This window comes from Sciurus carolinensis, chromosome 10 (assembly GCF_902686445.1).
Source record: "Sciurus carolinensis chromosome 10, mSciCar1.2, whole genome shotgun sequence".
Classification (NCBI taxonomy): Eukaryota; Metazoa; Chordata; class Mammalia; order Rodentia; family Sciuridae; genus Sciurus; species Sciurus carolinensis.
The window spans coordinates 121647963-121791483 of record NC_062222.1 but is presented as its reverse complement, the minus strand read 5'-3'; the positions used below and the strand labels follow the sequence as shown (position 1 = coordinate 121791483).

Here is a 143521-nt window from a genome sequence, read left to right as displayed (position 1 = left end):
GGACCATGTGATGCCAGAGGAACGGACAGGGGCTCTGCAGCTGGAAGCCAGGAACGCCAAGGCTCATGCAACACCAGAAGCTCAGAGAACGCCACGGAACAGCTTCCCCCCAGAGCCCTTTTAGGAGGAGACCACTCCACAAACACCTTGAGTTTGGACTCCTGGCTCCTGAACTGTGAGACAGTGAGTTTCTACCTCTTAAGCCATCCAGGGTCTGGCACTTCGTTAGGGTGGCTCTAGAAAATCAAGATGGAGTGTGCAAGTACAAGGCTACTGTGCTGTTTGCCGCCCAGAACGTGCGCACCAGGCACGATAGTACGTTCTTGAAAAGCTGTATCTCTGATGAACTTGCTGAGCTCCTGACTGAAGGCCTGGAGACCTGCCTAGCTCTGAGTTCCTTGTAATGTAAGAGTGTGTGTGCTTATCCCTAGCCTTGGGTTGAGTTTTCTCACAGTTGCCAACACATACACCTGATTGATGGGTGATCGTACCTCTTCCGCTCTCCTTGCTCCCTGCTCCTCTGTTCCTCATCTCCGTGGGTGGCATTGCCATCTGTCCTGCTGCTCGAGGGAGACCTGGTGGTCATCCCTGGTGCCTTCTTTTCTCTCATCCTTTCAACTTGATGATTCGGAAGGTGCTGTCAATATTGCCTCCTGGTTGGTTTCCATCCTGCCCCGATGGTCGTGCCCTTGGATCTGGCCATGCATGCTATCGCAACAGCTCACCTGGGCCTTCTGTGTCAAGTCTTGAGCAACTTAACCACCTGCTCACCAGGGCCAGAGTCATGCTCTGTAACAGCAACTTTCCCAGGTCGCTCTGACCGCCTTCGGGACGAAGTCCAGTCTAAACCGAGCATCAGGTCGGTGTCATTTAGCTGTGGCCCCGGCTGTTATTTCAGCCTCCTCTCTCATCACTTGCTCTCTGACGCTTGCAAGCTGTTGAGGGTATCGCGGCCTCTGTCTCAGGACCTTTCCATTTGCAGCTGTCTTGGCTAAAATGCTTGATCTGCCTAGTGCCACTCACTCAGCCACTCCTTCTCCAGGAGGCCTTTTCTGACTGATTCTGCTGTTCGTCACTTGGATATTTTCAGATTCTTGAACGTGGTGCTAAGAAGAACATGGTCTGGAAGACTCTATGCTATCGTGATGTAAGCATAAGACAGGACGTGAGGGACCTCAATTCCCACCTCAGTGTCTGCAACTAAGGAAGCTGAGGGACCTTGAAGAAGGGTCCTCAGTAACTCTGCCTAGAGGATGAGGGAGGAGGCAAGTGGTTTTCAAACTATGTCTTTCAGAGTCCTGAGAAATTCCGGAGAGAATTGTCCCCGTACGAGGCAAAAAGAGGGCAAAACCCATTCCTTGATGCCACCTCCAATTGTACTTGGGTCTCTACTAATGTCTGCATCATATGCCACTCTTTCTTAAGAATTTATGTGCAACAGACAAGAGCACTTAAGAGATTAAAGAGAACCACTGGCCACCACTGATCTAAGACAAATCTCATTCAGCTCAGACATTTTGTCATTACAGACAAAGAGAGTGAGATCGCTGGGAACAAAAATGATTATGGTGAGGTCTTCCGAGAGGAAAGGAGGTGACCTGGTGACCTGAGCTGATGGCGTAGGCTCAGCCACACCTGGCCCAACATGAACAGAAGCAAGAGGCTGTGTGATGAGTGGATATTAGGGGTTTGGGGCCAAAAAACTTGGTTCTGCTGGACTCCAAACCCATATTTCACATTCAGGTGCTCAAGAGCATCACCTGGGAAATTTTCAAGAGCCCTGAGACCAGGGGCCCCTCCCCAAACAACTGAATCAGTCTCTAGGGGATCAGACTGAGACATGCAGCTGGTTCTGAAGCATCTAAACTTTGAAGAGGAGGGACTGTAATTGTCTTGCTCATTAGCATAGGCCTGGTGCTCAGCATGTAAGATCCGCAGGCAAGAGGTAGCAGCTAATACTTGTCAAACAAATTTGTGAGTGAGATTTATATAAGCCCAAAATAGACTTATATCCGCTTATGTTCACGTTGTTGAAACTTCTCGAGGTTCAGTTTTCTCATACAGATGAGAAAAGTTAGTTCTAATTGGAAGTGATGCTAAGAGAACTAGGAATATGTCAGGCACCTCACAAAGCACCTGGCACATAATAGTTGATTAGTAAATTGTGCTATAATTTTTAGTGGCGATTGAGATCACTCAGATTTGGACCAAAAAGTGCTGGCTTCCAATCAGGATAGTTAAATTATGCTGTGGTGACAACCCCCAAATTTTAGGGGTATAAAATAGCAAAGGTTATTTTTATCTACCTAACAAACTTCCAGGTGGGCTGGGGCCTGTCAGAGTTTCAGTCACATGGATCGTTGCCCATCACTATGAGGGTAAAGGGCAATACTCTGGAAAGCCTTCCTAAGTCACTTCTGGTCACAACTGATTGGCTGGAACTAGTTATGTTTCTAACAACCATGGAGACACAGAAAGTACCGTGACACAGTGCCCAGAAAACAGGGAACGGAATCTTACACTGATGGGCAACAACCATGATTGGCACATGATTGCTTTCCCTATCCACACGTGACTGTGCGCTCAACTCCTGGTGATGACAATGGGAGTCGATGACAGTTCCAGGAGCCCTCTGTTCTGGGCATTCATGCTCTTTCCATACCCAACATTAGCTCTTCTTCGTTTTGGAATCAGCACTCAAATAGAAACTTTACATCATTCAATGGGATATTGTTTGCCAACCATGAATTTCATCACTTAGATGTATAATTCAATGACTTTTCCATTTAGAGTTGTGCAGTCATCACCCCAGCCCAGCATATGCTTCACCCCAAGACACCTTTTCTTCCTGTTTGAAGTCGACCCTCACTCACACACCCAACCTGGAGGAAATATCCATCTGTCTTCCAAACTCTGTATGTGTTCTTCTCTGGACGTGGCATATAAATGAAGTCATGTGATGTGCAGCTTTTCACGTCTTTAAGGTTCATCTGTGTTGTGACATCATAGGAATTTAGATGGAGTTGGGGGCTGGACAAGGAAAAAGACACAAGGGTGAGAGGCAGCAAGACACCACAAGCTTTTGGGAGGTGTTGCTCACACAGAGAACGTGGGGGAAGTCACTGGCAGGTGAGACCATCCAGAGGCAGGTGGCTCTGGGGCCACCTCCCAGAAGGCAGGGAAAGCAAGGGAATTCCTGAGGAAGGGTGGAAGTGGAGAGACAGCTTATATTTAAGATTTGAGGTGAGCGTTCTCCAGTGTTGTTCTTTTTCAAAATTGTTTCTGCTATTTGAGGATCTTTGCCTTTTCATATTTGCTTTAGGATCGGCTCATCAATTTCTGAAAAAAAATCTGGAATTTTAATAGACTTTTTCTTGAATCTGTAGATTAATGTGGAGATATTCGACTTTATCAACCATATTGAGTCATCCAATTCATGAACATGGGATACCTTGCCATGTGTTAAGTAAGTCTTCTTAATTTCTCTCAGCAGGGTTTTATAATTGTCAGTACATGAGTCTTGCACTTTATTGGTAAATTTATTTATAAATGCTTTATCACTTTTATGTTATTCTAAAATTGCTTTCTTAATTTCATTTTGTGGATTGTCCATTATTACTATTATAGAAATAGAGTTGATGTTTTAATATTGATCTTGTATCAATATTGATTCACCCATATATTAATTCTAGTAGTTAAAAAAACAGTGGCTTCTTTAAGATTTTCTCCACATATGATCTGGTAGTCTTCACATACCATTTTACTTCTCTCTATATAATATGAATCTATTTCAATTAAATTTTTTGCCTTACTTCACTAGCTAGGCCTTCTAGCCACAGTGTTAAATAGAAAATGGTGAGAGAGGATATTCTTGCTGTGTTCCTGATGGTGATGGACGGCATGAAATACAGAATGAGCTGCAATTTTTCAGAGGTGTACTTTATCAACTTGAAGAACTTCCCTTTTGTTCTTAGTTTCTTGCAAATTTTTCACTTGAATGGTGTTGGATTTTGTTCAATGCTTTTCCTGCATCTATTGAGATAATCATGTGGCATTTGTGCTTTATTCTATTAATATGTTGCCTTGCATTAATCAATGTTCAGATGTTAAACCAATCTTGCAATACTGAGATAAATTCAACTTGGTCATGGTGTATAATTCTTTTTGTATGTTTCTGGATTCATTTTGCTAATATTTCATGGAGGATTTTTGTATCTCTGTTCATGAGACTATTAGTCTGTAGTTTTATTTTCTTGTGATTTCTTGTCTGACTTTGGCTTCAGAGTAATGCTGGTGTCAGAATTATTTGGAAAGTGTTTCCATGCCCTATATTCTGAAAAGGTTCTGAAGTGTTAGGGTTATTTGTCATTTAAAAATTTAATAGAATTCACCAATGAAGCCATCTGGCTCTGGAGTTTTCTTTGTGAAAGTATTTTTAATTACTAACTCAACACATTCGAGTAGTAGTAGGATTTTTTCCTCCTTGGAGTTCATAGGGCTTCTTAAAGGTGTAGATTAATGTTTCTCGACACATCTGGAGATGTTTTTGGTGATTATTTCTTTGAGGCACTGATGCCTTCCCCCGACTTCTCTCCTCCTAGAAGTCCCCGTCCATGCACGGTGGCATGTTCAGTGGAGTCCCACAGGTCTTCGAGGCTCTGTTTAATGTTTTTCATTTTCCCCCTGTTCTTCAGATTGCATAATTTTTATTGATCTATCTTCAAGTTCACTGATGATCTGTCCAGCTGTCTCAAATCTGATGTTCAGCCCTCTCGTCAAACTTCCATTTTGCTTATTTTACTTTCAACTCGATTTTCTATTTGTTTTTTTTTAAAAAATATAATTTCTACCCATGTGGTGATGTTCTCTATTTAATGACTCATTGTTACCTGGCTTTCCCTTACTTTTATTTTTTTAAGATAAGGATGTTTATTACAGTAACATATAGCCATTAAAAATTTCTATTTCAGAATGTCTGATGCCAAGAGAACTTATTTACAATTTTTAAAACTTAAAAAAAATGAAATATTTCATATAGGCAATTACAACAAATATAAAAAATGACTATATTCCCTCCAGCTGAATCTAATAAATGATGACATTTTGCCATAGTTACCCAGGAATGTTCATTTACATACACAGTGGAGGCCTCTTTTGCACACCTCCCTTCTCTACTTCCCCAGAGATAACTATTTTTATGAACTTGGTATCTACCCTTCCTGTTCAGAAGTTATGTGTTTACTGCATGTATATGAATGTCCATTTAAATGTAAAGTGTTTTTACAAATACAAAAAGTTTTAAGCTTCTTCAGTGTTCTGTTTTCATCGAACACACTTCAGTTTTCATCTTATATATGTAGATGAAATTATTTTGTTATATGTGACATTCTAGTTATACAAATGTACTTAATAAACTTTAAAAGGGAATTATAGAAGTTTGATAAGTCACCTCTAAGAGAATAAGCCCACCTAATCACCACCCAGGTCAAGAAATAGAACACTGTAGAACATTCGTCACTTCACCCAGATACTCTCCCTCAGGCCACTTCTGACAATGGCTTTTATGTCCCTTCTGTCACAATGTATGATGACATCACATTTTCTGTACTTGAACAATGTATTAAAGGAATCATGTGGTGCCATAAACTATACTTGCCAATTCATTTGTTGTGGTTTTTAGGTTATTTTATTTTTTTTTTAGACATATGTGACAGTGGAGTGCGTTTTGACATATCATACACACATGGAGCATGACTTCTCATTTTAGCAGTTGAACATGATGTGGAGTTTCACTGGTTGTGTATTTGTATGTAACTATAGGAAAGTCATGTCTGATCCACTCTACTGTCTTTCCTATTCCCATCCTCCTCCCCTCCCTTTATTCCCCTTTGTCTAATCCACTGAACTTTTGTTCTTCCCTCCCTCCTCTTATTGTGTGTTAGCATCCGCATTACAGAGAGAACATTTGGTCTTTGGTTTTTGGGGACTGGCTTATTTCACTTAGCACAGTCCCTTACTTTTTAAAGTGTAACTTTCTTTAGCTTTTAAACATATTTTTATTAACTGCTTGAATTTCTCCAACATCTCAGAAGACTTCTCAAAGACGGTTTCTATTGACTGCTTTTTCCCTGAGCCTCCTCCCATTTCTTTGGATGTCTAGTAAATGTTCACCAGGAACTAGACATTTTAGATAACAGGTTGCAGCAACAATCTCTCTGGGATCCTCCCGCCCTCTCTGGTAGTTTTTACACTGTTGTTGTTGTTTGTTTCGTATATTAACTTCCCTGGACTTCTTCTACTACCGTGTATGGCTGCTGAGGTCTCTGCTGTGTTTTCTTTTGTGTTATTGTTTTTATTTCTAAATTTCACTTCCTGCTGATCTCCTTGGTCAGAGGTTGTGCTCAGCAGGTGGAGCCATGGAGGCTTGCTGAGGAGCACTGTGTGGGGGCGGGGAACACATTGAAAGTTCAGCCGGTTTACGATTCTGCCCCGCTCTTCCTTGCTGGTGAGCATTGTGTCTTCTGTGCATGTGCACGTTCAGCCAGGAAGTGTAGACAGCTGGAGTCCTCTTCAGTGTCTTCCGAGCAGTGCACTCAACCTTGAACAGATCACAGCCTTTCAGATCTCTAGGGATCCTCCGGAGCTTCATGAGGCCGGCTCTTGCTGTCTGGTTCCTTAGAGCTCCCTGTCAACATTCTGGCTATGCTTCCAATCTATTGCCTGTCCCGACCAATATCACAAGCCTAGAATATCTGTCACTTAGGTCTTGCCCGTTTGTTTACTAATGCCATTTCTCGCTCTAATGTCTGGGGCATGGGATTTCTTCCATGCTGTACTCCACTGAAGCCCCCACCCCTCTGATGGAAGTGCTATTGCTTTTCACCACGTGCCCTGATGAGTAGACCCACCACACAGATGGAACTGAGGGGTGATGGAGGCTGTCCCCCTGTTCAGTCACTTGTTAAGAGTCTCCTCAGAATGCACACTTAGTCTTTCACATGATTTTCGTCAATTCCAGTGCTCCGAAGTTGTTGTTTTTGAAAATCCTGTCCAGGTGTATAGTTGTTTCTGGAGAACTTGCTGAGTACCTCTCCCTACGTACCCTACGTTCAACACTTTTCTGGCCGCTCCTGCCCTCTTAGGTGCTGCTTTGCTGGGACTTGCTAACCAGAGACCCCACCTCTTCTAGCCAGGAAATATACCTAAGTCAAAACTGGACATCAAACTCTTGGGTCCCAACTTCTAAATCTTGATGGGAATGATACAAAAACAGAAAATAAAAAGTTGTACTTTTTATTCATTTTTAGCAGCACCTGAAAAGACTGTAAATTATCTCATGCTACCTGTGTTTCTAGGGCTCCCCTGGTTCTCGTCATGTAGAAAGTTTGGCTCTCTGGACGTTCATCGGTTCTGGAAGGACCCCCAGGTCCACCTAATAAAACCCTTTCCTGCTCAAGTTAGCCAGAGTCTGATTCTGTGGCTTGCAAACAAAGAACTGGATGGATGCAGCTTTTCAAAGGATGTGCAGAAGGGAATCTTCTAAAGACTCCAGATAAGAGGCCAATTATTCACTTGACAGTTTTCGGGAGTGCTGCAGCACGCACAGGCCTGTGGGAAGCTCCTGTGTCGGCGGTGAGCTCTGCGCCTGGCAAAGTCCCACTGGAGGGGCCAAGTCTGCACCTGTCACCAGCCACAAAGAGGATCCAATTTTTATCCATTTCATCTGGAGAGCCATCTGGGCTGGGAATAGCAGTAATAATAACAAATCATTGTCACCAGATCTCCTCATAGATAGCACTTCTTTTTTTGTTGTTCTTGTTAAAAATCAAGGTTTCCAAGTCTGTGGTAAACAAGCAGTCGGCAGTAGTTACAAAGGCTGTACTGGGACAGGATTGGGACTGGGCCTGGGAACACAGACGTGGTGAGACTTGGCTGCTGGTTGTCTTTTCTGGAAGGTCAGGAGGTGAGGGGGAAAGTCCCTGAAGGCTGTGGTAGAAAGAACCATTCAAAGGAGGGTTGAGTAACAATGGCTCGTTTATCAACAACATGCAAGCCAACCATTTTTGGGTTTTGACTGCTAAGTAAGCAAGCTATGTTACTAAGCATTAATGGAGGTATATTTTCTCAGAAGATGATGGTGTATTAGTCCACTTTTTGTTACTGCAATGAAATACCTGAGGCTGAGTAGTTTACAAGGAAAAGAGGAATATTTTGCTCAAAGTTCTAGAGGTTCAAGGGCATGGCACTGGCGTCTGCTCAGCTCTAGTGAAAGCTTCATGGCAGATGGCACCATAATGGTGGAGCATGTGTGAGAGGAGAGATCATAAGGGGAGACAGAAAGCCAGAGAGCGATTCAGGAGTCAGGCTCCTTCTTTTATAACTCGCCTTCCTGAGAACTAAGTCAGGGGTTCGACAAGAACTGCCTTAAACTCTTCCAAGGCTGGGTCTCCCGTGACCTCATTCTAGTCCTACCTCTTAAAGGTCCCTCTACCTTTTAACTCCTCCATGTCGGGGACCAAGCTTTCAGCACATAAGCCCTTGAGTTGAACCGCATCCAAACCAAAGGAGAAGGAGATGACATTTCTGTTTCATCCTTCTCAGAGAGTTCCAAGTTGTCTTCATTTTTAGACCTCACACATTTTACATGCTATAGACCAGCAAGAACTCAATCAGAGGAGAGCAATCAGAATGGCAAACTGACTAATACCACCAGGCAAAGCATGGGGAAGGGACTTTAGCTTATAGAACAGAAAATGAAGGTGGTGGGAAGAGTAGAGGTGGGGAGAGAATACAGTTGTTTTCAAACTTCTGCAGAACTGATAGTTGGAAGAAGGATAAAGTTTGTTCTCTTTACCTCTGGTGACAGATCTAGGATCAATGGGCAGAAGCTACTAGTACATACACTTTAATTTCATATCCTTTTACATGAAATAGTTCAATATGTTTCCTAAAAGGTCACCCGGAAGTGGGTCTTTATCTTATAATGCCAGTCAAGGGGTGCATAATGGTAAACAACAAAACAGTTAATTTGTAAAAATTGACTCTGACAAGTGACAGGCAGATGATGACTGTAAGGATTGCATGAATATATATATGTAAGCATTTGTTAATTACTATTTAAAAAACTAAACTCAGTACTTCTCGTTACAGGTTGTAACTTGTAATGGCAAATATGTATTTTATATTTTGAAATTAATACACTACAAACCCTATTTATTTGCTTATGGGTATTTGTTTTTAAAGAATTTGCAGAATCTTGTATAAGAGTTCTCAAAAAAATGGAAAATGTACTAATAAACCTCAAAGGAAAGATCAAATTGCTGACAACTGAGAGGTTATCAGTGAACCCGGAGGAAAGAGTAGGAGTTGCAGGAAAAACAAACAGCCCTGTGCCTGTCGGTTCCAAGGAGTGGAGAGAATAACCCACCAGCTGTAGCCCACGAGGCTGGCACAGCATAGAAAACCCTGTCAGAACTGGGTGTTCTGCCTGATCCTGGTTAAGTAGGACCATGCTGAACATAGACACTGAAATGATCCTTTGCAAGGCATGGGGGTAAGAGTCAGGGCCACAGCTAGCGTGTCCAATACCCTGGGTCAATTAGAGAAGGGCATCCTCCTGGATGAATAGAGCCCTGTAGCCAGATGTGTCGCTTGAGGAGTGGACGACAGGCTGGACTTCAGCTCCCGGCAACCCTTCTGCTGGGGGTCTTAGTGCAGGGAATAACTGTGCTGTGGCCCCCGATAAGCCTGATATGACCTACTGGTATGTTCTGAAATTCAAATTTCAAATTCTACATCTGGACTCTTTGAAAGTTGGGTCAAAAGAATGAGACTACTCCTTGTGTGTGGAGTGGAGTGGAATACGTCACACCACATACGAGTGGTAAGAAAGCATTTTCCGAACTACCTAAATTTGGAGCATAAAACTTTAGGAGGCAGTGAATTCACTGCCATCAAAGGAATTCAAGAAAAGGTTTGATTTTAAGACATAAGGAAACAGGGGACTGGGGCTGTGGCTCAACCGTAGAGCACTTACTTGCCTAGCATGTGTGAGGCACTGGGTTCGATCCTCAGCACCACATGAAAAAAATAGAATAAAGGTATTTTGTCCATCTACAACTAAAAATATCTTAAAAAGAAGAAATAAGAAAATAGTCCAGTTACTACAACTGAGAGCCAAGGTCTAAGTGGGGTTGGGAACACATTAGGTGAGGCTGACTTAGGACAGCAGGAGCTCAAACATCAGCGAGCATCAGAGTACCTGGAGGCATGGGGCACATTACTGGGCTGACCCCCCAAGTCTCTGCTTCAGTAGATCTTGTAGCAATTTCCCAAGACACAGTGGCAATGTTGGCCCGGGACCAAACGTGTAGACTAGCCTGGGCAGTTATGTGAAAACTTAAATGTGGGTGCAGGTCACTCGGGGACCTGATAACATGCTGATTCTTTCCGTGGGTCTGGAGGGAGCCCCGAGGTTCTGCATTCCCTGACAGCCTTCCAGATGCTGACCCAGGAACAGGCTTGAGTGTCAAGGGCCTGGGATTGGTCCCACGACAGAGTCTGAGCTTGAATCACACAACAAATGATCTCAGCTGAGGAGACTAGGGAACTCTTGGGCAGGGAGCCAGGCAGCCCAATCACTATTTCCACAAATATGAGCGCCTACTGTGCACCAGGTGCTATTAAAGTGCTGGGGACACAGTGGGGAGCAAAGCAAAGTTCTTGATTTCCTGGAGTTCGCATTCCAGAGGAGCAAAGTCATGTTTACAGCCCGCTCTGCAGTCTCTCCAAGGAGTCTTCTTTTGGCTTCAATTTTTCATCTCACAGTTTATCCTGAAGAAGAAGATATATAAAGAATCAGAGAAAATAGATTGACTTCAAATACTTTTTTCTTTCCATGTTATTTAAGAAGCATAAACATTCTTAGATGCATGAATACATTTTTAATAAAGATGTTCATATATTAATATAGGCAAGCTCACTTATAGTTTTGCTAATTAATTTCTAACAAAATGTACATTAAGACACATTCTAATGCTATTGTTACACTCAGATACAAAAGTATTCCTAATGTGACCATTGGCTTTTAAATTGAGGTGGTTCAAAAACATGGGTCAGGACAATGTTTGGAGGATGTAGACGACATTTGAAAGGAGCCTATGGGAATTTCCCACTGCTTTCTGGTTTCCTTCCAGGAAGTCTGGGTGAATGGGAAGGCAACACCAAGCGGATTGGTGATCTGGGTCAGGCAGTGAAGCTCAGTGAGCAAAAGCATAAATTCAAATCCTGCACCTGCCAATCACAAATTATGAGACTGTAGCAAGTTCCTTAGTGTCTGATGCCTAGTAACCTCATCAGAATATAAGGAACAAACTCCATCTTGTAGGGTGGTTTAGAGAAGGAATGAAATAATCAAGGCATAACTCATGGTGAACTTCCAATTCATAGTAGCTTGCTGTCATATCAGGCCAAGGTAGATCAGAAAGCCAGCCTGGTTCAAAGGTATTCTGAGGAGACATGCAAACAATGCAGCAGATTAAATATAGTCCAAGCTGTTAATGTTCTCCTTGGTCACCTTTCCAGAACGAGACTGGGAAGACAAAAGAAGAATCTGTTGGAAGAAAAAAGCAAAGCTCTAACCAGATTTTTTAAAAAGGACTGAGTTAGACTGAGGAGGAAAGAACTCCAGCCATAGCTAGCGTGGATTCCCTCCTAGGATGGGTGTAATGGAATTTTGGAGGAAATGCACCAGAGCATCTTTTGAATCTGCAACAGCTTTTAAATATGGTTTAAAATAACAATACCCAAAGCTGGTGGAGTTGTATGTTCCCATAAGTTGCTGGTGGCAAATGGGTGCCATCTTTTAGGAAAGTACTTTGGCGGTATAGACTGGAAGTTGTAAAAATGCACAAGCTATTTTACTTGGTTATTCTTCTTTTGGAAATTTATTCCAAAGAAATAACCTAAAAGGAGGAAAATGAGGAAGGCGATTGTTTTTATTACCTACATCGGAGAAGAAAAAGAACAAAAATCCCAGAAAGCAGCTCTAGTCATTTAAAGAGTAATTATGAAGACGATGTAGCAACAAGTTCCAATCACTCTCGGAGCCTAACAAAATCACCTTAAAACCGTGAGTTAAAGCAGTCGTTTTCTCTCTCTCACGGCTTTGTAGCTCAGGAGCTCAGAGAGACCCCCAGTTCTTCTTGGAATCTGTCATGAGTTCGTTCTGATCTCTGCGAGGGCCCCAGCTACCCTGCGGCTTCACTGGGCCTGCGCAGCAAGGAGCGGCAGTTGGTGTGGTTGGCAGGCGGCAGCTTAGCTGGGATCTTCATGACAGCACTTACCCTCTGCCTCTCCAGCACGTCAGCCGCGGGATAATCGGACTCATGTGGCTCAGGTTTCTTCCAGAGCTGATGTTCCAAGAGCACGGGTGGAAGCTTCAGAGTCTTTTCTGAATTGGTCTTGAAAGTTGTGCCATGTCGTGTTTGGCTGCATTCTTACAAGATTGGTCCAAATTCAAGGGGAGGACAGACTCCGTCCTTCAATGGGAAGAATTAAAGATATGTCTAAAAACTACAGTCATATTTGCATTTCTTCCACATGCAAAGTACCCTCACCCATCAAGATGTCCCACAGGCTCAGGAGTTATCACCTCACCCAGATCCAGGTGTGAATGCAAGTCTGATCAGAAGACACAAGGACTAAAGAGATCCAGGGAGGAACAACTACAGTGCGTGTTCCTCTTCAGAAGAGGCAGGGATGTCGGTAGTGCTCAGGAGTTTGAAATCCCGCTGAGCACGTGCACCCAGTCCTTGACTAGAGTCCCGTGTTGTTCTTTGGGGATGACTCTCCGTGGCTCTCGGCTCCCCTATCTGGGCTCCTGGTTGTCCTTCTGAATCATCTTTTCTTTCCGCAAATAACTGACCCATGAGTGCAGCTGAGTAACTTCTCATTTTGCTTCTTTCCCACAGAAGGTTGTGGATCCAGAATCTTCTTTTCATTTTGTACTCTATCTCTTTCAAAGGTGATGTTGCTTCTGCCAATGTAATTCTCTTGAAATTTTTGTCCGTTTTTATGAATCAGAGTTGTTTCATTGACCCAAACCACGTAGGGTCTCTCCTGTATCTTCATCTCTCTTAAGGCTAGTGAGGGGCAAAATCCTTCAAAGCCTAGCAGGTTCATTATTTAAAAGAAATGACCTACAAAACATGATCTTAAGATCTTTAGATGTGGACAATGATTCACACAATACCGTTTTACATCTTTCTGCATTCTTAGCAAAGGGCTTAAGCTCACCCCTCAGACTGCACTGTGCCCCGTGGTTGCACTGTCCTGAAGGGTCTCTGCAGTCCACCTGACTTTTCCCTGAGGTCTTTTCTTACGTCAAGAACGCTTTGCTGGCCGAAAATATTCTCTCAGTCCATTTATACTTCTTCTGAATTTCAATTGAAAATGGAACAGTTTTTCTTTTTTAAAGTTTATCTGTTTATACCTCTTTGCCCTCCTTTTATTACAGGCAGCTAGAAGAAGTTGGGTGGCATCTTTAAAACTTCACTTGGAAGAACTGAGAATATAGCTTAGCTGGTAGAGTGCTTGCCTAGTGGGCACAAAACCCTGGGTTCAATCCCCAATACCGAAAAAAAAAAAAAATCACCTGGAAATTTTCTTAGATCATGGAGATCAGCTGGTATATTTTCTGTCACCACATTACTGCAGGTGACAACTTTGCTGAACTTCCACTACTACTTCTTATAATATTTCCCTCACCTACTCGAAGCCCTCGCTGGTATCCTTCTCAAGGTCTGTCAGTTTTCAGTTAACAGACCCAAGGCCCCTCCAGCCCTCCCCTGCTGCCCAATCTCAAAGCCAATGCCATGTCTTTTAGGTTTTTATTTTAGTGACCCCTCATTTCCAGGTACCAAAATTCATTTGGGTTAGTATTGCTGTGTGAAAAATTGCCTGGAAACACGCAACTTAAAACAACCATTTTATTTTGCTGGTAATTTTGAGCATCAGAAGTTTGAAAAGGGCTCGGCTGAGCTGTTCTCATTTGAGGTTACTCATGCAGTTACAGCGGGGTGTCAGCTGGCCCTGCACAATCTGACGAGCTGAGTGGGTGAGATGCGCGGGGCGGCTCACCCTAAGCCGGGCGCCGATGCTGCCTGTCAGCTGTGAGCTGCGCTGGGCTGTCCGTCAGTGTCTGCCTGGCGGCTCCCCAGCAGGGCAGTCTCGGGACACTCGGCCTCCTGACACAGCGCTGGTTCCCCCTGAAATTAACATCCCCAAAGAGCCAGCAGAAGCGGCAGGTCTTTCCTGAGCCCATTTTGAAAGTTGCACTGCATCACTTCCGCTGCATTGTGTTGGTTGCCAAGTAGTCACCAAGTCACCCCAGATTCATGAATATGGAACGTAGACACCACGTCTCCATGAGAGAAGCAACGGAGAAGGTGCAGGTATGTTTTTAAACCACCATCCCCCAAATTACGTTCTCTAAGGTTAGGTGCAACAGGCAGAGCAGAGGACTGCCTGGTCACTGTGATGGAGGCCGAAGGCAGGAAGGGACACGTGGGAAACACTGGGCGGAAGTGCAGCAAAGCTGTAATTAGCTTGTGATTCTGGACGATTTTCTCCACTTTTTGTAACAGGAAAGAAAGAAGAAAGGAAAAAAAGCAAACGACTTATTTCTTAGTGAGTCTATGATTTTGCTCCATTTTTCTTAGGGTTTAGAGTAACTGAGAATCTCTTTAGACTGGGCTTGGGGGCAACGGGGCATTGAGAAGATGAGCAGCTCTACATGGAGGCACTCCTACCTGTGGTGGCCATGTGCTGACCTGTGCTTTAAGGTGTTGACATGACTTGGAAGACCAGTTCACCAGGGCCAGGGAGAAGCCTACACTGTCCACTTGCTTGCAGGATCAGGATCTCCCAAGCAGGTTCGCTCACTCTACCTAAATCCAATTCTCTTTGGCTCATGAAATGAGCAGGAGAAATGGGTAAATACGAAACCAGTGGTAACACCTATCCCAATAGAGTTGCTTGCGTCAGTCCCCCAGGCGACGTGGAGTCAAGACCATCTGTATGTTGTGGTTACACACCCACTTCACCCTCCACATCTGACATCCGGAGAGCTGTACCGACCTTCCTGTGCTCACGCAGTGGGACTTAGACCACAAAACAGACGGGAGGCCTGTCATGTATGGAACTGCGTCCCCCCAAAATGCATGTGTTGAAACTCTAACCACCAATGTAACCGTATTTGAAGCTAAAGCCTTCGTGGAGGTCATTAAAGTTGAATGAAGTCATAAGGCTGGGACCCTAATCCAACAGCACTGTATCATCCATGTAAGAGGAAACTGCAACCAGTAAAGCCAGCCAGGCTCCCCAACTTATAGGGGCTCAGTGTGTGATGACTGCAAATAGCAGCCCCCTTGGCAGGGTGCCAGCCTGTTGGTACAGGTTGCCCTAAGGGCTTTGGAGACAGCCCTTCCCAATGGACGTCCACATCTCTGATCTCATGATATTCCCATTCTAGACTCCAGATAGGTGTGAGGTGCCTTTGGGAAGCCCCAGGGCACAGTGGCCAGGCCATCATGTTCATCTGCACCAAGCTGCAGAACAAGAACCACAGGATTAAGGCCTTATGCAGAGCCAAATTCAAATTCCTTGGCCACCAGAAGATCCATATCTCAGAGAAGTGGGAGCTTTACCAAGTTTAATGCAAGTAAGTTTGAAGACATGGAGGCTGAGGAATGGCTCATCTCAGATAGCTGTGGGGTCAAACACATCCCCAGTCACGGCAGCCTGGACAGTGGTGTCCCCTGCACTCATAAGGGCTTCCACTGGATTGCCAACTCTAACTAAGCCCAGCGAGAAATACTACCTCCTGTCAAAAAGAAAAAAATGAAGAAGAGACACCAGAAATTCTTTCTCTCCGTGTGTGTGTGTGTGTGTGTGTGTGTGTGTGTGTGTGTCACTGCATACACAGAGGAAAGAGAGAAGGTGGTCACCAGCAAGCTGAAAAGAGAGGCCTCGGAAGTGACCACACCTTGATCTTGGACCTGCATCCTCCACAGCTACGAAAATATGAATTTCAGCTGAGTAAGCCATCCAGTCTGTGATAATCTGTTATGGCAGCCCGAGCAGACTAATACAAGTCCCTTTGCACGGGCTCCTGAGGCTCTGCTGACACGCTCAAATCATTTATTGAGCGTTTCTTGACTTTCTGGCGCAAGATGCTCTACATTATTTAAAGCTTTTCCTCACCCACGAAACACAGAACGATGACTCCCCGAAGATACCCAGTCTTAATCCTCCCAACCCACAAATTTGTTGACTTAATGGTATTGAGCCTGGCACGTATGCCACCATATGAAATTGCCTTCCATGTGTACCAGGAAAAACATTTTCAAAGAGCATATATTTGTAATTTTACCGAATGAGAAAAATATTGAAAAGAAACTTTAACTGAAATGTAAGAAAATGAAGAACTGTTTCTAAGATGCTTCTTAGTCTCTCTGCACAGCAGAATTAGTGGAAATGATATAAAGTTGCTGTGGGATGGATTTGAAGTGGGAGGTGAGGGAATCCCAGTGTGTCCACAGGAGGATGAAGTGCTAGGCACTGAGGGAAGAGAGGTGCTTGAGACACAGTTTTGAGAAGTTACCCCTGGGGATAACTCACTCACAGAGAACCACAGAGGTTGCCTGGAATATAAAGGGGCAGTTTTGTGGTGCTGGCAAGCAAATCAGAGACCCGATTTGTTCACCCAACTGACTGCTAGATTTTTTTTTTTTTTGATTAGTTAAAATGTGTCAACAGATACATAAAAATGCAGAACAGTTTGTGAATTTGCATCACCCTTGGGTGAGTTGAGCATGGCTGCTCATCTTCTCTGTGACGTTCTGATTTGGGTATATGTTCAGCTGAAGTGAGCCCAATGGTTAGATTTAAAAGGAAGAAGTCAGAAAGACCCAGCAATGTTGACTCCGATGTGAAAAGATCAGCCGAGAAAATGATAGCTGTTCCCAGTAGAGTTTTGTCATAGGCCCCAGAAGCAGGAGAGGAAAGAAACAGCAGGATGTGGAAGACCAAGTTCTCGTGAACACACTGAGCAGTGTATGGTCATCGCGCCTGTGTTTGCCAGTCTTAACCAGCCATGTGAGAATATGAGCAGCAACGTGTTGAGTCAGGAACTGGAGAACCTCTAACCTCTAGTGTCCTCCCTAGGCTTTCTGCTACTGGCTGCTGTTTTGTATGGGATCCACCAAGACTCCTCAAGCTCAGCTTCATGCTAAACTCATAAGCTTCATGTGCCTTTGCACCTTCCAATGTGCTGGTGGATAAAGATTTGTAAGGACTTCCAGAGACCCTGAGAAAAGTGTTTTGCTGAGTGGTTAGTTGCCCAGGTTTTGTTGATTGTTCTGGCACCAGACCTCGCTTTATAGGTTATGTGAGCTTAGCTAGCTCGTAAACTTCTCTGGGTCTGGTCTCTTCTATAAAATGGGATAAATGCTATAACACATTCATTGTAAATGGAGTTTGAGGATAATCCAGTCTGTAGTGGGTTGACTCTAGGTTTGACTCCTTGGTAGAAAGTTTGAACCCTTGAAAAGAGAGTGATAGAATTTGGTGTTGTTTCACCTTGACCAAGCTCTTGGTCTTGAGTCCTTCTTCATCTCAGAGCTTGTCAGAATGGGGTTGGCCTAAAATCTAACACACAGGGACATCTGGGACTGATAGAAACTCAGACTTGCTCCAGAGTGTCCATTGGGGTGCAAGTTGAGAAAATGACCTACAAAGGATGAGAATAAGTCTAGGTCCATCAGAGCAATAAGCTTCTATCTGTATGTTACTTTCCTGTCATGATTCCCAGGCCTAAGATGGAAGTGACATCTCCACCAGCAGAGGGTCATGGGTCACAGAGACACTGCATGATAGCACCCAAGAGTCTATGCCTGAGTACTTGAGAGAAGGCACCACAGGACTGGAATACTGAATATAGGGGGAAATATTTTCTGCTAACTATGTGTGCAGGGTCATGGATACAGTCCCTTCTATGACCAGCCCAACACCTTCATTTGCTGGAACACACATGTGTCTAAACCTACTGGTGATGGTCACTATTAGACACTATAGGATTGTCAAGGACCAATCCAAGAGGATGTAGCTGACCCTGGTGCTGAAGCTTACAACCACTTATGGAAGAAAGTAAATCCTACTGCTGGTGATGTGGAAAATCTCCAAAGTCCTTTTATAAAGGAGAGAAGGGGTCACTGCTGTCCATCATTTTCCCAACCAACCATGGATTCCCTTCTATTGAGGCTGATAGAACTCTGACAATTAATCTTTCTGAATTCTGGGTTTTGCTACTGGGGTTTAAGAGACCAGAATGAATCAGATTTTCTGGATGGCTTACTGTGCCAGGAATTAACTTCTTAGTTTCTGGATACTGGGGAAATTTGGAGGTCCAGAGGAGGTAATGGGAAGGCAAACTGTGAGCATGGTCAGTGTTGACTGATGAAGCAGTAAGGAAATACTCCAATGTTTTAACAACCAGAGCAGCTGGGTACTGACACACAGGACTGCTGCCCGCACACCTCACACCTGCACACAGCACAGGTGTGCTCACCACCTTCCTGGTGGGTTTTGGACAGAAAGTTGAGGCTCTGGGTTTCCCAAACTTGAGCAGGGACTAGGGCAGGAGGGTAACACTGCTTCAGGTCAGGCTCTGTCCCTTGCTTGGGCAGTTCTTCCCACACACCCTCCTGTCCATGGGCGGGACCCTGGGCCTCGGGTCCTTCCCTTTCAGAATGTAAACTGAGGCAGGTCCACATGCCCCAGATTCCTACTTGAGAGCTGTGATCTGCCTTGCCTAAAAATAAAAGGTTGACTTATTTTTAGCCTTAGTTCTTCTGCTTCTGGGTCTGCATGAATGCTAGTTGATTCAGAGCTGGCAAATTAAACTATTTCCATGACCACAAACACCCATTCAGGGTGCCCACAAACTCAACTGCAGCCTCCTACTCCAAATCGATGAGGCTGACTCAGTTTCCTGCTGACTCACAGCCACCCTGCTTCATCCGTCAGCTGCTTCCACAGGTTACAGAACCCAAGGGCCCTGGCAATCAGAGCAGCACGTAGAGCCACAGGAGAGGTTCAGCATGGATCCTAGATCCCCTGCTTTGTTCTCATGGCCTGGGTCTTCTTGCTGGCCCAAAGAGTTCTAGTGTGTACTCTGAAACAGGACTTCATTCCTCATCTGCTACCTGAGATTAAACTCCTCAGGACTCCAGCCAACACAAGGGCCACCTACTTAGAAAAACGGTCTTCCAAACTCAGCTTCCAATCACGGATGGAAGGAGGCAAATCCTATTGCTAGTGATGTGGAGGGTCACTTTAAAAGAGCTCTTTTATAATGGAGAGAAGGGGTGATTCAATTGTCCTTGATTTCCCCCAATAAACCACAGATTCCTTCCTGTTGAGGTTAATAAAACTCTCACTACTGATCTTTTTGAGTTTTGGTTGGTTTTGATACTGGGGTTCTTTCAAGAGAATGGAGGGAATCAGATTTTCCTGAAGGAATATCTTCATGTCTTAAAACCAGCCTTCTCATATTCACCCTAGTGATTCTCCTTGCAAAATGACAATATTCACTGCTGCTGACAAAAAAATGTTGATGATCTTCTAATAAAAACTTCCAATTCAGAGGTGAGGGAAATACAAAACACTTTATCTGCTGATAATCCTTAATTTTAATAAAAATCTGTGGGCTCTGGGAATAGGGTGTACCAATGACAAGCAAATGGTCTCTCTTGAGGAAACAACTGAGAAATTTCAAAGAGAATCTATTTGTAATCAAACAAGAGAAATAAAACTTGGAATAGCCACAAAACTCCTGTCTTTACTCCCTAAAGATGAAGTTCTGGAGTAGCCCAATGGTTGGGCCATGGTGCCTAGGTTACAAGACCAAAACATTGCTCTGGATGTTGAGAGTGCTTTGGTTTGAGATCAAGTTTAACCTGTGGGCTTTGTGTACCAGCAGGTGGTCCTCCAGGCTTGGGTGGGCTCATCCAATCAGTGAAGGCCTGAAGTCAACAGGAGGCTGACCCCGCCCCCGCGGGAGGGTATTGCAGCAGGACCTTTGGGGTCGAACCCTAGCGTAGGTTCACACTGGGTCTTCAGCTTGCAGCACCCTCTGCAGATTTGGGACTTGCCAGCTTCCAAAATCACGTAAGCCAATTCATCACAACAAATCTTTCTATGTACATATACACTTCTCGTTGGTTCTGTTTCTCCAGGTAACCATGACAAATGTGTTTCCCTATTTCCCCAATTTGATTCCTTCCTCCTAGTCCCTTCTTAACCTTGGCTGAGCAGTGGGATCACCTTGGGAGCATTAAAAAATACAGATGCCTGGGTGCCCTCTTCAGGGGGTCTGGCTTGATGGGTTTGAGCTGTGGCTTAAGCATCAAGATTTTAGAACTTGCCAGATGGCTCTAAGGTACCAGCACCGTTGAGACACGTGTCTTACCATTCTTGGTGAAAAGAATCTGCACAAGAACTGGGCTAAAACTCTTTTTCCCATTTCCTAATCAACCAATTGGCTCTCTCTGCTGCAAATCTCACCATCCTGAGACTCTTGAGCAGGGTCACAGTTTCCCAGGGATGATTTTTTTTTTCCTTCACCAATATAGAATGAAAGCTCTTGAGGTTACATTGTGTGATTTCACTACTTTATAGTTACCCAAATTCTAGTCTTCAAGAAGAAAAATGTTGTTTTCAATTTCATTTAGAAGTCCTACAGCATTTCTCTGAGTTGGCTAATTAATCTGCATTCATTTTACTCCCAGGGAAATTGGGGCAGAAACAGATCACACTTTGCACAGACTACTTTCTAACAGCCATAACTGTCCAAGGAGGTAAAAAATTGCCTTTAAAGAATTTCTTCCCATGGTGATCCTTATGAAGTCATGGAACCTTGTCTGCTGCTACATTAGCACACATGCAAAATGACATTCACATGCGGTTATCCATTAAAGCCTAGTGCGTGGAAGAAAAATACTGGAAACAACCTAAGTGTCCATCATCAGGGACAAGTTAAAGAATTATAGTACATCCTAAAATGGTATGCTATGCAGTCATAAAAATGAATGAGGCAATTCTTCCTGCTGTGATATGGAAGGATCCAGTAATATGCCAGAGCCAGCTTGGACCAGGTCATAAGAATCTTTTCCTAACTTTGCAATCAGTGATCTTAGATGGCCATGGTCAGAGTTATTTCATGGAAGTTTGTAAATGTTACAATCAGGGCCCTCTGCAACCTATAGGAGCTGGTTGTTAAACATTTATTAGCACACATCTGGAAAGATGTCTGAAACTGTCCAGTGAATAAAACTAAGTACAGCACAATTTGCATAGTATGAAAACAAATTGTAATGTAAAAACAGCGTAAATTATATGCATTAAAACCTCAGGGGGGCTGCTGGGGCTGTAGCTCAGTGGTAGAGCACTTGCCTAGCATGTGTGAGGCACTGGCTGTGATCCGTAGCACCACACAAAAATAAACAAATAAAATAAAGGCATTCTGCTATCTACCACTACAAAAATTTTTTTTAAAAAACCTCTGGAGGCTGGGGGTGTGTCGTGGTGCCAGGGTATTTGCTTGGTATGCCCAGGGCCCTGAGTTCGGTCCCCAGCACTGCATCCATTTTAATGCAAACAAAACAAAACAACACCCCAAAACAAAACTTCCTCAAGTCTAGGATTCCTCAAAATTTAAACACAGAATTACCATGTGATCTAGAGATTCCACCCATAGATATACACCCAAGAGAAATGGGAACATATGACCTTTCAGAAGCTGTACACAGATGTTTCATAGAAGCATTAGCATAATACACAAGGTGAGAAAGTCTCAGTGTCCATCAATGGATGAATGAATGAACAAACTGTAGTATTCACACACAACAGACTAGGTATCCAGCCATAAAAAGGCATGAAGGGATACATGAAATAAGCCAGGCACAGAAAGACAAAGGCCACATGTTTTCACTTATATGTGGAACTTGACTTATCGCAACAAAGTGGAGAATAATTGTGGTCACCAGAACCTGGAGAGAATGTTGAGGAGGCAGGGTGGAGGGAGGATGCTCCACAGGTACTGGGGTGCAGTTGGTCAGGAGGAGTGACTTCTAATGTCCTGAAGCACAGTGGAATAATTATGGATGACAACCCTTAACAGAACATTGCAAAACACCTAATAGAATTCTGAATGTTCCTATCACAAAGAAGGGACATGTGTCTGTCTGAAGTGATAGACACCAGTTACCCAGGTCTGATCATTACTCCTTTGTATACATGTGTCGAAATGTGACACTGTAGTCCATAAAAATACTTAATGACTGTGTACCGATTAAAAATATATTAGCAAAAAGGAATGAAATTGGATGGAAGTTGCAAAGTAGGAGAACTTCAAAACCACTGTGTGAAATGGAAGGAGTCATACACCAAGGGTCGCGTGTTACATGAGTCCTTCTGTCTGATATCCTCATAATGGGCAAATCCATCGAGACAGAGAGCGGATTCCCAGCTACCAGGGAAAGGGAGGAGGAGTGAGGAGTGTTACTTAATGGGCAGTTTTGTTTTTTGTGTTTTTGTTTTCTGGGGTGATGGGGAAGTTTGGAAACTAGAGGGCGGTTGTGGTTATGCAATATTATGAACAGACCAAATTGCACACTTAAAAATGGTGAATTGTGTGTTGTGTGAATTTTGCCTCAATTTACAAAAACAACAACCTCCAAAGGTCTGGCAGGCTATACATGGAAACTGGCCAGCTGTCTCTGGGTGGGGCAGGAGAACTGGATACCTGGGAGGCAGGGGGCTAGGATGGCTTGTGGTTCTTTTTTGTACTTAAAAATATTTTGAGCCATGAGAGCAAGAGGGAGTATGAAGTCTTGACAGACACATGCCTTCCCTTCTAAAGCCCAAGGCAAACGGGTAAAGAGCAGGATTATAGCAAATCACAACTGATCCTGGCACCTAGAAACAAAGACTCCAGCTCCTTCTCCAACATCAGCTCCCAGGATGTTGGTTGGTCCAACCTGTGGCAGCATCTTTTCAAGGGCAGCTGGTCACCTGGCTCCCCTCTGCCATGTGAAGGGAGCATGCCGAATGGAACTAGAACTTGGTGGCAGAGTGGTGAGGTAGATCCAGGGCGAGGTCGCAGGTCCTTGGGTTAGACACGCAGCCTTTGTGCACCTAGTTTTAACCTCCGTAAAATGGGGATGATCAGGACTTTCTCTTGCAGTTGACTTGGGAATGGTGTAGAAAATTCAGATAATGTATACCTGAGCCCAGTACCTGCTAGGCACTCAGCAATGCACATATACTTTTCTGGGAAGGGGACAGTGCTGTAGGATGCTGCCTGCTCAGGCAGACACCTTAGCTGGTTACTTGGGAAAATTGGCTCAATCTGATTTTCTCAGTTGGTCCAGCACTAGCATGTGGTTCCTTTATCTTATAAACTCTCCATTTTTTTCTGGTTTTACAAACCAAGACCGTATCACTAAAGTGTAGAGTGAATACCAAAGAAAAATAGATTCGTAAAGGTCAGCAGAGATGTTATTTATTGAGTGCTGACCTTGGACTCGTAATTTAAATGCATCATTTATAACTCTTACAACAGCTCTAAAGGCAATATATTTTAATCCTCCTTTATGGGGGTGTAGAGTTGAAGTAAACTGCTCCTGGTTACATAGTGCTGATAAGTGTCAGAGCAGGGATTTGAACCCGGGCTGCTTGACTTCCTGCTCTATCACACTCCAGGTTGAAACTCAACTTTCAAATTGCCAAAGTCAAGACTATAGCTCTCTGTGGTCTTAGGACAGTGACTGGATCAAGATGAAAGTGGGAAGAGGCCCCCAAACGGATTGAGTGTAAGCTCCACCTGACAAGCAACCCCCACTGCAATACCCCTGCCTTCTTGACAGGGAACTCACCACCTCGTGCGATAGTCCATTCCATTTTTAGACCACTCTAATTACTGGGAAGACTCATAATGTGCTATTTGCCAGTCAGATTCACCTGCTATTTTCATTCCAACTTCATGCACCCTGATGAGGCCATCATTAAGGCATCCCCGGCTGAAATTCTGAACTCCGTTAACCTCCTGGACTTGCAACAAGGACCCCTCACCATTGCAGAATGTTCTCTCCAGAACATCGGCAATGCAGACAGTCATGAAAGGGACGTTGATTGCGACTTCAAATGAGTCTGGGCTAGGTGATTATCGCTTCCTGAGGAAAGGTTATTCTGGTTGGGATGTATTGTCACTCGGGACAGAGGTATAGCATATATTGCAGAAGTTTAAAATAATCCGAGGCATGTGTATGCAACACAATTCCTTGGTTAATTAAAATGCCTACAAAAAGCAACGAAAGCTGATTTTGAGCTTCTTCTTCCTGGCTTTCAGCTTCCCTGGCAGTTTTCTGTGGAGTGAAGGACAGTCAGCTCTGAAAGATCCAAAATGAGCTCATGTCGCTAACTTCTCGCACCAAGAACTTACTGGAAGATCCAACGACTAATAATGGAGATTAAAAATGGAAAAGAAAGAAAAAGGGGGGAATCCAGGGTCTCCTGGATGCGGGGGCCTTGCTCATCTGGCTCTCAGCAGGGGAAACAATATCTGTTCAGGTGATTGTGTGAACTGCAGGAAACCAAGGATGCGGGGTCAGGAGAGTCATGTGGCTCCGCTGGGACTTCAGGTGGCAAATAGGATTGAGAAGCTTAACGTTAATGAAGACAACAAAAATCACATAATTAACACACACTGTTAACACCTCATTAGTCTCCCAGGGCTTAAGTTATGCTAAAAATAATCAACACATTTTGTTTAAATAAAGGTGCTGCTACAGGTGGCCAGAAAGCCTTCCTTGGCCCTGGCAGGATGAGGTGGTTTTAAACAGGATTTGTCTTCAGCCAAGGAAAGGATTATTAAAAACACGTGGGCCCACAGAGAGGAAGTGAGTGTATCATTGAAAGTCTCTCTGGCTCTGAGTTTAATTCCCAAATCTTACACAACCCCATTCACAGCCCACATTCCCACAGTTAGAATTGCCTCCTAAGTATCTCTGCTCTGGGGACAATGGGTAGTGACTCTGGGGACATGGGTAGTGATTCTGGGGACATGGGTGGTGGCACAAACCAAACTGCAAAATAGACAAGATTCAGCCTCTGCTTTTTCTTCCTTGTGACATTCTAATCATTCAAATCCTTCTCGTGTTCATTTTCTTCCTTCTAATCTTGGGTTTGACCTATGATTGCCGTGACCAATAGAATTTGATAATGATGTTATGATAGTCCTGGATTCATTCATTTATATTCTCTCTCTCTCTCTCTCTCTCAATACTGGAAATTGAATCCAGGGGCACTTTACCACTGACTTATGCCCCCAGTCCTTTTTATTTTTTATTTTGAAACAGGGTCTTGCTAAGTTGTTGCTGAGGCTGACCTCAAACTCACAATCCTCCTGCCTCGGCCTCCTCAGCTGCTGGGATTTCAGGTGTGCACCACCATGCCCAGCATGTTTCTGGATTTCTGAACTCAGGCTTGGAACCTTGGCTGGGCCTGGAGCCTCCATAGAGGAAGAACAATTTCCTGTTCTGCAGCTATGAGGCAACCAGCACGAGGCCCTGAGGAGAGTCCTTGGAGGGTGAGTCCTCACGTGAGAGAGGCCATCTCAGCACCCAGGACCTAGACCTCCAGCCTACAACTGCCAGGAGGAAGCCAAGCAAGACCCAGAGAAGTCTGCCAGTCCATTCCCAGCTAACCAATAGCACGCGATAAAATGGTTGTCGGTTAATGCCACTGAGTTTGGGGTGGATGTTGCATAGTAATAAGCAATCAGAACCCCTTTGCCACCCTGCCAGACACCCAGTTCACACACCTTGGACATCTCTTTGGGGCTAGGGTTTGTGTCCCCTCACAGTCACACCTTGAAGCCCTAACCCCTAAGGGATAGAATTTGGGGTGAGGGTTTAGGAAGGTAATAGGCTTAGGTGAGGTCATGAGGATGGTCCCCATGATGGGATAAGTGTCCTTCTAAGAAGAGAGAGGCCAGAGACCAGACCACAGGGGGACAGGAAGGGGCCCTTGCCAATGCCTTGACCTGGGCAGCCTGCAGAACTCCAAGAAAGCGACACGTGTCGTTGGACCACGCGGTCTGTGGCAGGGTGTTCCAGCAGCCGCTCTGAGACCTCTCCCCGCTGCACTTCCCAGCTGCCTCTCTCACCTTTAGAAAATTATCCCTGCGTGCCTGCATGGGTCCATGGAAGGCGCCCTCCCGTTTGCTGGAAAAACAAGTACTTCACTGGGATTTTTGGAGATGAGAGTTGAGATTTCCTTGTCTAAGCCAAAAGAGAAATGCCAAATTGTTTCTTAACTTTTCCTTCCATTTGTTTTCTCCCTGCGTGAAGACAGAAACACCGCCCAGCCCCATGAGGTTCGGCAGCAAAACCACGGGCTTCCGGGCCAGTGCTGGTTGAGAAGGGACACGAGAGTCATTGCCTAGCTATGCTGTGCTGGACACGTCCCTGAGTCGTAGAGAGCCAGTGATAGCTCTGTGAGGGGAATTTTCAAGCAGGACTCCAACCTGACTATTTTACTGTTCCCAGAAAAAAAATCAGAGCCACACAAAATGCTTCCACTCTTGGGCTGAGGATTGAAGCTTGCCCCAGACAGACAGCTACTGAAAGTCGCCCTCCAGCTCTGATGGCCAGACGGCAAAACAAAGCAGTGTGAGCGTATGTCAAAGGGATATTTAGACGGACTTATGCAGTAACCTCAGTGCTAAAGTTCTAGAAGTATCTTCGACAAGACGCTACTTTGATTGAATGTACAAAACTTAGACCAAAGGAATAAATGGATGACGAATGAATGGATGACTGTGTAGGCAGGAGGCCAGTGTGTGTACCAGCTCTGCTAGTGGAACAAGGTGGGACCCACAGTGACACGGGAGAAACCAAAAAGCGATGCAGAGCCAGGATAACCAGGGACGAGGAAGAGCCTGGTATTCACAAACACGATGCCTGCAGGACCCATGTGATCCTACAACACGTAGAGTCAGAAAAAAGAGAACTTGTACTCCAGTTATGTATGATTCATCAAAATGCATAAAGTCACTCTACTGTCACGTACAACTAATTAGAACAAATTTTTAAAAATGTTTTAAAAAGTTTCCCTTAGCTGCACCTTGCTAAGATTTGTATCCCCCTCTAGGTCAGAAATGTATGACTGTATGATTGCGGGCGCTTGTAGTTTAGGTCCTCTTTGTTCCCACCAACCTGTGAGCAGTTAAACCCGGTGGAATGAGCTTGGTGGCTCCTCCCAGCTATGCTTAATGCTGTCTCTGTGAAATCCGAAATTAGAGAACTGCCTTAATTCTTTAAAGTACTGGAAATAAATATCAGACCCAGCGTGGTAGACAGTGCCGGCCGCCTGCCTCATCAAATCCCCGCTTCCTTCTAAGGACGGGAGATTTGTTTTGTCAGAGGAGCAATAGGTTCAGCTAGAACACCCGCTCTGCCAGGCTCTGTTTCCAGGGACACCCCATGACGCGCTTCTGGCCACCAGACGTCAGTTGAAGCTGTCTGGGAAACAGGATGCTGCCATCTCTCCTTTCTTCATCCTGCCCGAAATGAGGTGCCACATCTGGAGGTGGAAATGCCACCCTGCAGCTCTGAGGCCACCAGCCTGAGGTCGGAAGTCTGCGCAGTGACGCTGATGGAAAGGGACCACGGGAGTGCTCTGAGCCCTGCTGGTGTGACGGCGCCCCCCTACCGGCTCTGGACTTGTTGTTTCTTGTGACAAATGCCCAAGTGTTTCAGAAACTTTTTGTCATATTTTCCATTATTTGCAGCCAAAAGTATTCCTGGCAGAGACTCTTGGGTTGATCCGATTGTAAACAGCAGTCTGGATTCTGGAGCCGGCATGGGTAGAGGATAAAGCATTCTTTATTGGACACTGCCTTTATGGAAGCCAGTTCCTCCCAGGGTAAGACAAATTGTATTAGTTTTGGCTCCCAGTAAAAGAAAACCCTGCCTTGCACTAACTTATATAATCAAATCACAGAGTGGGAAGCCCAGAGGTTGAAAAAAGATGCCCAAACATCAGGACCCAGATTCTTCCATCTCTCTGCTCGGCATCCTTTGGGACCACCTTGTGCTGATCCATCTAGATTAATCAGGAACTTTCCTTGGGACCCGCTGAGTCCTATGGGGGAGACATGGATACTGGAACAAAATGGATACCTGTTAGAAAAGAAAAGCAAGGATTAACAACCATAAGAAAGGAACAGTGTCCACTGCATACATTATGCAAATAATCTGCCGAGGTGGAATGTCCCAAAACACAGAGCAATCGTGACAACATGCCAGCTTACCACTGGTGTTGGTTGGGACACCTCCTGGCTTCCGTGTGAAAAAAGGTAATTTGGTTTCTTGTGCCTTCAGCTAGTACTTGTGGTTTCCACCTACATGGTCAGACTCACTCATCCTATTGGACTGGTCTCATAACAGGAAGCAATTAAAATGTTCCAAGGCCCAAACAGTTCACTTGTGAAAATGGAATACATGAAAAAGCAAACATTGCCTCCCTGTCCTTCCACCTCCAGTGTACCACAGGGTGGGGCTGGAGTTATCCCTGACTCTGTACAAATGGAAAGAAGATTCCAGAGTCTGTTTGGAATCACAAGACAAAACTGTGGATTCTCTTTAGAAATGGCCCTTTTCTCAGCATGGAGCCAACGTTCACAGGAGTGTAAAGAACCAGGGCAGTACTGGGGATAGATGTGGAACTGAGGCTCCCGTGAGGTGCAGAGGGCTTCTCAGGAGTGAATTTCTTCCAGGACTCTAGTCCGCTCCCGTCTTCTCCTCTGTGGTCTTCAGGGTACCTGCACAGAGGGCGGCAATGGGCAGGACGGGTTCCACCTGTCAGATTACAGAACGAGGACCGATCAGAGCCACTGGTGTCTTCCTTTGGGGAACTATGTCTTCCCCTCTCCCCACATGGTCCTGGCAGTGCCGACCCTGCCCTGCATTCCCTCCTCCTCCGCACTCTTCCAGCTCAGAGGAGGGACCATGACCTGTCGGTGCTGCCAGACTTAGACCTGAGAAGCCACAGGGCTGTTAGAATACAGGATGCCGAGTTTTCGCTTAAGTGAACCAGTGCAAGTCCTTTGTGCCGAAGTTGGCATGAGTCGCATTTCTGTCGCTTGCAACTGAAGCCGCTGCAGCTGAAGCACAGACAGAAGGCGCGGGTGCCAGAGTCCTGAGGAGCAGGAACGGGCACGTGAGACGAGGTAAAGCCACGCATTTCACATTCACACCGTCTCCCATCCCCATCCTATAGCGTTTTGGTCTCGGGCCCAATTTATAAAATGAATGATCCTTAAAAAATGGGTAATTAAATTACAAAATGTGGTGGTTACTCTCTGCCTTGCACTTCACTGATCTCCTTACATGTTACTAATTATCAGTTAATCTCATTATTCGATTTAATTTCATTACTCTCTTGTTTTTGCATGTGGGGACAGCAGGCTTTGAGGGGGTAAGTGGTGCGCCTGACGTCAGAAGCAGTGCTCCCACGAGATCCGGGGTCCCCAGGCGAAGACTCAGTGGAGTGCACCCACCAGGTTGTCTCAGGGATTGTTTAGGGCCTCAACAGGACAACCATCACACCGGCAAAGGAGAAGGTTTCTCTTTTAATCCAGAATCCTTGCTCATTGGAAGTCTTAGCCCAACTCTGTAGGATGGAATTTTAAGGACCAATAACATAAGACAAAATTCTATTTGGATAACTTTGCCTGGAAAGGATTTGAACTTGAGGTCAGCCTCACACCAATGAGGTTAACATAACATCTGCTAATCTTCTTATTCTGTAATGTTTACAAGATGTCTCTGCTTTTCAAATTTATTGAGGTCTAATTTACAAGCAATGACATGCATGATCTTTGTCATGTAAACACTCAGATAAGCTTCCAACATTCAAAATATGGAACTCTCCCAGTTCCCTGAAGAGACTTCTCCTGCTCCTTTGGAACAACCTACAACCTCCACCCACAACAGCCCCCACCCCACTGCTGCTCCACCCCTATCCCAGGAAGTCATTGTTCTGATTTAGATGGCAATAGATTAGTCTCCCATTCTAGGATTTCATATAAATGGAACGATACAGTGTGTACTATTTTGTGTCACTTGGAGTAACAGTGCTGAGATACAGGTATGTTGAAATATGTGCCAGTTGTTTATTCCATCTTAATTCTGCATAGAATTAAGAATGCAACATAATTAAGAATGTGAGACTGTAACATAAATATTTGTTTGTTTAGCTGCCAATGGACCTCAGTGAAGTTTCCAGTGGACCCTGATGAACAGCACTCTTAAGCGTATTTATGTCTAGCTCTGTGGCCATACATTTTCATTTCCTAAGAATGAAAAGGTCAGATCATATGTTAGGTATACTGTATTTAGCCCCATAAGAAACTTTTGAACCATTTTCCCAAGTGGTCGGAGCATCTCTCACACCCACCTGTCACGTCTGAGACTTCTAATGACTGTCCATCCTGGCCAGCCAACGTTGACATTGCCAGACTATGTCTAGCCAAGGAAAGTGATGTGGAATGATATTAACTGTGGCTTTGTTCTGCATTTCCTACTGACCAATGGATACTTCTTGGCCATTTGCTTACCTTCTTTTGTGAAGTGTTGGTTAGATTCTTTGACCCATCTTCAAAACGTGACCATCTTTCTTTTTTTTTGACTTATGAGTTCTTTCTGTATTCTGAACACAAGTCCTTTGAAAGATGTAGGTATTAGGGATATTTGTTCCAGTTAGTGAGTTGTCTTCTCAGTTTCTTAAAGGTGTCTATTAAAGAGCAAACATGTTTACTTGTGATGAAGCCCGGTTTTCCTGATTTGGTTTATCTTTCTGTGTTCCAGTAAATCACGAGTGCCTGCTAGAAGTCTTATGGTTTTACTTTTACACTTAGGCCTATACTCCATTTTGAAAAGGCTTTGCCAGCATTGTAAGATAAAAGCTGAAGTTAATTTTGCTTCCATATGGAAGCCAGGTGTTCCAGTAGCAAGTGTTGAAAAAACTATCCTGTGTCCATTAAATAACCTTGATGCCTTTGTCAAAAGTCAATTGACCATATATAGTAAGTTGGTTTGGGATTCTCTCCTGCTCCATTGATCTGTGTCTGTCATTATGTCAATACCACATGAACTTGATTACCAGAGTTTTTCCGCCCTGGTTTTTGGTGGGAATAGACCAATGAGAGATAAATTCCTGCTTTATCTAAGAGTGTGGGGAGATGTTGCAGAGACAGGCTAAAGTACCATTCCTCGGTCCCCGGCCAGGGCTGCCAGCTGCTCAGAGCAGATCCCCTCCAGGAAGGAGATGTCTTAAGACCCAGCTGAGGTCCTTCAGGAAGGACTAGAGTCCTGGACTCTACAAGGAGGCTGGCTGCTTCAGAAGATTGCTCTTGAATTCTGTGAATTGAAATTCAAAACGCACTGCCGGGATGTACTGCAGAATCTTCTCATCGTCCAGATGTTCCTGCTCCATGGCTGTGCTGGTGGGTAGCGGTGGTTTGGACCGTGATGGTAACCGTGAGCCATCATAAGAATGGCCCGAAGCAGACTGGATTCATTTTCCTAGTGAGAGTCACGGCTGACTCCCCATTTTCTTCCCTGGACCTCGACTCTGAGGCTTTTTGAATCCTGGCTGCATTTCGACTTCCTAATGGCTTTTCTAACACAGAGGCTGAGTCAGAGGACCTCGCCTTCCTCCGCATCTCCCTCCAGTGGAGTCTTCTGTAACCCCAGGGGTGGGAACTGCTGCCCGCCCCCCAGGCCCTGCTCCTCCGCCTGGCAGTGTGTGGGCACTGAGCTCTGCTCCCTGGAGGTTTTATGCCCATCCTGTCTGTAGTTTGCCCAGTCTGGGGGTGTGGAGGACAGGGACTGGGCCCTGCTGGCTTTCAGACTGGAGAGAATTCTTCTTCCTCAGGGTGCATGTTTGGGGGTCAGCAGGGGAAGGTGAAGAGATGGAACTGGTGATTTTGAAGGTCACCAGCCTGAAGACTCAAGGTGCTCAAGTCCTTCCTTGGCATCTAACAGGAGTGACCCTGGACAAATTAATTAAATTAACTGCTTCAGATCTTGTTTTCTACCTATATAAGAGGAGGAAACACTGGAAGATTCTATGATCCCTCAGACCTAGGTGTCTCCAAGTAGATTATGAGTCCCTTGAAGGAAAGCTGGGATTTCTATCTCTTCATTGTCATGGAGTCTGTTCAGGGTCACACACAGTTGCCCGAGTCAGGCGTGCATTTGGATGCAAGTAACAGAAGACCCGTAGCCCTGGGGTGCGTGGAGGGTTAGTCTCTCCTGTTATAAGAAGTCCAGAGCTGGTGTTGGCTGAAGTGCCCAGCGAGGATGGCCCCTGTTCTCTTCCTTGTCCACTCGTGGTCCTCAGGTAGCTACCACACTGCCAGATATCAACCTGCGGTTCAGGCAAGAGGAACGGGGAAGTCACCATCTATTTCTGTTCCTTTTCTCAAGAGAGTAAAAGCTTTCTCCAGAGCCACATCAGGTCACATCTCATTGGTCACAACTGGGCCACGTGACAACAGTCAGTTGAAAGGGATTCTGGGAAGGGCAGTGTCTCGCTTTCCAGCTTCTAGAGTAGGAGGGAGTAAGAAAAGGGGGGATCAGGGTGTGGGTCCTGTGTATGTTTGTTAAATCAACATGATAGAAAGTAAGCTGGAAATGTGCCTCTCTTCCCAAGTAGAGTGTGCCCTGCGATCAGCCGCAGGAAACAAGCACAAGGACTTGCCTCTAAGTCGCTGCCCTGCGTGTTGCTTTGTGTGGCGGGGCAGGAAGCCCGAGTTTCCCCGCAGGTCTGGGCAGGATGCGGAGCTAGCCGCCGGCAGAGCGCGGGACTCAGCTGGCAGGGAGTTGCTCTGACTTTCTTCGCCGCATTTGGAGGGCAGGGTGACATGTTCCTAGTGAAAAGGAAATGTGCAGAATGCAGGGTGACCCGGCAGGCCACCCGATCCCCACTAGAACAGTGAATAAAAGGTGCGTGTGGATCGCCAGCGAGCGCCTGGCACACGGGCCCCTGATGAACCCTGGCTGTTACTATTTTACTCCTTTTTGTAGAAGGGGTGCTGCTGCTCTTCCTGCGCACCTCGCCAGGGAGGACCTACTTCTCCTGTGTCCCACATGTGCTTGGCAGCCGAGTCTGGACGGGGCGCTCTCTGGGTCCACTTCCACTCCCCGGGGGGGCTCTGGGAAACAGCGAGGAGGCGAGAGGCACGGGAAGCTTTCCCAGGCGAGTCTGAAGTGCTCTGGGTGGGCAAAGCGTCCTCGCACAAAACCTGGCTTTGCAGGGAGGTCATTCAAAGCCCTCATCGTGGCTTTCAAAAATCTTCTCCTGCTGGTAACCCTTCTATCTATTGGTGGAACTTAATTCTGTCAGCTTTATGAGCACAATGGCAAGGTAGCTATTTACAACTGGAATTCCTGCAGAAAAGGGACAAAGTTCTGGAGCAGAGGGCGCCTCTGCCTGGGAAGGAGGAGCACTTGGGGATGCATCTGTAGCTACTGCCGCTCAGCAACGCCCACTTGATTTTCTGTTGCATTACACATTAACAGATGTGGAAGGCGCAGAGGCCAACGGTTCCGTGTCTCGTTTGCGGGGTGGTTGCTGATATTACAAAAATAACTGCAAAATTTGTACTCACTCACCCATTACTCCTTTCTAACTTTTCTTTCATCTCTTCATTAGTTGGTAGTAAGAAAATGTAAAGATTTAGAGACCAGGCTTGGGAATCAGAGTCCTGTGTGTAGATCTTGACTTTCCCATTTTCCAGCCCTGAAACTTTGGCCCCCTCATTTATTTTTTTCTGAATCTTGTTTCTTTATTTATACAGTGGACAAATTCATATCCACCCCACAAACTTTAATAAGCATTAAATAAGATACTGTATGAGAAAATGCTTTGTAAAGTTTTCGGTTGCAAACAGGAACCCAACCCAAATAACTTGAGAAAAATTAGGATGTATTGACTCACATAATGAAAACAAAGGTTCAGGTATGGCTAGATCCAGGGGCTCAACAATGCCACCAAATCCAGATTTCACTTTACTTTATTCCACTTTGTTCTGTGTTGCCCATAGCCTCAGGTAGGTTCTCCCGTAGTGGAGAATCGTGGCTACAGAAATTCTAGTCTTTTCCTTCCAGTTTCAAGTCCAATGTAAAAGAGGATACATCTCTTTTAATGCTCCAAGCAAAAGTGGCATTGCAACTCATTGTCTCTGAATGGATCATCTGACTGATCACACCTAAGCCATGAACCCACCTCGGTAGCAAGGGGTGAAGTCAGTATCACCTCCTAGACCAAAAGTGCAATGCTTTTTCAAAAGGAAATTGGGGTGCTGCTTCCAAAGCGGGTAGTGGATGTTGGGAGTGTAAAATGGGCGCGTCTCCCGTACAAGGTCACAGAAGGGAAAGTGGATCTGGGTTTCTACACCCAGCACAGAACACCAGGATGGAGGAGTGCCTTCGTGGAACTCAGAAGAAATGACATGATGCCAAGTGAAGATAGTGCCACTTGGAACAGTAGCTATGAGCTACTGTAACAATTATTTCAAGAATTGAATGAAAGTAAAGATTCAAAAAAAAAAAAAAATGGATGAAAGTTTCACAGTGGGAAGCCAGAATGTTGCGGGGGTGGGAGGGTTGATGACAGGTGGCATTTGGAGCAGAGGGCAACCACGTTTGTCCTTCACAGCTGCAGGAAGGAGCTGATGGTCCCGAGCTCTTAGTGAGCCTGGAGCACGGTCGGCAGGGCAGAGGGGCTGGAGCCCCCGAGTTCTGGGAAGTCACCATCTTATCTCCTGGAAAGAATGGCTCCCTGGACAAAAATCTTTATTTTTTCCTTCTTCCTGCTGAGCAGGGTTCCTGGCTGCTCATCTAAAAAGCAGGGATTTTAAGAGGTTGCTGCTGGCAGTGGGGTGGGACCCAGAGGTCTAGATTATTGAACAAGCTTTCCTGCTGCCCAGGCTGACGTTGGGGACTCCCAGGGACCCTGTACCTTCCTCCCCAGCTGCACTCCTCTCTTGGTCCTGGGTATATCTGTTGACACTACCATCTCCCTCCTCAGAATGTGAACCCCAAAGGGCAGGAACTCATGCAGCCCTGGGTCCCTGACACCGCATGGAGCCTGGCGGGATGGAGCGCCCAGTCAACATTTGTTGAAGGAATGCAGGCCAGACAGGCAGGGGCACGCTGCTTCTCCCATGTGTGCCTTTCTGGGAAAGAAAGGCTTCTATTTCTGGAAAGAGCTGCTGTGATTGAGAAGAGTTCATGGCAGCAAAAGAAAAAAGGTTGCCATGGGGGAAAGGCTTGTGGTCTCCCCAGACCACACACTCTTTTAAAAGGTTCCTCTGTCATTTTATTAACAACAATGACAACAATAGTGTTACTATTACTGTCATTGTGTATAACATATTAGTGACATTATTTACGAGAGTCAGGCATTAGGTTCACACACACGTTTAGCTCATTTGATCATCACTGTGATTGTTCAGGCTGGCCAACATCACATACCCATTTTACAGCTAGGGAAAGGGAGGCACAGGCAGGGATGTCACTGATCCAGGGAAGGGACAATGCTGGGGCTCTGCAGCCTGAGTGTGTAATCCCTGCCACACCTGATGCTAACCTCTGCAAGGTGGGGCAGCACACCTGGAGAATACACCACACACAGATGCCAAGTGCCTGTGCCCATCTTAAACACGTCAGCATCCAGAAAAATCAGTCAATAGCTGAGGAAATCGGGAGAAAATGAAAGGCCTTCAATAAAGAGGCCATTGTACACCTCTTCAAACTAGCTATTTTCTCTCTCGTTGTTAGTCCCCTGCTGTGTCTGAAGGTTACTGGCTCCTTCCGCATGAGCCAGGGAGGTCAGCAATACTTGGCAAGAGAGCCCGGGCTGGGAGATGTGGACAGAGGAGCAGGAGGCCAGGCAATTCTGCAACCAAGGACATCTGGACGCCTTTTTTCGACAGACCCAATGACCTTCTTCCCTCCCGCTGACCACTCCCCGGGCTGGGCTGGCTTTCCGGCTGGCTCACAAACCCCAGCTCTGGGACAGCCCGCATTCCTCCAGTGGCCGGGTGCTGCTTCCACTCCGCAGGAGGGAAAGTGCTCTTGGAAGAACGGGAAAGGTGGGTGCCAAGTTGGGGTTCATTCTGTTCTCCTCTGAGCGCGCCTCCTGGGAGCCGGCAGGGGGTGGGGCACAGACCCCTTCTCGGGAAAGGACTGGATCATGTTTGTGGGAGAGTAAAGACGCCTGCCCCTCAGATGGGGATGGGTCCCTAGGGACGGGGTGGGGGTAGGGGTGGGGGCAGGAGGGAGGCAACCTGGAGAGACCAGAGGCCAGAGGCCAGAGGCCAGCCCGCGAGGGCCCCAGGGTTACAAAAAAGAAATCTGATGAAAAGCCTGTCCTCTGGATGCTGCGTGGCTGGGTGGCTCCCTGAGGGAGGCCCGTACCCTACGAAGCCACCTGCTTAGGAAAGGCACACTGTCGGGGGCCTGGCCAGCTCTGGCTCAGGGCACGGACTCTTTCTAGGAGGCAGTGGAGGGATTGGAGGGATTCGAGCACACCCAAACCCCAGGAGGAGGTGGCTAGGAGAGTAGCAGGAGAAGCAGAGAAAGTGACACCGGGTCCCACCTCTGACGTGGCCTGGTGTGTCCTGTCTGCTGCAGCTTCAGGGAATGGCAGGGAAGTGGCAGCCGGCAAGACACGGGCCGAGAGGAAAATACAGACTTGGTGGCTTCCTCCGGTTCAGGACAAGCCTCCCTGTCCCTCCCTCCCCGCCCGGTAGCTTTGTCCCTGCAGACCTTGGCACAAAGCAGGCCCTCAAAAAGTCACTTGGTTGTTTGCTCTCTCACTAGGCAGGAGGCTGTTCCAGAAGGCTGAGCTTAGGTAGGGCCTCCAGGGACAGGGGATGCACAGGGTTAGAAGTAAGGAGTCTAGTGTGCCTGGGTGGGAGGAAGCATTGTCTTTTTCCTTCTATATTCAAGGGGAAACACCTCTTTAAACTGTTCACTATTACTCAGGCTTTCCTGAAAGCAAAGCCCATTGACGCACCAAACAACCTGTTTTTGCTCTATGATCTGAAGGCCCTCCAGGTGTAGGTGCTCCTGAATGGCAGGGTTGCCTCAGAACGAGGGTCCCTGCTGATGGGAGCTCCAGGCACGGTGCACAGGGATGACCCCCACTTGCCCATTTCCGAAGCTCCTCCGTCTTGGAACCTTTCCTCGACTCCTCCTCCTTCCATGGCTTCCGCAGCCTCTCTCAGCTGACAGTCCAGTTTCTCTCTGCTGGCTACCAGCTGCTGTTTGCTGAGAACTTTCCAGCACAGGCTCTGTGCTGCCTGCCCTAGGTGAAAGCTGTGCATGTGATACCTGAACCTCGGGCTCAGCGTTTAGCACAGGTGTAGCCCCGGGCAGGACACTGGCCCCTGTGTACCTCAGTTTCCTGCATGTTGGGTTTTGGATAAAGCTAGCACCTACCTCACGAGGTCTCGGGAAGGTTTAAAACAAATAGCACATGCCAAGAGGTTTCAGCCTGGCCTGTGTGTTCAGGAAGTGTCAGAAATGCCAGTGGTATATTCAAGCCTAGCAGCAAGATTCTGAGGCAGGTGCCCGAGCCCTGTTTGCAGATCAGAAAGCTGAGGCTCGGGGGGAAGCAGGCCCGGCTACACTTTGCAGTCAGGTATTTTATTCTGCTGCTCTCTATAAAAATGACAATGGCCCTTAGAGCAGAAGTGGCGGGCAGGCTGTGGATTTGTGAAGCGCGTTCCAGAGTCCATGCCTTCATCCACCGTTCTCAGTTGACCTTCTGTAACACTTATGTAAGGAAGACACACTTCATCCTGCAACTTTTTTAAAAATGGCCGGTGGAGTTGAAGAAGGCCTTGAAAGTTCAGTTGACCTTCAAGCTGGTTCTTTGGAGGCATCATTAATCCCTGTGGGCAGATTTTAAAATGTGAAAGTAGCCTGGTTTATAAATATCTCATTTAATCCTCACCATGACCGTCGGTGTTACGACTGTCCTTATTTTACAGGTAAGGAACAGGAGGCTAAGAAAGTCAGTGCCCCTATGAAGTCATAGTACAGTCACCCTCCATGTCCTTGGGTTCTGCATCTGTGGATACAACCAACTTCAGGTGGAAAGTATTCGGCAAAAAATATCGTGTCTGTTCTGAACATGTACAGACTGTTTTTCATTGTCTTTATTCTCTAAACAATATGATATAACAACCATTCACATAGCATTTACATTGGTAAATGCAGTAAGTAATCCGGAGATGACTCGAGTGTGGCTGAGCATGTGTGCAGGTTATGTGCAAACCCCACCTCTTTCTATGGAGGACTTGAGCACCCACAGATTTTAAAGTCCATCCATGGGGTGGGGCTGTTGTGGGAATAATTCCCCACAGATACTGAAGGTCAACTGTAGATGTTGTGATTGAAATTCAAATCTTTATCTGGCTCCATGATCCCTGACTGGCCCCAGAATCTTTGAGCTTTGCTTTAAAAAACAACAGCAGCAACGATCAAGTTGGCTGAATGGGAATCTCCTGGGCAGAGCCGGGAGTCTGATTCTTGAACTTCAGAATCTGGTGTGCAGCCAACACTGAGTAGCTCCGTCTCCCCTTCCCAGACAGTGCCAGGTCGGGGTTTCCAAAGGTCCATGCACCTGCTTCCCCTGGTCAGCCACAGCACCCCAGCCTCAGCAGACCGGCCTCACTTGTCCTCCATGCCTCCCCTCCCTTTGGGGCCTAGAACCCTGAGTGCCACTCAGTTTCTCCTGCTGGAACCTCAGGCATCTGCACTTGCTGCCACTCCTGTCCTCCTGCCAGGGCTGATAGGCCACGCCCTCCTCTCTATTAGATGCCTCCACTTTGGCAAAAGTTTCTGTGGTTTCTGCCCTAGTTTATTTCGACGGCCTCCTAACTGGTCTCCATCAGGCTCTCTCCATCTCTGCTTCTCTGTGTGTGTCTCTCTCTCCCTGGACTATTCCCATCCCTTTCTCTATCCTCTCCATCCCTGAAACCCAGCCTTTCTCCTTTGTCTTGTCAGATTCAGTGAGCTTTATTGTAAAATGATTTTTCAATGGACACATACCATCTGTACATATGTAATGGGATACCATACAATATTTCCATACATGTACACATTGGGTAATGTTCATATCAGGGCTAGCATGTCTATCTCCTCAATTAGCACTTCTTTATGGTGAGAATTTTCAAAATTCTGTCTTCTAGCTTGTTTGAATACACAACACTGGACTTTAAAAAACAAAGCAAACCCTCTCATTGCGCACTCCTCTGATTGAACTCTTCCACCAGCACCAGCTCCCTGGCCAATACCACCCTCCTTAGCATGGCAAAGTCATTCCCTCTGTGCCTGGCTCCAGATTCTTCTTGAGCCCCGACTGCGCCTGGTCAGAGAGACCACATTCCAGCCCCAGAATTTCCTCCAATCCCAAAGGGTACCCTTTCCCATCCTGTGGACAACCTGTTGTCCAATAGGCCATCCTACCTGGCTCTCCTGGGAAACTATCCATCTTGTGGCACCCAGCTAGAAAGTCAACTATGGTGGGAAGTCTTCTTGGAGTTCCCTAGGGAGATGGGCACGACCTCCTCTGTCCTACTCCAGGATAATATGGTGTTGGAATGACTTGGTACCCACCTGTCCCTCGCTTTTGTGTCTTCTCTTAAAAATCAGTTACATGTCTCCTATTGCTTGGTGTAGGCCTAGGTGCCGGGGACACCCAAGAAAAACCGAGTTTGTATCACCACAAACTCCAAGTCTACTGCGTGGGAGGGCACGCAGAGAGAGCGCACAGTACACGCAAAGATTAGCCCTAAGTCTAGTGGCTGTTTGCTGGAAGGATACAGAAAGAGCCAGGCAGGAGATCAGGAAGGGATGAGGACGGGGAGTTCTGGGAGGATCCTGAGTCACCCGCGCCCGTCCATGCGCCCTGAGACCCACTCCCTCCATGCCAGGGAAACAGGACCTGAAAGAACCATGATGGTTGGAGATTTCAGATGGCTGAGATTTCTCAGGTGGGGTCTCATCCTTTATAACAAAGAGCTCCTACCCCAGTGCCCACGACTCAGCAGGTCCCCGAATGCACGCTGGGTCAGGACGCCCCCTGGGAACTTGGGAGGCTGAATCTGACAACGGTGGGGGCCCTTGCGATGCGGTATTTCGAGAGACTAAGGCTTGCTCCGCCCCATCCTCGCGGGGGCGCCCCGCAGGTGTCTGACTCCGGCCATGCTGGCCTGGCTGTGCTGCTCCCTGCTCCTGGCGGCCCGTCTCGCGGACACCTGGAATGTCCCCGAGCCCGCGGGGCCCGGCTCCGACTTGGCAGAGCAGATCCGCGACACGCACGCCAAAGTGGTGGCGATCTGGCAGGAGCTCGCGCTGCGGCGGGAGGCGGGCGGCGAGCCAGCCGCGGAGCTCCACGCCGTTTGCCAAGTAGAGCCCTCCGCCTCGCTGGACGCCGCGCAGCCGCGGGTGAGCGGCCTGGTCCTCTTCCGGCAGCAGACGCCCGGCGCCAAGCTCGAGGCCTTCTTCGACCTGGAGGGCTTCCCGGCCCAGCCCAATAGCTCCAGCCGCGCCATCCACGTGCACCAGTTCGGGGACCTGAGCCAGGGCTGCGAGTCCACCGGGCCGCACTACAACCCGCTGGGGGTGCAGCACCCGCAGCACCCGGGCGACTTCGGCAATTTCGCGGTGCGCGACGGCCGCCTCTGGAAGTACCGCGCCGGCCTCGCCGCCTCGCTCGCCGGCCCGTACTCGATCCTGGGCCGCGCCGTGGTGGTCCACGCCGGCGAGGACGATCTGGGCCGCGGCGGCAACCAGGCCAGCGTGGAGAACGGCAACGCCGGCCGCCGGCTCGCCTGCTGCGTGGTAGGCGCCAGCGGCCCTGCGCCCTGGGCGCGCCAGGCGCAGGAGCACGCGGAGCGCAAGAAGCGGAGGCGAGAGAGCGAGTGCAAGGCCGCCTGAGCGCCGCGCAGCCCCGCGTGCCCATCGCCAAGGCCCGACACCTTGCGTGCCCCGAGTCCCTGCACCTGGACCCGCATGTGTCCCAGAGCCCTCCATGCCCCACGCCCCTGTGCACTGGAGAGCCCCCTCGGATACCCTAGTGTACCCCAGGACACTTCTCCCTGAGACACCTTCACGAACCCCAGACCCCTGCCACACCTGAGGCACTGCCACGTTCACTGAGAACCCCTCTGCGTCCAGAGAAAAATCCATAGTCCTAGACCCCCCCTTCTATCTCTGAGTCTCTTTGTGCCCAGAGACACCCTCTACCCTGAGGTCCCTTCCGTGAGTGCAACACGCTCACCTTTTCAATCCTGAGGGCCACCCAGGACCTCTGAGCGGCCACCCTCCAATATCTCTGAGCTCCCCCCACCCAGGCACATGGAAACAGGCCATCACTCCGAGTTCCTCCAGGTGTGATCACTTTTGACCCTGACCCTAAGCCCCCACCTACTGGCAAAGACCCCTCTCTGCCCTGAGGACCTCCTCCGCCCCCTTTTCTTTCTTCCTAGGCCTTCTGAGACCGCCCTGAGGTTTCCTAGGGGCCTCTCTCCTGCCCACCGCACTCCTGCAGTGCCTCCCTGTTGGGTCTCCCCACCTTGGCCTGCTGCTGTCTCCCAGTCAGCCTCAGAGAGCTGCTCCTTTGGGGGATGTTCGGCAATTTTGTGTTGCACATTAAAAACGCAGCAATTCAATCATGAGTTGGGATTTTGGCTACTTTTTGTTTGTTTGAGGTTTCTCTTCCACATTCAGCTTTTAAAAAAATTTTTAAATTTTGATTCTTTTGAGATAGCAAAAAATATATACATGCATAATACATACATGTATATTATATATAATATAGTATATATATGTGTGTGCATGTGTGTGTGTGTGTGTGTGTGAGAGAGAGAGACACACACACACACACATACAGGCACATCCCAGATTCCTTTGGAATCCAAAGGGAAGTAAGAAAACATTTGCACCAAGTGCCCAGGTGAGTGATTTCAACACTGGAGCCACTACTGGCCTGGGTGGGATGAGGCAAGCCCCAGCTTACCTGGGCAGTGGCCTCTGAGTCTGCCTATGAGTGCAGCCTTTGGTCTACTTCCCAGATGTCCCAGTCATTGCCAGGGAAGCCATGTGACTGGGCAAGTTACAGGGCTTGGTGCTGGCATCCAAAAGTGCTGAAAGTATTGGTGCCAGGACAAGTTGAGAAGGCAAAGGGAAGCAGTGGGTTCCAAAGGCAGGCTGATTTTGATTAGGGCTAGGTGGGGGTTCCACTCCCTTTCTGAAAATTATAATCTATACACACACTAGAAGAGTCTGTGCATACACCTTCACCTACCAAGCAAAAGCACTTGTGGTAACTACCTCCTGGGGAGACCCACTCCCAACTAGATTTTCCTTTCCGGGTGCTCAAAGGCCGCTTCCATTTCTCCCAGACTCATCAGGCAGTGAGTCAAACTGAACCACAGCCAGAAACCCAGCCCCACTGGTTATTTTTGCCTCTTACTAGGACTAACTTGTTATTTTAACATCTTGCCTTGAACCCCAGTGACAACTGGAGAAAAAGGCTGGTGGCTTTGCTCCACCACCTGGCTCTTCCTGGTTTGAAATGTTCACTGGAAACTTACAGGTCAGCATTGAAAGGGTACTAGCAAACGGAGTCTTTAAATAGCCAGATCTTAAATGGACGTATTTGCCTAGATCCACAATCGAAAGTTGCAAAAATGCTGTAGCAATTGCATACGAGCACTTGAGAGGGGAATAACGCCCCCCACCCCCATCGCCCTAACTTCCTCTCTGCTGCCCAGAGAACGGTTGATTCAGGATCATCAAGGGGCTTTGGTCTGTATTTTCCCAAAGAATGCAGGTGCTTTTTAATGTCTTCTGTTCTTAATTTCCCTCTTTACCACCCTCGGTCCCTAGACAGGGCTGGAGAGACCCTCTAGCAGACTCATTCCATTTTCCTCCTGTTAATGGGAATAGAATTGGCACCTTATCCTGTGGGTCTCCAGAGTCAAGTAACAAAGAGGAATTGATAGGGAGCCAACTGATTTGGTGTAAGGGCAAAGGAATGCGGGTTTTCTTATCTGTAAAGTCAGATCCTCACACTGGATTGTTGGGAAGATTTCATCAAGTGTTATTCACTTGAAATAACAGGTGGAGAGCAGAGCCTGCTTACCTAATAAGGATCTAATTAATATCTAGAGCATTGGTTAGAGCAGTGGCTAAGGTCAGAAAAATAGCTACCTATTAATGGACTGGGCTGACTTATAAGATCATGTTATGCAACTGGAAGGATCCAGGTGAAGGTGGCTACCTCTGAGGTTTCCAAAAAGGATTTCTGCGTCCATTAAGAGGCTGACTGAGATGAACCCAGCTAACCCAGCTCGTGGCAGTGGGGGACAGAGATGAAGATGTGCCACGAAGCACAGGGCAGACATCTGGTTCTTGGCATAGAACTTTCGTGTGCCACCAAGACCGCCCATCGGACCCTGCGTGGCCTCGGGAGTCTATTTTTATTCCTTGAATCTGACAGATCTATTTTGTTAATCTCCTTATATTTGCTGTTTTGACTTCCCGGTGGCTTGCTAATCAGTTTGCCTACTTGACTCACAGGGTTCGCGTTTGTCACTGGGACTTAAACACACACTTGTTTTGATTTCTTTTTGTAAAATTAGAAGCGTTTGATGTAATGACTCTACCTAGACACAGCTGGTAAAGAGAGAATAATGTTCAAGTTTGCATAGTTTAAACACAATGTAGACAATAATTAGAAATGCTATCTTTAGATGTTTAGGATAAGCTTTTTCTCAGAATTGCAGTGAATTTTCCCCCCCAAACGGGGCTTTTTAGTGCATATACACAGAAATACTAAAAACGTAAGAAAATAGAGCAAATCAGCGAGCGCTTTGGTCAACTTGAAAGACTGCAGGAAATAAACTAACTGATTTTAGATCTGCCTTTTTCGACTGAAAGCATAAAATCTTTACATTCCCCATCTTTTTCATGACTACCAGATGATCAAATAATTTTAGGTGACAGATTGGCTAAGTTGCTACAATACGCTGGAAGTGATGCTCAGTCCCTGTGGGGAGCATAGCAAGGGAGAACAAGGCAAATAATATAATTAATCCTCAATATCAGGAAAATTATCACATTTTTATTTCAGGTAACAAAAAAGACAGAGTTGCGATACATAATGATCAGAGAATCCAATATAGCAAGGTCTGCACATGAATAGAGGCTCCTTCTTTCTTTAAATAAAAATACAAAAAAAAAAAAAAGCCAATTGTTTTAAATTTAATAGGCTATCACTGGCCTTGGCTCCGATCCCCAGATATATTCCTGAGCTCACAGATTCTCCAAATCAAACCGTTCAGCGTTCTGCAGACTTTCCCTCTGAATACAGAAGAAAAATTCTTTTAGCAAAGAGGTAATATGAAAGGTAAGACAGCATATCTGTATCTATCACTTTAAATTGCTTTCATGCTGTATCAACCTGTTTTGTTTTGTGAGCCACCATAATATCGAGAGGCAAGGCCTTCTTACTTTTTTCTGCTTCTTTCTAATTAGATTTGCTTTGAGCTCCCGTTCACATCTCTCTGATCTTCAGTTTTTTCTCTGTTCAGAAAGACATTTGGGGAAAAAGGAATATATTAAAGCAGCGAGTCGGGCTTTGACTTTTTGACATCCTAACTGGAGCTGTCTGAAGCTACCCTGGTATTACCAAGGAGGAGGACTGCTCCAAATGAAGGCTTCCAGAATGATAGCAGAGAGAGAAGGTGCTCAAAGAGAACTTTTCCGAAGAGAAGTAGGTGCCTGTCACCCACAGTGCAGCCAGAGGGACAAGGCAAACTGTCATTTTAAAGAGACAGAAAGACACCCTCAATAAGCAAGTGTCTGGTCTTTGAAATTCCTAAAAGAGGAAACAGAACTTTCCACGCCATATGATCAGCAGGGTGTAAATGCTCCCAGTGGGAGGGATTCATGGGAAAAATCACTCTGAAGTGTGAGTAACTGAGGGCAGAGCCTGGTTCTAGAACTTTGCACAGCGATGGGGATATGTGTTTGGGAGCCAGGACACAGGAAGAGGAATGAGGACGGGAAATGAAACTCGTTCCGCTGTCTTAAGGTTGCCAGTGGGAAGGAGGCTCCAGTGGGCTGAACTGCAGGGGCCATCCAGGCCCCTGGCCAGCGGACATGGGGCAAGCTGTGGGAGAAGGCAAGAGGGTGGCAGGTGGGCAGGAGGCATGTGGAACAGGAAGGAATCGGGGATGAGAAATGCCTGGTTTACAAACACCAATCCATTTCCATATGCCTTAATTAAAAGAAAGAGAAAATACCCGTATGTAAAAATCCACACCTAAAAGCTCCCGGTACTGAGCAGTCACAGGAATGCAGAGTGTGGGAAGAACCTGCGTTAGGAGACCTGCCAGATTGACTGCATCTATCCAGACTCTTCTGCATTCTGCAGGCAAGCAAGCTGGGAACGTAGCAGGACTCACCTGTGGAGGCAAACAGGTGGGAGCCTCCACCTACAGAGCAGGACAGCCTGAAGAACCCAGGGAGGAGGGGGCCAAAAAATTCCCCTCCCCCAACTCCAAACTCAAAGGTAACCAAAGACGGGCTAGACATGTGGGGCTCAAAGTCACCACTGGTGACTTCTTCTCCTGCACTTCGAAGACATGGTCTTCTTTATCTGTTATCCCTTTGGTGCTTGTGCACCTGGGGACAAGGCTCCTCCCTGATCCAGAGAGTAAATCTCCATGAATGCAAACCCATCACAGGCAAACCATCTCCTTACTAGAGACTGCTTTAGACACAGGCATGTGGCTTGGTTAGGTGGCATGTGATGATTCTGACCAATAAAATGTGGCAGGAACTGGATTCCTTGCTCTTAAAGCCCCCACCTACATATGTGGGGAGAAACTGCCTTCTGCCCTGGGACATATGTGGGAACAGGTGACACCCAGAGCTGGTGCAGCTGTCTTCTCATCATGAGGAAAGTGAAGCAGGGAGATGGAAGCCCAGCTCCCTGCTGACTTTCTGCAATGCACCCCCTGGAGGGCTGCACTTCAGAAGATCTTGTTATGCACGAGAACACCTTTCCCTTTTGTTGACATTTCCCTAAGGGTGACTTGCTGCTGAGAGAACCATGACTGAAGTGGGGTCATCTTGTGGACTGGGGGCAAGAACATAGCAGATCTTCCCAACAACTCTTAAGAAGACAGCAGACAACCACAAGGAATTGGTGACGCTCCCATTAATGTCTGAGGAACAGAAGAACCATGTTAGATGGGACATGGTGAATGGCTTGTTGGACCTGGATCCTATGTGACAGGATTCTCACTCACCTCTCCTGGCCCACTTAATAACACAAGACCCTCCCAGGCTAATTGTACCCAGAGAGTTTAAGTCATGGCTCTCTCTGTCCCCATCTCCCCAAAGCCCAGGCTCTCTGGGGTTCACAGAGCTTTCCAGTCCTGATGACATGTGTTAGAGTTTATCATCTGCCCTGCTTTCTAGAAGGTGACAAATGAGGTCAACTGTGTGTCAATACCAGAATGTATGTGTGGCAGAATTTTTGTTATTATTGTATGAAATCTGGTTGTGTTTTCCTTTGGCTCTGGGGTCCTGTGCAGTAGTTGAGGCCCAATCCTGGAAAGTTCATGACCACTGGCCTGTGTGAGCTCGGCAGATTCAGAAGCCACCTCCCCTGAGCAGGAGTTATGGGGTAGGCCTGGCGGGTAAATGATAGACTGGGACACAGAGCAGGAATGGAACACTGGGGGCTCTCAGTCAGAGACTGAGGATGTGTCCTTGTCCCCAGGAGTAACAGGGCACCGACTCGGCACCCTCTCGTTTCACAAGGCAGGCAGGTGGCCTCTGGGGAGTGGGAGAGCAGCAGCTGGAGGCCCCACCAGGAGATGAGAACCACAGAGAAGTACCGGCGGAGGCTGGCCACTGTGGATAGGTGTCCCAGCCAGGACCATGACCCTGGAACGAGCTTTGGTTTCCTTAGGCTGCATTTTCAACCTCCACTCCCCAGAGGCTCTTCCCTGCAGGAGGTGCTCAGAGGAGTGACCGTGGTGCAGAGGTGTTCTGAGCTTTGGGATCTGGCGTTGGGCCATCCTGGAGAGAGGAACCCAGCCCAGTTCGGAGAAAGGTCTATGGTCTGGTGCCTCTGCAATTCTTTGCAGCTCTGATGTCACCTGGAAAGCTCATTTTCACCCCCAAGGACAGAAGCAGGTAGGGTGGACCATTCCCTCCTTCCCCACCCTTGACCCTTATACTTGGTTTTCAGTCCTCTCCTTGGGCTGGGCTGTAGTGAAGTTATCATGTTTTCCTTACTCTGTAGGGCCACGAGCTGAGTCTTGTCTCTAAAACCCCAGTGCCTGGTGGCCCAGAGGTGGTGGCTTGAATGTTCTGAAAGAGTAAAGGGCTGCTCCAGAAAACTAGACTGGTCCATAAGCAGTAGCCCTTCCCAAGCCCCAATGGCAATAAAAGCATGTATATAGCCCACGCGGAACAGAGACACCCATCATTTCTAGCTCTAGCACTCAGCTCATCTCAGAAACAAAAAATCAGAACAACCTGGGGGCCCCCTCCCCTCCCCCTCCGGCTCCATCACTTCACCTCAGTGAATCCTTCAGACCCTGGGGCGGGAGAACCCAGTTCTGGCCGTCAGCACACCGGCCTCAACAGGGGCTGTGGATTTCAAACCAGAAGCCCAGCCTACTCAGCAGCCTAAGTCCCCTTCCACCTGCCAGTCGGTGCGTGACAGACAGTGCTGCCGGTGGGATGCCAGGAACACCCAGGCTGCGAGGTCCTCGGGGCCCTGACATGACGGAGTGCAGCCGTGGGCCCTGCGGACACATTATGCTCAATGACACCTTTCTCTCCAGCCGCCTCACTATTACCAAGACGGAGACCTGATTAAAAACCCCATCCGTTTCCAGCTCTTCCCATAATTTTGATCGACAACATTAAATGCTAATAGAAAAACATCTTATCTCTAATAAAACAAATGCTGACAGAAAGACGGATGCCGAGAACCAGCCATATGGCAGCCACGATTCCCGGGCCTGGCCGTGTTCACAGCAGCGCATCTTCGGCAGAAAGAGATGACGCTGAGGAGCTTGAGGCCCCGCATTTAATAAATCAAACGGCCTCGGCATCTCGGTACGTTCACAGTTTGCAGCGGGAGCAGAGTGTTTTCTCATTTGCACACGCGGAGGTGTTTTAGGAGAAGGCAACCTGGGCGCGCGCTCTGCCGTTTCCTGCGTTCTTTACCGTCCCTGCTGCCTCCAATGCGTCCTCACGTCGGACCCGATCCCCTTCATGTTTGCACGGCGCTCTCTGTGTCTCCACCCTCCGGGACCCCTTTGCCATCTTCCCACGTGCAATCCTCGGCGGTTGGCTGTGTGGACTCCAAGCTGTCCAGGAGAGATGTGGGTAGCTCCCCGCTGGAGGCCAGGCCCGGCAGTGACAGCCCCAGCTCGCCCCTCCGCCCCTCCGTGGGGCTCTCTCTCCTGACCCCTTCTAGTCCAGCAGCTGCCTGTTCCTTTGTCAGTTTAATTATTTCCCTTCCAAGCCTGTTTACTTCTCCTTCCGCAGAAGGTAACTGGGGTAATGAAGGATGAAAGTGCTCGCGCGGGTTCCCGGGGCTCGGATTTGCTGGGGAGTTGACAGCGGGCCTCACAGCATCGTCAGGCGCTGTCAACACCCCGGCGGCGGCACAGCTTTCATCTCCTTCTTGCTTCTGAACCTCCCCTGAAACAGAACAAGACAGCCTCAAAACTCTGGCAGCAAGCCAGCCCTCGCCCCGCCTCTCCTGCCCACCTGTCGCCCCGCAGTGACTGGCCCGTAGCCCTCCCATCTATTTGGGGCGCCACAGCCCATGGGAAACACTGGACCTACATTTAAAGAGTGACCAAGTGCTCTCGTGCTGGCTGTCACTGATGTAGGACAGGGCGCACTTGGTCACGTTCACGATCCCTCCGCATTAGGTGCGTGGCTACCTCTAGCGGGCCTCCTTGGGAGGAAACTGCATTTGGCAGCTTACGGAAGACCTGGGGCGCTTTGGTAAAGGAAGGAGGCTCTGACCGCCTTCAGGGTGAGAAGCAGGACTGTGCGGGAGCGATTTAGTGTCACCGCGCCCCTTCCTGCTGTCCATGCGCACTCTGCACTTCGATGCTTCTTCAACCTCAAATAAAAGATTACGTGCAAAAGCGGCTTCAAGGTCCCTCGCTGCGCACTGTTACCGTCCCTGAAACCTTCCCCATGTGATGGGAATTCTACAGCTGCAGCAAGAAGGGGCGGGACACAAGGGGGAGCCCTGAAAGAGCACCTGGTCCCTGCTTCCCTGCTCCTTTACTTTGTAATCAGAAGGACCTGTCTGGCCTCTGAGTGTCAGATGCAAAGGGAGGGGAAGGGCTCCCTCAGGTGCCTCGTAGACCTGATGATGCTGGGCAGCAGCTTGGTGGAGTGAGCTCCCAGTGCGAGGACATGCACTGTCCAGCTCCACACTGCTTCCCACAGCAAGCTGTTCCTAGCCCTCAGGCAAAATGGCGAGGAAACTGTACAGAAGAGCCATGGTTGGGCCTGTTTAGTGCAGGCACAGGTCCTGGTGGGGATGAAGGGCCCTGACACACTTCCTGGCCCTCTGGAACCCAGTCACAGTAGAACCCATTCTCATTGGGCTTGCCATCAGATACATGCAGGTGTGTTTTTAGGCTGCACGCTGGATGGTGGGGAGCTGCAGAACCCAGCAGGGCTGGGGAGAAATTGGAATATGTTCTAAACACGTCATTATCTTGCTTAAAACCTTTTGAAAGAGCCTTGGAGGTTCAGGACCAACTTCCACTTCTTTCACTTAGGTCCTTTGCATGGTCCCGCTTCACTCTGAAGCTTCATTTTCCAGGTTCACTCACAGGTGACCTTCCAGGTGGGTGACATACCCTTTAGGTCTCTGATGACATCGTTCAGTTTGTCCCCTCTCTAAAGTGAACCCTGCCAGCTCACATGTGGTTTGGGTGCTCTTCTGTGCTAGGCACTGAGCTAAGTATTTGACAAGTTTCACATTATTTGAGAACTATAAGTCCATGGGAATGGGAGCCTCAGCTGACTTGCCGGCCTCATTGGACACATTGTAAGCATTCAAGAATAGTTTCAAAAATAGGCCTTTAATGAAAGTATAACATGCGGGAAGATTGGACAAATCTTACGTAAGCATACAGCTCTGCATTAGCAAACTTCCTGTTACTACACCCGATAGTGGAGACATCTAACTTAGAAAGGCTTGTCTGGCTCACAGCTTTGGGGTTCCAGTCCATGACTGGAGACACCATCACTTTGGGCAATGTAGCACATCATGGCAGGAGCATGAGATGGACCAGAACAGCTTGCCTCCTGACCAGGAAGCACCAGAGAAGAGAGGAAGGGCCCAGGTTCCACTGTTCCCTTCAAGGGTACACCCCAGCGGCCCGAAGACTTCCCTCTAGGCCCTGCCTTTTAAAGGTCTCACCACCTCCCAACAGCACCTCCCTGGGGACCAGTCGTCTAACACACAGACCTTTGGGGGCCACACAAGATGTGAACTATACCAAGATCAATGCATTTTCACAAAGTGAGAATACTCATAAAACCAGAAACTGGGATGAGAAACAGAATATGATTCATCTCCAAATACTTCCTAGTGGAGTCTCCCCAGACTCCCTTCCTGGTCACTTCTCTTCTGCCAAGGGCAACCACTACCCCTGTTTAGAAGGTCCAAATCAGTTTTTCCTGGTCACTGAACTTCATATACTGGAACCTGTGCACACCAGTTTGTGTTGGCTCCTTTTGCGCTACATGATGTTTGTAGGATTTTATTCACCTCATTGTGTTTAGAAGTTGTTCATCTAAGTATACAATTTCCAACAAATATTGAATGAAAAACATTGAATGAAAACAGGCAATTCACAGAAAAAGAAATACAGTGGGCATATGAAATGATTTGTAACATCACACACAATTAATGTAATCTAAGTTACAACAGGATGTAGTTTTTCATCGTATTAAGCTGGCAAAAATTAAAGAGGTTTTACAAAACTCAATGTTGCTAAGGATACAGGGAAACAGGGCAATTTGATAAAGTAAGAGAATGAAAAGTACAAAGACTTTCTTACAGGTCATTTGGATATCATCTATCTCATCCTTAAAATCATTTGACAAAGTAATTCTATCATTAGGAATCCACCCATAGATATCAGCCTAAATATTTCAAGACATTTGTTCCTGGATGCTCAATTCAGCATTGATTTTAATAGCAGAAACATGGAAACTATCTGAGGGCTCATCAACAGGGGATTACGAACGAAAGTACTCTGTCCAGTTGTGAAATTCTTTCTAGTGGTACAGGTTGAATATCCCTATTCTAAATGCTTCAGACCAGAAGAAGTTCAGATTTTTTTTTTTTTTTTGTATTTTGAAACATCTTCCATATATAATGAGATATCTTAGAAATGGGACCCAAGTCTAAACATGAAATTCCCTTATTCCATACATACCTTCTACACAAAGGTTAAGGTTAGGGTTAGGGTTAGCGTTAGGGTTAGAGTTTGCATTTTGACTGTGACCCATCACACAAGGTCAGGTGCAGAACTCTCTACTTGTGGCATCATGTTAGCACTCACAAAGTTTCAGATTTTAGCAGGGCTTGGTGGTGAATGCCTGTAAGCCCAGTGGTTTTGCAGGCTGAGGTAAGAGGATCACAAGTTCAAAGCCAGCCTTAGCAAAATTGAGGTGCTAAGCAACTCAGTGAGACTGTCTCTAAATAAAATTCAAAACAGGGCTGGGGATGTGGCTCAGTGGTTGAGTACCCCTGAGTTCAATCCCTGGTACTGAAAAAAATTTTTTTCAGATTTTGGAGCCTTTCAGATTTCAGATTAGGGATGTTTAACCTGTATACACTAAAATGTTAAGTTGCCTTTGGGGAACAGACTAGCAACACTGAGTTTTGTAAAACCTTTTTAATTTTTGCCAGCTTGATATGATGAAAAACTAGGAAGCAAGGGTGGAGAAAGACTCTAAATTTAATTGCACTTTTGGTGCTATTTACATTTGTAACATGTGCTAGTGTTACTAGTTTTATAAAATAAGATATGCAAACTCCAAGATTCTGGCCTGATTTGAAGGATTTAGTGCCTTTATAAGGCTTGGGAGTCTACACCCAAAGAAAATGATAAATATTTGAGGTTACGAATATACCATGACCTTGATTTGATTTTTATACAGCATATAAATCTATTGAAATATAACAGTATATCCCATAAACATGTAATATCATTATGTATCAATTGTGTCAATTGAAAATTAAGAACAATATTTTTAAGTGACTAAATTCTGGTTTAAAAAGACTGAGAAACCCTAGAAGACATGAGACAGCTAAATGAGATGGATTATGAGATGGAAATGAAACTACCAAAATGAAGAAGGATGGAGAACAAGAAGAGGAGGTGATTATGTGTGATTAAATAAATGAAAGCATTAGGGAGGGTTTCACCTGAGCAAGGCAGGTCTTCCCTCTAATTCTCCTGGTACAAATTTCTTTCCACATTTAAAAAAGTCATTTTGTTCTCTTTAGTTGTGTGTGTGTGTGGGGGGGGGGGGGTTTACTTGGGGCTGAAGTCAGGGGTGATCTATCACTGAGTTACATCCCCAGTCTTTTTTATTTTGAGATAGAGTCTTATTAAGTTGCCCAGGCTGACTTTGAACTTGCACTCTTCCTGCCTCAGCTTCCAGAGTAGCTGAGATTACAGATACATGCCACCTCACCCAGCTCTCTAGACTTTTTGATGACCACAGAAAAATCTCAGGGACAAACTTTGAATTGAATCTACTTTATACCTTCCCAAGTCTAAATTTACTTGTGGACAACTGTGTATTACTCTTCTACCATAAATACTGTACCTGAAAATGAGACCATTCCTTGTGCTGAAATGAAATACATGAATGTATTAATTAGTGGATTAAGCAAACCTTGATTAAAAAAAAAAATACCTATTCAGATCTGTTCAGCTAGGATCACAAGGCATGTTAGTTCCTAACAGGTTCCTTCGCTGCCCGCTTCCTCCTGCCCAAATTCACCCTTCTGGGGGAGGAGCCCTTCCTAAAAGCTTTGCTACTCAAGGTGGGGTCCACGGACCAGCCCTGGGAGCTTGTTAGACATGCAAGATCTCAGATCCCCGCCACCATTTACCTGTTCAGAAGCTGCATTTTAGCAAGATCCCAGGTGATGTGGGTACACACTGCAGTGTGAGAAGCACTCTGAGCTTGAAGTACAAATCTCACCCTGGCTTTCCCCAACGGTAAAACCTTCCAAGGCTCCAGTGCCTTGGAACAAAGCCCAGACACTCACGCTTCCATGACTCCACGTGCATCTCCCTTAACACCTGCCACCCAACTCACCCTCCAGCAACACTTCCTGGTGCACCACCCTGTCCCCAGCCTTGGCTTAGGTGATTGGTTCCTCCAGGACTGTCATTTCCTTCTATATTCCAAAGACAGACCTCCAGGGTTGGGCCCAACTCCACCTCTGACATGAAGCCTATCTGGTTAAATCTGGCCATAGGTCACATTCCCAGTGTCTGATTTCCCACAAGGCTACACAGCACCCTCCCACCAAATTGCTACCTAAAACTACAGTAAGTATAAAATCTAGCCTGATTAATGTTTTAACTCCACCCGTGTTCTACAGTGGGGACTCCATAAATAATTTATTAAATAGTTTGAATATATGGGCTTATACATGAATGCAGGAATACATGAATATATTAGCACACATTTTTAAATACCATGCATTAATATAAGAAAATTAATTCTTGAATTTATATTCTTCATTGCAAGTCATATTCAATTCAGGTTGCTACCCTAAAAGTTCTTAAAACGGTACTTTCTGGAAAAATAAAAAAAGAGAGATTTCTAACTCACACAAACATTTAGCTACACCTAAGATAGCTCAAGGAACAATCATAAATTTCATACTAACAAACGGACATTTTTATAGTGGTTGCAGAAGGGACATGAGAAACAGTGAGTTAAGTGAGCAAGTTTCCAGCTTTATTCAGAAGGAGTAAATGGTGGTGCCTTTTGCAGCTAAATTTTTCACCAACGTGAGATGAATAAACTCCTTCTAGAAATTACTTTCATGAAATTACTTCTTCCAGGACACTTAATAGTATATTCTGCTGCCCCTGAAAAATTAATTAACCTCACTCGTAACACCCTGACCCCTGAACCATCGGCAGCGTGTTTTTCGGTGATTCAGCCTGATCTTCTCTGCTTTCATCCACCTCACAGGGAGGGTGGTCTAAATGACATGGGACCTTTTGATCACTCGTATTTGTCTCCTGCCATTTCTTCAGATGACATTCTGCTCATGTCCAAACATATGAATCTTTTTTTAAAAATGGCAAACCTTTGAGACGATCAGGGAGAAGTTTCCGACCTTTCTGCAGGGGGATGGGGGTGGGGGAGGGGACATGGCTGTCACCGTTCTGGTTCTAGGTTTCAACAGCCGCAGTAAGGGGATGGACAGATGCAAGCTGCAGTTCTCTGTCTGGTCCGTTTACTTTTTCTGAGAAGGGCTGGGTTTTCAGAGTCAGGACTATAAAGATACAGGGGCCAGGCTCTGGGATTGGATTATGGGTCAATGGTAGGAGTTACCAACACATTCCCTCTTTCATTTACCTAAAAGATACTCAGGAAGTGTTCTATACTCAAGTCATCAGAACACAGGGTTCCCTGAAAATGTCACAGCCATTGCTCTGCCCTTGAGACCTTTGGTTACTTGCTGTGGAGGCAAAATCCTCCTTTACCTCTGAGATTCTGGAATGTTAACTCTTAAGCTGTGGGGGTTTTATTGTTCCTTCAAGAACAGCATTGCCATTTGCATAAAAGATTTCTGAACCAGCCAAGAGTAGGAAAATATTATTGCAGATAATAGTAATTATTCTGTGTTGTTTTAAAAAATAGAATTAATATCATTAATGCCTATTAATAACATTACATGTATCAATAATGATAAGGCAGTTGACTAATACAGATGCCTCATTACACAAATAGTGTAGAAAGAAAAGTGGTTTTTCATCTTTAAAGATGAAAAATAACAGTGTTGCTTTGTAGAAATGATTGCTAGACCCCTAAATGGGTTCCCCCTCTTTGGCCCAAAGGGGACATTTGTCCGCCTTTGTTAACTGCTCTCTGCTGGGCTTTGTGCTCCTGAGTCTACGCTGCTTTCGGTTGGAATTAATCAGGGCGCAGGGTGGCGAGGCTATCCCAGATGCCGACAGCCACGCCAGAATGCTTCCTTGTTCCCCTCAGTGCTGGTAAAGATGGGGCTGGAACAATGAGAGCTAATGATGGAGCTCTGGAAACTATCATTTTGAATCAATCTGTTACTTACTGCTGCCTTGTGAAAATCAAGCCAGCCTCATGGTCCAGTTGGGTGTAGCAGGCCCACGCCAGCCCCCGGGCTCTGCACCCGCAGAGCAGACAGGACCCTCTACACTGCTGCCAGCATGGGATGACCACCAGCCAAGACATGAGTCATGGTGTGTTACGGGCCACCCTTGCAAACAGCCATGTGCTACAGGTTGGAAAGTATCAGCCTTGCTCTATGGTCAGTGTGGAACCTACCAGAATTAGGGGTTTTCTCCAGAAATTCCCCCACAAGTACTTGGGGAACCTTTCAGTTGAAATCCCAGACATGCCCTGGCTTCTACTCTTACCCTGCTGTGCATTATGATGAGTGTTTTGAACAGGTTATGGACCCACCTCGGATCAGCAGAGCCACCTATTAGACCCAAATAGGTCAGATAAATAATACATTTACAAATAGGTCCTGGTAAATAATACATTGCTGATACTTCAAGTTGTACACAATAAAAAGTAACTGATAGTGCTGGTTAGTTCATTGGATAAAAGTTCAGATGACCATAAGTTAGAAAGGAGGGTAAGGCCAGGCTGCAGAGCTGAGATTTTAGGCAAAGGACCGTTGAGCACTACTCAGGATTTTTGAGAAGTGTACAGACATGATGGAAAGCCACCCGGCAGCTTTACCCTGCTGTGGAGGCAGGAAATCCAGGGGCTGCCAATGAGGCAATGAGGACCTGAACTGAGCCAGAGGTGGGAGGGACCTGCCTCTGGGGGCCAGGAAACTGCAGAAGGAGTTTTGCAACAGAAGGAATGGAGAGGAAGGGAAGCTGATTCCACTAGGTCCAGTCTAAGTAGATAAAAGGGTGAGGAAAAAAGGAGGAAGCAGGAAGAGTTGGTGACATCATGCTTGAGAAGTCCACATGTATTCAGTGGGAAAGCCAGGCTCTGGGAAGTACGGGGTCATAACCGCAGGTGGAGTGCAGTGGGAGAAAATACTTTGAGAATATTCTTATGGAGTTGATGACTGAAGGTATGAGTTTGAGCAAGAGAAGATGGAGAACAAATGCAGATGTTTAAGGAAAGAAACTTGACAGTCTCATTCTGGGAATATTAGTTATCTATGCTATGTAAAAAACCATTTCAGAACCTAGCAGTTTAAGACCTGGAGTCTGGGAACAGTTTAGTTGGATGGTTCTGACTAATGGTCACTTGCGAGGTTCTCAGTGAAGTGTTGACCAGGACTGTAATCATCTGAAGGCTTGACCGGGGCTGGAGGAAATGCTTCCAAGATGGCGCACTCACATGGTGGATGGCTGCAAGCCTCAATTCCACACCATGAGAAGTGCATGTGAGGTGCTTGAGGAGCCTCATGACATGGCAGCCTGCTTCCTCCAGAGTAAAAGATTCAAGACAGAGAGATAGCAAGGCACAAGCCACATGTCTTCTATGACCCAACCTCAGAATTCACATTGCATCACTTCAGCATCACTCCGTTAATCACAGAGACCAACCCTAATACAGTGTGAGAGAGGACTACACAAGGGTATAAATGCCAAAGGGTGGGGATCACTTGGTGCCATCTTGGAAGCAGGCTACCTTACTGAGGGGTGAAGGAAGGAGACAAGCAAAACCTCTAAAAATGTGAAGGAAAGTTTTGTTGGGGAGATGGACTCCCCATAGGAAGAGATCTGGCACTCATATCTGTTGCCTCACCTGGTCCTCTTGTGGGTCTTTGATCTACTTCAAACACAGTCTCCAGAACTGTGTGCCTGATGAAGGAGATGTCCTCTCCATTCCATGTTCCCAGATCACTTACTATGTGCAGGCAATGTGCCAACATTTCCCCAAGGTCGGCACCATCATGTCACTATTTATAGCAGAAGAAATTGAATCACAATCCCAAGTTCTCACAGCCATTTTGCTGTGGGGCTGGAATATGAACTCAAGTTGGTCAACTCCTGAAGCCACTCTTAATCAGTATGCCACCTTGCCCAGAGTGCAGGGATCTCCCAACAAGATGAACCCAGGTAAATGTGAGGAATGTCATGATAGTCCACAGGAGCTATCAGAGGGAAAGGGACTGGTGTCCACTGAGAGCTTCCTCCATGGTAGGCACGGGTCAGATAAAGACAGAGATGCCATAGTGTGCTTACCGTCCTTGGGATTCACTCTGGTCTCTGTGGGCTGTTCAACAAACTTCAGCAGTGGGGATCTCGACCTCTGTATGGTGGGAAGAGCAGAGTCGCTTAACAGTAGGGTGTCCTTGCCCCCTGCCGTGGAAAGGGGGAAAGGGGACATGCTACGTCATCAGTGGAACTGGGTTACATTTACTCCCCTGTGATTACCCGGCTGTTTGGGTTAGGAACCCTCTTCATTTACAGGTAATCCAGAGGAGAGATGGCCAGCTGCCCCTTCTCTACATGAGGATGGAGCAGGGCGATCTAGGGCCAGATGTGTATGATGAAAGACCTGGTCAGGAATGGCTGCCGACAAAAGCCACCACTAAAGGGCAGGCTGGGGGCACCGATACCAAGTGGCAGGGTGAGATGATAGCAGAGGGCTTAGATGCACAGGGGTTGGAACTACACCATACAGTTCATGCCAAATCAAAAGAGTCACCTTACCTCTCCAGGCCTCAAAAGAGGAAGCAACTTGCCCCCTCCCCACCTCCACCCCCTGCATCTCTGGATGGTTGTGAAGAGGAAATGAACTGATCAATGAAAAGCATCTGGGTGTTGGGTCAGTGGTTAGCAAATGGCACCTGCTGGATTGCTTAAGTTCCACCACACGTACTCTTATCTGATTTAACTCCACTTGGTTATTTGGGTGGAACGAGCACCCTATCCTAGCAGGTTGTATCGAGTCCTCCACATGATCCCACCTGAGCTTCCAGCAGATCATGCAGTCCCATTCAGCCAAACCCCTTACCTGTGAGTGTGACATCCCTAATGATAGGAAAAGTTCTCAGCAAAGAGAAGGAAAAGAAACCACTCCAACCCTAGCGATCGCAGCAAGCTACACAGGTGAGAGGCAGGGAAGAGTGGCTTTGAACGTGAGCATGATGAGCAGGCACACAGACCCAATACACGCGGACAGGGGTCAAGAGTCCTTCAGGCAGGACGCAAGGTCATACTTTGGCCCATGAGGCCTTGGGATTCCTACCACCAATGGAACCCCGGGGTCAGGAGTTCAGCCTGTTCTCCAGTCTCATCTGTCTCATTGCTAAAGCTCTGTGAAGTCAACCCACTAAATGTCTCTGGGCTCAGGAGGAGGCTCTAAAATTCTGACTTTACCCATGTTCAGGTTTGCAGAGTATAGAAATCGCACTTGGCTAAAGCCTGCTCCATCTTTGGAGAACCAGGCGAGCCTGGGACATAATTCCATCCTGGCTCCCCTGAACTTGTCCATGATTCCTTCTTCCCATTAGCCCATGTCTTATTAACTTGCTTCCCAAGACCAGGTAAGAGGCTGGCGCATGGTGGGTGCTTGATAGACGTCTGACAGAGTCTGAATCAATGACTGAGGTGTTCTCGGGAATCCTGAGGCTGGTGGTCTGTGTGCGGCAGCTGCCCCCAGGCAGATGGAATAGGTGATTGGAAGCCACCACCTCTGGTCTCTCTGCTACCTGAGAGTCATCCCACAAGTATAGAACCTGGTGGGAACTGATCCTGATGTTCTGCATCCCTCATGTGGGAAAAATCTAGAAATCTTCAGGACCACAGTCTGGAGAGGTTTCCCAAAGACAGCGGTTGATGTGCACTTGGGATGTCAGGAGGTCCTCAGGGTGAGTCACCACCCCATCAGGACTCCATCATGCTGCAAAGGTGCGATCTGGAAACCGCTTGGTGGACTAATGGAGACCAGCTTTGGTCACCATGAGGGGATAGCAGGTGCCTCACAGTGGATTTCTTGTTTCCCTCCATCAAGGTCACACAGCCTGTGCACAGGTCAAGGATGGGACTGCGTTTCCAGACCCATCTTTCTCTGGCAGGTGAACTGAATGAAAACTGTCTAGTCTTCCAGGGACTCGGTAAGGAACATACCCTGCCACTCTGTGTCAGACACCCTTCCAATCTCCACTGCCTTGGTAGCCAAATAATCAGAAGCATGAGCAGAGAAGGGAGCTGGCTGTGACCAAGCCAGCCTTGACCTTCTGCTCCAGAGGAATTCTTCAGGACAAATGTCCCATTGACCCCACCCAGCCACAGGGTCACCATCCATTCTTCACAGTTCCTCAAAAATACCAGCAACACCAAAGCTCTCCCAAAAATAAACAAATAAATAAATAAGCACGTAGAGAGAGAAACAAGCCACTCCTCATCCATGCCCCATCCCGGAGGTGGCGGGGAAGAGATAAATACCTCCCTGGACTCTTCTTACCCAGGGAGATTGTTTCCTGAAACTAAGGTAGAACACCAAGTTTCTGTCATTCTTGCTAAGTGTCTGAAGGATTAAAAAATCTTCCCTAGAAGGTTCCTAGTTCTATTGTTTCTAACGATCAAGTCCAGATCCCAGTCATGTTGGTGAAGTGGCCGCAAGTCTGATGGTCTGACACCTTGAACTTCATCTGGGTCCTTCGGTCCTTAGGTGGAGAGGGTGGAGGTCCAACCAGTGCCTGGCCCCTCCATTCGGCTTTGAGTGAGCAGGAAGCCCTGCTGATGCCTTTGGCACAAAGCCCTCCTCCCCTCTCTCCAAGGTCCACCAAGTTCTTTCAAGCCACACAGCTCATACCCAGCCCGACGCCTGGCGTGCAGAGGAGGAAAACGAAAAGCTCGAAGGGCCAGACGCTGCTCTAGCCTGCGCTCTTCTGGTTTTCGGTGTTTTGCCTAGAGCATGAACACACCCGGGAGCCTCCCCTCAGAGCGCCTGTGCCCATTCTCCTGGGGGTGGGACAAGGGCTGAGGGAAGGAGCTGGGGCAGGAGCCTGGGGAGGTGGAGGGCCATTCCTTGCTGGGGGACACTGTCAGTGGGGCCCCCCTCTGGCTCCCACAATAGCCCCACACCCTCTCTATCCATTACAGACCGTTCTAGAGTGTGGAAGGGGCTTTGCTACCCGTGACTCCTCTCGGCAGGCTGTGACATGTGTTGAATGTGTCCACTTCCTGGCAAGATCACACATTGGCCCCAATTCTAGCAAACCACATCAAGAGCTCTGTGGCATCCCTGAGAGAGCAAGGCGGGCAGGAGAGGGCAGTCAAAGAAAAGTCACGGTGCAAAGACCAGCGGTCATCAGGCTGCGAGGTGGCGAGGGCCAGGCCCTCTGCGCTGGCAGGCTCTCAGAAGGGCTCCTGGGCCTGCTCCTGTCTTCTCGGGATGCAGCCCCCCAGCATCAGTAGATGGCCGACTGGAGAAGCTGATGCCTGCATCCTAATGCCACCTCTGTGGCCTCAGGTGCCCACTAATTTCCTGCCTGTTTCCTTATCTAGCACGAGGGGCTCTGACTAGATCAGGGAGGGGGAGAACGTCCACTCACACCGCCGCTCTGGTCAGAGGGTGACTTCCTGGAAGGCCACAGGAGCCGGGGAAGCCACTGCAGGCAACATCGGGAACCAGCCAGGCAGAGCCAAGGGCTCCATTAGCAATGTCTGCCTCTGGCGTGGGAGCGGGTGCTGTACAGCCACCCAGGACTTGCCTTCCCTGACCTTGCTCTCACCTGGCCTTCCGGTGACTCCTCCCCTTGGTCCCTCCCACACCAACATCTTTGGAACCTTCCACTTTGCTCTCCTCTCGCTGCCTGAGTCCATCCCTCAGGCCTCCCTAACTGCAGACTCCTGGAGGGGGCGAGCGTGTGACCAGCAGCCTGTTCAGCACCATCCACCAGGTCCCTGCTCAACCAGGCGTCACCACGTGGCTGAGCTGGCTTACTGGAGAAGACACTGACCCCTTCAAGGTGCTGTCAAGAAGACAGTTGGCAATTCTCAGAAATGCTGGGACTCAGGGTCTGCTAGCTGGCTAAACACTGAGATTCGGGGAGCGAGTGAAGGAGAAGAGGAGAACAGGAGGGGAAGGAAGCAGGGGAAGACATGGGGAAGGAGGAGAACACCCTGAGTCCTTCTCCACCACGTAGAAGTTTCTTTCAGTGGAGACACAGCAAACAACCAGCCTGGAGGGACTGCTGGGACTCACAGGGGAGGAGGCCCCCCACCTGTCACCAGGGATGGAAAACATCCTACAGGAAAAGACCATAACGTGATGCTTCTGCAGAGCACCCCACTCCCTGCACAAGGGATGTGCAACTGCCGTAACACAAGCTGCACCAGGTCTGGGGATCTTTCTCCTGTCCTCCCAGTTTGCATCTCTGAGGAGGCTGGGGACAAGAACAACCAGGAAGTGGCATTAAATTCATTCAGGTGGGTCCCTTAAAGCTAGCACCCCCTCCAGTTTTTGCTTTGTACCAACTGAATTGTCCATTTCAACTGACTATTCTAATCAGAGAAGTTCAAGGAAACACAGACCATGCATTGCTACTGATTGACATGCAGGCATGAGAGAAGCAAGGCTGGTGTTAGCCACAAATGCACATTTCAAGAAGGAACATACTCCCCAATCCTACTGAAACATTGTAGCTCAGGCCTTCAGCAGCACAAAAAGAAAAAAAGGAAAGAAACAACTGTTATTTCAAAATGGCCATAAAGTCCCACCAGGAACAAACAGCACCAGGGACAAAATTCTCAGTATTTGTTCACTCATTCAACTTCTATCTTTTTTACATCAATTAAAGAAATGAAACAGTGGGAAACTAAGTCATTTTGAGGAAAAAAAAAAAAAAAAAAAACACCCAAAAATTCCATACTCCAGTGCATGCCCAGAAATGGGACTCTGACTACACAAATAAATGACAGATTTGCCTGACTGTGTTGAATTCAGTGCAATAGAAGAGAGGCCTTGCGTGGAAGATGAGGTCTTAACAGCATCAAAAGGGCCGTGTGCAAAATGGATCATTCAAATCCCCAGGACGGCACTTGCCACTAATTAGTTCTGTTGGGTCTTTTGACATCAAGTTCAAGGAACCTCTGCTAAAATTTTCCAATTTATGAAACGCAGTTCCAGGCAACCAAAGGCAGCTGTGCAGATTTACATTTAAGAAACTCGACGTTGTCCACCTCCCTGTGGCAATTTCCATTTATCACACATTACAGGGAAGCAGCCCAAGTGAGTCAGGGGAGAAGAGACTGGTCAGAACAGAAAGGGTAAGTAACTAAAAATATAGACACAATGCTCCTTCCAGGGAAAGAGGAGGTGGTGGGAAAGGATAAACATAAGTTTCTACAGACTGGAAAGACAAGGGGGATTGCTTGGGGGGAGGGTGGCTCCTGAAAGGGGTATTTTATCAAGATAACTGGGATATCTATAGCTAATTAAAGGGAGATGTCAGAATTTCCTCACACATTGTACAACTGTGGAAAAAAAACTCAGGAAATGTTTGTTTTCCAGCTACGTGATAGGGAAGCAGGAGATGGTGGTGGGGAAGTACATCTGGATTAGAAATTTTGTTGGTTCTTCATTTTTAGTACTGGTGATTAAACTGCACAAATCTTTATACAATCTTACATTTGAGTTTAGGCCTCATGATTAAATTGCACAAATCTTTGTATATTCTCACATTCATTTTAGGAGTGATGATTACATTGAACAAATCTTTATATGATGCTCACAGAAAAAAACTAAAACAATTTGCTACATCACAAAGTTTAAAAATGTGTGTATGTGTGTGTGTGTGTGTGTGTGTGTGTGTGTGTCTACAGACATATACAGCAATTTCAGAATTTAGGTTAGCAAAACTTCAGTGGCCCACAGAGGAGACTTGAATATTTCTTCAGATTTTTCTGATTTTGTCCCCTCTCTTGGTGGTTTCTGAATTTAAAACACAAGTAGATTTTTCAGCAATGTTCTCCAAATAAAAGGACATTGAAAAGACAGAATCTTCTTGGCAAATTATATGAGAGTTTCCTTTAAAACAAAACAAAATCAATAACTGAAAAACAAACCAACAGTTTTCATGAAGTTCCGCTTACCTGGAAGACTCCACAAACCAGAAACTTCCAGAGTTCTTAATTTTTTCTCCAGCTCAGCCACCCGATTCCCTAGGATTCTGGAAAAGGGAAGAAAGTGGCAACAAATTAGTGACTAACCTGTCAGCTGTCAGCGCTGAGAGGTGGCCTCCTGGGAAACCCAATAATGCTCAAACAGAAAAAGGTTTGAGATTTAAGACCTGCCAACAAGGGGCATAGGCACCTGTGTAAACACCAGACTGTGGAAATGGAAAGTAAGTGAACGGTCATGTGTATCCACAAACACCAATCCAGAGAGTCTGCAGCTGCAAGGTGGCTCCCTGGGAAGCTAAACCATTGCCCCACCATTGCCCAAAACATCTCATGGAATTTCTCTTTGAGAACTGTTCACTGATAAAGACGGCCATTAATTGTGACCACCCTAAGTAATAGTATCACATGTTGGTTTTTTTGAGGGAGGATTTGATTTTTGGAAACAACCAAGTGCAAAGAATTAGTTGGCTGAACATACTTGGCCATGTTCCTCTGGGGTCAATAAAATAATAAGATATGCCTTTTTAGACTCTTCTTAGATGTCTTGCTGAGGTCCATTTTCCTGGCATCTAGCATAGTGCCCAGGAAAGGGAAGATTCCCATATATCTGATTTAAAATGTTTTTCTTTTTGTTCACCATTTGAAATCATCTATGGTGAGTATAAAAACAAGCATTGTAATAGAGTCTTCGGTAATTCTGTTGCCTTCCAAGATGTCCATTCTGACTCACTGGGCTATGTATGTTCTGGAATGAGCATCAGAGAAGACCCCACTCTGCAGGAGGAAGCCACACTCCATCCTGAGCATGGTTACACGTGGGCATTCACTCTCTCCTCCACTTTATGCAAAATTAAATACAGCTGGGTAATCATCTAAAATTTCAACCACTTGCCTTTGGCCTGGAAATTGAAAACCAGTCTTTATTTATTGGGGGGATTTTCTTGGCACTGCTGTGCTAAAATGACATGGAGATCACTTTAACAGTAACGTTTCAATTCCTTTCAGCAGGAGAAATCAGAACACCAGAATTATTCTCCCACCTCTCTTTAGATCCAGAGATAGCTGCACACGCCCACGTACACACACCAATGTAGCACGGATACGTCTCTATCTGCACATAGAGCTGGCTTTGGATCATCCTTGCTTCACCTGAGTTGACCTGCAGCATCTTAATTAATATTCCCTCTGAGTTCCCAGAAAACTCTGACATTACTCTGTGGCTTGCTTTCTTCCTCTGGGTACTTACAGCTTTTCTTTTCTTCTTTTCCTTACGTCTTAAAATTCTGCAGTCTTTATCAATTACTTTCTATTTTCACTCCATTTATCAGGTCTGTTTTGCGTTCATGCCCCTGACCCTTCCATAGACATTGTTCTTCCAAATCTCACTTTCAATATTTTGCTCAGACCTTCTGATCCAAGCTCTCTTTTCACAGCTGATGGGTTTGAGATGCAATCATAACAGCACTCAAGTGGATGCCTGTTTCCTAAGGAGATCAGATCATGTGTTCCTGGCTCCCTCTTGGAAACAAAAAATAAGGTTTCCCTCTGCGGATGCTGAGGGATGCCGTCCGGGCCAAGGTGAAGGCCTGATGCACAGACATTAGCTCATACTTTTACAGGTGCTTCTGGAAAACACAGTCTTTTCTCCCTGAAAGGGAGCAAAGTGAATTTGCTGGTGTCCCCAATAATCCATGTTCAGGGTCCCTGCCCCAGTGTCCCGGTGGAAGCTCCTTTCTCCTCTAACACTTAACCATCATCTGAGGCAGGACTGGAGGTAATAAAATGAGCCCAGTAGAAGTTGTGGTAGGAGTAACAGTAACAAGAACACCATCAACACCAATAGCAACTTCACTACCATTAACAATCAGCACGACGTTAACAAACTCATTTTTCCTGAGTCTTTAGGTACTGATGAACCCCATTCTGAAAGTTCTCTTGCCACTCAGACGCCATCCACAGGCAGGGGGACATGCGGACGGGTTCCAGGTAGAAAGCAGATTTAGTGAAGATTGGGAAGGTGTCCCTGGCGCAGAGGTGAGCAAGGTCTGGCAGGAGCCCGAGTGGACCTGAGGACATTAGGAGGGTGTCGTCCACGGGGGCCCAACCTGGGCCGTGGGGATGCAGGGAAGCCAAAGGAATGGGGTGGAGAGGAGGCAGGTGAGGAGGGCGAGGCCCTCCAGGATCCCGCACAGCATGCTGGCCTCCGTGCCCCGGCTGAGTGTGCACAGCCAGGATCGGCCAGCCAGAGAGGGCCAGGAGACCCAGCTGCCACGGGAGAGGAGTACAGCACGGGGAGCGGGGATGCCGGAGGTCAGTGCCAACGTGCTCTTGGGAGAAGTTGTGCAGGTGGAGGTGGAGAGGGGTTGTTTGGAGGATGTGCCTGACCTTGGAGAGGTTTCAGGACCACAGACGGGATGAGCCCAGAACCCAAGTGACACGGTTGTAGCAAAGCGGACTGAGCAAGGGGAAGAGATGACTCTGGAGTTCAGCAGAGACACGTGACTTGAGGCAGAAACAGGCTTAAGAGAGTGTTGTCTCTGCTGGGGGAGGACGGGGAGATTTTTATATGAAGTTTTTATTTAGTTGTGGGTTGTCTGAGGATAGCAGGGACTGTAGCTCATCACACAGCAGGCCAGGAAAATCCCGGAGACTCCCGGCCCAGCAGGCCTCTCCAGCATGGCTCCCCAGGACAGTGGACTCACTGAGGGTGGGTTTCGGAATCTGCAAAGACAAAACTAACCGAGGAACTGCCCGCTCTGGTGCCTGCTCTCTGGACAACACAGAGGGTGGGAACACCCAGGTAAGTCCTCAAGGAAATCATCCGCAGCCCTCGAGGGGAGACACAACCTGAAGATACCCCAAATCACACAGGTGGCCGTTCCAGTTTCTACTCTGATCCATGACATCCTCCTGCTGCTACGAAGATCTTAAAATGACCATGCCCCAGGGAAGGGGAGGAGGACACCATTTGAGGACAGCAGGAGAGGCATATTAATACAGTCCCCACCCTGCCCCCTCCCAGGCAAGGATGTGGCTTGTGGGGAACGACAGGGCACTACCATGCTGTTCAGTGGACTGAGCGTTCCCAACAGCCACTCTGTACCCGCTCCTTAGATAAACCACCCCATCTCTTCTTTAGTAATAACCAGACAACCGCCAACGCTTTGGCAAGAGAACCTCCAACTGTCCATTAATGGAATGCCCATCACCACATAAAGTTTACCAAGGCTCTTCAAGATGGCTCCGGCCGCCCCTTCTCCCTGGAGAGGACAACTGTCCAGCGAAACTGGAAAGCCAGCAGGGGGAGCACACACTTCAGAAAGGGGTCCCTCTGTCCAGACCACAGGGCTCCACCAAAGCAAGGCCCTCTCGTCATTGAGGTTAGGAGGCTCAGTCGCACGGGATAACAGCAGGCAGACCAAGTTCAGAGTCTATTCTTAGCCCTTCATTTGTCTTATAATTGACTTCCTTACATGCCCCCAAATAAAACATTTACTGAAAATATGAAACTTAAGACCTTCTAAGAATTAAAAATGCCACATTAGGCACCTCATGTACTGATAGGAAGCAATCTCTAAGATCTCTTATTAAAGGGGGAAGCACAGTGCAGAACAACAGAGATAAAACCTTTTTTGCGGTGAATGCTAGCTACCATCATGAACCATTTTTATGTAAACATATGACTACTTATTTGTGTGTATATACGTGCATTTTGTATTTGCTTATATGATGCATCCTTTGGAAGAAAACATAAGCAATTAGGAACTGGAGTGTCTTCCATGAAGGGAACTGAGAGGGGAAGTTTGGAGATCCATTGTAATTTAACCATAGTTGGCTCAAAAGTTAATAAAAGACAGTGAAACATGCAAAGGGGCTTTAAAGCAAAAACCAGCATGGCCAAACGAAAATGGCAGTCTTTCTCAGCAGAGGGAGGAAGTTCTGGAACCAGGGGAATGTGTGTCGGCCTGGGTGTGAGGCAACGAATCCTCCAGGAGAAGCTGGGTCCTCTGCAAAAGAGTGTCAGGCTGGTGGCCTTGTGCAGGCTGACTCTGGCAAGCAGAGTGACTCCACCCAGCTTGACGGTGGCGGCTGAAGCCCGCGCGCAGAACTCTGGTTGGCTGGTGTGGTGGCGGCCTAGGTGTGTGGCCGGGAGGGGCAGCTGGGGTCTGAGGATCTGGGTTTGCTGGATGTGAGGAACAGGAAGGATATTGGGAGAAACGGTCAGTCTAGCAACTGGAAACAGGGGGACCCCCTTGATGGGTGGGTGGGGACAAGAATCTGAGAAGAGCCCGTGAGAGAGAATGAGAGCAAAGAGAGACAGGGCATGAACTCCCGGTAAGAACAGGCGACGGGCTAAAAGGCCCAGGGGCGGGAGGTGACAGGGGAAGAGTGAAGGAGTCCTCAGAGATGGCCTGAGCTTCCACCTCGATGCCCAAGGAAGTCTGATGTACAAGAATCTCAGTGAGAGCGACTCAGGGAACAGTGGTGACTGACCATCAAAGAAAACGAGTGGAAAATGCAGGAGGCGGTCTGGGAGGCAGGCGACCTGCGGGTCCCTCTCTTCCTGCACAAGGACTCACCTGAGCTGGAACCCAGAGCCCGGAACCTGCACTCCTGATCAAGGTCAAGTGCCCTCCCGGGGAACTCCACCCCAGGCCAGCTCCCAGGACACACCTGGATGGGTGGCCACTGCAGAAGTTCCCGAGGTGCCTTCACAAGGATCCCAGGGGGTGGAGCTCCTGGGAAGGTGGCGGGTTGAGGAGAGGCTCTGGGGTCCAAGGTGAAAGGGCAGAAAGAGGTTGAGAGAGGAGGTGCCGGAGAGCAAAGTCCCCAAGGCAAAGCGATGGTATGGACCCACAAGGCAACAGGTGGCATTTCCCTGCAGAGGGAGGAGAGGGGGTGGGAGACGCCAGCTGCAGGGCGGGGCAGGTGGAGGGGCTCCCGTTGGGTGACCCCTGCTTGCTCAGCAAAGGAGCTAAGGCTACTTGCTGCAGGCAGCTCGGGGTCTGGAGGACCTGAAGGGGTTTGAAAGTGCCCCAGAGCTCCCAGGAGGTGCTCAGTGGGCAGTAAGGACAAAGCAGGCTCACTGCATGCGGGAGCACCCTGGAGGGATGGGACAGACCTGTCACAGTCCCACAGATTCCAACTCCTGCTTCTCCCTGGGAGGTGTCTGCATGTCCGCATCAGGCTGTTTTGTCCCTGGCCGAAGGTTTCATTTTGCAGGAATGTCGCAAACTTCCCTCAATAAATGACCCTTGTCAGCACCTAGAGAGGCCACCTCTACATCCTGCTCCTTGCTTCCTTCCACACGTCTCAGTCTCCCGTGCGTCTCCCCTGCGCTCCATCCTCTCTTTGCCTATTGAGTTTTTACAATGCTTGTATTCATTTTCCTCCTGCCTTTCTAGCCCCCCAGGGCTCGATCCCTCCCCTTCGGGCATTCCAGCCCCTGCTAGACTCTTCCACACTTCCATTCTGGTTCCGAGTGTAGGTCTTGTGAGCAGGACTCAAAAACATAATTTGCAGCATTCTGTGCCAAATAAAAGTATGAGCCCCCTGGTTTAAAAAAAAAAAAATTATGACTTTTAAGATGGCGACAGCAGAACACAAGGATCAAGTGCCAGGTCCTTACCAGCACAGGCTGCATGCCAGGAAGCTGGCCCTTCTAGGATTTAAATATGTTCCCCAAAATTCATATGTAGGACACTTAATCCACACATTTATATGCTAATGGTATTGGAGGTAGGGCCTTTGGGAAATAATTAGAACCAGATGAGGTCATGAGGGTGGAGACCCATGACAGCATTAGTGGCTTTATAATAGAGACCCAAGCTAGCGTCCTTCACCACGTGATGCCCTTGTTGTGTTACAATGCAGCAGGATGGCCCTCGCTGGGTGCCAGATCTGTGCTCTTGGACTTACTAGTCTATAAATTACCTGGTCTCAGGTATTCAATTACAGCAATAGTAAACAGACTAATGTGTGTGATATTTATTGCTTTAACTTATCGTTTTCCTCTACCATTCTCTGAACACTTTCAATTTTACTCTGCTGCTGCTAATTGTTACCCTAACCTACTGTAACTTGCTTGGTTTTCTATGACAGAGTCAACATGCTATAAAAACCAAACAAGACATTCTGTTTTATTTGTTGTTTCTTTTCACCATTTCTTTTGCTTATCTGGAAGAGTGACATGAAACTTCCTTAGAGGTCCAGTTGCCTGTAGAAGTTGACGGCTCCTGCCAGTCAGAGCCCCCCAAAGTCATGCTGTGAGGGTGAAGTGGCACTGAGTCCCCCCCCAAAAGAAGACCCAGAGGAGCGGTAGTTTAAGCCACCCAGGCAGAAATCACGAAATACACATTCCTCTGTGCATGCCTTGAGGCAAGCATCCAGTAGGTGATGCCCAGTGTTACTGCCCTGCTCAGCCCCAGCAGGTGGCCAGGATGCTGGCACAAAGCAGAAGTGCAGTTCTAGTTTAATATGTTTCCTCCTAGATTTGAGGGATGTCCCCTTGAACCCCCTCTCCCTGCCATTCACTTCTGGTCACTTGAACCCACAGCCCCACCCCCCTCCAGCCCCAGGGTCCCGACACCTACTTGTTGGTTTGCCTCTGGTGCTGGATGACCATGTTTTTCTCGTGGATCGTCTCCAACAGGGCAGTTGCCAGAGACTTCAGGTCAGAAATGGACTGGGGAGTAGCGGGAAGACTGCACCCCTGGTCCTCGGACAGCAGATCCTGAACTAGGTGGGGATAAGATTGGTAACTCAGCGGTAAATTCTTCTAGAATTCCTCCTGGGGAATGGAAGGTTCCCAGCTTTGACATGCTACTCTACTACACACCTAGATTGTTGAGAGTAAAATAACATAAAATCCAGTGTGATTATGGACTCTCATCTGCAATTTGAAAGAAGATAATAATATTTACGTTTGCTCAGTATGTTAGACACTTTCATGCTAGCTCACTGAGATCTAAAATTGAAAAAAAAAAGGTAATGTTTATTTCCATTACGTGGACAGGAAAGCAAGGCACAGATAGGTTAAACACACTGGCTAAAGGTCACACTGCCATGCAAATGACAATGATGCGTACCTCTGAGCTCCTTGTTTATATTCCGACGGTGTGATATCCCTGGCAGGTGGCCAGATAATGTAGGAGGTGATTGAGAATGCAAAATAGATTTTGTGTGTATTTGGATAGCTACAGAGTTATTTGAAGATATTGTAGAAAAGAAAATAAATGGCATGACAACTGAGTGATTTTATGTAACACAGATCCTACTACAGAAGACAAGACCACGTGAAACATGTCACATTAAACTGAGTCAAAGAAAACTATTCAGCCAATAATGGCATAAATGGTCCAAAGATATGGTGAAGAACTGCACAGCAGACTGCAAATGCCTGAATGCTGGGAAAGAGATCGCCACGCAGACTAGCTAGCTGTTCCTGGATGCTCCTTACTCCACTAAGTGCCAAGTCACGTTCACGGTCAAGTCCAGCATGAAGCCAAACACCACACAGGGCAGCGTGCCTGCAGAGTTCTGATCCAGGGGGAGGGGCCTATCTCTTCCGCACCCCTGCCCTGGATGGGTCTCTGTTGACAAATACCCAGTGGCCTATAAATGGCTCTGATGGGAAATTCTCTTGCTTTCTGTCTAGTTGCAAAAGTGTCTGTTGAAAAAAAAAAAATCATTTCTGATTTGTCTCCATGCCAGTTACAAATATATAATGGAAGATCCCAGGTATGGTATAATTAGCTTAGCAAACAGTAGGCCCACCCCTTCCTTTATTCCAAAGATCATACTTATGTTAATATAATAAAGATTTCATTAGCTTCTTTGGCAATGAAATGCCACTGATGAATAACACATGAATATCATCTACTAAACTTTCTACGGCTTTTTCATATGGGATGTGCTAAAACTCTGCTTCCCCATTTATTCTGGACTGGGCTCAAAGTGACTTAAATGTTAGAAATCACCAGCCCCTCCTGCAGCATGGGCTTGGTCTCCATGTAGAACCCTGCCTTTGCTACCCAAGGTTCATTCAGAGGTTCCTGCATATGGGTCCTTTCTGACTCTGAGTGTCTGTTCTTCAAGGCTGGTTTGCATATTTTGGGGGCAATACTGGGGATTGGATGCTTTACCACTGAGGTGCATCCCCAGCACTTATTTATTTATTTATTATTTACTTCTGAGATAGGGTCTCACTAAGTTGCTTGGGGCTTTGCTAAGTTGCTGAGGCTGGTTTGAACTTATGATCCTCCTGCCTTAGCCTCCCAAGTCACTGGGATTACAGGCATGTGCCACGGACTGGAATTTTTGAATCTATGTGTTATCCCATCTTTATTTTCAGAAAGGGTAGATAAACTTAGATAATGTAAAATGAGGACACTGGTGCTCCTTCCAGACAGAAGAAACAATATAAATCTCTCACTATCTTAAATGCCGTTTCCTATGTGACTATATGTAAATCTATGTGGTAATATGTAACTATAGGTAAATATATGTGACTAGATGTAAATAAACATACAATATTTTTTTCCTTCAAAAATGGGAAAAGGTCTTGATCTCTCCACTTAACAATATTATAAACATTACCATTCCCTAAAACGTAAAACTTAATGTCTGTTTAGTAGTCTATAGAACAATATACACTAATTTGTTTACTGCTCCATATTTGATGTTTGCAATTTTTTTATAACTAATGTAGAACTTTCTTGCAACAAATGCTTGCATGTGTCTGTAATTATTTCTTGTTGATTAAAGGGGGTCAGTTTCAGCTTTTCACAATGCCTTGCTGGAGATTTATTGGCTTTGATTACTGATGCCAAAGATCACAGTTGAAAAGCTTTTCACGGGGGCTTTGGGTCAGACTTAGAGATCTGCCATGGTGAGGGGTGTGGCTGACGTGCCCACTCAGGGGCTGCACTGGGAACCCACATTCAAGGTCGGGTTGCTATTTATGGTAGCTGGAGCTAAATGCAGATGGGATACTGCATGTTTTTTATAGAGTATTATTGTTTTCTTCTTAAAAACATTCTAGGATGTTCTTCCCTAGTCAAGTGGAAAATCAAGTTGCCTGGAGCAGGCGGCTGGAGACCCAGCACTTCTGTTTAAGCCACCCTGGCTCTGATTAAGATGGCCACATTGTAGTCGCTGGTCTGCACTGTCCAGGGCCAAAAAGTGGGCCAGCTGAGCATGTGCGACTTGAGGCTTATGTTTAGAACTGAATGCCAAATATCGAGTGTCAGAAGCAAGCTCTCTGCTATTTATTCCCCTGGACTGTTCCTGGAAGATCATTATTTTTCATAGGAATCGACAAGAAGAAGGAACAAAATTGCAATCAATACGAGCTGCTTTGAAAGAGGCACATGTTCCACTATGGAACTATTTCAGCAGCTACAGGCTTTCCATTCTGATGGCAGAGGCCTGGAGAAGGAGCAGCTCAAGGAGAGTCAAACACGTCTTGGAGACAGGCACTCAGCTGGTGGTGAGGGAAGGAAAAGCATTCCTGGAGGCAGAGAGTGGGCGGGTGGGAAATATTCCCTGGGGGGTCCAGACATCATGAAGACCTCTAATGCGGTGGTTCTCAAAGTAGGGCCCCAAGCCAGCCACAGAACTGCCTGGGAACACACGTCCTCTTAGGTCCCCTCCCCAGACCTACTATCGGGGAACTCTGGAGTGGGCCTGGCACTGTGCCTGGGGCACGGGATCCTACCTTGCTTCGCAGACAGGACTCCAGTCAGCGCACTGCTGCTGGATTTGCCCTGGCCTTTTGAGTTTTTCCGTCTCTCGAGAGCATTCTAAAGCAGTATTGGGAGAAAACAAAAAAATTGGTCAGGAAAGCCAGTGATGGAAATATACCTAGTTACAGGAGATGCATTTCCCTCTGGCACACGAGGACCCCAGGCAAGCTCCGAGTGCTGGCTGGACAGAATTCTCAGTCCTTGCCCAAGAGTTATGGTTTTTACGGATCCAGTAAAGAGTTTTTTTAAAAAAAAGTTGCCCTACGTTCGTAAGGTGCTCATTGTATATTCATTAAATTAGATCGAATATGAAACAAGAACAGAGTCTGACGTGCGAAATCACTAGTTTTGGAAATTCCATTTAAAAAGACGTGAAACAGAATAAGTTTACTTTCATGCACCAAAGGTGGTCTCTGGAAGGATCTGGGGCCTGGGTTGGAAAAGAGAGCCACAATTGATTAGTGATGTCTTTCTTCAAACAGACTCTTGCATTAAAATTCATGTGCAATATATAATCAGGGCTTGGCACACAGAAAAGGATAAATGTTAAATGCATGCATCCACACATTTTTTAAAAATTGTGCATTTAAAAGATGCATATTTATATGGCTGCATGTGTGTATATAGACTGGTAGAAACTAAAGCGTGGCCCCCACAGAATGGAACAGCTGGGATATTTCTGTGAACAAAAGCTAAAGCCTACCACCAAGACCATGAGTGGGCTCTTCCGAGCATCTAGATGGCTTCCAAACTTCACCCTCAGGAAGAGAAATCAATCTATTTCCAAAGCAGAGAAGCCCAGGAGATTTTTCTAATTATAACACAACCAACATCTGCAGAAATAGATATTATCAAACTAATGGTGCTAGAATTAGACTAAATAACAGAGGGGAGAATTTAAACATTCTGCCCTTTCACTGTGACATGAACATTGTCGTTTGGACCGTGATTTCTCCCACTTTGTTCCTCTGTCTCTTGGAAATCATTTTCTTATGGATGATTATGAGACAAACAGCATCTGAAGACAGTGTGTTTTACAAGAAAATAGGGCCCCTAATTTCATAAGGACTGGGGCTGGAAGTAGAAATGACCAGGTTTGGGGGTTCAGGGTACTCTGTCCCTATAGCAACAAAGGGGGTCCAGCAGACACTCGTTTGGTGGCATTTGCTGTTTGGAGGTTAACTGTTACTGGTTACCCCAGGTAAAGCTCTCCCCCAGGTAAAACTCTGTGCCTGTGACACATAAAAGGGAAATCAAACTGGGTGACGTTTAGATGTCAAGGTGGACCAGAACGTCATTGTGATTTCACTACCTTGTATTTTGCAATGTTGGACTTCAAGAGGTTCACCTCTTCGTGGAGTTGCTTCAACCTCTCTTGAAGGTACCTGGGGAGGGACATATACAGTCAGGATGTGCTTGGGGGCAACGTAAAACCCACACACCAGAGCACACGAGGAAACGGGAAGCCACTCGCCAGCTGAGGCCTCTTTTGCACATAAGGCTCTCTCTCTTCTCGGAAAGGAGGAGGAGAAAAATGTGCATGTTTGTGACCTTTTCTAAGTGGATGCAATCAAGGTCAAACATGCCCAAATCACAGACACCCCACTTTAAAACAGGCCTCACAGAGATCCCCTCAGGGATAGCAACACAGTTTTCACATAATTCTCATTAAGATGATCCCACCGGGAGGAAGAGCAGGAAGAGGCGACACCAGGCCCAGTGAAGTCAGACACACGCGCACACTGACATCCGCCTCGGGGAAAAGAAACAGCCAAGGGAATTTCTCAATTTATTTTCTTATTCTTCTCCTTCTCCCTGATAGCAATAACAAGGAGCTCTCGCTGGTTCCTCCCCTTCTGGCCAACCAGGGCGGGTGTGGGGAAGGAGAGGCGGAGGCGTCCCGGCCTCTTTTCTTACTCTTACAGCGAGTGCGTGACACTGGTATCATTTTGAGGTTGTGGCTTTCTTTCCACTTGTAAGGCAATTTTCTCAAATGCCTGAGGGGGTTCCCGCTGGCCCCTGCCTGAGGAGCGCCAGCAGCCCGCGTGGCTCGGCCCGGCCAGCTCTTGCCTGTTTTCCATGCACAGAGCGTCCACGTCGATGATGCGGTTCTCGTGGCCGCCCAGGATGTGGTTGAGCTCCTGGTTGAGCCTCTCCACCTTGTCCTGGTAGGAGGCTCGCTCTTCCTTAACGTCCTGTAGCTCATCCACCGAGGCCTGCAGATCATGCTCCAGAGACTCGATCTGAAACCCAGCCAGTGCCTCCCTCAGACGGCCTTGCCTGGCTTTGTGGCCAGAGAGCACGTCCCCCTCGCTGGGCTTCTTAGCCACACGCTGTGAAGCCACAGGCAAGGCCCAGGGACAAGAGGCAGAAACAGGGGCTGCCTTCCAGCAGGCCTCACTGGCCCTGAGACAGCAGAGGCAGGGCAGCCTGGACGAGCAGAACCCGGTCCCCACCCTACAGCAAGCCCTTCGCCAGACTGGAGAGGCTGAGCCAGACACTGGCCACAGCTGCTGGTGTCCCACCCATCTGTAATGTCCCAATCCATCCTAGACCTGGGACTTTTGCTCTGCTCTTCAGAACCAATTAGTAAGAGGGAAGTGCCGTCTGGGTTCCCAGGGCTGCTCCCTCACCAGGGCCCTGGACCTGTGGAGATTCTGCCTAAGATGCGTTGCTCAGCATGTTAGAGGAAACTTACAAATTCAGTTCAGTTTGCCACATTTTGATCCCCTCTTGGTCTACCCCGGGAAGGGGCAAAGTTTCTTGTGTTCAGAACAGAGGCATCTAACATCAGGGTGCAGCCCACCCTCCCCACACGCCCTGGGGCCCAGGGGCACAGCTGCTCTTCCCTGTACACGTCCCCCTGTGCCACCGCATCCCCCGCCCTCCCAGAGGCCAGCAGTCACCTGCTCCTTAGCCCGCTCCAGCTGCTGCACCAAGTCTTCGCGCTCGTGGGCTGCAAAGTGCCGCACACCAATCTCTTCGTCCCCGAGCCTTTGTTTGGCAATTGTCATCCTCAAGAGCTGCATTTCCAGGAGGACGAGAAGGGGATGGACAGAGACAGACGGACAGACAGAGGAGATACAGAAAGAATAGGAATAAGTAAATCCAAATAAAAACTGAAGGACACCAGAATGAAACTTCTGAAAAAAAAAAAAATACTGCTTCAAGAAACAGTGGGGGAAAAGACAGCTGCATGTCCATCAATATGGTGAATTTTAAAATTTCTCCACGCATGCGCAGAGCATAAAGCCTGGCGTGGAAGGAGAGGGCGGATGCACCATGAAGCATTTCCATGAAGAGGAGCCAAACTCTGGGTCTCATTTAAATCAGCAAAGATTCAAAAGTGATGAACCCATGCTGGTGAGGATCTGCCGAGATGGGCACGCTCCATGCTCGTAACCACCAGGCACGCCATCAAGAGCCCTAAAAACGCCCCTACCCAATGATCCAGTAACCCTGCTTCTGACAATCTGGGCTAAGAATAACCCCAGAGACGGACTGGCTTTAGGAAGGAAGACGAAGCAGATCAGATGGCACTGCTGTTTAGAGGGACAGAAAGCTGGACACAGTGCCCGACAGCAGAAGGGTTAGCGGAGGTAGTGCCCCCCCTCCACAGGCAGGCGTGCAGCTGTCTGAAACCAGGGCTCCACCGCTGCGGTCATGCCAGGCAGTGCCCTCGCCATGCCAGGCAGAGTGGGGAAAGAGGGCACAGGCCCTCCTACGCAGTGTGCTTGGACCATACCAAGAACTCGAGCATGAGAGAAGGAAAGACCAGGTACTTCAAAATGTTAAAATGGTCTGTTTAGGGGATAGTAAGACTGCTGTCTGTCCTTTCTTTGTTTTCAAATTTTTTAAATGATAAGCACAAATTTAATTTTATTTATAGGTCTGAAAATCTCTAAGAAGAAAATTCCAGTCTTCAAAAACATCATTTTCCAAGGGACCTCAGCAGAACCATAGCTTCTCCAGACTCTGCAGCCAAGACCCTCCTGCAGCGCCAGACCTTCCCTGTAAGGTCATGATGGGAATTATGGGAGCCCCCAGTAGGACAGCCCAGAGTCGCTGTAACTGGCCCATCACAGTGCCAAACAACGCACTGAAAAGAGTTTGCAGTTGAAGCAGTGCTTCCTGATGCTTCTGGGAGGGAGCTTTTAGGCCTGAGTCCACTTCTCCCTGCAGGTACACACGGATGGTCTTTATCCATGGAGGAGGTCCTGGGGACAGTCTTCACTGTCACTCGGATGTGAGCTGGCTGGGACAGCCTGCTGGAGCCTGCTCTTCCTTGCTGCTGCATGAATCTTAAGAGATTGATGGAGACAACGTCTTAGTTTTCAAAGTCTCTGAAGGATGCAGGGCAGGTGAGATAGGAAGCTCATTTAAGCCGAGGTAGGATACGAAGGAAACTGAATCAGCAAACGGCAGCAATGAACTTGGAAAGAAGTGACGAGTGAAGGAGAGGAACGAGCGTTTTCCGATGACATTTAGCGTGGGTCCTTGTTTGAAAACCACTCTATTGAATTCAACAAATACTTGTTGGGTGCCAGGAGCTGCGGCGCCCCCGGGGCTAGTGCGCGCGAGCCGGGCCAGTGGTTGCGCAGCGCGGGTTCTGCGCACCATCCCTCCTTGCTGTTCGTGGCTCCGGCTTCTGGATTTGTGAACCTGCCTTCCCAATCAGCCTTACTTTAAACCGCAAATCAACATTTGGGGCTTTTCGAGGTTATTGTGGGGCATGCGCGAAGTGGTGAGCACACAGTTCCCAGCGTGCGCCCTGCACAGATCACATGAGGCCACCTTCCGCGGTTCAGCTCACCAACTGGAGACCAGGGGACTTTCCGTGGTCCAGTTAGCGCCAAGGTTTTTTGTGCATGTGATCCTGCTGGGGTTTTTTGACGTGTGCTGTGCGGATTTGTGGGCACAACGCGCTGCTTCGACGCATGTAAACATGGGGTATTGGCCACATCCGGGCAATTAGCATGTCCACCGCCCCAAACGCTTACCACTTCCTTGTGGAGAGAACATTCAAAATATTCTAACTATTTTGAAATAAACAGTGGGTTCTTGCTAACTGTACTCCTCCTACTGCACAACAGAACATGGGGACTTATTCCCCCTATCCAACTGCCACCTGTACCTGTTGACCACCCTCCCCTTCTCCTCAGCCTCTAAAAATCACCGTTCTACTCTCTACTTCTAAGAGACCATTTTTAGATTCTAGATATGAGTAAAATCCTTAAGTGTTTGTCCTGTGCTTGGTCTGTCTTCTAGATTCATCTGTATTGTCACAAATGATAGAACATCATCTTTTTGAAGGCTGAATAGTATTTCATTGTGTGTGGGGGGGGGGGCGTGTGCCCGTGCACACTCTCATTTCCCTTATCCATGCAGCTGCTGGTGGACACTTGGGTTGGTTCCCCATCTTGGCTATTATGAATGGACACAGAGGGTGTGCCCTGTCTCTCACACACACTGACTTCATTCCCTTTGATATGACACACCCAGGAGTGGGATTCCTGGATCTTATGGTATTTCATTTTCATTTCTAGGACATGCCACAGTCCACAGTGACAGTCCTAATTTACATTCCAACAGTGTGCAAGGGTTGCCTTAAGATGGCCCCACGTGGGGCCGACATGATGGCTTGTGTCCCTGGGTGCCAGAAGGAAGGCTGTGGTGTGCACATGGGTTCAGTGATCCTGCTTCAGGCACCGTCACAGCTCCGTGGGACCCACGAGCGTCTGCGAATGAACTAACCACAGACGGCACACCAACAAGGTGGTGAGTGACCCCCAGCGGACACAACGCTGAGACCTGAGGCACCTGCCTCCCTGGGAGCGCTGGCCCAGTACTGGCCAGTCCAGAGTCTGCAGTGACTTCCCCGCACTGGCTAATTCGACTGAAAGGAGAGATGGGGGGCATCTTTCATGCCACTAAATTCTTGGCTCAGGATGTGAGAACCCCGAAAGTGAACGTACAGAAGGACAGACAGCCAGATGAATCGGAACCAGCTGTCCCATGGAGGGTCCGGTGGGAGGAGCAGCGCTGAGCCCGCCCGCCCGAGGCACGGCGCCTGGACGTGTCCTTGAAAGCGGGTGTCCCTCTTGCGACGTGAAAAGCAGGCTGAGCCCGAGCTTGAGGCAATAAACACCACTGCGGCTTCCGTGCACGGTATGCTTCACTGAACGCTTAATTTAGAATCACACAATTATGTTTGCTTACTGCCAATTAATTATTAAACATGTTTATTGAGGTCTGACAGCCATATAAGAGAGTCATCTTTTATATATCGGATGCCTGTTAAGCTTCAATAAATATGTTAACAATCATTTGGTGTTTAATGTGCATACAACTGCCACTGTTGACTTGCAGGGCTGCGCCGGTGGAAACACTCGTTTTTTTGGAAGTGAGACCGAGTTGGTAATGGCTGGATCATGAGTTGAGTCAGAAATTCAAGTGCGGGGAGCTGAAGGAGCCTGAGGAGGTGAGGCCATAGGAATGGCTGAGTCCTGGGAGGTCCTCCAGCCTCCCACCCCCAGTGGACAGCCTTGGGCTCTGGAATGGGCTGCCTTGGGCTCCTGTCCTGGCTCCACAGACTGTGAGCTGAGCCACATGGAGAACTTATCTCAATGTCTCCGGGCTTCTGGCTCCTCATGGGTAACAGCTCAGCCGTGGGGCAGTCCTCTGAGGCATGAAGCAGGAGAGGTATATCCGATGGGCATCTACTTAGGGGGCTCAAATACATGTTTTAGCAGCAAAGAGGAGGAAGAGAGAGGGAAGAGAAGGAAATAATGTTAAAACGTGGGTGACCTTCCTCTGGCCAATGTTCCAGCCTGGGAGTGAGGCAGAAAAGTAACTACCCATTTGCTTATGAAATGTACAAATATTACGTATATGGATACATTTATGCCACATCACGCTGTTTATAATTTTTATAACAGTACAATTCAGGAGCAGGAGTACAATGTGCCCTGAATTCCCGGACAATTTTAAGGGAAGATCAAGGAGAAAGTGGGCTAGACACCAATTTCTGCCTGTTCCGGGCTGATTTCAGCCCCTGCCCCTGTTGAGAGAAGGTGCCTCTTCTCTGCGATACTCGGTGCCACCCCTGGAGCACAGAAGTGCTTCATAAACGTCAGCTGCTCTCGTGATTAGTGTTCAGATCGGGAGCTCTACGAGGTAGCCGGGCGGCCTGATCTGCAGTGCAGGCAACTGGGGCTGATTCCCAACCCTCTTGGAAAATGTCAGGAAGCGACTGCTCAGGGCACTTCACTCCCTCAAACAGGGCTGTCGGTGCCACCGCCAGCTTCCCTGTGCCAGCCCACAGGTGGATGCGTGCCCTGTGCAGCACCCGCATCGCCACCAATAGATGCCTCCGTTTGATGATTTAGAAAGAAATAAAAGTTTATGAATGAATTACGGCGCGAGTCACCCACTGGAGGAGCAGCCACAGCTGCAGCTGGCTGTGGCGGAGGGATATGGCCACCGCACAATGTGCCCTTCCCCAGCTGCCCCAGGCCTGCGCAAACTCGTTCTCCAGGGGCGCGCCCCAGGCCTGCGAGCTAGAAAGACTTGCTTCCTTCTTTGATCTCCTCTCAGGCTTTGTCTCTTATAGCCCTCAACCTGCTCCACCTCATCTTGTTTTCTTTCACCTGAATCCATTCTACCTGATAGAGGCAGCCAAGTGCCGGAACAGCTATTCTCTGGATATTATCTATGTTCAGATCATTTTCTGCTACTCCTACCTGTGTGCTCTTGGCAAGCTATCTAACTTTCTAAACCACATGTGACTTGACTTGCTGGCTTTTTAAAAAGTAAGGATAAAAGATATCTTGTAGATAGGACAGTTGTGTACGGTTATCCAGGTTGAGCACTGCACATCTCCCGCTCCAGGGGTTTCCATTCCTACTATATGAAGATATAGTGCAATGGTCACTGTTCACGTAACTCTCGACAGAGCTTTAGAAGTGCCATCCCGAGTTATAGTTGGTATGGTTACAATCCGACACAGTGGCTATTATTTCCCAGGGCTATTGGAAAGTCAGATGAAAGAACTACGAACAGGAAGTGGATGCCAGTCCTTCTTTGCCCCTAGTCCTTGCACACCCGGGGAGAGGTCACACCGAAAGGCGATTATTAAACATTCATGGAGCGCAGCAACGTCATCAGCAAGGCCTGCCCCTCCATTCTGTGTGTTTCCTGCTGGTTTCCTCCATATCCTCTCCAGCTGGCCCCTCAGTTTCCAAAAATACTCTCAATAAAATTGGACCCTGAGGGTAGAAAGCCAATTCCTAGACTCCCCTGGTATTCCAGTCCCGAGCTGGGCCCGCTCGCCCTCCCCCTGCAGGCCCCTTAGCGCGCTTGTCAAGGTCTCCAGTTCAGGAGCTCCCGGCCGAGAAGCAAGGCCACCGGCTCCTCACGCAGGTGCACACCCCCGGTGGCTTTCCACGCAGAGGGAACACTGATGTCCCCGCCAGGCTGAAGAGAAGGACGCCACCCGCCTTCCTGCGTCTGCACTCGGCCACGCTGGCCTGCCTCCGGGCCTGGGCGCTTCCTCTGCCCGAATACCTCTGTCCTCTCACTCAGGTGACCAAGTGTCCGAACCCTCCTGTTTGTGCCCTGCTCCCCGTGGGCCCCGCGGTGGCCGAGCCCGCTGTCGCATGCACTGAATCCTCTGCTGACCCCGGGCCTCGTGTGTCCCGAGATCAGCGCGCCCCTCCCGCGGTGCTTCCCAGATGCGCTCGGAGGCCGGCGAGGGCTGGGAGGCCGGGTCTCCTGGAGGTCTCGGTCTCTGCTCGCCCTGCACCAGCATTGGGTGCCCCGCGCTGTCCTCGGTGCTGACACCTGCAACCACCTAAGTCCACAAGACACCTAGCCGGTGGTTACTGTTTCCCCTTCCAGGCGAGAAACTGAAGCACAGAGAGACAAAGTAACTTCCCTCGGTTGCCGATTTCCAAATGGCAGAGGCGGAGTGGGGCCTGCAGCTGAGGGCTCCGGCGCCCATGCTGTGCTGCCCTTCTCCACAACCACTGCACCAGTCCTTGCATAGCAGCTCCTCCTATAGAACAAGCTCTGTGTCACGTGCTTCTTATAACTTTGCTAACTTAACCCTCTCAAAGGGACACTCCCCCCTGCTGTGCCTCACACCCCAAGCTCACTCCTGTCGCAGGGCCTTTGCACCTTGGAGGAGCCCACTGCACTTCCTGTAGGTCCCTGTGCCAAGGACACAGGAGTAGAAGGCCTTCCCTGGGCACTCAGGGAACCAGCATCCCCAGCGCACCTGGCCACTCCCAAGCCTGGGGGCAGCTGTATTCTCTACCCAGCACTTACTATCCTCTGACATATATTGTGTTTCATCCAATATAAAGCCGTACCCACTTCAAAACCTCTGAAAAGAATAAAGTGTCAATCATGACTCCACCATGCCACTGGCTGTATCAGAGATGCCCGGAACCTGTGAAATACAACTTGCCTGTTTTCTCACTGCCTGCTAAAACGGAAGCCCGGCGAGAGCTGGACTCATGGCCTTGTCCACTGTCCATCCCTGGATCACTCAGTTGGTCCTAAAAAAGTTCATGTTGACTGTACTGAACGGAAGCACCCTCCAGTAGATTAAGTACGGCTGTTATCTCTGTTCTACAGATGAGAATGACTGAAGCACAGAGAAATCAAGCAATTGGCCCAAGAGCACACAGCTAGGAAGAACCTAAGCGCCTGTCAGATAATTCAGCACACGTTGCTCCCAGAACCACGATTTTTACATCACCCCACCAAGCAGCTTTACAGCTTGGACTTCTTTTTATCTGAGTGTGTGTGATTTGGATACCATGTGCTAGAAGCCCTGAGCAGAGTTCCTTCAAAACCAATCTGCTAAGAAGTGTGGTTGCGATGCATGGTCTACGTGATGAGTAGCTGAAACCACGCTCTCCTGACTACGGGGTCCACTCAGGCCACAAGTTCATCTGAACCAGGACAGGCTCAGTGATGCCGGGGACCAGGTGCATCTGATTCACCTGGCAGTGAAACTTCAGGGGACGCTGAGCTCGTGTGGCCGCTGCTGGTCTGGCTGAGCGTGGCCTATGGTTCATAATCGAGATCCCCGTCAGGGCACGATGTGGCGGTCTGGCGGGCAGAGGCCCCGTCCCTCACAGCAAGTCTTTGCAATCAGCTTCTGTAATGCCCACGGTGGGAGCTTTTCATTACTGTGCCCTCTTCACCCGGGTTTCCCGCCAGCCAGGGCATCTCTGCTGTCCTTGAAGCATAAAGCTTACAAAGAGCTTTCGTCCCTCATCCAGGATCAGGACCAACATCCGCAGCTGGGTAACCTTCGCTTTTCTTTTTTTTAAGGAAGTGCACTTTAATTAGTCACCTGCAGGCTCAGTGGTCTCTGTATTGGTTGGTGGCTTCGACTTAATCGGTTTGTCCCTGAATCCATCCAGAAGTCCCCCGTCAGTAGAGGTGTGTTCACAGAAGGGCTCTATCACTGGACGGTGCCAAGGCTGGGTAGGACAGGTGCTCCGAGGCCGCTGGCCTGCAACAGGAAGCTCGTTATTAAGGGCACAGCCCTGGGTGAATGTCCCCTGGCAATGGCCAGACCCACGCCTGCTGGGGGCCCCGGGCCTGGGAAAGCTGCTGTTGGCAGGAGCAGTGGCCTGGCCTGGGCTTCCCGCTCCCCGTTGCTGGTGTCCTGCACGGACATGCCGTCATCTCGAACAGGAAGAAAAACCAAAGCGGACAGACAGGAGAGCCCACCGCAGCCGCCCCCGGAGCCGAGCTGCGGCCGGACAGGGCCCCTCAGGCACACAGCCCACCAGGAGGCGGCCAGGAGCGCACCAAGGCATCCATGCCTGCCGCTGGCCAAGCCGGTGCCGGTGACCAGGCCCAGGCTTCTCGCCCCTGCTGTCTCCGCCGGGCACTCACACGGAATCCACTGGCAACAGGTGACGCCAGGAGCTCCGCGCGGGAGCTTCCAGGCTGCCTGGGCCCGCGTGGCGCTAAAGGCAGCAGCACTTACCCAGCTGGGCGCTGCCGTTGCCCAGCCACGCGACCACACTGGCTTTCCTCTCCAGCGCCAGCCAGAGTCTGATGACTGCATGTGCCTGCTTTTCCCACCGCCTGTCCCCCGGCCAGCACGCACGCTCCGGAGAGCGGGGACCTCATCTCTCTTACTCCTCGGTGTCTCTGAGCTCCAGGACACTGGCCAGCCTCGCGGGATGAAACCCGGGGACCGTTCCGTGGGAGGTGTTGTTATTGCCATTTTACAGACGAGGAAACCGAGGCCTGAGGGAGAAGTGGCTTAGCCAAGGCCACACAGACAATGGCAGGTGCAGCTGGGTCTGCACCCGGTGTGGGCCTCCTGGACGGTGTCCCACTGTCCCTCTCCACGGTGGCAGCTGGCGCGGCTCTTTGGGAGAGCGAATCCTACTTTGGTAGAGTGATATTCGTCTTGGCCTCGGTATTTGTGCCACAGAATATGAGAGGCACAGCAGGCTCGCTGCCCCCGGGTGGGTTCCCTGGCTCGCCTCCTCTGCTGGTTCTATTCCAGAGACCTCTGTCTTCCTCCAGGTCCACGTCCCCTGAATCCACTCTGCTCTCGATGGCAGATGAGGAAGCAGGCAGACCTCTGGGTGAAGCAGGTCCTCCTGGGACCTGAGCCCCGTGGTTGGTCCGCATTCCTCACACACTGACCCGGGGCAGTCCTGGGCACCCAGTCTCTGGAAAGTTCTTCCCGGGTGCTTGATGGCATTGTGACCGCTCCCTTCCCCAGACGCCTCTTTCCCCCTCCACCCTGAAAACCTGTGATTATAGAGGAGGGGCAGGAGTCTGGTAGGTTCCTTCTTCACCGCTCTCATCTGGCTTGGGCTGGGGTTTGTGCTGACCTGGGAGTCTGAGGAACCCCGGGCGCTGGGCAGCGAGACGGCAGGTGGCCACCGGGATGCCCTCGCTGGCGCAGGAAGCCCCGCCTCGGCCCCACGTGGGGCCGAGCTGCTCCTCAGCCAGGGCGGCGACGAATCTTTCCAGAGGCTGCTGGGAAATAAATGCTTTATGGCACTTAGAGTGCCAAGGCTCTAGCTGAACAAATGGGAAATTAGTCTACCCTAAAACACCCAAGGCAAGTCATTTCCCATCACCTTGTTTCTCAAACACGGCTTTACTAGAATCTGGGCTTCCCAAAATGTGGCTCAGGGTCAGCGGCTACAATGGCGACTCAGAGGCGAACAGCTTCCACTTGGATGGTCACTCAGAGGGGAGGCCACGGCCCTTCTGGCTGGCATGGGAGTGGCACCCAGCGGGGTGCGGAGGGCTCCGGAGCTGACCAGCAGGGAGCAGGGCCCGCGGCTCTGCCCACCAAGGCTCAGCAGCCGACCCTGCGCTCTGCAGGGGCTTCCCAGAGCCCACGTCTTGGGCTGGTTTTTCTCCTCAGGGAAACAGTCTGCTTTTCCAGATTCCTCAGCGACTCCTCACCCCATGAGGTGAGCGATGGGTGCTGAGCAGAACGGAGCAGCTCTTCAGGGACTGGGGTTCTTTCTTTCTCTTCCTTGAACCTCTGTGCTGCTCCTTCCTTGCCCTGCTCTGTTCCTTGAATTCAGACTCTCGCTCACTATTCCATTCCATTCCTTTCCTTCAATAAGGGTTTTAAAACAATGTCTGCATACTGAGAATGAGGAATGCTAATTCCCAGGGGGACCGCAATATGGAGGGTGAGCCCTCAGCCCACAAAGAGCTGACCCGAGGGCTGGGGTGCTGCATGGGTACAGTGGAGGGACAGAGCAGAGCACGTGGGCAGGCGCAGGACTGGCACCGAAGAGCTGGCAAAGGCTACACTTGACCTGTGGCCTGAAAGATGAGCAGGATGTTGCAGGGGAAGTCAAGGAGAAAAGCCTTCTAGGAAGAGCAAACAGCAGGCTCAAAGGTCCTGTGGCAGAGAGTGGAGAGCAAAACACAGGCTGAAATTAGCGTAGGTATGAGGTGAGCCCTGGCAAGGATGTGGCTGAAGAAATCTGCAGGGGACAGATCATGGAGGCTGGGCACACCAGGACAGGAGCTGGGCCAGATCTGGAAGATGATGGAAAGGCTGAAGCAGCCTAAACACAATGAATCAGAGAAAAAGAAAAACTACAGAACCCAACCTCCAAAGGCTAACCCATTCTCTGCCATGCAGGCTAGGGGCTCTGACTTGGTGTCGCCATCAAATGGGTAACCTGGCCTCACGTTGAGGACTGGGGACGGGCTGGGGGAGGAGGTCTGTGACTCACAGGGCCTGGAAATCAACCAGCCCTAGAACTTCAGAGGCAAAGGAGAATGCAGACGGAGTCCTTTCCCTTTTCTTTCTTGTTGGTGGGGGGGCACTGGGGTCTGCTGAACACCATCACATCTCCTGCACCTTCTGGCAGGCAAATGACTTCACAGGTCCTGGATATGAGTCACTAAACCCTAAACCTTGGGTGAGAAAAAAACGGTTGATAAATGTATCCAGCTACTGCAATACAGACCCAGTTCCCAAGCGAATCATGACATTCCGACTGTGGCTATGCACAAGGAGCTGAGTGTGCACACATTCATGTGCACATGCAGTGTACGTGCACACACACACAACACGTCCTTCCTTTCTTTCCTTGAACATCAGTTGCTGATGTCAGTGCCTAAAATTTCACTTACTTAAAAGGCAAAAAGATTAAGTGACCAAAAGATCAGGCAGAAAGGTCTTTAGGAAAGTTGGAGGAGGGCTAATGACCCCAAAAAAGGAAACAGGACAAAAATCAATCAAGAACCATGAATCTTAAAATCACACGTTCAAAGGTTCTAGCAGGTTTAGGATGTCTCCATAATTCCTCCAGTGTTTTCATGAGCTTAAAAAAAAATGGCACGCAAATGCACGCTTCATTCTCTGTGAAAGCTTGCCCTGCTGTTATCACTGGAGGAAGTGACTAAGAATGTCCGCTCTTTAATTAGTGACCGAACACCTAGGTTACAGGCCTTGAATCCTTGTAATGATGACTAAAACCACACATGAGGCCTGATTAGCTTGTCCAGTGTTAATTAAACCTTTCCCGGGTGTTCTCTCTACCCTCATGACCAAGAATAGTAGTACCTAATTTTTCAAATTTATGTGAAATCCAAAAGGTTTTCTAAAAAAAAAAAAAAAATTAAGGCAGAGTAAAGAAAAGGCTATGTAACAAAGGTTCTTTGTTTTGCTGTTACTGTAACAAAATAGCTGAGATTGGGTACATTACAAAGAGGTTCTGGAGGCTCGAGAGTTTCTGGTAAGGGCCCACAGGCTGAATCACAACATGGTGGGATGGTGTGAGAGAGGAACGGGTGGTGTGTGGCAAAGAGCTCACACGGCCAAGAGGAAGCCTGTGCAGGCAGGGGTCGAGTTTGCTCTTTTGTAACAAGTGGCTCTTGTGGGAACTGATCCACTCCAGGAGATGAGTGTCAATCCTTTCCTAAGGGTGGTCATGAAGTGACCACCTTCTATTAATCCCACCTTTTAAAGGTTCCAGCACCTTTTAATACTGCTACACTGGAGACCAAACTTCCAGCACATGGACCTTTGAGGGACAAACCATCTCCAAAGTACAGCAGCATCCCAGCTGATATGTGTCCTCAGATCAGGCCTCTTGAAGCAGCAGAAGGTACAGAGTCCTCTCTGATCTCATGTTACAGAAGAGGTCTCTCCCTAACAATTCTGTCATATTTTTTTTTAAGTGAACATCTTTCAAACTGGCACCTTCCAATAACCGACAACTCCCAGCAAAAACAGTCACAGTCATTTATCAATGAATTTGGTAATATCCAGGAAACATTTCCCCAAGAAAGCTGCCCTGAACACACACACGCAATATAAGGTTGTTTGGGGTTTTGTTTCTTGTTTTTTTGAGTCAAAATCCAACGCCATTTCCGTTGCAAAATCCGCCTTTGGCAAGAAGTTGAAAATAAATCTATCTTGGCAAAACAGGAAATTATTCTGGGGGACAAAATTAAACTTCAGTAGTTTTTCTTTCCTTTCCCGATTGTACTTTTGTTCACAGCTTCAGCGGGGAGAAAGAGAGAGCACACACATTGAGTTTGGAGTTTATGAGTTCATATTTTATAATTAACGTTGCCAACAGGGGAGTCTGATTAATACCAAGCAGTGGATTTTGAGCAATGTTCCATACAAATTGCCAAATTTAGCAATAAAATAAATTGGTTATGTGAACATAATTAGTAGGATGACTACTTAAAATTCAAAACCGAATGTGAATAATTCCAAATCATCTGAGCCACAAATCCATTATTTGTACAGAAGGGGAAAGTACGGCATTTGGGTTTTATTTTGCCCGCAACCGCAACGCTCTTCACCACCAAGCTGAGCATAATGAAACCTCCACACCGGGTTGTAACAATGTTTTAGAGCAACCCAGAAACACACACACACACACGCAAAGCAGTGCAATCAAGATATGAAATGCTAAGCTGAATTTTCACTGCAATTGTCAAAATCTAAAAACGAATTTTTCAACCACTGCTGCATTGCATTTTCCCAACATGCTATACGTGAACCTCTAGCGCAAGACCACACTGCAGAGCTCTCTTTCAACAGTCACAGTACCTTATTGTCACCCTGGACTTCTCCAAGCCTCTGCTGAAGTTCTTTAATTTCTTCTCCCAGATGTTTATTTCGGTCCTGAGAATCTCTCAATAGTTGTGCAAGATTAGCCTGGAAATATCAAGGCATCATGAAATACAATCAGAAACAAGGAGAGAAAAAATGTGGGGCTTTGTGGGGCCTAATCATGCTGGCGACCGAGCCCAATAGAGCAAACACACATGGCACAGAGTTGGCATGTGAGTCACAGCCCTGCTGATGAAGCGGCCGTGAGCCTCCTTTTGGGGAGGTTCTTTGTTTCCAGAATGGCTCGCGGAGGGCACCCAGTTGAAGAGGGTTCAGGAGTCAGTTGTATGTGACTAGTTCAAAAATTTTCTAAGAGCTCATCAGAAAAATGCCCATCTTGAAAATGGACACAATCCAATTCTACACTTTGGGTCTGATAAGTTTCAGTTTCTGATTCAGATAGGTTTGTTTTTTTTTTTTTTTTTTTTTTTCTTGGTTAATGAGCTTTGCTTTGCTAAAAGTACACAGAATTTTGATCATGATTTTAGGAGCCAGCCAAAGAGGTCATGACATGGGACAACTTCCAAAATCAGGATCCTGAGGTAACTCTCCAGTCTCCTGGGCTGATTCCCACCTCCTGTCCCCTTGTTCTAGCTCCAGTGGTACCAAAGCCAGGACCCCCACTTCCATTTCCTGGTCTCCGTGACGTTATCCCTCCCTCTGTGGGAGGCCCTGCCAGCCAGGGGCCCTCTCTGTGCGCTTCCGTCCCCCTTCCCAGACTGTGGACAGCAGGCACCTCCTGCCACACTCCCTTCCAGGTTCCCTGGAGCTCCTGGCCACCTGCTGGCTACCTGCTTCCATCCACTCAGCTTCCAACAGTCCACCTCGCTCAGGCGACCTTTCCTTCTACAGGATTCCATGCTTATTTCGTTCTACGGGAGACTATTCTTTTTGTGAGAAGTGCTTGCTGCACTTCTCACCTTGCTGATCACATTCCTTCTCAACTTTAGCAAGGACGCTGCCAGAGAAAGGCAGAGTGCTTTCCCCTCCTCGGCTCCATGCGGGGCTCCACCCAGGGCCCGGATAGGGCAGGTGTTCTGCAGACAGAAGGGGGAGAGGGAGCCAGCCTGCAGTCAGGACCTGGGTGGGGGACCACAGATGGCTGAATAGAGTCCCTTCACATTAGAGCTGAAGAAAGTAAATCCAGACATCGGGAGACCAACCCCGGAGGAGGTGGCTGCCTCTCCAAAGACGTCAGTGCTCACTCGTCGGGGAATGCTGGACTGTGTGAGGCGCTGAGAGAGACGGACGGGAAGGAAAGAAGGGGAAGCCTCGCCTGGGTCCCCCTCCGCAGGGGCTCCTCCTCCGCAGTTATGGGAGGGTGTCCTGCTGCCTCTGTCCTCGGGGTCCCCTGCCCCCGACGCTGGCCTCTGTTCCCAGGCCTGACCCCATCTCAGCAGGTGCCAGCCCCTGTCCTCTCTCCGGGGACCGGACTGCCCTCCCTGCCCGCCTGCTCATTCCCTGTCACCTCAGGACGCCGCTCTGAGGTCACCGTCCAACAGGGGCCACCTGGACCATTCAATTGAATACCGTGACCTTCCCCTCTGCCTGCCTTCCAGAGCTCGTGCCATCTTTAAACACACTGTATAATTTACTTCATGGTTTGTTGCTTCCTGTCTATTTCCTGCCTCGCTCTCCTGGCTGAAATAGAAGGTCCATGAAGGGCAAGGAACTTCGTTCTCTCTCCTGACCTCTCCCCAGCACCCACAGCTGCTCCATGAATACTGCTGGAATGGAAGACAAGAAGCCGGGTCCAGAGGCTGCCTCAGCCCAGGGGCCCTGGCCAGCAAGTCCACTGGGTGCCAACAACCGAAACCAGGGCCTGGACCTGAGTCTTGGCTGCAAAACACCCTTGCCCCTACCGGCGGGATTCAGCTTGGGGCTCCTCTCCTTAGCGGTGAGCATCACTCAGCAACCCAATCTAATTTTGCACCCCATTTTGCAAAACTCATATCTTATACCTTTGGTTCTAATTTTCCCAGATTTCTGTTAAGAGATAAAAAGTTAGTGAAAGATGAGGACAATTATTTCCCATTTCCTAGTAGAAAAGCAAAGGACCAAGAGACACAGTGATCAACGTTTGCAGCGTGTGGAACATTTTCAACGTTTTCAGAAGTTTCCAGCATGTGGAAACGTCTCTGGATGGAACCAGAGAGACTGAGTCGCATCTCAGTTGTGCCACTAACTGGGCTGGGTCACTCTGCACGAGATCCTAACCCTTGAGCGTCCTCACCTGTAAAACAGCTAAGAATACACATTTCTTGTGACAATCTGTCACTTAATTAAATAATGGGCACAGATGCCCGCTCCAGTGCTTGGCATACAGTAGGTGCTTGTTAAAGGATGATTATTGCCCTTGACGGTGGTCTTTCATTGGCTCCAACAACCACTTGATGGACAGCTGTGTGGATGCAGCAGGTGCCTCGCTGGACACAGCCTTTGACCCTGCCCCTTCCCTGTTCGTTAGTTCATTCATTTACACGACAAGGATTCGCCGAGTGTGCGTTCTGCGCCAGGCACTGTGTTAGACCTGGAGAGAGAGCAGTGAGTAACACGGACAACACCCTGCCCTTGTCAACGTACACCTAATCAGCTACATTAAATCGGGATAAACGAAGTCAGTATGTTGCACATTAAGTGCCCCAAAGACAAACAGAGGGAGTAGAGGAGGCCACACCGAAACCCAGACTTGGCAAAGGAGAGAGCACAAGCCTCGTGGGCACCCGGGGGGAACATTCCAGGCAGGGGAAGGGCCCCCTGGCTTCCATCTCCCCCTGCCCATCACACCTCAAGCTTCCATTTGAAGGAACTGGCCATGGTCACTGGGGCAGGCTGGCTCCAGGCTGCAGAGGAGTCAGAGGTGACCTGACGGACCTCCCGGTCACTTCCCTCCCACCCACCACTCTCTGCTGAGCACAGAGTCTCACAGGCCAGCGGCCTCAGCCTCTCCTGCACGGGACTCCAGCACATTCCCAGACGGAAGCTCACTGGCCTTTTCTTGCAGTAGCAAACACGGCCCCTCACTACTGGACAGGCCACCAGACAGGAGGGACCGTCCCGGGGAGGAGCAGCCCCGCGCTTGCTCTGTCCAGAGCCAGCTGCCACCCGCGGTCAGGAAGAGCTCAGCATCCTCCTCTGCAAAATCTACCCTCCCCGGAGGCCTCTCCTAAACAGTGGGGAGGACGGGGGACGGGGAAATTCTTCCCATGTAACCCCAGCAACTTGCCAAAGGACAAAAAATAAACAATGAAAATGTCGGCAGCTCCCCTGGCCTTCCCTTTTTGAATCAGTAAGGGCGTGTGTCCCTCGGGCACAGGGGAAGACCCCGCACATTCACCACAACTCTGACTCAGTAGCTAACCCAGAGGAACCCAGTCCACCAGTGGTAGAAGACCCCATCCCTTCCTCCAACCCATCACCGATCGATACTTTTGTAAAATGCAATAAACATGAATGACTGGCAAAACGAATTTAAGAAGACATCAAGATAAAACTTCAAATGTTTATTGTTGGATTCAAAAGACACAAAATCATGCTGTCAGATTGCTGTAAGTCTCTGAACACCAACTTCAATTTCTATATCATCTTATCAAAACCCAGAAACAATGAGATTGCAGCCTGTGCGGGTCCGTGGGCCTCACTCTGAAAAGCACTGAGATGAAGGACGCTCCCAGGTATTCAGACACTAAACCCGAGCGGCGCCCTGCGTGAGCGGCGCCCTGCGTGAGCGGCACTGGGAGATTTCAGAGAACCCGGGGCAGAGGGCCTGGCTGCTTCAGGAGACAATCTGGAAACCCGCAGGGATGATCAAACATTACTCACTCTGCAGCCTGGCTGAGAAGAAATCTACCAAAATGAGTCAGGCCTTTATGTATTTTTATGTATTTATTTAGTTATTTGGTCCTGGGGATTGAGCCCTGGGTAGGGGCGTGGTGCTTAACCACTGAGTCACATCCACAACCCTTTTTTTTTACATTTTATTTAGAAACAGGGTCTCGCTGAATTGCTCAGGGCCTCACTGAGTTGCTGAGGCTGGCTTTGAACTTGCGATCCTCCTGCCTCAGCCTCCCGAGCTGATGGGATTACAGGTGTGCTCCATCACACCCAGCTAAAGCCAGTCATTTCCTCAAAATAATGTTCAATTAAAATCCCAGGGGCTGGGGCTGTAGCTCAGTGGTAGAGCGCTTGCCTAGCACATGAGACACTGAGTTTGATCCTCAGCAACACATAAAACTAAATAAATAAAATAAAGGTAATAAAAAAATAAAAACCCTATTCCTCCAAGTGAGTTCATGTTAATCTACCCCCACCCCCATCTTAAATTTGACCCTGAGAAATGGAGGGATGGGGGAGGAGCCACTACACCTTAAAGCAGGTGACTGTAATTTTCTTTTACACTTAATAGACTGGATTACTTGTCAACATATAATTCTTCTCTATTCAACCCTTCCACCTCCTCAACTCCAAAACAATAACTCTGAAAACTAGAAAATGACTATTCTGATATGGTACCTAAATTCTGACATACACCTTAAAGAACAAAAGAAGAAAAGAATAAAAAAAGAAAGAAAAGCCATACATTTCAAAGCACTCAGAATAGAGAAGGAAAGTTCACACAATTCTTCTGACCAAAAATAACACCCGTGACTCACACACACTCACTCCAGCAATCCATCAAGTGAATGTGCGGCGCCTGCTTATAATTTATCAGCTATGCAGAGCGTTTTGTCTCCGTGTTATTGAGAAGGACTCTGTGACCATCAGTTTCAAATAGCAGCACTGTGCAGAGGAGATGTCGGGGGAAAGTAGCGGGCATCTCGGAAGGTTTCCCAGGGAAGGAAGCAGGACTGGGGATCGTTTCCTCTGGGTCTCTGGGGCAGGGTCATCAAAAATAGCAAAACATGCAAAGATTTGCAGAGAGGGCTCTTCAGTGTTCAGATCCAGCCAGGGCCAACATTACAGGTTGATATTTTCACCCTGATAATAGAGGAACAGACTATGGAATCCAAACACCTGAGTCGCTCTATCGAGCTAGCGACTCATCTATTAAAATTGTGCTGGGGAAGAGAGGGGGGGATTTGGTGGAAATAGAGTGGGGAGACTCGAGGGCAAGAGGGTATCGGGCTCCCCTCTCTGAACAACTTCTGCTGGCGGGAGCACCTTGACCCCTCCCATGGTGGATGTGTGCCAAAGCCCCTCACCAAAGCCAGCTCCTGCCCTGGGAGTCGGGGTGCCCTGGAAATGCTCTCTGCACAGGGATGGCAAGCAGAGACTGGGGAGTAAGGCTGCCCCTCAACCTCTTGGCAACATTTGTGCAGAGATTCTCATGCAGGTAGATCAGTTCATCTTTCTTCAAGTCCCACTGCATGGTAAACGCTAGCTCTTGCCTCCACTACCCCTTCAGTCCCCCTAAAAACAGCACAAAATGTGTCAGAACAGTTTGCACTATAGATGCCACAGGATTTTTTAATATTTTTTAACTTGTTCTTTTTAGATACACCTGACAGTAGAGTGTATTCTGACATATCACACGTGAGTAGAACTTCCCATTTTTGTGGTTGTACATGCTGTGGAGTTATACTGGTGTTTTAGTCAGCTTTTCTCTGCTGTGACTAAATGATCTGACCAGCACAGTTACGGAGGAGGAAAGGTTTATCTGAGGGCTCACGGTTTCAGAGGTCCTATTCCATAGAAGGCCAGCTCCATTCCTCAGGGCTCAAGGTGAGGCTGAATATGGCAGAAGAGCTTTGCAGAGTGAAGCAGCTCACATCATCAGGAAGCAGAGAGAGAGAGAGAGAGTCCACTCTCCAGACACGAAATATAGACCCCCTAGCCACACCCCAATTCCAATCTCCTCTCGCCACAGCCTACCACTTCAATTAATCCAGCCATACCCTACCACTTCAATTAATCCCATCAGGGATTAATTCACTGATTGGGTTAAGACTCTTAGAACCCAATCATTTATCTTCTGAACCTTTTTGTATTGTCTCACGTGAGTTTTGGGGGGACACCTCATATCCAAACCATAACGGTCATGTATTCATAGATGAATTCATAGATGAACACAGAAAAATTATGTCTGATTCATTGTACTGTCTTTCTTGTTCCCTTCATTCCCCTTTGTCTAATCCAATGAACTTCTATTCTCCCTTTAGTGTCCCATTATCGTGTGTTAGCATCAGCATATTTTGAATTTTTGGTATTTGCTTATTTCACTTAGCATGATCATCTCCAGTTCCATCCATTTAATGCCATAATTTCATTCTTCTTTAAGGGTAAGCAATATTCCATTGTGTATATCTACCACATTTTCTTTATCCATTCATTTGTTTAAGGGCATCTAGGTTGGTTCCATAGCTTGGCTATTGTGAATTGAGCTGCTCTAGACATTGATGAGAAGCCACATGATTTTTACACCTACAAGAAATAATGGGCAACTTTTAAATATAATTATTATCACATTTGGTGATGATCATCACTATTAAGGATTTCTACTTTCAATGGTTAGGGAATAAACACTGGTTCATAAGAAGAGATCTCAGGATACTAGCTGTAAGAGTGAGCCCTAAATATCTGACATGGGGAGACGAGGACCTACTAAATTCCATTTCTGTGCCACTATTAACAATGAAAAGATGGGTAAGGGGGGATTGGAATATGCCACCCCAAATTATGCCACTGCCACCAGGCTAGCTTGTGGGGAGCCTCCTTATCTAGCAGAATCAGACGAGGTTGAGCCACAGGACACAGCGGCAGCCAGCCACAGAGGACTGTCCCAGATCGCCGGGGAGTATGTGGCCCTGGGTGGGATGCTTCCCTGTCTGGTTCTGCGGTGGTTTCCCTGGACTGATGGCTCCCCTGACTCCACCCCATCCCGTGCTTCATAGAAGAAGCCCCTCCCTGCCTGGGCCCCTTTACCTGTGTGGAGCTGGGCAACTCCATGTTGTTAGAGGCCAGAGCTGGTGTGGCCAGACTCCTCACGCCCCCTCTCATTTAAAAAGAGTACTGGTTCTTGGGTGTTTATTGATTAGATAAGTTTATGTGTAATGGATTGATTTATAGCCAGCATCATCCTCTGGCTGTTAACCCTTTTCTCATCCACGCAGGACATGGCGAGAAACCCCCACACTAGCTTTTCCTTGCTGTGACCAAAATACCTGACAAGACCAACTTAGAGGAGGAGAAATTTACTTTGGCTCATGATTCCAGGGGTTCAGTCCAGAGTTGGCCAACGCCATTCTTGGGGCCCCAGGTAAGGCAGAACATCATGGCAGCAGGGCTTGGCGGAGACAGCTGCTCAGCTCCTGAGGCCAGGAGGCAGAGGGCAGGGAAGCGGGCCAGGAGCTGAACCCTTCTAGGACCACCCTCAGTGGCCACTTCCTCCAGCCGCACCCCACTTGCCTATGGTTGCCACCAGGTCTGTCCATTCAAACTGAGCTGGACTGACCAGGTTATGGGTCTCGAATCACTTCCCCTCTGAATATTTCTGCAATAACACAGGAGCCTCGGGGGACACCTCCCATCCAAACCATAACACGGCCACAGTGTTATCTGGAGCTGAAGGCAGCAGACAATCAACAGATGCAGGGAGAGTTCTCTACACCCGCTTTTCTGCCTAAAGTTGGAGCATAAACTTCCATTTGTGAAGAGGTCCTTCTCTCCAGGGCCTAGAAAGACTGCTCGCCAGAGACAGAGGGTCAGAGTGGGCACAGGGGAGCCTTCATAAACATCACTGACATAATCCTTATTTCTCTTAATTTTTTCCAGTATATTCCCAGTCGCTTTCCCACAATCAGTCATCCCCCAAAGCCCAACTTCCCTTCTTTTTTTATAAAGGCAGTAGAAGCTCCAAGTCTAACACTTCTTTGAGTTTTACTTCTTTTCAGCAAATTCCCATTGGACATAAAATATTAATAAAGTTGTATGCTTTTTTCCTCCTGTGGCTCTGTCTTTTGTTATTTAAATTTGCAGGTTGCAGTCACCAAACCTAGGAGGGTGGAGGCAAAACTCTCTCCCCAGCAGAGAAAGAAAAGAGAGCAGGTGAGGATGAGCTTCTGACCTTCACTGTTCCAAACACTGGGAACAGGAGTCAGCGGAAGGGACACCTGTTCTCACCTGAGTCCTTAACCGGTTCAGACCCAGGCCGGGAGAAGAAAGGCACAATCCCCCAAGTCATCCTGAGTCTTTGGAATTTATTGTATACACCCCATTCTAGTAATCCAGTCACAGAAAAATCGTCCCACAGCACAACATAAAATGAGACACGCCACAAATTCCTGTAACGCACCTCTCAATTTGCAGACTTATAAGTCAGAAAGAGAACCAAAAAATCAGAGAGGAAAAAGACAAGCAAACTCCTTGATCTAGGCACTTCCTCAAAAGAATAAGAAAAAAAAAAGAGAAAGACCAGATTTAGCAAATGCTGCATTAAAAAGGTCAACACCCTGGCCCCTTAAATCCACACCTTCAACAGGGCAAAGTACTAGATTAAGCAAGAATGCATTAAAAAAATGTTTGATGAATCATGGGGTGTTCTGGAAAGGTGTGATTGATAGCAAATCTAATTTCTCCTCTGCTGCTTTGGTCTGATGGTGAGTCCTGTGTGAACAGCAGTTGGGTGGAACTTGCTTTGCTTAGCAAGGGCCCCCTATTCAAAGCAACTGCCAAAATGATGACCTCTGCGACAGCAACAGCTTTCTTATTTACAAAACACAACCACAGGGAGCTTGCTCCACACTCAGCTCAGCCCGCCCTTAATCTCAGAACGCACACTTGCTAATGAAAGCATTTGCAGCCCCCCCCCCCAGCTTCAATGGGTTGGGGGGTATGCTATTTAAATAAATGTTAGCTTAATTCTGGTCATTATGATTCTGCTTCTGCAACTTAGTGGCTCCCTTGGTGGCTCCCAAGTTCTTTAGGCTTTGTAAGCTCAAACTTCCTTATATGTAAACTGGACGGGGGCGGGGTGGGGGTTTGCTCCTGCTCTCCTTACAAAATTGTTGCAAGGATCCAAATATCTTATCGGAAGGTAGGCTGGTGCTCAGAACGAAGCTGCTGTCGATACGATTTGGGAGGTTCTGAGCAGCCGGACCTCGGATTTCTTCCAAGTTTCCCCGGTGTAACGGTTAAGTTGTGTCGTTCAAAGTGTTGTGAAAAGAAACATCTCAAAGCACTAGAGGTCTTTGAAGGAAGTTTTAGGTTCTGAGCATCAAACCAGGACACATATACAAAGTCACTCTGATATGCAGTCACGGGGGAGGGAAATAAGCTTGACCAAGAAGACCTTTCTACTGAAATGAAAGGCTTCCTCCCATCCCGCCGAGGGCCACTGCGGACTCTGCTTTCTCCAGGGTTGTCATCTTGTGCATGTCACCGTATAAATAAGCCATCACTTTGCAGAGGCAAGAAAGCAACGACTCCCTCCTGGATCAGAAGAGATGCCTCCCCTGGTACAGCTGCTCGAAATCAAACAGGAAAAGACAAAGACCTTCAAGAGGTGTTTGTTTCTTCCAGGAGAAGTTTGCAGAGGGAAAATGTGCCGCTGTGACCAGAAAGGACCCCAACTCCTAAGAAGATTAACCTGAGACTATTTAAATTCTCCTTTGTCTCCCTGGGAGGAACTGCTTGTTTAGCAAAAGAAAAATATTTGAAGGGTCGTTTGAGATCTGGGGGTGATCTCTGGCTGCAGCACGCCGGGGTGCGCCGTGCTCGGTTCTGCCTGGAGTGACGAGGCGCCGTTTTCATTTCAGCGTCCCCCGAGAGGCCATTAGCAATCACTGTTGTCACGATTCCTTCACAGCTTCTTTACCGGATGATTTGCCATTGGAAATTGAGTTGTTTTAAAAAAAGGATTCCAAGTTCCAAAAGAAAGCCAGACAACTATATTTCTAGAACTATAAACATTACAGTTCTAGTCCATCCTCTAAGGAGGAGATTTTTAAAAGCAGGAAAATAAATCATGGCCAGATATTGGTGGCCACAGGAAGACTGGCCCGGTGTAAAATCCCGAGCTGGTTGCTGGTTCTCCAGTGTCCCTAAGCAGAGTGCTCTCAACAAGGCATTTAATTTGGGGGTTTCCAGAGTAGCTGGATGGATAGTTGATTAAGCGTCCTCCCCACCCAAACAGTCTAAGAATCAAAGAACCCCAACCTGATATGGAATACCAGGCTACACACTGGTGGGAAGTTTTGAAGGAAGTTTTAGGTTCTGAGCATCAAACCAGGTAGACCTGCTGTTAGCCTACTGTGCGCCCTCCAGTAAAGCACAGGAAAGGATTTTACATATCTGACATTCACCAATCACTCACTAACCACCAGGCAATAAGCATTATAAATAGTACCACCCCGATTGCTAAGAGCTTTGAGAACATGTTTCATGATCATGTCCATTTTGATAAGAAGGAAACTGAGGTTCAGAGAGGTTCCTCCGCTCGCCCAACATCACCCAATCAGCAAGTGGAAGGGTTAAATTTGAATCCATGCAACTGCACGCCAGAATCAAAGTCCTTGCCGTTTACTGCCGACCATGGCGCTGTCCTGAGACTTTATGAGAGACCTACTGCCATGGGACTTCAGAAGAGAGTTGGGAAATTACATACACGTGTGCAAGCATGTATGCCTGGTCTCCGGAAAGCACTAGAAAGACGAAGGATGTGGAACTGTTTCCGATCTGTATGTAAGGAAAAACCCCTGTGCTGTTAGAGCTCCGAAACGCAGCCCTGGAATGCCCAGGCTGCATGGTGGTCTGCAGGGCTCTGTGACTCCAGGCAACGGTTCGCAAACTCCTTTCATACGGGATGTGGGCCTTCTCCAGAGCAAAGACCCATGGCTTTCAAAAGATTCTCAAAGGCATTTCTGAGAGTATAAGAAACACCCGGCCAGAAAAATGAACTGAAAGACGGAAGACACCAGGGACTGATCCCAGCCACTTCCCCCTCCACGTCAAGAAAAATGTGGAAAAATGTGGCGGGAGGAGCCCAGTGAGGCGAGGTCACAGACACCTCCGTGCAAATCAAGAAACACCGCCTCAGAGTAGAGGTTGATGAAGATGCTCGGTGTGCATCTTCTCCCTTCCTAACACGGGCATCCTGCGACCTCCAGGTCACATCTGCTAGCCTGGCAGCCAGTTCTTGTTCTAGAGCTTTCCACTTATACAAGGTGCATTCGCTTTGCCTCTGGGGGCCGGGGGAGCGGAAGGTGGACGGTAAATCCTACACACGTCGCTCTGCCTTTGGGAAAAATGTGCAATATACTCTAAGTATGTAACGACAGGGTAGCCAGGTCACATGTGTGTGTCCACCTGCTTCCAGCTGATGACACAGTTTAGGAAATAGCCACCTCCTTCCCACACTGGCACGAGCGCCCCAAAGCTGACTGCTTCTGGCTAAATAGAAAGTTAGCTGCACCCAGCGCCTAAAAGTATAATGTGACATTTTCTTCCCCACACTGAACTAATGAAGAGGACACCTTAACACCACTCACCAAAGACCAAGCATGCCTAAATAAGTTAACAGAACATGAAATGTAAGAAATGTTTTAAAGGGGTGAGATGCTTATTCCTTATCATAGGATGATTTTTCCCCCACTACATACCAAGACATCTTCCCATTCCTTAGCCAGAACTCCCTCCCTACCTTTGGGCTATGGTTTTTCTCTCTTTTGCACTGATTGCCGTTTAACATCCAGTGTATTTTAATGATTTTGCTTCCTGTCTGTTCACAGCATCCCTACTGGAGTTAAGATGACTGGGTTATTGATTCCCCGATCAACACACCTCGGGGAATAAAAGGGGTACTAATAAATTTTGCTGCTAGGACAGGAGACATGAGTGACAAGGTGGATGCAGAGGAAGGGCAGCCGACACAGGGCTTTGGGCTGGATTTCTTCCACTCTCACGTCTTTCCTGTCTACATCGGCGCAGCATACCCACAAAGTGCCCTCTAAGGATTGCCTGAGTCCCACAGTCACCAGGAGAGCCGAGGACTCCGCCCCGGCCGGGCTCCATTGCCCAGGATTGTGTCACTTCTGGTGTGTGACCTCCTTGATTGCAGGTGCATCCTCGTCCCCCGTCAGCACTAATCATCTTGGGACTGACCTCACAGGGCTGGTGAGAACCAAAAGAGATCATCCACAGTACCCGGAACACAGCAAGAGTCAGCGGTGACCTGGGCTGTGGCTAGCTACCTGATGGCCAGGAGAACACATGCTGGTAAGGCCGTGTGCTCAGCATCCCTTCCCAGGGCAATGGCAGGAGCTGCCTTCTATCTACAGGATGCCTGTCCAAACTCGTCTGGCCCTGAATCAGGGCTCTGGCCTGAACATGGCCTATAGGATCTCACCTAAGGCCCTGGGGGCAGCCTGTGTTTAGTGGAAAAAGGTGGAGTCCACAGCTCCAGAGTAGCTGGTGGCCACATTTCCCATTCTGAGAAAGCGGGGCCATTCCAAGAAATGATGAGCCAGGCACCGTGGGGTGTGCCTGTAATCCTAACAGCTCAGGAGGCTGAGGCAGGAGGATTGAGAGTTCAAAGCCAGCCTCAGCAAATTTGGCGAGGCCCTAGGCAACTTAGTAAGACCCTGTCTCAAAATAAAAATAAATAAATAAATAAAAATATGGAGGAAGAAAAAAAGGGGGTGGGGTGGGGGTGTGGCTCAGTGGTTAAGCACCCCTGGATTCAATCCCATGTATCCCCCCTCAAAAAAAAAAGAAAGAATGATGGATGGAGATAGATGAGAGCAGAGCGGGGACCTGGGGACCTGAGCCCTGCTGTCCCTGCTCCTGAGGCCAGGTACCTGTCTGCCTCCCATGAAGGCTGCTGGACCAGCCCTTCTGAGGTCCTGTGAGCCAAGGACCTGTTGTTCTTTGGTCCAAGTTACTTTGAGTTCCAAGTGCAACCAAGAGGGTCCTTACAAGGACACATGTCTGACCAAGAGCCATGATGGATGGATCAACATGCTAACAAGGAATTGTTTTAAAAGTGCTGATGAGAGAAGGAGGGGTATGAGCTCATCCTGAGGCTCACCCGGGCCAGGCACGGCTAAGGACTCAGCCTGCATCAACCCATCTGCCCCTTACAGCCTCTTCATGTGGTGGACACCATAATTACCCCTTAAGGAAAGCTAAGATGTGGACACCCAGAGGAGCCCTCCCCAGGCCACACCACTGACCCCGACAGCCCTTCCACCCCAGGTGATCAGTGTGAGCCAGGTGAGCTCTCCCCTGCTGAAGGTCATTAGAACAGCCCTGGGAGCATTTCCTACACTGGCCCAAACAGGCTGGAGGGAAGGGCTTGTATTTGTGGCTGGGGTTTCTGCTTCTCCTGCTCAGGGAACCAGCCAAGAAGGAAGCAGATCCTAATAATAAGAGGATGCAGACGAGATAGGGTTGTCTCACAAAGTACAGGAGGCGCAGTTGAATGTGAACTTCAGAAGGATGATAAGTGATATTTTAGTGTAAGTATATCCCCAACATGGCGTGGGACACACTTTTATACGAAAAAGGTTTTCATTGGCTGTCTGAAATTTAACTCTCCCTGGGAGACCAGTATTTTTATTGCTTAATGAGGCACCACAGAGAAAACAAGGACTTGGCAAATCCATGAGACTACTGACCCTGCAGCCCCCGGGGCCTGCACTGCTTTGGAGCTTCTAGTTATAGAAGGCAGTCAGTTCCTTTATGGGTTATGCGGTTTAGAATTTCTGTCACTTGCATCTCCAAACACCCCAGCTCATGGAGCCACTCAAGGCTCCAACCAGGAAGGGGGGCTGCCCAGCCCAAGCTCCTACCACCATGCTAAATCCTAAAGGGACAGAAACCAGATGCTGCATTAAAAATGACAATGCCAACATTTGGGACCCTGAGCTTGTATTTTTAGAACTGTAAGAATGCAGCTTGACAGACTTACTGGAATTCATCAGATCCTCCTTGGTCAATGTAAATTTTTTATTATAATATTATGTGAATTCACTTAAGACTCCTTCATGAATACCAACAAACTAAAATTGTGACAAAGATGACTTCTTACAACCAAATACACCCAGAAATTCAGGAGTACAGATTTCAGTTTTTAAACAGTAATGATAAATTTCCAGGTCATTTTATTTAGGGAAAAAAAAAACATCAATTAGCTCCACAGAAAAATTAGACTTCAGATCAAACGTGGACCATTATAAACTAACCTCATAAACCAGGAAGGAGGGAGGAAGTGAGCAGCATTGAATGACAGGAGGGTGACCACAGGACTGGGTTGCTGTTTCAGAATAAAAGTCATGGGTATGGCAGTGTGTGCACTTGTGTGTACAATTGTGTGTGTGTGTGTGTGTGTGTGTGTGTGTGCATGTGTTGAGCATAATGTCCACCAGCATTGAAAATCCCAAGGTAATGAACCCATGAATTTTACATGAGGTGCCTGGTATATCTTCAGTGAACAAGTATCACATATACGATGGTCATTGACACTCATCAGCGAACACAGGGTGTTGGTAACCATTACAGCTGAGAATGGACAGATAATTCCTGTACCCTTGTTTGTAGCCTCCAGTTTGAGCCCTGCTCAAGTGTAGAGGCCTCTCATGACATGGAACACACCACCAACAACGTCACCACCCTCTGGGCTCCCCTGGAGCACACAAACCTATAAAGTGAGGCACATCCGAGCACAGAACAGCTCTGGAGTGGAGAAGAGTTTAACACAGCTGTCTTTGGATATCTTCGGCCAAAGGTCAAAGATAGGAGGTCAAAGATAAGATCAGAGAGTCTCTGATCCTCTCAATCGTTGTAAGACAATAATCTTAATAAGCTGAGAGTTATCGAAGATTAGGAATAAGTCTTACCTGTTTCCTCTTTTCAGGAGGAAGTGATGGATCTCCATCCTACAAAGAAGCAAACATTACATATATCTTATGTATTGTTAAGACTCAAGCAATTGAACCAAACTCTGACCTAAATTCAGACCCTCCCCACCACTACCAACCTGCAATCAGTAATGTGTTGAACCAAACTCAAGTATGCTTTAAAAAATGAATAAATAAATAACTGTACACTGAGCCAGAGTTATTTTGGAAAATTAGTTCCAATTAGGACCAAACCTATATATTTTCTAAAACTGTGTGAACCAAAAACAAAAATTAAAAACCAGAGTCTATCGAAATTATTTTTGAGCAGAGACTAAACTGAAATAACATTTAATTTCCTTTTCATTCCTCTTTTAAGTAGTTAGAACCAAAGGACAGGGACAGCCACCCTCACCCCCACTACCACTTGAGTGTTCTCTGTGAGCAGAATACTGTGGGGCTGGGGTGGGGGATAGGATTTGGTTCACAGAAAAAAAGCACTAACAGAACTTTCAGTCCTGTTAGACTTTATGATTTTTAAGGATTGAATTGCTCTCTCTTGGAGCCCTTGGGGAATATCTCAGGGAAATAAGCAAATGCTCACTAAATGCATACTCCAACACAGATGTGCTCCATGGACAAATCCACATTATTTAAACCGGAGGATTTTTCTATTCTGTTCCTGACCCCAGCACGTGATGGAAACTTAGCAGTACTGTCTGCACTTCAGAGACTGCATTAGTCAGAGGGTGGGGGTGGAATCAGGAACACAAAACATGGCCATGTAGTTGGTATCCTCTGCTTCCGTATAATCCTTGAAAATCTTGCCATATGAAAACCTAAAGAGAAATCTTACAGCCCCAAATAAGGGAAAACTTATAAAAATTTGGATATACCCTTACTATGAATGACTATGCAAATGTTTCAAAGAATGAGTTAAATCTGTACCTATGGCCTAGAAAGTTGTCCAAAATAAAGAGCAAAGCAAAAAGGGCATGTTTTAGACTAACATTTGCACGGTGCTGGCTGGTAGGACTCTGCCCCAAAGGAAATGTCCCCCGCCCAGTATAGTGAGCACCATGGAAGTGCTCCCTGTCCACACCAACCCAGACAGCAGCCACCAGCCACTGGCAGAGTCTGAGTCCATGAAGTGTGACAAGGGAGACTGAGGAAGTGAGTTTCTTACTTTGTTTCATTCAAATTAATTTGGCTTTAAATTTAAAGAGCCACATGTAAACAGTGGCCTCTTTATCAATGCAGATTTATAACACAAATCCTCCTTAAAATAAAAAGTCCATATCAACGAATTCGTGAGGAAATAATCACACAGAAGCAGATACGTACGCATGCGTGTGTTAGAGGCTCCGAGCAAGCAGCCTGGAGGCATATGCCAGTCACCAAAGGTGGGACTAGACTGGGGCAGAAACAGGTGGTGACTTTCAATGCACTTTTGCACTTTGGACTGTTTGAATGCGATCATTTTTTTTTTTTTTTTAAGATAAAGACCATGAAATCACCTTTCTGTCTCCACGGAGGGCACAGGACAGTCATGGGTTGGCATACTTACGATCAGCTCCCGGTACTTCTTTTTCAGCGACTGGTGGCGTTCTCGAAGCTGATTGGCCATGAGCTTGAACTGGTCCCTCTCCTGCTGGCAGGTGTCCAGCTCCTTGGACAGGATCAGCAGCGCCTCCTTCTTACTCTCCAGCTTCCTTTTACACACCAGGTACTGCAAAGCGAGGCACCAAGAGCGGGTCAGCCGCGGCGTGGGCTGCGGTCTAACTCCCGACTGCATTTTCGGGGAGCGTCTAGCCGGAGGTGACATCGTGCCTACAGGTGCTACAGTGCCTGCCGAGTGATCCCCTCCAGGCAGAACTAAAACCTTGGATATGCATGAACTTCAACAAACTGGGACAGATATAATAATTTAATTGGCAAATAAGTTTAAAAAGCAGAATATTCTTTTAAGTTACACATAGGTAAACAGATGGCTGGGCTCCAATTCTGTTTAGGAAGATGCAGAAATTCTATAAGATAAAGATAATTAAAGTTTTGTAAAAATGATCTCTCAATAGTAAATTATTTGCCCAAGTTTTTAGATTTCTTTCTGCTTTTCTGTGTTTTCTAAAATTTCAAGGATAAACCCAAATGGTTTCTATAATAAAAAATCAAAATATTATTAAAAATCATTTAGTTGGACCATAAATCACTTCACAGATTGCTCCTTCCCACAAAACCCAGCAGACATTTCCTCACTTATACATTTGTTCACGAACTCAACCTTGATACTGCAAGTTTTTCTATGACTCAAATGTAGAAACCAGTTTCAGCAGCCAAGTATTTCCGCCAGGCTGACTTCTCCCCCAACTGTGCACTTGGCCAGAACTTCTGTCTCCTGGTTAGGGGTTTTCTCCATCCTTCCTGCACCCCAATCCCCTGCACCATGAACCAACTGCACCTGACGATCACCTCCACAGCGGCCAGTGTGAGCCCACTAAGGACTCTATTTTTATTGGATATATTGCACCATCTGGCGTTATTCACACATGTGAAATGTGGTACTAAATACCTTTTGAATTTGCCCCGTAAAAGACCAAATTCAGAGCATTCATGAAAACAATTTATAGTTTCATTATACACTCTGACATGAGTACTTTGTCATTATGGACGCTCACACAAAGCAGAGAGGGAATCAGCACCCCCGTACCATTTGAGTCAATGCTCTTTTATGGACAAAAAGCATTACTCATATATAGTGCCTGCTCGCAACTGACTTTGTTAAGTTCAATTTCAAATAAATGAAAGGGAAAAAAGAGAGTTTTGTGCATTAGCGCAATTTTTTTTTCTAGAAAAAAAAAAGTAATTGCTTAGCTTCAAAAACAAAGGGGAAAGAAAAGGCATTCTGAGACAGGCTTGAGTTCTAAGAGAGGACACTTCACCTTGGCTGAGCTTCATCTCTGGCAGTAATGAGGTTGGAATCCTGCCTTAAAACGTCCTGGATTTTGAGACTTTGACATCGTCTTCATGGAGGCGAAACAGTTCTGTTGCCAGAGTGATTTCTCAAGAGTAAAATCCCAACGAGTAAATATCAGAGGAGAGCGGCTCAGAGACCTACCCAGAGACATCCTGAGGGAGGTATTGAGATTTCACAGGAAAAAATACCATTTGCACACAAGTGAGCAGATCTGCCCTTGTCCCTTCAGCTCCTTTTTCTGCAATCAGCAGCCTCAGTTGTCAGGATTGTAGGTGTGGGTGGCACTAAGACAGTCTCACCTTCGTCCCTTCAATTTATCAGATTTAAACCCAAGGCCCCAAAGACCCGCAATGTCTTTGACTTGGGGTACGAAGACCCCGATTGTACAGAGACACTCTAAGCTGCAGTAGGGAGGATAGGCTGGAACATCTGATCTAACAAAGGGACAGGGAAGGGCCACTTCTTATCGGCAAAGTGGAAATTTGAGTCCCCTGGCTTTGAATGACTGTTTGTTAGGGTTCAAGGGAAAAGTCATTTCCTCCCAAGGTCCATGGGGGACCTCAGAGCCAAGGGGGCAGCAACAAGCCTCCCTGGCTCTGGGTCTAGGGTGCCTGGAAGGGAACAGGCCCTGCTAAGCCCTAGTGGCCCGAGGTGTGAGGAACAGAGGTCTGCGGTGCTACTCCGTTGACAGCATGGAAGACAGGACAGTTACAAGCTCCATCTACAGATAAGAAAGCAAATACAGTCTGTATAGGAACCAAAGCCACACCAGGTAGACAGCAGTCTTCAGAGAGTCAATGCTGAGCCAGGTGCGATGGCACATGCCTGTAATCCCAGTGGCTCAGGAGTGCAAAGCCAGCCTTAGCATCTTAGCTGAGGCCATAAGCAACTTAGTGAGACCCTGCCTCACAATAAAAAATAAAAAGGGCTGGGGATGTGACTCAGTGGTTAAGAGACCCTGGGTTCAATCCCTGGTACAGAAAAAGAAAGCAAGTCAATGCTGGGCTATTCTTTCTTTTGTGTGTGATGGTCTGGAGCACTGATTTTCAAAAATTGTATTCCATGTCATTTATTTGTATCAGCAGGACAAGGCTTAGGCTGAAGTCTCGCTTATCAAACAGACTGAATGGAGCTGAGTGTAGAGCTAACAGTGAATAGTTGCCTGGACAGTCACTTGAGTCCACAGGGAACACTGCATGATCCAGGAATAAACTATTGCCATGTTAAGGCACTGAGATTTGAGTGAGGGTTGTTTGTTACAGTAGCTGAATTCAGCCCATCCTGACTAAAACAGCCCAGATGGAAGAATGCGAGTGTGGGGCTGGTGGAAATTCCACTCGCTCCCCCTAAGCCTGTGCTGTGTCACTCCAACCATGAATAGGAGTAATGTTACCACTATTCATATTACTATGAACAAGAAAAGGCAGTTTTGTGAACGTACTTTACCCAAATGATCTCTGTAAATCCTCACGAAAACACAATGATGTTATAGTATCAATTATCATCGATATTTTATAAATGAGGGAGAATTGAATGAAAGAGCTTATGTAATGTGCCAAAGGATTGGCAGAACCAGAATTGGAACCCAGATCATTATAGAGTCAGCCTGGGGAGCCCCAATCCCTGAAAAATAGCCAGCATTCTGTTAAAATAATAATAATAATAATAATATCATCACGAAGTTGGGGCTACAGCTAGTTGGTGTTCCAAGAATATGGAAGGTAAGAAGGTAATGATCAATTGGGCTACTTTTCTGAATTTTCTAGAATAAATGGGTGTGAAAAGTTTTATTTATTCATATAACTCTCTCTAAAACTAGTGGGCCTCTCTTCTCTTTCCTCAGTGCAAGGCCTGACAGGAAATGAAAAAGAAAAGATGCCCATGGATCCTTCCTCTGCTCCTTGTGAGGACCCTAGTAGAAATAATAAGGTTTCCATCCACTCTTGGGAAATGGGGTAGAACTGTCAGGCCTCAGAAAGGAATGAGAGAGTTGTCTTCTCAAAGTGGTTTGATCGTAAGAGGAGTTTGCTGTAAGCTGTGGTTGGCCTCATTCATTCAACAAATGTTTCCTGGGTGCCTTCTCTGTGATGGGCATTGAGCCAAGCACTGGTTCCCCAAAGGGATGAACTTCTGGTTCTGAATTTTGTAAAGCAAAAACATGGTGCCTGGGTGACACAATTTCACTTCCTGTTACCTGAAATCCTGAAATTCCTGAAAACTGAACACATTTTCCTGTCTGGTCAGTGACAGCTGATCTAAGACTGCTATTGATCTCCATCCCAGAATGTGAATTGTCATACATGTGTAGGACAAAAATTGGTGTGTTTGCTCAGGGGCTGCTGCCCAAGACTCCGCTGGGGTGCCACAGAATGTTCAGTATGCTCATCACAGTTCCTTTCAGATTCCCAAACTCCTGTACCTGAAACACATCTGGGGCCCAAAGACTTTGGAGAAAGAAGCCGATGTTTATTTGAAAGTCACCCTGGCAAATCTCTACATAGCCTCCGGAATGTGTATATGACTAAAATCAAACCTTTCTCAAACAGTAGTTGCCCCCAAATTAAGCATTCATTAGATTTCTACATCCTCATGTCGGCCGGGAAAAATTAAAAGTCCATTAAATGCATTAAATCTTCAAACTCACATTATGCCTAGTGCCTATTTCCAGAGTCTCCTGTCTTCTCTCTCTTTCAGAATCAGCATCGAAAGCTGGAGCTGGGAGGAGCCTCACAGATAACCCAAGTGACTCTCCTGACTGCAAAGAACAAAGTTCCTGTCAGCCAGAATATTCCGTAACATCCATAATATTCCATAGTGTTTTCAAATCATGGTCACGATCCATTAGTCTGGGTAGTGAAATCAATTCAGTTGTAACCCTCATTTTAACAGGAAAAAAAAAAAAAAGATTCAGAACTGAGCAGAAAGCATCAGGGTGCATCCTGAGCAGTAAGGGTTAGTGGCTCCATGAAACTTTCTTTTGGAATATGTGCGTCCGAGAAGCACAGGGGCCTGCTTTCACACATTTATTGTGGACTGACACTTTAGAAGTTTGAAAGTCACTATGACTGCACACTTTTTCGTTCTTTCAACAAATATTTAGTGCCAGGCACAAGAGACACACAGGTTGGGTGGGGGCCAAGAGGAGAGAACTTCAGAGATGATGCTGGACATGAGGGGAGAAATGAGTAGGCACCAAAGGTATCCGGACAATGGCCATTACCTAAACGAGTAAACGGTTCGTTCTTTACCACTGAGGCAAACTCTGATGAACCGATATGGAAGTGTGCAGTGTTAACATGCCATGCCAACTTTTTAAAAAATTAGACATTAGTTGTACAGCATTTAAGGCGAATGAACCACTTCCACACTCTCATGTGATAATCAACACTCTGACAACTGGGACAAGAACTGTTTTTCCCATTTTATGGGCAAAGTAGCTGTAATTCAGAGAGGTTAAGTGTCTTCCTCAGGGTCACATTACTTACAGCTATCAGCTCAAAGCAGAAGTTTCCAGCACATATTCCCAGCTCCTTTTACTCTTCAACATTGGTAGCAAAGAAGTCATCAGCAGCTCGACATGTTACCTCTCTGGGAGAGAACCATATTTTCAACAAGACGCTCCTAGAGGTAACTGAGCAGCTCTAAGAGAAACATTTGTATCCCACCCCAGGACCTCGCACGGGTCATTCCCTGGCTTCCTTCAAATCTTGGCTGCTTCCTTTGCAGGATGATCATCCCTCTCTGCCACCACCCAAGCACTCAGTCCCATTATCTGATTTTACTTCCCTTCATAGCATGTATCACTACTTGACCTTGAGTGACATATTTGATGACTGGTTTATTTTCAGTATCACCTTCTCCATGACAGCAGACTTCATCTCATTCATTCCAGATCCCCATACTGAGAAAAATGATGTGTGAATTGTCCCCATCTATTCTCTCTCCATACATATGTGTTTATATGTGCATGTGAATTAAATGACGAAACGAGAATGTATGTACGTACACACGCAGACAATGAGAAAACCCCACACATTATCTCATCCCAGCTTCATCATACCTGTGGTACAGGTGGCACAGATGCCCAAACTCGCAGCAAGAAAGACCTCAGGAATCAGTCCCAGCTCCTCATTCTACAGACAAGGAAACCAGGGCTCCTCATGTCGATGTGACTTATCCAAGGCTCTAGCAAGACCAAGGTCAGGACCTAAACTGAGGATTCTTCTCACTCCAAGCTTAGTGTCCTTTTCATGCCACCAAATTAATATAAATATGACTAGTGAGGGAAAAAAGTCCATGAACTTAGAATTTATTACTTGTCATATAGATAGAAGATAATGAGGATAGTAATAGATAGCCTGATTATCATTCACTAATAGCTACAAACTCCAGTATACTCAACACCATAAGAAAATTACAAAACTTTAAAGAGAGTTACAAAACTCTCAGAACGGAAAGAAATGCAGTTTGGGGTCATAGTGGAGGCCAGATGCCTGAGTTCAAATCTGGGTGCTATGGGCCAGCAGGTCAAGTGCCTGCCCAAACACAACCCAAAGGGCCGAGCTGAGCAGGGCAAAGCCTGGGAACATATCTATTTCTGGTCACTTGGGCAGGGCCAAGGGATTTGCTCTTTATTCTCTTTATACGAATTCTGCTGGTCAGGTTCACAGGTAGAATGGAGATCGTGGGTTTTTATTCGCCTTCAACCTCAGGAAAGGAGGAATTCTCTTAGTTTTCAGGAAGGGAGAAGGAAAAAATAAATTAGCATTTTCTGAATGTTGACTGTGTGCCAGGCCTTGTTAGGAGTGATAATAACAAGAAGACCTTTCTTTGATGATGACAGCAGCAGCAGCAGCCACTCTTTGGTGGCACTCCTGTTTTCCTAACTCTGCTTGATGCTCTCCTGGAAACATCACACCCGATCCCTATGGCCGCCCTAGGCAACAGGCTATAAGATCCACCCCATTTTAGAGAAGAGGACACTGAAGCTCAGAGAGGTCCATCATCCTTCATCACACAGGTGGTAAGTGACAGAGCCAAGCTGGCACCTGCACTATCAGTCAGACTCTTGGGTGGTGAGCAATGTAACCGATGCTCTAACACAGGAATGTGCTGGAAGGACACTGACACTCATAGGTGTGGCAGGAGGACAGAGCCAGGCTTAAGTACAGGGAGAGCTAGGCAACTCTGTATGCTGGGGACAGGAAGGACCTGGCACCACCAGCCACCAGGTCTCACTGCAGGAAAGTTGTGTGTGCTGATGACGTGCCTCAGGCTCTCAACGCTCTGTTCAAGGGTGTCTCTGAAGGGCCTCCAACGTGCCATTCTTTGCCTGTGTGCGGACAGGGAACCTGCCGCAGTCCCAACAGCATGCAGGCTGTCCAAGTGCTGGGGCTCTGGGAAAGACGTGAATGCTGGGAACTGAGAAAACAGCAAATGCTCACCACACCCCCCACCCCGGGAGGGCCCATCCCACTGAGTATTTCTCTGTCTTGCTAAAGTTCGCCTTCTGTGGTTCATGAATAAAGGTTGAAAAAGAAATACTGGTCATTTAAGAAAGAATCCCCTGTATTTGAATTAACCTCGGCACCCCTATGAACCATGCACAGGAACCCATGCACCATGCAATGGGACTCAGGAGCACTCCTGCTGAGACCCCCCACTGCTGCAACTGGGTGTACACTGGCCAGCTGGAGCGGGGAACAACCCACACACCGTAGACTGGGTCGTCAATGAACTGTGAATGGAATAAATATGGGAAAATAAGCCCAGTTTTCTGGTATGTATACTACGTATCATGAAATATTTTTATTATCCATTCAAAAAGAGATTTCTTTTGAATTGCATTTCAATTACATTTTTTTAAAGCAGGGTTCATAACTCATTTGTCAATGTGAACGCATGCCCACACACAAACACCCTTAAGGTAGCCTCACGCTCATCTTCTTACCAACCCAAATCCACAGTTTTCTCTGTTGAGTGGCTTTTATCTACCTGTCTCCTGTTATCTGTAATAAAGCAAATCATAATTGCTACAAGGAAGACCATAATAATTAAATGACTATCTGACATACTACATTACTATTTGGATGGCTTTACGACCAGATAACTGCTGCTGAGAGATGAAGGTGGCTGAGTGTCAGGGGAGTATCTCCACCAACTGACCCTCTCAGCCAGTCTGTGACTCATGGTCCTTGGTGACTTTTACTGATGTGAGAAGGCTAGCTCTCATTAACTGCTGCAAGGACCTGCCCGCTTCTCAGGTAATGATAAACGCACATGGCTGAAGGGTCATGCTCAGGAATAATTTAGAAACTTCTCAAATGCAGACTACCTCTTTCTTGGAGAACTTCCTCCCCTGCTGCTATAGTTTAAGTCTTAAATTTCCCCCAAGGTCCATGGGTTGAAATCTTGTTCCTGGGAGCAGTGCTATTGGGAGGTGGTAGGACCTTTAGGAGGTGGGGCCTAGCAGAAGGTCTTGAGGTCACTGGGAACGCCCTCCAAGGGGAGTGTGGGACCCAGGGCCCTTTCTTCTTTCTATGTCCTGGCCAGGAGGTAAGTGGTGTTGCTCTACCACCGGTTCCCAACCATGATGTGCTGACTCAGCACAGACCCAAAGGCAACAGGGCTGACCATGGCCTAAGACCGCTAAAGCTGAGCCCAAGTAACCCTTTTCTCTTTATAATTGATTGTCTTGGGGATTTGTTACAGTGTCAGAAAGCTAACAAACCTGCTCTTACTTTCTACTGTCACTGCCTCTTTCCCCACCCTCCTCTACTCTGCCCTTCAGTAATGCCTCCTTTCTATCCAATGAGCAGCTCAGGTAAACAGGAGGCGACAGTCAACACACCTCAGCCCAGACAAGCCAGCCCTCGGCTCCCAGGGCCCCTGCGGGCTCTGATCCAGTGACCTCTGCCTGCAGCGGCCTCTTCTGGTTTCCCAATCTAGTCCAGGTCCCAGACCTCTTGAAAAACATAAATGAGGTCCTGCCCAACCTCCTTTAACAAAAATCTCTGGTGTCAAGGAGACAGGCAAATAAGCCCCCTGATGTGTGGCCGCAACCTGCCTCTCTGACTCCATGGCCTGCGGCTTTTCGGCACAGCTACTCCCACACTCTCTCCACTCCTCCCCACCTCTCTTCTCTCTCTCTGTCCTGTACTTAGCTCCCTGTGTGGGAAGTCCTTGGCCACCTGCAGGCCCAGGAAGAGCTGGCTCCCGGTGGCTGCCTGGCTTTACCTGGATTACAAACCAAATGCATACGCATGCGCACACTGTGAGGTGCCCCGCCTACCCACCTGCCTGTCTGCCTCACACCGGGGCGGTCACTTTCCTTATCCCATCTCCAGAGCAGAGCTCAGCTCCTGGGCCGGGGTGTGTGTCCCACCTATATTAGAGACATAAGCGAATTTCAGTTTCCACGGAAAACATGCATGCCTATGTGGCTTTGGACGTACTGATATGCTTCCATATTTTCATGTGCTTGCCATCAATTAAATACCATTTCAGCATCGTGTTTCGGAGGGGGAATCGGTGTACGTGGAAAGGGCACAGGATGTTTCCTGCGCGATTATCAAAACTCCCTTTGTATGTGGACCTCATTTTTAACGCAATGAGCACTTCCTTTCCATCAGACCGCCATCGTCCATGCGTCGCGTTCATTCTCAGAAGTCCTGCAGATTCGCCCACCCTGCACAGGCACACAGGACTGTCCCTTGGAGACACATGTACTTAACCTCTCCAGACGCCAGTCTGGGTGTGTACCGAGTAAGATGCCAGGCAGGGCCAGCTACCCGCTGGCTGACGCTGGTTTCCTGAAGCCCTCCAGCATGCCGAGTCCCAGCCACCAACGATAACTCCCCATGTCTCCGCTCGGGTCTGTACCCCGTCCTCCAATCCAGCTAGCCCTGCACATTCACACTGCCCTTTTCCAAATCTGCGTTGGCCTCCGTAACTTTCAGATAACATTTCAGCAATTTCAAGTTGGTGGCTTAACGATGCTGATGCCATTCTCTAAGATGAATTTTTTTATGATCTATCTTTCTCAGACTCACCATTCCATTTTTCCTTCTCCACATTACTTGCGACAGGCAAACTTTGATTATTTGAATGCCCCAGGGGATGTGATGAAATTTAAGTTAAGTGAGATTTCAGGTAATTGGAAGAGTTTATAATGTGAACTGCAGCAGCTGGGGGTATGTGGAATTCACTGAAACTGAAGTTTTCAATAACAAGCTCCGTCTGAATATCTATTCTGGTTCTTTCACTCTTCTTATTTCTCCCTGCTTCTCGTCTTCTTAGCCCCTACACCCTCCAACAGTGTGCGCTCTAGGCCTATGAGATGAAGAGGAAACACAAGGAAAGTGGATTGCTCTCCTTCTGTTGCCATTAATGGGCCAGGGGACCCTCCTCTCCTTTTGCCAAAGACAGCATTCATTTTTTAAATCCCTGCTTGCCCATTGTGAAGTTGCTCTGTCCTCAGTGCTGATCCACCCCTGCCTCTGGCTCAGGCCGAGATGCTGACAGTGGGACCCGTGGTTCTGGTTTGCTCGAGAGACTGTGGTTGAAGATGGAGCATGAAATAACCTGTAGCCAAACCTCTCCCACTTCCATGGGCTACTGGGGGCCCGAGATATGCTGGATGCAGAGACAGCCTGTAAGACAGGCGCTAAGAGATTCAAGAGTGAATCGCCCCCTTCCACTCCACACTGAACCTAACAGTCGCGGGTGGAGTGGGTGATGGACATGCTGGTTCCCACCTTATGGAGTAACAATTCAACTCAGTAGCAGAGGACTTTTTTTGCAGGCAGGATATTGGTAAAAAGTTGGTAGTGTCAGACTGACTTTAGATGGGAAACACCTGTGCTCATCTTCCCCTTGTCTTGAAGAAATCATAAAAAGACCCCAAAATTCCTACCACTGACAGGCTTCGGCACCTCTGCTGTGCTTCAGCTGCTGACTTCTCAGACCTGTCCCCAAACCTCTCAAGGCAGAGGGGACCTGTGGGTGCTTCTGCTTTGTAGGGGAGATGCTGAGAGGGTACGGGGTGGCATGTGCAGAACTAAAACGATTCCTGGCTGCCCTTTGACAAGAGGGAATTCAGGAGACCCAGACGGGAAGGCACCACTAGCAGACAGAACGAGGCACCTGGGACGTGGAGTGAAAGAGTGTGGGTTTCGCAGCCATTACGTACCAAGAGGACCACAAGGAGCCACTCACCCACTCTGTGGCTCTGTTTTCTCCTCTATAATAAATGATGATATTATAAAAAATTATTATTTTAGAGGCTCCTCAGAACCCACAGATGATCCAGTGCTTCACATGCACCAATCATTAATCCTCACAGCTGTCCCAAAGGGAGAGATTACTGTCCCCTTTTACAGATGAGGAAACTAAGGCTCTAAGAGATTTTTAAAAATAGGTAAAAATAATGACAACAAAATCTCGCATCGTATAAGAGGTAAAGTGGGATTTGAACCCAGGCTTGTCCCGTGCCACTTCCACCCAGCACCGCATTCCCCCACAGGAGGGCCCTAAGGATCCCATAAATCAGTGCACCTGAAAGAACCACTCAGTAAGCTCCAAAGGCACCAGTCTTAACTCGGAAGTCAAAACAGTTCCACTTGTTCCACTCAAGACAGAAAATGATCTCCGCCCCTGCTTGCCGAGAGGTCTTGCCTTTCTGATGAACACTGTCCCCTGCTGGAGTGATCAGTCCCATGAGGGCCACAGCGCTGCAGACGGAGCGTGTGAGCACATGTGGGAACAGCCCCGGCTCCCACCCTCGGGCACTCCTGTCAGGTGCAGGTCCTCAACGGGCAAGGAGGTGCCCCATGCCAGTCTGCCCCAAGTGGCAGGCGTCTGCAGACTCGGGGTCTTGAAATCAGCCATGCACAGCCATCGCCACTTCATATCCAAGTAAGCAGACCTCTTACCACCACCTGCCAAGTTGTCAACCATTTCGTGATCATTACACTCCTTCCCTGGATGAGAACCTCAGAGACCAGCTAAAGGGCCACCTGGGCCCTGAATCTTCACCTTCAGGGCGGAGGCGTCCGCAGCCGAAGCTCTCTCTACACCCTGCTCATATTTTCCGGAACGCTGCTCATTAGCTGCTGCACTTCATCTTTCTTGGGCTTCCTTTTCTTCCACCCTTGCCAGGCATTACTGACGAGCAAGAAATTTTCCTCAACAAGAACCCAGCCCACAGCAAAAAGTCAGGCAGGGATTCATTTTGGGACATGCGACATGATTCAAACCACTGGAGTTTTCAGAGGACAAACTAAACTGTAACCACTTAAGGCGGAGATGGTATCATCTGGGTCTGTTTCTCTGGCCCATAACTGTGCAAATGGGTTGATGATGTTAGGAAATGGCTCTCACGGGTGACCCGAGTTAATTATGGCCTTCCAGGAAGAGGGAGAATCCTCGCTGGCTACAAATCACCAGTGGACTGCAAGCCGACACTGGGCACAGTTTAACTCATTTTCCTTGACAGTCCATCCATCCACCCCACCACCGCCTCTGTCCTCGCTGCTCATCAGGACTGTGTTTAAATGGCAATAAAATGGGTTGCTGGGTTTACTTGTCTGCGTGTTTTTGACATCCTGACAAAAGCATCCCTGACATTAAACACAGGTATCACTGACGCAGGTAAAGTCAAAGGATGAGTATTTCTCTTTCAGTAAAGAAATTCCATGATAATAAGGATTGTCTCAAAAAGTAGCATCAAAGTGGACGACTCAGCACATGGCCAAGCTGACCATTCCAAAGGGAGAAGAAACACAGGCAGCGAGCACTCAGCGGGTACAGAAGCATGGATAGGCCAAGTTAGATCCTGGGTCCCGACCCCTGTCCTCACTTCTGAGTGATCTTGAGCAAGTCAATCCATCCTTGCTGAGCCTAAGGTCTTTCATCTAGAAAACGGGGACCACGACAGTACCTATGTCACAGGGCTTAAATGACTAAATGAGATTGTGCAAACCAGGTGTTCAGCCCAGTGATTGGCATGTGGCTGTCTCTCACTAGAGATCTACACCAGCCCCATCATCGGCATCCTCTCTATGGACGTCATCAGCGCCAGCTGCTGTCCACACCAGGTGGCAGGGTACAAAGCCCTAAGTAACTGAAAGCCCCGCCCAATATGATGGGCCCAGATCCCAGAAAGGACCATGGCAGCATTAGCTCAAAATACTGCAGGCGGCACTGTTCTGGACCCTCACCCACACTAGCTCACTTGACCCTCACGAGGAGAACCTACCAGGTGGATCACACGATGGTCCACAAAGCAGTGGACAACAGGATGGGGGCAGAAGTGTCCTGTGGGACCTCCAGATTCCCTTAAGGGAGGAACACTCTTCTTCCATCTTCCCTCCAGCCACACACTGGTCCTCACTCTTGGAATGGGGTTGGGGGGCTGGAGAAATGGAAATTTCCAGTCTCTGGCAAACTGTGAACCATGGTACAAGCTGCACTTGAGAGAGACACAGTTCTACCTTCCCTAGGACGCTAGTCTTTCTGGCCCCACAGTAAAGTCATCCTAAAGAGCATACCAACGTTACACCGGCAAGCCCAAGCAACTGACCTTGAGGAAATCCAGCGCCAGCACTGTAATAGACAATGTGTAATTGAATTCTTAATAGGTTTTAGAAGTCACCCCTGCCGACACTGGATCTCCAAGACACAACAGTGTGTGAGCACCCTACTGGGGCACTAAAGGGGGGTTTAAATGTAAGCATATTTCCCTTCTGGCACCATAATTCAAAATACATACTTTCTGAAAGTAAGAAGTTCAGTGTTCCAGGTTGGTTGGTTCACTCAAACGTACGTTGGTTCCTTCGTTCATTCACTCCCTCGCTAAGGCTCCCGGAGAGTGGAAAGAACAGGCTTCAGGATGGGAGGGCCTGGGGTTCACGCCCAGCTCTTGCGTTTCTGGCCTGCCCCCTTCTGCCTGCTGCGTGGGCCACAGCCTGCACGGATGGCGCCTGCAGCTGCCCCCACGGCTGTCGCGAGGAACAGAGGAAGGCGCACAGGTAAGGCGGATGCACGTTGAAAGTGCCCCACAAAACGTGCCCTGCTCTTTCAGACAAGCCCCAAGCGGAGACTTCTGCGACTTCACGGCCATTAGTGATGACAATGAGGGCAGGACAGGTGGCGCATCCCTCATGGGAAGTGCTCAGGAGCAAGTGCTTCAGCTTGGGGGCTTCGATCAGATCTTGAAATGGTTACACACGCGTAGGAGAGACCTGGGGATGGGACCCAAGTGCAAACTCGAGGTCCATTCACGTTCGTGTCTGTCTTATACCCACTGCCCGAAGGTAGCGTTATGCAACATTTTTAATGACTTTGTGTGCATGGAACAAACCTCGTGGACACTGACCCATCATCAGAAGGCATCCCTGGAGGATCACGTCAGCAATCCGAGTTTTGTATTTTGGAGAATTTCGGGTTTCAGATTGGGGTGCTCACACTGCAGTGGCAATCAGAGTTGTGGTTGTGGTATTAGTGGTGGGAAGAGCACCACAAACCAAACCAGAGAAGGGGCAAAGGGTGGGCCTCTCCGTGGGAGTGGCCAAGGCCCAGGGCCTCTCTAAGGCTGGCTGCTCGGCACTGGGTGGCGGTTTCTGGGAGATGCCTGGTTCATCTCCTTCTCATCCGGGTCTTCATGAACCACTCCAGGCCTCAGATCAGCTACTTTCCTGGCTCACAAATGCTATCTTAAAACAACCTCTCTTAAAATCAGGTGTTCAAATTGTCCAATGAACTCTCCTCTCTTAAAAGTAGCTTTTTCAGAAGGCAGGTGAGGAATGGATGAGGTAGCTTCTAGAACTTGTTCTCCAGCAGACGCTGCCCACCAAGTGCTGGGATGTCAGATGCCCTTTGAGATACACCCAGGAAATTGGAATAAGGGTTCCCTCTGGGACAGGGGGAATATGGAGCCCTCCGGGGAGCTGAGAATGTTCCAGACCTTGATCTGGGTGGAAGTCACACTGACCTAGACACATGTACAAGAGGACTGAGCTGCCCACTTAAAATGTGTGTGTTCACAGTCGGTGTGTTAGTTAGCCTCAATATAAATGAAAAAATAAAATAGCATACACTATAAAGCCATTTTTAGAAACTGGCATGAGAAAATGGGAATGGTACATTTGAATGTTAACAGCATTCAGTTCTGAGTAGTGAAACTATCAACTTTTTTTTACCCTTTAAACATATCTATATTTTCTAAATTTGGAGTGTGTGGTGAATTTATATTATTCAATGTTTAAAGTTAAAACCCACCATCACCCAAGATGTGTAACATCTCTAGACGATCCTTTCAGCCACTCGCTTTTCCCAACCCTTCCCTCATCCGCAGGTTCAGGCGCCAAGAGCGGGGCCCTACAGCTGCCCAAGGAGACTCCCTGCCGTGGGGTGAAGCAGGTGGAGGGAGCTGAGCCCCTGGTGCTGCGAGGTTCTCTCTGTCCTGGCACTGCTGGTCAGAGCTGGCCACCTGGTGCACCTGCCTCAGCCGAGCACAGCACAGAGAGTGCTCTGACCGTCCCTTTGGGATAAGATCATATCTGAAGGGTTTCCAACCCCACTGTGGCTCAGCTCCCAGCCTTTTCTGAAGTCTGGGCAGGAATCTAGAACCAGACCACAAAGTCTCCCCTTTTTTAAAAAAAATTTGTTCTAATTAGTTATAGATGACAGTAGAATGCATTTTGACACACTGTGCACAAATGGAGCACAACTTCTCCTTCCTCTGGCTGTACTTGGTGCAGTCACACCAGCAGTGTAACCATACACGTATACAGGGTAATAATGTCTGTCTCATTCCACTGTCCTTCCCATCCCCACTGCCCCACCCCTCCACACACTCCCCTCTGCCCAACCCAAAGTTCCTTCATTCTTCCCTACAGCCCCACCCCCACCCATTATGGATCGGCATCCACTTTTCAGAGAAAACATTCAGCCTTTGGTTTTTTGGGTTTGGCTTATTTTGCTTAGCCTATATTCTCCAGCTCCATTCATTTACCTGCAAATGCCATCATTTCATTCTTCTTTAAGGCTGAGTAATATTCCATTGTGTATCTATATCATCTTTCCTTTATTCATTTATCTGTCAAAGGGCACCTAGGTTGGTTCCATAGTTTAGCTATGGTGAATTGAGCTGCTATAAACATGGATGTGACTGCGTCACTGCAGTATGCTAATTTTTTAAGTCCTTTGGGTATAAACTGAGGAGTGGGATAGCTGGGTCAGATGGTGGTTCCATTCCAAGTTTTCTGAGGAATCTCCACACTGCTTTCCATAGTGGTTGCACCAATCTGCAGTCCCACCAGTAATGTGTGAGTGAACCTTTTCCCCCACATCCTTGACCACACTTACTGTTGCTTGTATTCTTAATAATTGTCATTCTGCCTGGAGTGAGATGGTATCTCAGTGTAGTTTTGATTTGCATTTCTCTAATTGTTAGAGATGACAAACATTTTTTTCATATCTTTGTTGATGGAGTGTATTTCTTCTTTTGTGAAGTGTCTGTTTAGTTCCTTAGACCTTTTATCGATTAGGTTGTTTTTTTTTTTTTTTTGGTGTTAGTTTTTTGAGTTCTTTATATATCTGGAGGTGCATGTGGTAAAGATTTTCTCCCACTCTGTAGGCTCTGTCTTCACATGATTGATTGTTTCCTTTGATGAGAGGAAGCTTTTTAGTTTGAATCATCCCACTTATTGATTCTTGATTTTACTTCTTGTGCCTTAGGAGTCTTGTTAAGGAAGTCAGGCCAAAGTCTCCCTTTTTAGCTTAGATTCTTGGATTTGGATCTGAGTCAGCTGGAAGCAGACGTGAGGATAGGTGTCCTCCAGCAGGAAAGGACTGTCACCTCTTGATGAAAGTGGTATGCAGAGGGTCCAGCTCAGACTCCCAGAATGGACTAGAAGTTAAAACCTAGCTCTCCGCCTTCAATTCTTGCTGAGTGACCATAAACAAGGCTCTAAATTTCTGAGCATTCCGAAAATATTCTGAATTCCCTTTTCTTTATCTATAAAATGAAGACACTACCACCTGCTCAGTGCAACCACAAGATGGTATGAAGGGAACACAGAGGGAGGTGACAATGGGTACTGCCCCCCAACTTTTGGCAGAGTGCCAGGGACATAGCAAATCCTCTTGAATATCAGTTGAGGAAAGACAAATGTAAGGAATGATTTTTATTATTATTTCTCATGATGAGCAGGTGACCATAGAAATGAAAGAAATCACATGACTTCTTTGCAAAAGAGACAACCGTGGGTGGCAGATGAGCTTCCGAGCAAGCTTAGCCTCTGTCAGGAGCAGAGATGAAGCATTGCACTCGCTCGGCCACCTGACAGGACAGGTGAGATCCCTATAGAAAGGAGCTCTTCATAACCAAGTCACTTCCCACCCGCAGCCTCTGGCTTTTTTTCAAGCAGTCTATCTGACACAGTGAGAGTCCAGTTGGAAGGAAGGAAGGAAAAGAAGACAGGGAGGAAGGACTTGTGTCATGGCAAACTCATAAACCCTGCTGAGCTTATTAAAAGGTGATGTGACTTACTACCTTTAAAAGATCACAACCTATTATTTTGGAAGTCAGAAGCTCTGTGGGATAAAAATGGAGCTGAGGGGACTTTGGGGAAAGAAAGAGATGAGAATGTGGTTGGAGAAGAGAAAACAATGGGATGTCCTTGTTTTAATCCTATAGTTTTTCAGTTGAAGTGTTCAACTCAGGGCCCTTTGGGTTTGTGGTTTCTTTTGGATTTTTCACTCCACCCAGGACATTGTGCTGGGCACAGGGGGAGCTCCCGCTCCGCAGCAGCGGCCAGCTGGGGGTGAGGCAGGAACACGGCAACCCCAACACAGTGGCCCCAGATCTGTAGTCAGGGAGCAGAGCTAGACCGCTGCCCTGGGATGGCAGGTAGGGAAGAGGGCTCCTGGATGGGCAAGGCAGTCATGGCTGAGCCTTGAAAGAGCAGTAAGGAAAAGCAAGAGAACCAGAGTTCCAGGCAGGGGCCTGACCTGAGGAAAGGCTTGGAACGGGGAAACCCAGTCTCCAGACTCAGAACAGGAAGTGCTGCCATTTTGTAGGGGAAATGCAAAGCCTGCAAAGGTTGGTTTGGATGAAAGTAAGAAACTCCTTCTATGCCAACAGAGTGAGGGCCAAGGGGAGCGTCTTCCAGTGAAGAGTCACAGTCAGAGTTTTGCTTCCAGAAGCTTGGATGGGATGGCAAGGTGGAAAGGGATGCGGGAAGCTAGAGGGCTGAGGAGGAGATGCCTAGCCAGAGGGAGGGACCCCTCGTTCTTTATGAGCAAGTGCTGTCTTCCCTAAACACTGAAATCAGCTTACTAAGGGGCTGATTCAAAACAAAGAAAGCTGAGCAGTCGGCGATGCTCTGAAGACCAGAGAGGGGTACAAACGGAAGGGGCAGAACACTGGGGGCAATAGGTGGGGTACCAACTTGAAAGGTAAACAAGATGTTCTCAGAGATGCTGGGGAAGAGGAAGTTGCCCAGGATTGATGGAACAGGCTGTAAGCACACTCGCAAGTCCGGAAAAGCTGGCGGCTGCTCGGAAGCAAGAGGTTGACCCCAGCAGCACTCACCATCCCGAAGCCCATTAAAAAGCAAATTAGAACTGGCGAGGAGAGGGAGTCCCCCCCTGCCACCTCCAATCCTGCCTTGGTGGTGGATCTGCAGATGGCAGAGCAAGCAGGCTGTCAATCTATGCCTCATCAATATGAATTTTCAATGGCATCAGGTTGACAGCCAGCAGCTGACACATCCCCTCCCTCTGGAGAAGCATCTCCGGAGCCCTGGGGAAGGGTCTTCCTAAAGGCAGACAAAGATAGGAGCCCCACAGGGGGCTGGAGCTTTAAAATACGCGGGACAGCTCCACCTCACTTTATTGTTCCCTTAACCGAGAGACACAAGGCAGGTACACATGCAGGTCGTGTTATCCCCATTGTACAAGGTCCAGAGGAGATGAGTCTTCAAGGTCAGGAGCTCTGCCCAAGTCCAGGGAGCTCCGAGCACGGGAGTGTGAGGACTTGGGTAGCTCATGGCAGCTGGACCAGGAAGCTGGCCGGGACAATGCTCTAGTGCTCTAGGGCCACTTGGACAAAGAAGGTGTGGACAACAAACTCAAGCAGGTTGAGAGTGGATAAGAGCAAGGGGCAGAGGTGCAGGTGCAGATGGGTCCTGTGCTCTCCCCAACCCTGTCCCCACCCAGCCCCTCATGTCCACCCCTGGAAGATCAGTTCCCTTTCCAGAGCACTCAGGCCACTGCTCACGCTCAGAGGGTACAGTCTCGCCATCAGCCTCCTCCAGAATGAAGGCCACACTCAGGACGCCAGATCCTTCTCTACGGCTCATAGGACATTCACAGTCTGCCCAACAAACCACACCTGACACTCCACTGTGTGTCCGCACGGGAGGACAGATGATCTGAGAGTCCCAGTAAGTCCTGTCTTTTGCCCCCTGGCTAGCTCCATTCTTTCTTTATATCTCCACTTGCTGATCCTGACCAAACGTCCAGGACCCAGTGCCACATCCACTGAGAACCTTCCTCAGGCCCCCGGTGTAAATCAACCTCCCTCACCCTGCAGAGACCTTGTTAGAGTACATGTCCTAGTGTTGGGTCTGATCCCCGTTCTCCACCACCCCTGCCTGCAGACGCCTCTGGAGCAACGGTGCTGCAGAAGGCTCCACACCCAGGGTGCTCAGTATGTGTCTGGTCCACTGGAGGCTGACCTTGTCCCCTGAGACCCACCCTGCCCCCACAATCTTACCTCGGTTGCCCTTCACGCCTCCTCCACAACAACCAGTCAACCTGGATCGGCATGGTGGACCCATCCTGACCTCACTGACCCCTACCATTGGACCGAATCAAGCTACAGGTGACAGGCATGTCCACAAGTCACTTCCCACAAATGAGGATGCGAAATCGAGGTCAGCACTGCAAACGGGCCAGAACATGTTGGCTGTGGGATGCCCTGTCCGTGCCCGGCCTCAGGTCCTGCTCTTCCTGAGCCACAGCATGACGCTCCATCAGTCCAGAAATCCCGCCTCCTGCCCCTCCACCACAGGGCCAGTCCCTTCCCTTAGGAGCTAACTTGTGTAGGAGGTGACGTCCACACGCAGAGAAGGCTCTCTCCTTCCTCAGGCAGCAGGTGAGTGCTGACCAGGTGGGGCTTTAAGGAAAGTGACGTGTGGCAACAGGGTGAAGAGCTTGCTTCAAGCTCCGAGGGCGTGGATGGACGGCAGGAAGGATGTGCACTTCCACCGACTGGGAAAGGCTGTGGTCAGGGAAGAAGGGGAAGGACTGGCGTGTGAGAAGACGGAAGCCAGAACACATGAAGGACCCGCATGGCTGAAGCAGCCAGTGCAGAGGCTACAGAGCCAGGCTAGCCGGGGATCCACGGAAGGTCTCTGAGTCAGAGACCCTTGGGGAAAATGTCTTGGTTTTGTGTTTTCAAGGTGACTTTCTTGACAGGTTGTACAGAGCACAGACTGGCTTACAGAAGATCTCATGCCCTGGGCACAATTAGGACATTTGTTGCAATAAAACAGCTGAAGATAATGGAAATAGAGTAGATGAAAATAGAATGACCTCAAAATAAAAATCGACTGAGGGTTTGGTTCCACAGGAAACAGGTACCCCCTTCTCCTGGTGCCACTTTGCTGTAGGTTCCATGGGGAAGCACATACTCTCAACGAAGCAAACTCTCTGCCATGAAGCACCCAGAGCCCAGTGTGGTTTTATTGGTGGAAAATCAGACACTGAGTCAAAAATGTCATTCACTCTGGTCATTTTCATTCAGAGACAAACCAAAGTCCTCTACTCGGCTTCAGCCAATGCATTTTATTCAATGTGAAACTCCCTAAATTAATTTTTTTTTCACATAATAAGAGTAGAAATTGTCAAATTTAGAAGCACATATGCGAATTTCCCTGCGCAGGAGAGAACATGAATCCCATTAGTTAAAAATAGCAGTGTGCTCACTTGCCCCCGCATGTTCATTTTAATAAACTTACTCTGAAATTAGCCTGCCACTATGAAGATAGCTGCTCCTCCAGACGCTCCCAGTGAGCACTACACCCGCCTCGCCAGAGTTCAAGTAATCCCAGAAAACTGCGAACAAGGCACAGCTCTAAACAGCACGAGCCCTGGCTTCACAGACTCACTGAAACTCCTACCATGTCTAGGACCGTCACTCTCCAGCCACCCGATAAGGGCTGTAGGGGTGCCAGGCTAGCTCAGGTGCAGGTAAGGGCCACAGAGTCAAGACCCCAGACTCTGGGAGTTGGGTGGAAGCAGGCTTGTGGCGAACAGCCTGCAAACTCGTTTATTGCAGGAACAGCTATACATTTTATAAGTTTCTTGCCCAATCACAATGGGCCATGGGGGTTCAGACCACCAGGCCCCTATACAGGTTTCCTTGGTAACACTAGGTCAATTTGGGGCAGTCATTTACTTTCCTAGGTGGCCAGAGCAGAATGCTCCTCTCTGCAGGTTTTCCTGACAGGCGTGAATGTGTGAAGGTTTTCCTTTACACACTTGAGACATTCACTGCTGCGAGCCAAGAACTAGGATTTCTCCTAACAAAGGGCCATCTTGGACTTACCCTGCTCCATCCTCCCAGGCCTGAAGGGATCTTCCTCCAAGATGATTCCCCCAGCCTCCTCCTTTTCTCCATGCCCACTAATATGGAAGCCCCATATCCCTTCCCTCAGATTCCCAGGAACTCATATGGTCTGCGTTTATTTAGTACCTACAACACACAAGGTAGTGCTAAGGTTACAATTAATAGCATATGGTCCCTACTCGCAAGGAATTCCTGATCTTTTGAGCCCAGCGTGGACACAGAGGAGTCAAGGGCACGGTAGACACCACAGCCTACGTGCCAGGACTGGGGTGCCATGAGAGCAATCGGGAATTTTAATGGCAGCAAAGCACCAGGACCAGCAGCTCATCCGAACCTGTCTTTCCCTAATTCTCAGCAGTCACCAAATTTGTTCTTATAGCCCCACTGCCTGGCTCAGTGTCCCGCGGACACCAGAAGCTCCATGACCGTGAGTCAGCAGACACAGATCTCTCCCAGGGACCTTCGTTGGCGTGCCTCCAGCTGAAGCAGCATTCGGGTCCTCTCTGCCACCAGCTGCCGCGGGCACACCTGCTGGCTGGCCTCGGAGTCACTCACCCCTGGTCCGCCCTGGCTACCCCACCTCGATCCCTGCTACATCAGCCCAGTAGCTTCTGCCCTCGTTGGGAATGTTTCTGTGAAGGCCAACCACAAGCTCAGGGCTCATTCATGCCCATTTCCGGTCAGGATCTGCTTTGCCCTCTTTAGCCAAAGCAAAGAGACCCATTTCAAGATCTACTTCTTCTAAGTTGTCTACACTGCTTAGTTGCCAAATGCACACACACACACACACACACACACACGCACACACACATACCTGAGATCTATGTTACTGTTGTAGAGTGTATTTTCATTCAATAGTAATATCAGCTAACGGAAATGAATATTCTGGACGACTAGCAGCCTCTCTTCCCACCTCACCCCTATTTCTCCCTGTATATGCCTTGCCCTTTTTCAGGAGCCGGACCTAGGCCTTCCTGCCCCACAGAAGGGACAGTCCTGCCAAGCACAGCTAACAGAGAGATGCCCACTTTAGTTTTGAAAGGCTTTAAGGTGTCAGGGCATAGAAGAGACTCCTCTGTGGCCCCCTCCATCCCTGACCCCCAAAAAGATTGGGAAAGATATCCCAAGTTCCGGAAAGGGAAGAATCAAGTGCAAAGAGGACTTAGTTACTAGTCTCTAAGAAGGAATGCCAAGCCTGGCCCCATCGGTCTGGGATGGGAGAGGTAAGGACTGGGGGGCACTGGTAGTTCTGATGGGAAGCTGTTGAGCTGGAGAATTGGGAGGGAAGGGGTTCAGTTCTCTGTGGTACTGGCTTATTGTCTTGGATAGACATCTTCCCTCTGTCCAAAAAAATTAGGCTTATTGCCAAGTGCAGTGGCACATGCCTGTAACCCCAGCAACTTGGGAGGTTGAGGCAGGAGGATCCCAAGTTCGAGGCCAGCCTCAGCAATTCAGGGATACCCTCAGCAACTTAGCAAGACCCTGTCTCAAAATAAAAAGTAAAAAGGACTTGGGATGAGTCTGTGGGAATCTGAGTGTAACACATCCCTGGGTTCAATTCCCAGTACCAAAGGAAAAATAAATCAGGCTCACTGAGGTACAATTAACCTAGAGGAAAATTCAGTCTTTTTAGGTGTACAGTTTTTGGTGTTGTTGCTGTTGTTCTTTGACTTTTAACAAACGTCATGTAACAATCACCAAAATCAAGACATGGCACGCGTCCGTCACTGCAGAAGGTTCGCTCACACCCATCTGCAGCCAGGCCCTCCCACCCACCCACCCACCCCAGGCTCTGCTTCCTGCCCTTTGCATTGCGACTGCTCAAGAACGCCTGTATAGCTCGATGGCAGTCAGCATTTCACAGGTGGATGCACGTGTTCGAATCATGAAATCACCTGTTGAATATGAGAAGCTTTTATATCAGTTATACCTTAGTAAAGGTGTTTTTAAAAAGAGGTATGACAGACACCAATCAATACAAAACAGCCACTCATCACAAATATTAAATCAGTCGTACCATGAATCCTCTACCTTGCATCCCTCAGAATGAAGTCATCAGGTTGCATGTTGTTGGAAGGACTCCTGTGGCTGAGAAAATACTTCGTGCAAATGGAATCACGCAGGAGGCATGCTGACTCTGCTTCCTCGGCCCACTGGATTCTTCAAGTTCAGCCTTCCTTGCAAGGCCCCGCAGGCTACTCCATCTGAACACGGAGCAGAGCGCTTCACGCCTGTGACCAGTTTATCCACACACACAGCGAGGGCTGGTGGGGCTGTTTCCAGTCTTTAGGGATCATGAATCCAACATCACACGGGTTTTCGTGTGGACATGTGTCTTCATTCCTCTCCAATCCTGCCTAGGAGTAGGATGACTGGGTTGTTTTGTTAAGTGTATATCTGACTTTACAAGAAACTGTAGAACTGAACTGGGCACAGTGGCGTGCACCTGTAATCCAGCAGCTCAGGAGCTGAGGCCAGAGGATCACCAGTTCAAAGCCAGCCTCAGCAACTGAGTGAGGCCCTAAGCAACTTAGCAAGACCCTGTCTCTAAATAAAATGTAACAAAGGACTGGGGATGTGGCTCAGTGGCTAAGCTCCCCTGGGTTCAATCCTATTGCCCTAATGTCTTCTGTTCCCCCAGCAGTGTATGTGACTCCAGGTTGCTGTGTCTCCCTGTCAGCCCTTCTTTATCAGCTTGTTGCTGGTTTTCTGTCTAACAGGTGTGTTCTGGTGTCTCACTGTGGTTTCAACTTACACCTCCCTGATGGCGGAGGAAGTCCAGCATCGGCTCCTGGGCTTTTGACCATCACTACCTCTTCTTCAGTGCAGTGTCCACTTATCTTTTGCCCATTTAAAAAATTAGATTGTCCATCTTCTTATTATTGAATTGTGAGAGTTCTTTATATATTCTGGATACTTTCTCCCAATATGTGACTTGTCTTTTTTTTAACAGAAACTTTCAAGAACAAGTAACTTTTAATTTCAATAAAGTCCGATTTCAGCTTTTCTTTCTTGAGGAATTGTTTTCTGTGTCCCATATGCCCTTCTCACTTTTTAGCTGAGTCCTCCCAAATATAAGCTGGGCAGGTCCAGCCAAAGGTTACATTTTCTCACCCCTCCCCCGCAGCTGGTCATGTGACTGTGCTTAGACCAATGGGCTGTGAGCAGAAGTGACATGGACAGCTCTCCAGCCATCCCTATTTAAAGAAAAGCCCTTGCCTTGGACTCCCCTGGCCACCTTCTCTCCTGCCCTGTGCTGGGACCCCAAGGGGGCAGGCACCCAAGTTCAGTCACTCAGATGAGGGCCACACCTGAGGCATGAAGGGACAGTGACATGAAAGACACCAGAGCTCTGAAATAATACACAGAACAGGGCTGGCCTACCCGCCGGACCACCAGGCTACCACATGGAAGGGACAGAAGTGCCTATGATACTGAGGCCACCAGTATCATGCCTTAGGGGCAGGCATCTCAGACTTGGCTCTGACGCAGCCAGTGCCCCCTCCTGACCCAGCCTGGTGGGTGACGCACCTCTGCAGACAACTGCATGAGGGTCTCCCAGTTTCCCCCAGCCCTGGCACAATCTAGGACAGCAGAATCTCAGCCCCCGAGGAGTCAAGGGCAGCGGAACACAGTGGAAACAGCGCCACAAAGGGCCACACACCCTCTGTTCTTCACTCACCCAACGTGGCATGGACTTGGGATAGACGGCCAAAGGGCCAGAGGGGGGATGAAGGAGCGCGCAACGGTGACCTCGAGTGACCAAGACCGGATACTGGAGTGAAGCCCGGAAAACGAGGCTGAATGAACACAGCCGGGACCGGTGCGTCCCCAGCCACGGTCCTGCTCCTGACTAAGCACAGACCCGCCCTGGTGCTGAGATTCCAGTTCAAGGAAAGGCGGAGGTGTGAGCCCGGTCCAGGGCACGTCCCACCACGCCTACCGTGAGACCCTGCAATCAAGATGAAGGGTTTATATGAAATGAAGAGGGCTCCCTTCTGTGTTCCCCAGCGCGCGGGTCGTGGGCTCAGCTCACAGGACCGATGTCACCTGCCAGGCGCGGCTAAGTGTGGACAAGCATGGCTTCTCATAGTCTTCGTGCCTACGAGCTAGGTCTTTCCATTATCCCACCTAACGATGACAAAAACGAGGCTCAGAGAAGCAGCATGGGCAGCGACCTTCCCCAACATCCCCTTCTTCTGGAATCGCCCCTCGGTTTTATTTGGGCATCTACCCCACCCCCACTGTCGGTCCCCAGAACCCGGGCAGACTGGGTACGTCTCCAGGTTGAAGATGATCAGATCAGCACACTCCTGAGCAATCTCTTGCAAGACAGGCCAGTGATTCAAGGGGTTTGAAAGGAGTATCCTGGAGTTTTATGGGATCTGCTAGACAGGGTCTCATCTTCTCCTCTGGACTTGAACTTGAGATGATGGGAGGCTAAGACTAAAGCCAGGAAGCAAGCAGGCACAAAAATGGGGGAAAACCATCCATTGGAATGCTGGATGCAGCCATGCCTAAGGGGAGATCCATCATGGAGTCATGTGTTAGTCACTTCAGCTCTATTAGTTTCTCAGGGCTGCCGTAACAAACTACCACGAACTGGATGACTTAAAACAATATAAATTACTTCTCTCCTAGTCCTAGATCAGCACGTCAGCAGAGTCACATTCCCTGATGGCGCTCTCGGTGGGGATCTATCCTGGCCTCTTTCTGGCTTCTGGTGGTTGCTGGCAATCTTTGGCTTTCCTTGACTGGCAACTGGTAACTCCCGCCTCTGCCTCTGTCATCACACGGCCACCCTCCCTCCTTCTCATTGTCTTCCCTCTGCATCTCTATGTCCAAATTCCCCTCTTCTTATAAGGACGCTGGTCACTGCATTAGAGCTCACCCAGTAGGACCTCATCCTAACTCTATTATATCTGCAAAGACTCTACTTCCAAATCAGATCACCTTCACAGAAGTGGAGGGGGCAGGACTTAAACTTAGTTGGAGGAGGGGGCCAAATTCAATTCATAGCATCAGCCAATAAATTCTCTCTGAGCTTAGCCACTTTGGCTTGGATTTTGATCATTTGCACCAGGGAAGAGGCAGAATCACCAGATCTCTTAACATCTTCAGAGTCTAAGCCAATGATTTGCTTAGGGCTTCACTACGTGGCTAAGGCTGGCTTTGAACTGTCGATCCTCCTGCCTCAGCCTCCCAAGTTGCTGAGATTACAGACATGTGTCACTGCGCCTGGCTTGGGTCTTATTCTTAATTGGTGACTGTACTGAACTCTACCCCTGCTCCATCCATCTCTGCCAAAGGCAGGGGCTTTACTTGGGGATGAAGCCCAGGGTTCGCTGTCTTACATACACCTCATGTCTGCTGTACATGACATGCTCAGGAAAAGGAGATCAATTGCTCTCTAATTAACTAACCAAAATTCAAAGAGTGAAATGAATTTAGGCATCGTCCATCACGGGGGGGGGGGGGGGGGGAGGCTGACGGATGAGTAGGATTCTTATCTTGGAAATATGAAGTTATTGATTGCCTGCATGGCTGTGTTTGAGATTTCTCCAGTTTGGAAAGCTCACCTCAGGTGATGAGAAGAGCATGTGGCCGCCCCCAGACATTTCATTTCCCGACGAGGACCCCAGCCATGCCCTGTCCACATGCACGGCGAGTTCACCTCAGGGCCTGAGAGGAGGCTGTAATTTCAGCTTGTTATACAAAAAATATGAAAATAAAACTCATCTCCGTAGGATTGTTTTAAATGAAAACTGCTTCCTAGAGGCAAGCCGAGGAAGAACACTGATTGAAAGAGGGCAGGGCAGGAGGGCGATGGGAGTGAGGACCCAAGTGGGCGGCAGAAACCGGGTCTGCTGCATAAATAGATCTGAACGGCCGAAAGCTCCACTCGGCTCAGGCCATACGGGCCGTGATTTCGTCTCCAAGTCTTCCTCTGGGTTCCCAGATCACTTTGTAACACCACCAACCACTGGCCACCCTCTTCCTTGACTCGGACTTGCCTGGGTACCAGGCCCAGTCCACACCCACAGACCAGGCCCCGATGATGCACAGGGGTTCCCTTGAGTAGCTGAGCTTGTGGGAAGGCAGCCTGAAGCAACCCCCAGGCACTTTCTAACAGTACGACTTCATTTCCTGTGACTGCTGTCAAAAATCACTGCAGATTGGGGGCTTAAAACAACATAAGTTTATTCGCCCATAGTCCTGGAAGCCAGAAGTCCAAAATCAGTGTCAGCAGGGCTGGTTTCTCAGGAGGCTCTCGGGGAGTCTGCTCGTGCCTCTTCCAGCCTCTGGTGGATGTGGTGTGGATTCCTTGGCCTGTCGATGCTTCCTTCCAGTCTGTCTCGGCCTTCCCAGGGCCTCCTCTGAGCCTCTCTTTCCTGTGGCTCGGTGTCTGAAACCTCCTTCTCTTTACTCTTACAAAGACATCAGCCCATAAGATTTAATGCCCACCCTAAATCCAGAATGATCTCATTGTAAGATTCTTAACATGATTATATCTACAAAGACCCTGTTTCCAAATAAAGTCACCCGCACAGATAGTGGGAGTTAGGACTTGGACATTTCTGCAGGGAATTCGGAGACACAATTCAATCCACCACCACAGTTTATTTGAAGAGAACCTGAAACTTGCATTTTTTTTCCCAGGCACCAAAAATGACTCTGATGTGGATGATCGGTAGGCAGTATTCTAGGAAAACCAATCTGGATGCTGAGGATTCAAAGATGAATAAGATATGGTCGCCTACCTAAGGGAACCTGTCATCTAACAGAAGATGTAGACAGATGTACCAATGACTAAAATACAAAGCAGGGTCTAGTGATCCCAAGCAGGCTCTGGAGACAGACAGACCAGGGTTCCAATCCTGCCTCCTCCACTCACCAGCTGTCAGGCTCTGAGCAAGTCCCAACCTGCCTGACCATCATTCTCTTACATGTGTAAGAGATCATCTGTGCCTGTCTCATTGTGAGACTGAAGCTCAGACCACTAGGGAAATGCTTGGTTCCTTCCTGTACAGTGCTTAACATGAAGGACGCCTTCGAGAAATAGCCATCAGCTATGACTAAGGCGAGAAGCAGGTTGGATTCACTTTCACATCTCCCATGTCACCTGGATGTGCTCACCACGTGCGAGGTCTTTAATGACTGTCTGTGGAGGCAAGGTGGCATTCCTCTAGAGACACCTGGGATGGGCAAGACAACTCCTGAAAGACCCATTTTGGGATCCACTGACTTGTTCAACAAGCATTTATTGATCACCTGCTGTGTATGGAGTTGGGTGTGTAGGCACTGGAAATAAAGAGCCAAATAAATCACAGGGCCCAGTGAGGAGACCACACTCACAGGACAATACGGTCAGTGCAAGGTGGCAGTAAGCTCGTCACTGAGAGGCACACTCAAGGGACATCTCATGCAATTTAGCATTTGACTGCATCCCATGCTTTAGTATGCTCTTGTTGTTTGTGGTATGACCTTCCTCCCAGACTATACCACTGAGCCTCAGGAGTTCTTCAAGGGCAGGGGTGTTATCTGTCTTGTTGACCACTGACTTCTAAGCATCTTATAATGTATAATGTGTATCTAATACACATTATTTGATAGGCGCTTATTAGAGTAGGGAATACCCTGCTGCATATGGGTACCTAACCACTGGACTTCTATGGACTCCTTAACTAGTAAGTGTGATTCCTGATGGGCCCAGAGAAAGTTCCCCAGAGGATCTGTCCCTTGACAGTTGAAGGAGCTAGAGATGGGTTACAACACCATGCCGCAGAATACCACAGGGTTCGGAGAGCTTTTAGACTGATACTAAACAAACTAAACCAGGGCAGAAGTTATAATATCTCCTTCCTCTTCATAAATGCATTGCTCTGCACACGCTGGACATCAGGTGGCTAGTAACCCCCTGGCAGCTCACCCAAAAGAGGGAGACATCAGCATCCCTCTTACCTAGAGAAGCCTGCAACCTCTCCCAAGCCAATAAATTCTCAGGGTAGACTGAAGAGGAAACAGCATGGCTCTGAAAGCAGGTCTCAGAGGGATGTGTATGACAAAATCGTTTAGGAGGCCTGATGTTCTGTTTGCACAAACTAATCGCCTCTGCACTGGTCTCGCTCCTTTGATAAATGGCCCCACCACCTTGCACATAGTAGGCCACAGAAGCACGTGTTGGTTGAATTGAATACGCGACGGATGAACAGCAGCGAGGACCCGGAACTCCCCTACCCTAATCAAGGCTGCAAGCAATCCCACCTGGCCCAGGTGTTACCCCAGGGCCCAGATCCCCCCTGGCTCCACCCTTGCGCTTCAACACCAGACGTCCAATCGCTTGCCTCCAAAACCGTGATGACCAGGCAGGCAGGTGGGGCTTGGCTCCTTCTCCCGGATCTCAGGGCTGCTCTCTCCAATCCACGGCCAAACCCTGCCCGGGAAGGGGAAGGCCCCTCCCCAAAGGCTGGCACCAGATGGCGCGGAAAGCAGTGGCGTCCGCCTAGACCCGAAAGTACTGAGGAACTGCGCACCTGGCAGGTCGCGCGGGACCGCGCGCCGCGGCCACCGAGTGCGCCCTCCCCGCGCGTCCCGGACCCGCTCGGCCTCGCCGGGGCGCGGGCCTGGGCTGGTGGCTGATCGGGCCGGCCCTCCCCGCCCGGCCGGCGCCGCGGCCTCACCTCGCTCACCAGCCCCTGCCAGTCGCTCTCGGTGCGGTCGCTGCTCATGGCCTCCTCCATGCGCGGGCCCGCTTCATGGACGCCTTCCTCCTCCTCCTCCTCCTCCTCCTCCCGCCGCGCCGCCGCCCCGCCCGGGCCCCGCGCGGCCCCGAGAGGGCCCGGCGCCTCCGAGCCGCCGCGCCGCCGCCTCCTGCGGCCGCCCGCGCTGTTGACTCCACGTCAGCCTCCGCGGGAGGAAGGGGAGGAGGAGCCGCGCCCGCCCGGCCGCCGCCGCAGTCCGACCCCGGCCCGCACCCCGCGCCCGAGCGCGCGGGGAAGGGAGCTGGCCGCGCCCCCCCCACCCCCCCGGACACCGGCCTCCGCGCCTAGAGGGGCCTCGGACGACGGTCAGTGTCCCCCCTAAGAAGCCAGTCCCCAAATCCGCCCATGCCAGACCACCATCACGACTGCACCACTAGAATGTAAGCTCCACCAGGCCCGGGCTTTCCCGTGAAGGTTTGGAGCAATCCTGGCACACAGTAGGTGCTCTGCAAATGTCTGTTGGACGCATGAATGAATGAACCACGTGACATCATATATTAACACTGTTTTAGAGCTACTAACATTTGCTTTTTTTTTTTTTTTTTTTGGAAACCAAAACCTCCCCCAAGCTAGGCAAGTGCTTCACCACTGAGCTACATACATATCAGTTCTGCTGATAGCGTCTTTAAAAAACAAAACAAAACAACAAAACAAACAAACAAAAAACCCTATCAGCTGTCAATAGGAAGCAAATGTAAAAATTGAAAATAAAACATTAAGTTCTAAATAGGGTCAAAAGGTTTGAGTGCGGTTCTTGGCATGAGTCAAGAGAGCTGTTAAAAGCACTAGTATCAAACTGAGATTTTTCTCCTAAGAGAAGAGATGGAAAGACTTACAGAGGAAAGGGTAAACCTCACAATGGGTGGATGTTAATCCCAGCCCTATTTGGGTGCCACCAGAGCCCCTCATGGATCACCACCAACAGGCAGCTTTCCACATTCCCTGTCAGTGTAGGTGAGCAGGTGGGCTGGGAAAGCATCACAACCAATATTTATTTATAATTTTTTAATCTGCTGTTGATCCTGTATCAACCTTGTGAGATGGACGTTATCCCCATTTATCAGATGAGAAAACAAAGGCCTGAAAAGTGGAGAAGAGGAGGCTCAAGTAAGGACTTTTGGCCCCTTCATCTTGGAAACCTGAAAATAAAGTACCAGAACTGGGAGATGAAAATACAGAACTCTATTCTTGTCCTTGTTTTGTTGGCATGATAGGGTATTTGCAAAGTGGCAGCAATAATTCCCCTGCCTTGTCCCTGCCATTGTCTTTAACTTTGATTCTGGACTCAGTCACGTGACCAGCTTTGGTCAAAGCAATATTTACAAATGTGCTACAAAAGAAGATTTGTAAGGTATTTGTGGTGCAGGGCTTATTTTTACTTACTGCTCTTGGGAACCTGTGATCAGAATCATGGAAACGTGCCCCAATAGCTACATGAATGACAGGACTTCCAACCAATAGCCAACCCACCAGGAGATACATGGGGGGCGGGGCACTGACCCCCAGCTGAGCACAGGTGCATGGGTGAACCCAACTGAGACCAGCAAAAGGACCACCCAGGGGAGTCTTGCCCAATTTGCTAACCCACACCATGTACTACATAATTATTTCCTTAAACTCCTGAGGTTTGGGGTGGATTCTGTGTGTCAACAGCTAACTGACATAGATGGTGTCAAATAACTGACACTACTATCTGCGAAGTATCTGGATGGTCTGTGCTCTCTGTAGCAGCCTTTAAAGCAGCAACTGTGCCTTGCATCATAACCTCTTGGCTCCTCCCCCAAAGAAGCTTCTCCAACAGACTCTGGAATGCCAGGGGCTAGGAGAAAGAACCAGTCTGTTAGCACATTGATTTTTTGCCTGCTGTATACAAATACTATAATCATCCTGAGGAAGGTCAAAAACATCACAGCCCGTGGTCCCTGCATTGGAAGGTTTGCAAATTCATGCTCAAGAGAGCAAGAAAAGAAGGGGCTAGAATGCAGCTAATCTTCTGGTCTTCTGCCCATTCGGGGTTACCTAACTTGATCTCCTTTTGATCCAGGAAGTTAAAGAAGGTTGTCCCTGAGTGGAATGTCTAAAGTTTCTAGACATTAAGGTTCCTAGCAGCCAGTCTCGTGCCTAAAAAGCTAGGTACTGTCTGCCAATGCGTTGCTCTCTGGCGAACCCTCTGGTTTCATTCTGACCCATCAATGAAACAGACTGTAGGCAGAATGGGAAGAACTTGCTTCATCTGCCTTTTGCCTCCTTGCCTGCTCTTCTGGTGGGAAAGCCCTTTCTGGAAACCTTCAAAGGAGCCATTCAGTACTGCTGCCGCTTGCAGCCATCACTGGTCTTTCAAGCAAAGGGACAGATGATCAATAATAAGCCCTTGGGAACCAGAGACTTCGTGTTAGAGACCATGTACCTTTAAGGCAACTCTCTCTGGGACTCCAGCTCCCGGACTTACTTTCTTTCCCTACAATAATCCAGATATTTATTAAAGTATTTGAAAATAAAATTGGAGAGGAAAATCAGAGTGGCAGACCCCCCTACCCCTGCATGAGGAGAAACTTTCCACTCGGTTGAAACAGCATCTCTTGTTGCCTGGGATTTCCTTGGAGATTTCATGCCTCAACTGCCAGCTCCAACCTGCTTAGCTTGTGAGATGTGATGAAATCACAGAGCCAGGCAATGTAGCTGCAAGCGATTCTTTTTTATCTCTTTTCATTTATGTAGCCTGACATTGAGTAATAATAATAATTAAATCCAGTTTAAGCTTTTAGGCACCTATACCAGAAGGCCTCTAGATACTTCAGCAGCAGTAGCCCAGGCTGACAAAAACAAAGCTAATTATATTGTGTTTACCCGTTTTCAAAGGAAAAATAAAACAACTTGCCAACTATCTTTACCTCTGATAAAAGTGGTATGTTAAATGCCCCCAACACTCACACACACACACACACACACACACGCACATACACACCCTTGTTCATGAGGCCAATTTAAAAACTGATGCCTTTGTCTTCAATTTGCCACCCTAGCATAGAGTATTAAAACGTTGGCTTTAGTCTCTATTTTCACCTCCCCTTAGCTTTCTGAAAAAGCATCTCTCAGAGTCCAATTTTTCCATATATATATATATATATATATATATTCATATATATATATATTCATAGCCCGAGGCCAGTTTTATTGATTTATTTATATGCTCCTATAGTGTTAGAAGAAAGTGCTTAGATACTTCCGAAGGATGCTTCTTACTTTTAAAAGTTTGAGAAGAATTTAAATGTGGAAACTCCAAAATAGCTTAATCTAAGAAATTGAACCAGTGCATACTGAGGAAAACAAAAACATCTCCGGAGAGCTTGGGTTGGAAGGAGGATGTGAGTGTGTTAGAAATCGCAGCCTCTCGTTCCGGGTTCTCTATTAACCTGCAACAGCACTCTGGCTGTGTCCCAGCAGCCCCAGACACAGGGGAAAGCCCCGAAGCTTTTGATATAACTTCTCCAGACAGTATTTTCAGTTCAAATTCTGGCTGCCCAAGCACAAAATGTCAGTACTCTCATTAAAGGAAGCTAAGCAAATCTCCAGTAGAGATTTTGGCTCCGTTTATTTTTTCTGAACTGGAGTTTGGAGGCAAAATTCATGGTCACTTCTTTCTCCAATTACTTTTCTCCTGCCTTTATTAAGAAACCCAATCTGGGAAGAAATTGACTCCTGATTGCCGTTTACATTGGGTTGGGTTGGGGGGTGGGTTCCACATGTGCCAAGTACGCAGGCACACACTTAATTAACTCTGTATGAATCAAGATCCCCAATTCTTGCTTTTGTCCAGAGAGTTCACTTGGACAGGTCCTGCTAGGAGCCACCAGGACTGGTTGCTAAACGACTTTCTTTGCTCTTGATTTTCCGGCACCAGGGACTGCAGGTCCTGGTGTGCACTGCAGCAGGGCCTCTACAGAGCTCTGGAACCTGAGGTTCCCTAGGTCACTGGCATCAATTCTGAAAAAGATAAACCTCCCTCCCTTCCCCCACCTAGGGACACTCTGGGAGGGGCATATCCATCATTTCCCTACTCAAGCCAGCAGCCAAATATCAGAGGGGCAGAGGGGGGATTCTGGCCTGGTTCCTGATTCCCAGCAACCTCCGTCTCTCTTAGCCCCCTGGGCTGTCGGGACCTTGCTGGCGCTAAGCCCCCCCCCCCACCACCACCACCACCACCCAGCAGCAAACAATCAGCAGCGTGTCACCGCGCCCCCCAGCCCTGCTGGCTGCCAATCAGCCCGGCAGCGGGGGGTGGAAGGAAGTGCCGCCCAGGTGCTCACAATGACTGACTGGGATTGATGACGGCCTGCTTCGCAATTGTCATCCCGAGGGTCTTGGGCTTGGGTGTGACTGGCTTGGGCGTTTCGGGAGGCAGGCAGGGGTGGGGAGGAGCCGAGGCTGCCGGGCTGCTCCTGAGGCGGGTGCAAGGGTTCCTAGGAGGACCGAGATGTCAGGGGGAAGAGGGGAGGAGCAAGGCAGTGGGTTGAAGATGGCCAGGAAGGGAGTAAGTGACCAGGAGAGGCAGGGCGTGGGGCGCCTGGAGCCAGAAGATAAAGACCTCAAGAGAAGAGCCTCCATGTTGGGCACCGCAGAGTTGGGGGGACAAACCCAGCCCCAACCCCAGGTTGGTGGGTGAATTGGAGAAAAGTCATGATCTGTGGAAGGAGTTAAATACAAGAAAGGAGAAGTCACCCCACTCTCAGATTATTCAAATTTGTTGTACTTATTGATAATGTATTTCATTTTTTCTGCGTGGGGGGGGGTGGATATGATTCAGCACAAATTTGATGTAAATTTATGGAAATGGAAATGCAGAGAGGCTGCAGGCCCAAGCTGCTAGCGGGTTGGCTGCTCCGCCCTCAGCGAGGTGGAGGTGACTGCTCTCTGGACTTGGGGAGCTGAAAATAGAAATGTCTGACTTGGGGGCCACTGGCCTCTCCAGCGGGCTAAGAGAGGGAATGACCCTGTCACTCTGGGAAACTTTTGGAAAAAAAGAAAAGAAAAAAGCTGATGACTGTCCAGAATAGGATCACCTACATTGTCCTCCTGTCTGATTTTTGTCTTAGGGCAGGGGCTAGTTTTTACCCTACAGAGATAATCAGACTTATTTCAATAGAAAAGGTGAAGAAGGAAGGAAGAGAATGGACGTTATCTGGAATCTACTACGTGCACAAAATGAGCTAGTGGGGCGACAGAAATGTTTTTCCTTCTTCAGTCTGGAAGAATAATGGAGCTTGGAGAAGAAAATGAAGACAATTTGATGGAGAGGGTGTAAATGGCTGGGTCTGTTTCTTGTCCATTAGGCTGTCCTTCAGAGCCCCGGATGTTGATTGTTACCTACCCCGCCAACACACACTCATACCAGGCCATGGGATGTGTCTAATGCTCCTCTCCCTTTCTGTAGCAACCTCTCTAGCCTGTCTGTGTCCAACAGCACACTGAAGCTCTCACAATTTGGGAATCACTTTCTGGGCCAGGCCTTGCTTTGTAGCATGAAGTCACATTGAACCAGGGAAATCCTGCACCAAGATACCTAGCTGGGCCAACAGGTGTTACTTCATTCCTGTTAGAGACAAATATTACCTTCACGGGTCTCTGCCTTGGACCAAAACTACAATTCTTTTTTCACTCTGCAAACCGTTCTGGGGCCCTGAGCTGCCAAAACTCACGGGTCTGGGGGTAGACAGGAAATTGTCTGCAGCCCAAGTCCATGTTGTGGATGGATTTGGGCATCTGTTTCAAAAGACGGGAGTGATCCAATCATTGTCATTACATCTGTGGGGCAGGACTTGTCAACACTTGGTGACATCGACTATCCGACCTCATTTGGTCAGATATCTCTTAGTTGTCTGACAGAAACTCAAAATGGTGAGTAAACATGATTTCTAAATAGAGATAGCAGGGTGCTCACCAGCTTATGTGTTCCCTGCTAGTGTAGAAAGTACTTACTTTGGGAAAGAGGCACACATATGTCCCTCCTATGTCCTCATATCACACAGTGATTGCATTTAGTAAGTCCGTTTGGGTGGAAAACCCAAGCTTAAGGAATCTTAGCAGAGCCTCCTTTAACACACCAGGCCTTCCCTCACTCAATCAGCATTTCTTAGCTTGAGCTGCATTAGGCTCAGTCCTCCATCCTCGAGGCTCTGCAGTGGAATAGCATGGTCCCAGGCAGCTTAATACTGGAGAAACATGGAGAAACACTCCAGACATGGGCTCTGCAGAGGGATTTAATGTCCTCATCTCTACAATGGCCTGGTGAGACCGTGTAATCTTGAACGCCTGTGCTTCTAAAATTAATTTTGCATTTGGATGGGACTCTGTACAAAAAGTTGGTGAAGGTATTCCCACTATTGTCCAAGAAAGACTGTAGAACCTCTGAATGTTGGACATGTAAGGACTCTTAGGGATCTGGATCTCTTCTTGGGCAAGGGAAATAATAGAACCCCAGAGTGAAAGAGCACTGTGCCCAAGGTCACAGAGCTTGCTAGAGAAAGTTGGGTTACAATCCAGAACTTCCATTTTCATGTCCTGACTCCTTCATGCAACATACAAGTCGCACATATCTGCGGTTCATGAGGAGCATAGTTCTGGTCATCTATTCCTTTCCAACAAGTCATCCCAAACCTAGTGACTTGAACATCAGTTTATCACAATCTCTTGTAGTTTTGTGGGTTGACAGGGCTCAGCTAGGTGGTTCTTATGTGGTATATCCCTGGGTAGATGTCAGATGGAGGCTGGGGCTGTGGTTATCTAAAGGATTGACTGGACTGGATGTCCAAGTTGGCTTGCTCCCATGACGGGAAGTCACCACTTGCTCTCAGCAGGGTGCTCAGCTGAAGCTGTCACCTTTTCAAGTCCCTCTACATTAGGTTTCCCTCAGGAAGGCAGCTGAGATTCCCTAGAAGCTTCCCAAGAGCTGGTGCTTCAGGGGAGAGGAAGTGGAAGTCACCTGTCTTCTCGAATGTTAGCCCCAGAACTGTCACAGGTTCACTTCCACCATATCCTATTGATCTGTCACAGACAGGTTGGTCCAGATTCAAGGAAGTGGAGGAATAGGCCCCACCTCTAGAGGGGGATGTGTGGAACCATGTGCAGACGGGAAGGGAAGGATATGATGGTGGCCATATTTGGAGACAAACTACTACAAGCAGCAAACCTGATTTTCACCCCAAATTTTGTACCCTAGGTAAGTATTAACCAAACTTGACTTTTTAAAAATCTTACTGGAAACAAAATCAGTTGAATTCTGAATATCTGGCTTCTCTCTACAATTTTTTTTTTTTTTTTTTTTTTAAGAATCTACCAATTCATGAGTCACTTAAGGCAAAACATGGCATGGGAGAGTTCCTAAAGAAATAATCCCTGAGGAGTATTGAGGTCATCGACTGTGGAAGGAAAGTAGGACCCTCAATGGCAGGTACTGAAACACTAGAAGACCCTTGGTATTCTTTCATTAGGGAAAGGAGGGAAGTAGAAAAGAGTGTCCCTGTTCTGCTAAAAGTAAATTCCTTAAGGCCAGAGACTGTGCCATGCTCATCTCTGTATCCTTAGTGCCTGGGACAGTACCTGGCACAGAGTAGGTGCTTAATAAATGTTTGTTGAGCTTAATTTAAACCCTGTTCTTCTCAATAATAATATAAACTAGCACTTAATGAGCGCTTGCCATATGCCAGGCACTCTGCTGAGCACTCAACATGTGTCACCTCACTGAATCTTCACAAAACTGTGTAATTATCTGTAATTATCCCAGGCCTGAGATTCAGCAGGTAAAAGCCAGGAAGGCTCTATTGGCTCCTGAAATATTAAGGTACTTACATACAAGTCAGTCAATAAGTTGTTCCATGCCCCTTGAGTGAACCCCTACCTTACAGCTCTCACCCACTCAACACCCCAGTTCAGGAGACCCGGGTGGTCATTGTCTGGGTGCTTCTGTATAACTGAGAGTCCTGAGGCTCCCCGACAAGGGCTCCCATCTCAGTGGGTCTCTCTGAACTGAGTTGCCATGACCTGAAGAGGACCAGAGCCCCAACGAAGGTGGGTCTGGAAGCTCAGTAGGTAAACATCAGGTGCCCGTCCAGCCACCTAGGGCTGGCAGGGGTCTTCAAGAACTGAAGAGCCTTCGCTTGTTCACCTGTGACCACCTATAAAATCGGCAACCCCGGCCCTGCGCTTCAGGGCTGTTGAATATTCGGAGTCCTGACGATCTGCCTTAGAGGAAAAGAAGGTGAGGAGGAGTTTTTAAAATGA

The 143521-nt window shown here is 48.1% G+C and overlaps 2 protein-coding genes and 1 non-coding gene across 10 annotated transcripts; 2 read left to right on the top strand and 1 right to left on the bottom strand.

Annotated features, from left to right (window-relative positions):
- Positions 1-15353: 15353 nt before the first annotated feature.
- Positions 15354-15483, top strand: LOC124995152 (small nucleolar RNA SNORA70). The gene has a single exon (XR_007110630.1). It is a non-coding gene; the product is annotated as a small nucleolar RNA SNORA70 (small nucleolar RNA).
- A 20712-nt stretch (positions 15484-36195) lies between these two features.
- Sod3 (superoxide dismutase 3) lies at positions 36196-41884 on the top strand. The gene is made up of 2 exons (XM_047566253.1): positions 36196-36286; positions 40394-41884. Exon 2 carries the CDS (start codon positions 40410-40412, stop codon positions 41142-41144), a length of 735 nt encoding a protein of 244 aa, XP_047422209.1. The 5' UTR covers positions 36196-36286; positions 40394-40409; the 3' UTR covers positions 41145-41884.
- A 2436-nt stretch (positions 41885-44320) lies between these two features.
- On the bottom strand, positions 44321-135351 carry Ccdc149 (coiled-coil domain containing 149). 8 transcript variants are annotated; one of them, XM_047566244.1, is made up of 14 exons: positions 135164-135350; positions 105437-105598; positions 103870-103908; positions 88976-89083; positions 76290-76406; positions 75454-75626; positions 74696-74768; positions 73356-73440; positions 70231-70375; positions 63608-63684; positions 62133-62165; positions 57746-57862; positions 53127-53150; positions 44321-48947 (listed from the first exon to the last, which is right to left on the bottom strand). In XM_047566244.1, exons 1-14 carry the CDS (start codon positions 135221-135223, stop codon positions 48514-48516), a joined length of 1647 nt encoding a protein of 548 aa, XP_047422200.1. In that variant the 5' UTR covers positions 135224-135350; the 3' UTR covers positions 44321-48513. The 8 variants fall into 8 exon arrangements, with proteins under 8 accessions (XP_047422200.1, XP_047422207.1, XP_047422205.1 ...); XM_047566251.1 differs by lacking the exon at positions 135164-135350 and adding an exon at positions 109488-109592; XM_047566249.1 differs by lacking the exon at positions 88976-89083 and having other exon boundaries at positions 135164-135351.
- Positions 135352-143521: the final 8170 nt, after the last annotated feature.

What these genes read in the sequence shown, in the direction of transcription:
- Sod3 (XM_047566253.1), top strand. Translation starts at nt 40,410, where the DNA reads ATGCTGGCCTGGCTGTGCTGCTCCCTGCTCCTGGCGGCCCGTCTCGCG.
- Ccdc149 (XM_047566244.1), bottom strand. Translation starts at nt 135,223, where the DNA reads ATGGAGGAGGCCATGAGCAGCGACCGCACCGAGAGCGACTGGCAGGGG. An exon ending in TGGAGCGGGCTAAGGAGCAG is followed by an intron (nt 75,627 to 76,289) that starts GTGACTGCTGGC and finishes GCTGGGTTTCAG; the next exon opens with ATCGAGTCTCTGGAGCATGA. An exon ending in CACCAGAGGCAAACCAACAA is followed by an intron (nt 63,685 to 70,230) that starts GTAGGTGTCGGG and finishes TCCCTTTTCCAG; the next exon opens with AATCCTAGGGAATCGGGTGG.